General features: G+C 33.5%; 12 protein-coding genes across 12 annotated transcripts; 3 read left to right on the forward strand and 9 right to left on the reverse strand.

Annotated features, from left to right (window-relative positions):
• Nucleotides 1–617: 617 nt before the first annotated feature.
• LOC125825225 (uncharacterized) lies at nt 618–2,604 on the reverse strand. Its single transcript, XM_049504565.1, has 2 exons — nt 2,373–2,604; nt 618–1,016 (listed from the first exon to the last, which is right to left on the reverse strand). Exons 1-2 carry the CDS (start codon nt 2,538–2,540, stop codon nt 777–779), a joined length of 408 nt encoding a protein of 135 aa, XP_049360522.1. The 5' UTR covers nt 2,541–2,604; the 3' UTR covers nt 618–776.
• A 1,479-nt stretch (nt 2,605–4,083) lies between these two features.
• On the reverse strand, nt 4,084–4,851 carry LOC125825184 (water stress-inducible protein Rab21-like). Its single transcript, XM_049504517.1, has 2 exons — nt 4,675–4,851; nt 4,084–4,314 (listed from the first exon to the last, which is right to left on the reverse strand). Exons 1-2 carry the CDS (start codon nt 4,849–4,851, stop codon nt 4,084–4,086), a joined length of 408 nt encoding a protein of 135 aa, XP_049360474.1.
• Nucleotides 4,852–16,630: 11,779 nt separating this feature from the next.
• On the reverse strand, nt 16,631–17,026 carry LOC125825185 (bZIP transcription factor 11-like). The gene has a single exon (XM_049504518.1). It carries the CDS (start codon nt 17,024–17,026, stop codon nt 16,631–16,633), a length of 396 nt encoding a protein of 131 aa, XP_049360475.1.
• A 706-nt stretch (nt 17,027–17,732) lies between these two features.
• Nucleotides 17,733–22,691, reverse strand: LOC125825222 (thioredoxin domain-containing protein PLP3B). The gene is made up of 9 exons (XM_049504562.1): nt 22,565–22,691; nt 22,346–22,468; nt 20,272–20,346; nt 20,141–20,188; nt 19,896–20,038; nt 19,241–19,313; nt 18,954–19,015; nt 18,292–18,389; nt 17,733–18,088 (listed from the first exon to the last, which is right to left on the reverse strand). Exons 2-9 carry the CDS (start codon nt 22,427–22,429, stop codon nt 17,985–17,987), a joined length of 687 nt encoding a protein of 228 aa, XP_049360519.1. The 5' UTR covers nt 22,430–22,468; nt 22,565–22,691; the 3' UTR covers nt 17,733–17,984.
• A 5,977-nt stretch (nt 22,692–28,668) lies between these two features.
• Nucleotides 28,669–30,462, reverse strand: LOC125825211 (protein HYPER-SENSITIVITY-RELATED 4-like). The gene is made up of 2 exons (XM_049504550.1): nt 29,350–30,462; nt 28,669–29,209 (listed from the first exon to the last, which is right to left on the reverse strand). Exons 1-2 carry the CDS (start codon nt 30,367–30,369, stop codon nt 28,742–28,744), a joined length of 1,488 nt encoding a protein of 495 aa, XP_049360507.1. The 5' UTR covers nt 30,370–30,462; the 3' UTR covers nt 28,669–28,741.
• A 943-nt stretch (nt 30,463–31,405) lies between these two features.
• Nucleotides 31,406–39,577, reverse strand: LOC125825209 (toMV susceptible protein tm-1(GCR26)). Its single transcript, XM_049504546.1, has 9 exons — nt 39,260–39,577; nt 38,070–38,723; nt 36,763–36,969; nt 36,171–36,386; nt 35,853–36,072; nt 34,998–35,245; nt 33,680–33,858; nt 33,316–33,569; nt 31,406–31,858 (listed from the first exon to the last, which is right to left on the reverse strand). Exons 1-9 carry the CDS (start codon nt 39,380–39,382, stop codon nt 31,707–31,709), a joined length of 2,253 nt encoding a protein of 750 aa, XP_049360503.1. The 5' UTR covers nt 39,383–39,577; the 3' UTR covers nt 31,406–31,706.
• A 24,239-nt stretch (nt 39,578–63,816) lies between these two features.
• Nucleotides 63,817–67,480, forward strand: LOC125825223 (lipid phosphate phosphatase epsilon 2, chloroplastic-like). The gene is made up of 4 exons (XM_049504563.1): nt 63,817–64,008; nt 65,321–65,546; nt 66,869–66,942; nt 67,211–67,480. Exons 1-4 carry the CDS (start codon nt 63,877–63,879, stop codon nt 67,436–67,438), a joined length of 660 nt encoding a protein of 219 aa, XP_049360520.1. The 5' UTR covers nt 63,817–63,876; the 3' UTR covers nt 67,439–67,480.
• An 868-nt stretch (nt 67,481–68,348) lies between these two features.
• On the forward strand, nt 68,349–71,878 carry LOC125825219 (lipid phosphate phosphatase epsilon 2, chloroplastic-like). Its single transcript, XM_049504557.1, has 4 exons — nt 68,349–68,669; nt 70,248–70,473; nt 71,344–71,417; nt 71,590–71,878. The coding sequence occupies exons 1-4, from the start codon at nt 68,412–68,414 to the stop codon at nt 71,827–71,829; spliced, it is 798 nt and encodes a 265-aa protein (XP_049360514.1). The 5' UTR covers nt 68,349–68,411; the 3' UTR covers nt 71,830–71,878.
• A 3,761-nt stretch (nt 71,879–75,639) lies between these two features.
• LOC125825197 (putative germin-like protein 2-1) lies at nt 75,640–76,422 on the forward strand. The gene is made up of 2 exons (XM_049504531.1): nt 75,640–75,763; nt 75,860–76,422. The coding sequence occupies exons 1-2, from the start codon at nt 75,640–75,642 to the stop codon at nt 76,420–76,422; spliced, it is 687 nt and encodes a 228-aa protein (XP_049360488.1).
• A 1,135-nt stretch (nt 76,423–77,557) lies between these two features.
• On the reverse strand, nt 77,558–79,327 carry LOC125825148 (galactinol synthase 2-like). Its single transcript, XM_049504487.1, is given in 4 exon segments — nt 77,558–77,902; nt 77,987–78,010; nt 78,012–78,311; nt 78,987–79,327. Coding segments are annotated over 4 exon segments (993 nt in total). The 5' UTR covers nt 79,311–79,327.
• A 9,096-nt stretch (nt 79,328–88,423) lies between these two features.
• Nucleotides 88,424–96,437, reverse strand: LOC125825141 (gamma carbonic anhydrase 1, mitochondrial-like). The gene is made up of 5 exons (XM_049504481.1): nt 96,225–96,437; nt 93,911–94,054; nt 89,785–89,910; nt 89,544–89,695; nt 88,424–89,130 (listed from the first exon to the last, which is right to left on the reverse strand). The coding sequence occupies exons 1-5, from the start codon at nt 96,337–96,339 to the stop codon at nt 88,861–88,863; spliced, it is 807 nt and encodes a 268-aa protein (XP_049360438.1). The 5' UTR covers nt 96,340–96,437; the 3' UTR covers nt 88,424–88,860.
• Nucleotides 96,438–98,446: 2,009 nt separating this feature from the next.
• On the reverse strand, nt 98,447–104,272 carry LOC125825226 (pheophytinase, chloroplastic). Its single transcript, XM_049504566.1, has 7 exons — nt 104,023–104,272; nt 103,814–103,915; nt 103,589–103,727; nt 102,784–102,954; nt 101,411–101,651; nt 100,591–100,682; nt 98,447–98,813 (listed from the first exon to the last, which is right to left on the reverse strand). The coding sequence occupies exons 1-7, from the start codon at nt 104,108–104,110 to the stop codon at nt 98,528–98,530; spliced, it is 1,119 nt and encodes a 372-aa protein (XP_049360523.1). The 5' UTR covers nt 104,111–104,272; the 3' UTR covers nt 98,447–98,527.
• Between the last annotated feature and the right edge of the window lie 16,268 nt (nt 104,273–120,540).

Genomic DNA, 120,540 nt, shown 5'->3' on the forward strand with positions numbered 1-120,540 from the left:
TTTAATTACTCTGGCGCTCTACAACATTTCATGCACCAATTATCTGCCAAAACAGTCTTTCGCAAGGACGTACTAAAGACAATTAAGACGATCCAGCCATATGCACAATGAAACCAAGTTTCAGCCTGAGACGTGAAAGAACTTAAGAGAGACAGTACACGGTAAAATGAACGATGAATCGCTCTTTGCTGAGAGCTGTGGAACAAAGGCAGACTGCAGATGGTAAAAATGTGCATAGAAATATATTACAGGGCCAGAAGATATCAATTTTGTAGGCAGAGTTGCTAGTATTTCAATCATCAAGCAACTATTTTTTCTTAAAACCTGGGCAAACTAGAGTTTAACCAGACAACTTTTTGTTTTCCTTCATATCTGAACTGATAGTTATAAAACACAAGTATGTTTTCAACTTGCACAGGAAATTAAAAAAGAAGTAACAAATTACCAAAAGCCTCAAAGCTGTCGATCACATTCGAGTTTTGAGAGTTTATTTCAAGATCAATGTTGCTTTGTTTCAGCTCTACTCGGATCACCATTTGTTTTGTAGACATAACCACTACCTCGTGGAGTTAGAGAGGCTGTTTCCGAAAGACTCTCGGCTCAAGTGAATCAAGCCAAAATAAAGCATAGCAGTTAATAAGAAAAGCAATGTAAAGTCTACAAGAAAGAACAATAACCGCAGCAAAATAGTGCGATACTTGAAATACAATAAACTACTCAATGATAGAAAGCTCCGTTAAATCCTTGGTTCATAATCAGACACCGCGTTATAGGGTTTATGATGACTTTGGCCGGGAAATACCACTTCCTGACAATATCTGCTTTGTATTTAGTGAGGAAGTATCAGTTCCCGGCTTTGTATGCATTGTATTTGGATTTGTGAACCATGTCGTATACAGAAATTTCTTCTGGGGCCCTACATGATTGCATATAAGTTTAAGCTTTTGTCTTTCCCTCATCCATCTTAAAACTATCTTCATGTGCCCTTTGCTTGTCAAGCCTCTCAAGCCAACATCCTGGAGTTTTTACAGGGAAAAACAGTTAGCAAAGAACAGCCTAGAGTTCTCAGAGTTAAGTACCAAGGGTTCATGAGAAATAGAAAAAAGGGTATACTCTGTGCTCGGAAAAAGTACAGCAGCTGAAAAAGAAAGACTCAAAACCCTCAAAGAAACCACCAAAACCCTCAAAATTCCACCACAAATAGAAAAGAGAAAAAAAAAACACCTGTTATTTGTTATATAGCAACTAATTGTTCTTGATATGGTGAATTAGATGCTAGAGATATTCCTTAAATTTAACGGTCAACTTGCTCTTTGCGTGCATCATATATTTCCAACACCTAGAAGAGTTTGCAACAGCCGGCAATTTGTCAAGTTCATTTCACAAACACAAAGGATGATAAAATACAAGGCTGGAGATGCTTAGAGAAGAACGGATCTTAAAGAAAACAAGGGTAACAGATGACAAGATGAGCTGCTGAGGCCTCCTAAGAGACTTGTGAAGCTGCTAAGATCTGGTGTTGCTTAAGCGATCAAGAGCATGAAAGTCTGTGAAGTCTATACCTATTAGCTACAAAGTCACCGCTCAAACTATCAAAGATAAGAGAATGATGTAGAACTAAAGTCAAAGAACATTGTGCATAGGAGCACCATGGAAGAAAACATAATTTCTATGCTTTTCCAAACTTCATAAACTTGAAAGAAAAAAAAAAAGAGGAGACTATTGAAGCATCTTTCAAGCATAACTTTGTGTGCGTCGATTTCAGATGAAAAAGTTCAAGCTGATACATGAACCTGTTTAGCTTGCTTAAGCATAAATCAACTGTTGCAAATTAAGAACTGGACCTCAACAATCAACTTATTGATTTCATCCGTTAAAATATATGCCATATCACTACAGTTTTCAATACAATCATCTAACAAAAAGCCTAGTGTCAACCCTTTGGAAAGAGGCATTGGAAAAATACTATTTGAACTATTATACTGATTAACAATTGTCCATTCATTTCAATTCTAACCAGAGGCAATCAAGTTTTTCCAAAATCTGTAGTTTTGTTAATATCTCAACAAGTCTCCCAAACACCAGCTTAGATGTCCAGGCAGATGTATAGGAAAAGTAAATCAATCTGGAAAATGAAAAGATTAGAGAAAAGGGTTAAAGAAGGAAAAAATTTCAGTTCATTCAACACTGTACCAAAGTCCATTTCTTTTTCAGTATCCAGCAGTTCCAGAATCTAAGATTACCATTAAGGCAACACATCAACTAAATCTCAACCCGAAGCTAAATATATGAATGATTCAAATGTATTCATTCTACGATTCAATTTTTTTTATAGAATGGTGAATTGCCAGGTAAGAGAGGGAATTAATTACCTTTACACGATCCCAGGTTTCGGCAATATTGAGAGGTCCATGCTCCTTGACGATATCGAAGATGGTTCTGGTGATGGTTTGTGTCTGCTCGGGTGGAGTTTTAAGCTTAATGGGTTTCATCTTTGGTTTTGGTTTCCTCCCTACCAACCTTATCGCTGTCGCAAACATCCTTTCTCAATTCCTTCAATCTCTCTGGCTATGGCGTATCCTTCCTCAGTTCCTTCGATCTCTGTGGCTATGGCGTAAACCTTCGATGTTACAGAACCCAGTTTAAATCCCCAGTTGATAAGCCCTAAAATTGCTGACGTTTAATGACAGTTTTACCCTCCTTTATTAGTTGAGACTTGAGAGTATAAAGAACGAATTCCACCACGAGAAGTATTCACTTTATTTTTCAAAGTGTTTAATCATGAAAATCTGAAATAATTCTATTTTATTTTTACTTTTACTATATTTTTTTGTTTTTAACTTTTACCTTAAATTTTTTATTTTTATAAAATGATGCCATTTTAATTATATTTTCATGTTTCAAAGTTTAAATTATATTTTTCTTGGCAAAGTACACTCAAATAATTAAATATATATTTATATAAAAAAAAGTAAAATCAAATACAGTTTCAATTTCAAAAAAATAAAAATTGTAATAATACATAGTAGTTCGTATATTGATCTAATATATGATATTATATAACTATCTATTTGAGATACTATTCTTTTAGAGCATGTTTGGTTGTAGTCATGTACAAAAAATTAATTTTGACAGATGAATGCTGATTTTTAAAAATAATAAAAATTCCTTTTTAATAGTTTCTAACGCAATTTTGCGTGAAATATAATTGACAAAAGTCTGTCAGATTATAACGTTTAGTATTCGTTATTAGCAATGAACAAGAGTTTTTTTTGTATTGAAGATCGATTCTTTTTACTCGTATTGGAGTTGAATTAAAAATTAGAAAAATAATTATTTAAAATAAAACATGTGATGTTATTTAATTAAATAGTTCATACATTTTATATGTTTATCAACACATTAAATAATTTATATTGAATAATGCTTTGTATTTAAACGGTACACAAACAATGGATTGATGGATTAAAATATAACAAAATTACGATAAAATGCGGAGTAATTTATTTTAGGACAAATTCTGTGGTTGTTTATGTATTTGGCCTACTATTAATAAGTATAACTATATTAGTTCGACCGGCTTAATTCGTGGTTACTCATGCACACATATATTGCCAAATGTTTGTGCTAGATTGGACTCATGTAGAAACCTAATTTATGTTCCTTGAGATTACGAAAAGTTACAAATCACAATCTCTAGCAAGGAGCAATTACGTTATATCAAAATTGAAGTCAAATCGTATGTATTTTCGAACGCTCTCAAAGAGATCAAGAAAGTATCACATATAAATATAAAAACGAAATATTTATTTTGAAGACAACATTATACACTCACAATCATACACAAACATATAGAGGCGCGCGACATGAATGCCATCCATGCGTAGGCGCATGAATATCGATCATGTTTGCTTCATATGGAAGCGCGCGGGGCATGGGCGCAGAGGCGCGGGCGCGGCGCGCCTATATACAAAGAAGTGGGAAAACCATGCTTTATGACTATATAATATAATATCACTCAACAACATATGACGTTCACTCCATAAGGGTAAAAAGAAAAAAAAGGTAGACTTGTTAATAGTTTCAATGCATGCCAGGGATCTTGTCCTTGATTTTGTCCATCATTCCTTTCTTATCGTCTCTTTCATTTTCAACTGATGCAGTAGTAGTTGACGTTTGTGAAGTCTGATGTTGATCATGACCTATTTCCTTCTTATCGTCATGAGTAGTACCTCCGGCTCCGGTCAATGTCTCCTTAATCTTCTCAGTTATACCCTTCTTCTTCCTCCGACCACCTTCACCATCATCCTCCGACTGCATGCATGCTCACAAAATTAACAAAACCACCTCATGAAATAAGAGTTTATCAAATTTATTGGTACACTAGGAATATTAGTGACCGATAAAATTTTAATTATATATATGAAAATTCCATTAGATATATAGGAGTTACGTTATTTACCTACAAAATTCCCTATCGCTAAATTTAGTAGTTAATTTCATATTTCTAGTAGCGTTAATTATAAAGTGAATTAGTAATTTAAAAAGTAAGGTAGTTCATCTGGTGTTTTAAAATACACTAATATTATAAAATTCGGTCATTTAAACTCGACGAACAATGTCTGATTAAAAATGAATTGAAAGAGTAGCTGATCATATATAAAAAAAACTTACAGAGCTAGAACTAGAGCTACCAGAACGATGAAGGTGTTGTTGTCCCTCATGCTCTTTCTTCATAGTATCATCATGAGTACCGGCGGTAGGGGCAACACCCATAGCACCACCTTGAGTAATTCCATGTTCACCACTTAGCTGCTGCATTTGGTCTTCGTTAGTAACATGTTGTGCCATTTCTAGTCTCCCTTAACTTTAAAAGATCGAAGAAAATTATATAACTGATTTCAACGATTTGACGATGGATTGATGAGATAAAAAGAGATTACGTACTATGCCATTTATATAGGGAAGAAGTGAAGGTACGTAGAAGCATGTTCGAGAAACATATATAGCAGGTGTAGCACAATAAAAAGAGTGAGCATACAACATAAGACAAGTGTGATCACCCTGTCGGCCGTTTGGCTCAAATTCCTCAAACTGCAATACAAAACTAACACTTGGCCGCACCAACTTTACAAACACAAATTTATTACTCTCACGTCTCCTTTTTACTTTGATTCAAAAAATAATAATTGTATTGTCGATATAAAAGATATTTATTGAATCAAAGTCATGAGTGGTATAAGGTAGGTAATTATATGTAAATCCATAAACAAAAAAAAAAAAATTACTTCTGTTGTTCTCAATCAATCTATGTGAAACAACTGAAATTTTTAAAATTTAAAATTTTGAACTTTATCCATGAGCTTAACCATAAAAGCTTTACGTTTTTTCATAATAAAATGTAAATGTTTAGAAATGTAAATAATATAATAATTTAAAAGTCATATAAATAAATTTGGTCATCTCTCAAAGTTTCAATTATGCATAAATTGAAATGAAAGAAGTAATTAATTGTAATTTCTGTCTATTATGATTATAGAACGAATTATACTAATAAGATATTTTTAACTTTTTAGTATTATATAATTTATACCTAACTAAATGAACAATGATTCATTTTAGAACGGCGTATAATTTATTTATAACCCCCAATTGATAAAGCTAGCAGTTTTGGTCTTTAACGTGGCGTGGTATTAGGTATTATAGGCAAGAGATCAAGGACAAAATGACTTAGATAACATTGTTAATAGATATACAAATATTTGCATGACAAATGGTAAGAGTTATGAGTCATAATGGAAAATAAGGATAAGTTTTAATTTGGGGCATTTTGACAAGATATTGTTGTTTTATTTAATCATTTAATTAGGATTCGATTCCTCTCCATTTCTCTTTTCTCCATTTCTCCCAAGTTTCTATTTGGATTAGTGACACATTTCATAGGTTAAAATAAAGGAAATAGCTAAGATTTAATTTTCCAAAGTAAATCTTTAATCATGATTTAACTAATAAATACAATATTATATATTTAGTATTAAAAATTATTATAATCTCACAATCTTAGCAACATATTATCTTGTCCATTAATATAGGGAAAAAAAGTTCTTCCTAGTTACCTTTTTTTTAAAGTGGGATCTTTTTTAATTTTCTTTTAAATATTGAACTGCTGTCAAATATAGCTAATGTTAATTTTGGAGGAAATAGAAAAAAAAAAGGTGAAATAAAATAGGAAAAATAATACTCTTCAATAGCTAATGGTTAAAAAGAAAAATTCAAGGAAAAAATGCAATAAAAATATTAACTTAAAAATAAAATAAAATTAACATCCTAAGTAAAAAATTAGGAAGAAAACTTTTTTTCCCCTAAATTTATGAATAAGATAATATGTTGTTAAGATTGTGGAGGTTATAGTAATTTTTAAAATTAAATATATAATATATTTATTAGTTAAATCATGATTAGAGATTTACTTTGGGAAATTAAATCTTAGCCATTTATTTTAACCTATGCCATGTGTCATTAATCCAAATAGGAACTTGGGGAAAATGGAGAGAAGAGGATCTGGCTCCTCTCCGTTTCTCTTCTCTCCATTTTCCCCAAGTTCCTATTTGGATTAGTGACACATGACATAGGTTAAAATAAATAGTTGAGATTTAATTTCCCAAAGTAAATCTCTAACCATGATTTAATTAATAAATACATTATATATTAAGAATTAAAAATTATTATAATCTCACTATTTTAGCAACATATTATCTTGTCCATAAATATAGGAAAAAAAGTTCACTTCCTAAATATTTTTTTGTACGTAAGATCTTTTTTTAATTTTCTTTTAAATAATTTTTTTATCGTAATTTTTTGTTAAAGGCATCTTGATCAGTGATTAATTAATTATCCTAGAGATAATCAAGCCATTTTAACAAATTACTTTTAATTTCATAATAAGATTAAGGATACGGTGATACAAGTACGTACGGTAGGTTAATTATGATTTCTATACTTCTATTCAGTTAATTATTCTTATAATTAGATAAAAAGATTATTTAAAAGAAAATTAAAAAAAGATTTTACATACAAAAAAATATTTAGGAGGAGACCTTTTTTCCCCTATATTTATGGACAAGATAATATGTTGCTAAAATAGTGAGATTATAATAATTTTTAATACTTAATATATAATGTATTTATTAATTAAATCATGGTTAGAGATTTACTTTGGAAAATTAAATCTTAACCATTTATTTTAACTATGCCATGTGTCATTAATCCAAATAGGCACTTGGGGGAAATGGAGAGAAGAGAAATGGAGAAAAGACAAATCCACAATTAAGGACTTTAAATTATACGTGTAGTAATATTTAAGCAAAAAATATTTGTTTAGGAGATTGATATATGAGGAATTACCACAAGATAAATGAATTCCTTAATTTTCACAACTAAGATATTTTCTAAAACCTACAAAGTGTATTCTTTTTGCAAATCCCAGCTATCGTATGGTAGTGGAAAATTGTGTCTATTCCAACATCTATAATGTTGTATTATATGTTATATTCTTTTTGCAATTAAGGACGTTTGTCGATTTTCTTTTAAAGTCAATTGATTTTTCTTTAAGAAATCAATAGAAAATCTATGCTTAGTTTGTCAAATTTTTTCAATCTATTTTCATATTTTTTTTCAGTAGCGTATGTCTTTTATCTCTTAAAATAGGATAAAAAACTTATGTATACAACTTAAGTACCTTAATTACTTAAGTATTGTTGGACAAATTATCTCTTAAAATAGGATAAAAAACTTATGTATACAACTTAAGTACCTTAATTACTTAAGTATTGTTGGACAAATTAATGATATTCAGACATTGTTAAATTAGGTCTTAGGCCTAACTCACACCCCAAAAGCTAGATCAAAGGGAGGAGGATTGTCCAAGCCTTATAAGGAGTCCACCCATCTCATTAACCACCGATGTGGGACTTTTGTCATTCTTTAACACCCCACCTCACGCCCAGTGCTTAGCATCTGGTGCGTGGGCAATTTTGATTTTGGGGGCCCCAACATCGGGTGAGACGGGCCCTGCTCTGATACCATGTTAAATTAGGTCTTAGGCTTAACTCACACCCCAAAAGCTAGTTGAAAGGGAGGAGGATTGCCCAAGCCTTATAAGGAGTCCACCCATCTCATTAACCACCGATGTGGGACTTTTGTCATTCTTTAACAGACATCATATGCATCTAAACTAAAATTCTCGATCTACTCAATAAATAGAGTGCACATCTAACCTCTTGATGAGATAACTAGGTGAAATTTATTGACGCCATCAACATTACTGACCTTATTGTTAGTATTTATGCTATGTTAAAGGTTGATCTCTCTATTCATTGAATTTTTTAATAACATCAAATAAATGCACTAATTAAAAGATCTTGTATTCATAACAAATGCATTTGTAGGAACGTAACTGATTAAGTTCATGAATTTGCGACCTTTTGTGATGTGCACTATTTGTTCACTTCTTGCCTGCAATTATATCTCTTTGATACAATTATACTTAATTAATGTTAATGTGTTTTGCTTTAAAATATTATTTTGGGTTTTAGTGCCAAAATAATATAGCGATTTAACTGTTACAAAAATTATCATTAGATCAATATCAATTGTAACACCAACACATGATCCAAGAACCTTTTCAATCAAACATTTGTTTGTGCCATTGAGAAGAGAGTCATTAACTCATGAAGTCTTATCGTAATAAAATCACACTTAATTGATTTTCATTGCTTTATAATACAACGTCATTATAGAGCGTAAAATATAATTCGAAGGACGTGGACCTACACACATATCTCCTCCACAATCAACGTCAATAATATTGAGGGGATATATTGACTTAATACATCCCCTCAATTTCATGGCACAAAATCAAAAGTTACCTTATGATGTCTCATGATTTTTTAAAAATTACTTTCCAATATGTTGGGTTTAGGTTGACTTCATATTTGTTCACAAATCAATTGCGAAACAATTCATATTTTGTTTACAAATATTTTAAACAAAAAAATAAAAAATAAATTGGTCCACTTACTTTATGAATCTTTAAAAAGATTATTATGTCACAAACCCTTCGAGTAAAGTAGTAAATATTCATGACGTGCAACATTTCTAAGTCATACTTTTAACCAAAACATCCACTCTTCTTTTTGTTATTTTAATTTCCTTATCTTTTTAGATCTAACGTATTGACCTTTTAATATTTCGGTGATTCAAAATATTTTGTCCTTTTTACCTTTTCCAAAAAGCAAAAGGGTCTGTTCTTGAAATTTTACCGTAAAACCTAACATGTTTTAGAAATTTTACATGTTCGAATCATTTATATCTTGTGATTGAAAATAACATTTGATAAGAATTCTTGTCTAATAGTGGAAAATGGACATCTTGAGATTAGAAGGCTTCACTACACTTTCTAATTTCTCGAGTCTGATAAGTCATAAGCTACATCCTTACATTACAAAAAACGTGAAATTAGTTATGATATTAATGTATCGGCAATCCCCAGCTAATATATTGCTAAATAGCTCCTACCTAATTGAATATCTTATAATCTGTTGTTGATCCATACCTAAATGAGATTAAATTGATATAATTTTTTTGTTATTTAGCTACAAAATTTTTACATTTGCTACAACACTACTATTGTTATTGAACACGAGTTGGCCTAGGCTGATCGGTAATAGATTGGGCCTAAGTGGTGTATTATAATTGGGCCTAGGCAGGAGAATGGGAGTCTGTTACAACTCCCTTTTCACTTTTTTTACGGAGTATAACTATAGTCCATATTACATTTAAAGTCGAAGTGGACGTTTGAACATAAAAAAGATTGTGAAATTTAAAAATAGTAAGTTGACTATTATTATTTTAAAATTGGTATTTATTTGGACATCAATATAAATTGTAGTTGGTTTTAATTTTTGTGAATGATTTGAAGTGAAAGTTGTGAAAACAGTTTTCGGAAAAAAAAAAAAAAAAAGGAAGTGAAAAATACACTGTCAACGGACACTAAGTTCCTCTATTTAATTCCCTTTATTTATGACTTTTAAGTCCATAAGTTAAGTGCTAACAAATATTTAAATTATACTATTAAGGGGTCGTTTGGTGTGAGGGATAAGAATAAATAGTTTTGGAATAAGAAAATAGTCCTGGGGTTAAATTTTGGCTTCTTGTTTGGTTGCCATGTTTGGGATAACTTATCCCACCATTTAAACCATAGTGATGGGATAAGTTGTCCCATATACATGGTGGAATAAGTTATCCCAGGATAACTTATCCTAGGATAACTTGTTCCCAACCAAACGATTATAGTATAACATGTTAGAAAATGCTACGGACTAGTACAAAAGTATAACGACTTGCTATGAAATATATGACAACGTTTTAAATTAAGTCACTTGAAAAGTTGAAATATATGTACATACTAATGTTATGTTGGGTATATAGCAAGAGTTAATGAGAAATGGAGAGAAGATGAAAAGAGAGGAACTTGAAAAGTTCTCTTATGCTTTAGTAAAAAGGCATTTCTCCCTCATTGGCAGACTTCCTATGTAAGGGCTACATTCTGAGCGCTTTAGAGGATGACTTATATAATGTCTATAGTGCAATGACAACTTCGAAAGAATTGTGGAATGCACTTGAGAAGAAATATAAGACAGAAGATGCATGCTTGAAAAAGTTTGTGGTCGCAAAGTTTTTAGACTATAAGATGTCAGATAGTAAAATTGTTGGATCACAAGTACAGGAACTTCAACTTATTTTCCATGATCTAATTGCTGAGGATATGGTAGTAAATGAAGCTTTTCAGGTGGTGGCAATGATCAAGAAGTTACCTCCTTCGTGGAATGACTTCAAGAATTATTTAAAGCACAAACGCAAGGAAATGAAGTTTGAAGATCGTGTGATTCGGCTAAAGATCGAGGAAGATAACAGGACCGCAAGAAAGAAGTCTCGTGGGAATTCGATAATAATGAGAGTTAATATTGTTGAAGAAGCTCCTACCAAAGGCAAGAAGAGAAAGAAGTCCAATGGACAGAAGTCAGAACAAGCCAAGAAGAAATTCAAGGGTAACTGTTACAGTTGTGGTAAGGCTGGTCACAAGTCTTCTGATTGTCGTGCTCCAAGAAAGGACAAGGACAAAGGCAAGAGTCAAGCAAACATCGTGGAAGAAATGGAAGATGTAGATGACCTCTATGCAATGATTTCGGAGTGCAACTTAGTTGGAAATCCCAAGGAGTGGTTTCTCGAATCAGGTGCCACTCGACATATTTGCTCTGCAAAAGAAGCCTTTGTAACGTATACTCCTACTGAGTTCGATAAAGATATGTTCATGGGGAACACAACAACAAGGATTGCATGAACTGAAAAGTCATGTTGAAAATGACATCCGGCAAGGTGTTGAGTTTGAACAACGTTATGCACGTTTCTACTATTAGGAAAAATTTAGTTTCTGTTGCACAACTCGTTAAGAACGGGTTTAAGTGAGTTCTAGTTAGTGACAAAGCTGTAATAAGTAAGAATGAAATGTTCTTAGGAAAGGGCTACCTCACTGAGGGCCTCTTCAAACTGAATGTAATGGTTGTTGACAGTATTAATAAGAATTTTGCTTCTGTTTATTTATTGGAGTCAAATGATTTATGGCATTCTCGTTTGGGACATGTAAATTACAAAGCCTTGCGAAAATTGATTACTTTAGAAGTATTGCCTGATTTCAAATGTGATAAATCTAAATGTGAAATTTGTGTGGAATGTAAGTTTATTAGACATCCTTACAAGTCTGTTGACAAGAATTTAAAACCTTTAGACTTAATTCATACAGATATATGCGATATGAAGTCAATACCATCTCGCGGTGGGAAAAAGTATTTTATAACTTTTATTGACGATTGCACTCGATTTTGTTATGTATATTTGCTTAATAGTAAGGATGAAACAATTGATGCATTTAAGCAATACAAAAATGAAGTGGAAAATCAATTGAATCTAAAGATAAAAATAATTCGGAGTGATAGGGGTGAAGAATACGAATCTCCTTTTGTAGAGATATATTTTGGAATATGGTATTATTCATCAAACTATTGCACCCTATACGCCACAATCAAATGGTTTGGCGGAACGGAAGAACATGACATTAAAGGAAATTATGAATGTCTTGATAATCAGTTCTAGTTCACCGCGAAACATGTGGGGGGAAGCCATCCTTACGACTAAAAAGATACTCAATAGGGTACCTCGTAGCAAAACACAATCGATTCCATATGAGTTATGGAAAGGAAGAAAGCTCAACTTGAAATATTTCAAAGTGTGGGGGTGTTTAGCCAAGGTAGAGGTTCCTTTACCCAAGAGGGTAAAAATTGGATCCAAAATAGTGGATTGTGTATTTATTGAATATGATTTGTGAACAGTAAGGCCTGTCGGTTTTTGGTTCCAAAATAGGATAATCCTGAAATTCATGTTAATACGGTAATTGAGCCAAATAACATTGAGTTCTTTGAACACATTTATCCGTATAAAACTGAATGTGAGTTGACAAGTGAAAAATCTAAATGACCACGGGAAGAATCAACGAAAAATACACTCCCTAATGAGGATCCTAGGCGTAGTAATCACCAACGGAAATTCACTTCTTTCGGACCAAATTTTGTGGCATTATTTCTTGAAAATGAGCCTCAAACATTTAAAGCAGCTATGTTTTCGTCTGAGTCAACTTATTAGAAAGAAGTAGTCAATAGTGAGATCGAATCAATTTTAACTAACTATACTTGAGAATTGGTTGATCTTCCTCCAGAAAATAAACCTTTAGGATAAAAGTGGATCTTTAAAAGGAAAATGAAAGTCGATGGGACTATTGACAAATATAAGGCTAGACTTGTAGTCAAAGGATACAGACAAAAAGAAGGTCTGGACTACTTTGATATATACTCTCCAGTAACAAGGATAACATCAATTAGGATGTTAATAGCACTAGCGGCAGTGCATGATCTTAAAATTCACCAAATGGATGTAAAGACAACCTTCTTAAATGGAGAGTTGGAGGAAGAAATTTACATGGAACAACCAGAAGGGTTTGTAGTTCCTGGAAAAGAAGAGAAAGTGTGCAGGCTTGTGAAGTTGTTTTATGGGCTTAAGCAGCACCAAACAATGGCATGCTAAATTTGACCAAACAATATTGGCAAATGGATTCAAGATTAATGAATATGATAAGTGTGTTTACATTAAAAACGTTTCTAATCATGAGGTCATTGTTTGTTTGTATGTTGATGAATACATATTAATAATGAGTAAAGATATTGACGATATAAATGCTACTAACGCATGCTGTCCAGCAAGTTTGATATGAAGAACTTAGGAGTTGCTGATTGATCTTAGGGATCATGATTCTCAAAACTCCTCAGGGACTAGTATTATCTCAATCTAATTATATTGAAAGAGTATTGAATAAGTTTAAGTAATTGAATTTCAACAATGTCAAAACTTCAATTGATTTAAGCTTTACATTTCAAAAGAATGAAGGTGAAAGTGACTCACAATTGGAATATGTCAGGGTGTGGGGAAGTTCGATGTATATTATGAATTGTACGCAACCAAATATAGCATGTGCTATTAGCAAACTGAGTCGGTTCACTAGTAATCTTAATCAAACTCATTGGATGGCAATGAAACGTGTGTTGGGGTATCTAAAACATACACAACACTGTGTTTTGCATTATAATAAATTTCATGTCGTGATTGAATGATGTAGTGATGCAAATTGGATCACCGAGTCAAATGAAGTAAAATCCACTAGTGGTTATGTGTTTACACTTGGTGGAGGAGCAGTCTCTTGAAAATCGTTCAAACAGACATGTATCGCTCGCTCCATAATGGAATCTGAATTTATTGCCTTAGATAAGGTCGGTGAAGAAGTTGAATGGCTCCGAAATTTCTTAGAGGACATTCCATTATAGCCCAAACATGTGGGACCTATTTGCATACATTGTGATAGTCAAGCAGCAATAGGTAGGGCAGAAAACGTCATGTATAACGAGAAGTCTCGTCATATACGACGGAGACATAGTACCGTAAGACAACTGCTCTCTAGTGGAATTATCACAATTGACTATGTGAAGTCAAGCGATAATGTGTCAGATTCACTAACGAAAGGCCTAGTGAGAGAGGCAGTTGAAAGATCATCTAAGAAAATGGGTTTACGGCTTAGGATAAGTCATCATGACGGTAACTCTATCTAGCAGACTGGAGATCCCAAGAGCTAGATTCAAGGAGAAAAACAAAGTTGTGACTGATGGTTCGACATTGTCAATCAACTTAATCCATTGCAATGTTCAGGAACGAGGTTAAAACATTAAGGCTTGTTAATGAGGTAATAAAGCTTAAAGTTTTTAATAATTTGTTAAGTTTGGTAGATTTGACCAAATAGTGTATCTACGCGATGACACGATTAGAAATCACCTATGTGAGTGTGAAGTGTAAGCCGCTTCAAAGAGATTTTTTTGTCAAAATACTGTTCTTTATACACTCATAAAACCAGGAGGTGTTCATGGTTGAAACGAACACAACCGTAAGAACCATAAACGGTAAAGGGTTAATTATGTGACATATGATTGTCTAGGTATACACCAAAGCTCGACGGTTCAAAGATATCGCATCTACCGATTGTCCGAGTATATCCGACATATGTTTACTATGAAAAATCCAAGGGGAAACCTACTTATCCAGATGCAATTGATCCTTGCTTGTAAAGTATACACTCGTTTGTGCATTCCTTATGTTATAACCATTCCCCATGTGGGGGATTGTTGGGTATATAGCAAGAGTTAATGGGAAATGGAGCGAAGATGAAAAGAGAGGAACTTGAAAAGTTCTCTTATGCTTTAGTAAAAAGGTATTTCTCCCTCATTGGTGGTGGAAAGAAAAATAAAAGTGTTTAAATAGAGAAACACTTATATTAGTTGTTAAAAGGGTTAGAAAGAGGGACCCCCCTCGCGCTGTCGTCGTCGTCCTCGGCTCGGCTTTGGCTTTGGAAAATGATCGATCGAGATATTATTTTTTGGACAAAGTTTTGTATTAATTATTTAGTTATTTATTTATTTAATTAATTAAATTAAATTAAATGGCCAAAATGTTTCAATTATTTAGTTAATTAACCGAAACGTTTCGACCCGACTCGAATCTGCGCGATCCGTTTTATTTAAAATACTTTCCTGTTTTATTTGAATTTCCCGCCGTTAAAGATGACTGTTCTGAAAGGTTGCAACTTTCATGAACAGCCATGACCGTTTGAAAGGTTGCAAACTTTCATGAATGGTCGTGTGGATTCTGAAAGGTTGCAACCTTTCGGAACCAGTTCCTCTTGGCTATAAATACCAGTAATTCTTCAGACTTTTTACTTACGAAAATTTTTGATTTCTTCTTCTTCTTCTGCACAAATTTCATTCGTGTATTTTACTGCCGTTGAGTGGCTCACTGACACCAGAGTTTTGGGTATCAATACACTGGTGATTGAGATCATTCTATCCTGGGAGGACATATTCCAAATCAAACCTAGGATACTAGAGGAGAATAATTTCCTTAAGGGGACATTGTGCATTCAGTGGGCTTGATCTTCTTTCCATTCTGTTTTTACAGATTTTAGTTTTTGTTAATTAATTTATGTTCTTCACTGGTTCATTTAAACTTTGGTAACTTCGTGTTTCTGCAAAGTTTGTTGAAATTAGTAGTACTGTTTTAAACACAGATTGCCTAACATGTTACTAAACCATCGACCATACATTCTATTGAGGGTGATAACTGATAAGTAATCAGTCTCCTTTTATTTTATTTAATAATTAATAGACATATCTATCTATATTTAGTTGAAAACTTGATTGATTAGTATTATAATAAGGAGTTGAATTTGGACTGATTAAATTTTAATTAATAAAATGATAAACTAAACTATGACAAATGGATAGGAAAGGGACCACTAAAACTCTACGTGGCACTATTCCAATGGATGAGATATCGCAATAATATGATGGAATAATAGCTCTAAGTGGATATCATCTACTACATCATATATAGTATTACAACATTTGAAAATTGCCTTTCTTTATACTTGACAAATGTATAAAATAGAAAATTACCTTCTTCTTTTTTTAACAAATAAAATAAAAATTTATTTAAAATATAATGAACAAGCATAAATAGATGAAGAAAAATATAGTAAGCTAGAAGGGTAAAACAATAAAAGTTCATCCGTTCATGATAACCTGAATGACCAGTGACGTTTGAAATTATTATCTAATGTTTTTTTAGTCGTAGGTCAGGTCTAGTTTGTTTCGTATTAATATCTCGATCATATTTAAAACTATTTTTGCCAATAATTCAAGCATGATATACTTCAATTTATGCACATCCGATTAGTTATATTGATCTCTAATGGTCAAAGGCCACTATAGTACAACATTGCGCAAGCAAAACCTAAGTACGGAAAAAGAAATGATTTGTTCATCATACATAAATGAAAGGTTTATCGAAAACAACCTCACTCCCTTTCAAGGTAAGGTAAGGTCTATATACACGTCATTCTCCCCAGACCTCACTTATGAAATTACACTGGATATGTTGTTATTATCCGCTCTGATTCCCATGGTAGAAAATCCCAAGTTTTCAAGAAATCATCTCCAGCATTAACATTATTGCAGTTAATGATCTCCTCAGCACTCTGCAGCCTGTGACTTAACTCAACCATCTGAGCTTTGAGAACAGAGTTCTCTGCTTCCATGTTCAAGTAAAGCTGATTAACCATATTTATGTTAATCACAATTTGATTATTTTCCTCCTTGAGTAGATTCATTTGAGCCAATAACTCATCCAAATACTTGTGTTTCTTCATTCTTGATCTTCTTGCTGATTCCCTGTTCGATATCATTCTTTTACGTTTTCTTTCATCTTCAGTACCATTCTTCCTTAATAACCCTGAATAAGTTCCATTTGAAGAAGCCATAACTTTCTATATATCATTCAGTATTCAAAACTCATTTGAAGAAACAGAATAAAACTAATTAAAGCTGAAGAACTTAATAAGGAAGTTTAATTTATGTTCATGAAAACACATAGAACCAGTAAAGGAAGACAACAGAGAAGGATTGAACCAAGTGAGTACGTCGATGAAGGGTTGAGTTTACGATAAAACCAGACAGAAGAACTTCACTGATTACTGAAGACATAATGCATCAACAACCACATACAGGCTATAGCTATGCATCCACACAGAGATAGAGACAGAAGGCTAATTAACACTTTAGTTTATATCAAAAAAATTTAAAGGAATACAAAGCAGAGCAGAGTTTCACAGTATATAAAAGATGAAAAAGAGAAGAAGGGAGAGGTTTTGTGTATAATTCTGGATATTCATTTTATACACTCAATTTTGAACAAATACTATTTAAAGTGAAGCATCTAAAAGCAAATTACGTAAAGCTTTTTAAAAGATAGGGTTGGATATGAAAATTACAAAAAATGAGATAATGCACTTACATACACAGCACTTATTCTTATGATAGACAGCTCCTTGCACTAAACTTGTAATAATATCAGACCTTTTTAGAAAGGTGAAAAGAAAAGTGCAAAGCTACCACGTCTCTTCGTTCATTTTCTCAAAAACTTACAATAATAGAATTCGGATACAACTACATACTTTCAAGAGCCTGTTGGGAGAAATGGAAAGAATTCAGACCACTTTGCAATAATACAGTTTGTTTTCTTCTCTCCGTAAAACTGGACTAAGAAGCAACAGATAAACTACTACAACATACTATTTCAAGCAGAATATTCAATCTTTTGCAGTTATCATCTCAACAATGCAAAGACATTGTATTAGATAAATCTGTGAGATTCAGCAAATGGAAGATGTCGATGAATACTCGTTTGATTAGAAGAAACCAATGACCCCTAATTACTCATCAATCTGAATCAGAATCAGGATTGATTGACGATCTCACTGATCTATTTCTATCATCATATGAATCATCATCCTCTTCTTCTTTCTTGTTCTCTTTGATTATTCCTGCACCAGAGATGGTTTAGTGATTGCCATAAGCTATGTATAAGAAATTCAGTGCTGGCACATGGGCAGGCAGGATGTCGGTATAAAAAATAGGTTGGATAACAATGGATAACAAAATCCAACCCGCCAATATTTAATACGGATCAATTGACAGATAATACATTGGCCTATCAGCGATCATGCATCCAATTAAAAAGCATTACCTTTCTTTAGCAGAAAACCCTCCAGAGCCTTTGTGCTGAAGTCATCTTTTCCTCCCAAATCTTGAAAACCAACCAGCCTATCTGAAGCTATTCCATTCCTGAAGAGCAAAATTCTGTTAAGTGTAGATTAAAAGAAAATGACATCGTTTGGGAAAGAGCTAGTATAACTAACCAAACCCCCTACGGATGCATTGATTCTAATATTCACATGCATGTGTACGAATTTTGGAAGAATAGGTCTGGAATCATAAATAAGACTGCTCCCTTCCCTTTACCACAGTTTTGTTCAGGCAGTTATCATTAGGTCCTCATGTAAAGTATATGTTTGTGAAGATCATGGTAGCTCCCCCCTCTAACTCACAGTAAAATTGGAAGAAAAAAAGAAAACAAGCAGAAACCAAGTTCAGAAAATCCACGCTAGCTCCCTTACAACAATGACGGACTGATATTTCACTTTCCCTGTGTGTGGGCCTGTTTTAACAGATCATTTGATCTATATTGTTGAGACAAATAAATTAGGACAATTTAGGTTCGATCTTATTGCTTGAAGAAACGAGCTAATTTAATCTTCTTGATTTGGCCTTGAAAGCAACCAGAGAACCACCCAAACATAGACATATTATAGGAGAATTAACAACGCAGTGCAAAGCAGATGCACTAACCTGAAAAAGATGATGCATGGTAGAGTTTTAATTCCCAGCTTTGTAACAAAAAAGGGAGCATTCTGCCATTAGGTTATACAATAAAAATGAGTTATTAGCACGAAAATGAGATCCAATCTGCACAGTCCTCCAAAAGTTATAGAGCCAGTCTATGTGACTTTTTTGTTTTTTTGTTTTTCTATGTTAACTTCCACGCATAGGTGGGCGCAGATACTTCACAAAATTTCAGGACTATTTCTACTGTATAATCTGATAAAGAATTGTCCAAGAACTCAAGCAAAACAGACCTCAGCATCTAACTTTAAGAACTTTGTATCAACATGTATTGGTGCAAGAGACTTCAAATGCTTATCCATGATCCTGAAAAAGCAACAAAGACCATTATGCTTGTGTATGCATGCAAGTGGATATGTACAATTCTATTTATTTTTTTCCATTTCTAAGTATTTATAGCTAGATTAATATATGTTGAGGCGTCAATGCATCAAAATACAAAGACAAGCAAGAGAATTATCACAACTCGTCCAATAAAAAATTGGATGGCTAGTTAACCTTGGTAAAGCAGTCACAAGTGGTACCTTCAAGATGCAAATTTAGCAACGATATTAATGAATAGTGTCAAGCTTGTTGCATCAGATTATAAGTTAGAAGACTGATGTGCGCGCTACTGACTCCAAAGCAACTCAAACTACAAATTTGCAGTATGTGAAATACCAGAATTTTTCAAACTGGGAAATTATACAACTCTCTCTCTTTCTCTCTCTCTCCCTCTCCCTCTCCCTCTCTTTCTCAAACACAGATAACATCAGAGAATAATAGGAACCGCGATTGAGAAAGAACTTTCCTCTTATTAACTGCAATTGAGAAAGAACTGGAATTTATGTCTTTTACTTTTGTCTGGGAGAAGGACAGTGAACTTTGAAACATGAAGTAAGCCCTTACTTGCATCGGTAGAACTCTCGATGATAGAAGTGACAAATCACTTTCTCACTACCAGTAACTTCGCCCAAGAAATCTCCTTCAGTAATCTCTCTATATTCTCCATGCCCTTGCCTTTTTAAAGCTTGTCGCTTCTCTGCTTCTTTCTGCAGAAGAGAGTTCAAAGAAACCAATTGTCTAACAATCAGGTACTTTGCCTCCAGATATAACTAACTACGTTGGCCTGCAGGCAAGACAAAATAACAGACCTTGAGAGCGGCAATCCTATCTGCATGCAACTTTTCCAGCTCAGGATCCTGTTAAAAGCACAATGAGCAAGTGAACAGGCATACAAATTATGTGCCTAGAAGGAGAAACATTGAAGGGTATGCAAACTTACATCCATTAGTTCATCAAGATCTATGTCTTGATTAACAGAAGATGATGCTTGCACCTTCTCTTGGGCCAGCACTTCCTAAAGGGAGAAATTGAATACAAATGATTTGTAGTTAAAAACTGCTAACTAAAACTGCTGGACCTTTTGAGGTATAGTACAATGATCTATCAATCAATCTCAAATAATAAGTTATCCCAAAGGAATAGCAAGTAGCATCAAAGGTCTAACTCCCCTGAAATGTTGAAAAACACCCCGTAACTGATAGGTCCTTTTCTTAAACTACTGGAGTTTAACCAAACTTTCATCCAACATAGCTGGTCATGTCTGAATGACTACCCAAACCATCTTAGCTTATCAAGAATAGTGATCTTAAACGGTTGCTATTTGGAGAATAGATGTAAAAAAAAACAGATAAACATAGTAATCATTCTCGATATTTCTCATCCAAGTATGAGTTTATACTGAGACAGTAGACATCATTAATCCAACCAGAAAATAAATGGCAGCTCCATGTCCAATGGCAAGTAAAGAAGATAAGCTTGATACACAGAAATGTATACTCCACATTATCATGCCATGAATGTAAAGAGATTCCAATCTCTAATAATTGTAGGAATAACCTAAGAAGGATGCAAAGACTACTGATTTTGACAATTTAGTAAGTGAACCTTCCATATTTTCCTTTTTTGAAATAGTGAAACCTCTTTTCATATTCTGTTGAAAAGAAATTATCTTAGTCTCATAGAAAAATGGTGCATGTGGATTTGGCTACACAATTACAAAATTACTAAAAGCTCCATCACAAACATCTGCATTATTTGCATTTATAACATATTTTTGACTTCTGAGAGAATTGATTTCAATGCTTAGATAGCTATGATTATAATCAGAAAAAGAAAAAAAAATGTAGGGAAAACACATAGTATAGAATTTTAAGAATTCATTGTATCTTTTAACAACATACAACTTCACCTGTCTTATATGAATACATAAAAATCCAAACTTTACAACAGTAAAAACTATGCCTCAATTACAAACTAGTAGAGGTGGCTATATGAATCATTTATATCCATTCTGCTCTACATGGACACTTACAATTCTAAACTTTACTCTATTCCTACAAGTTAAAATCCAAACTGTACTCTGCAAAATGTTCCCTTCGTCTACATGTGAAAAAGATTACTGTAACACCTTAAGCAAGACTCCATCGACTTCATGTTCCCAATATAAAAAAACCCCATAATGATTTATTGTACAAACACTCTGTATTGAACTCTGAAAGACTTTATGAATTTGTTCCAAGCCCTCCAAAACTATATGATGGACCAGCAAAAGATGTTCTTTTAACCCTTCGGGGTGGCCCAATGGTTTGGGCGTGAGACTTTCATGTTGGAGGTCTCAAGTTCAAAACCCCTTGCCAGCGAAAGCAAGGGATTTGCCTTCTGGGTCGAGCTCGTCGCACCGGGCTTGCCTAGTGTGGGTTACCTCTCCTATGTGGTTTGCGAGCTATTGCATAGGAGCGGGGTTTTTACCCTGTGCGCACCCAAAGGTAGCGGCTGCGGGTTTCCATTGTCATCAAAAAAAAAAAAAAAAAGATGTTCTTTTACCACCATTTACATAAGTTAAAACAAAAGTCTGAACTGAACATCAAAAACAACAGACATGGAGAAATTCAATCAACCAACTTTGTATCGATCCCAAATAAGTCGGGATCAACTATATGAATTCTATGTATCTATTGTACTGTATTCAGGTCCATATACTATCCAAATTCATTATAATTATAGTATTTATGTGCTGTCATCCACCTACCAGTATAGTATGCATTTGGCCATTGAAATTTGAAAAAAATACATTTTTATTTTCAAAGAGAAAAAAAAAGATATTTGAAAATTGCAAGTGTTTGGCATGATTTGTTGTTCTTCAAATTCTTGAAAATTCTGTAGTTCAACTTAAGTTGAATTCCGGAATTTTATGGCCTCAGAGTTCAACTCCACGAATAAGTGAAAAAATTTCATGGCATGGAGCAATAACAGAAAGAAAATAAGAGAGATTCAAATGAGAAAAGAAGTAATACCTTCTGGTAATCACGAGCAGCAGCAGCCATTACATTTCCAAATGCCAAATTAGAGAGAGTCGATTTAACGGAATCTGGATCCATCCCTTCTCCTTTTCCACTTTCAATAGTATTTAATGTAACCTAAATTCAATCAAAACAGACAAAAAAAAAATGTGAATACAAAACAGAAAAATAGCAATTGAAATCAGTGGATCAACGTTTTCTGTAGTGAAAAACCTGTGAAAGGCGCGGATTTCAGATTGAACGAATCTGGGATTGTTGGAGGAAGATGAACAGAGAAATACAGGAGAAGAGGATGGGGAAAAGTGTAAAGATTTGAACTATTGATGAGGTAAAGATTGAACTTTTTTTTAATGGGGTTGAAAAAGATTTGATTAGGAATTTTTTTTAACTAAATTAAATACTCTCTGTGTGTCAATATAATATTTTGAAATTCAAATAAGTTTCTTAATCATAAATTTTTTATATATCATTCAAATATTTTGAATTGTTAACTCTTGTGACTTGTAGTAAATACTTTTTACATAGCCTATACATATATAAATTTCATTTTAAAAACTTTGAAAATTATATGGGCAAATTTTTTGTCAAATTTAAATTGTTTCATTCTAAAAAAAATAAAATGCTTCACATAAATTAAGACAAAGACAATAATTATTACAATGTTTTAACCAATGCTATGGAAACATAAATTAAAAAGTAACTTTATTTTACATGTATGTTGAATTCCTACCTTTTTTTAAAAATAAAAAATTAATTATATAATTCAAAAAGGAATATATATATATATATATATATATATATATATATATATATATATATATTAATCGAGTGGTGTTGTTATTTATTTTTTAGTTAAATTTATACTATTTCTTTCTTCTTCTTTTTTTTTTTAATGTAAATGTGTTTGACAAAATACATAGATGGAGAGAATTATCTTTTTTCAGTTATAATTACACTTTTAAACTTATATTGTATGTAGAAATACTTGTATTTATAATATAAATTCTGGGTGATATTTTAGTTATCTAAATAAAAATGAAAGATTTATTTGAAATATTTTATTTTACACTTTGTTAGAGTAGCATTTTGAGTGATCGTTTGATGTGAAAGATAAATATTTTAATATTAGTATTTCTCAGTGATGTTAACCAAATTGTGTGTTGCATATCAGTTTGTTCGTGGGACATTATGAGCCTAATTACTCACATAATGCGTGACATTTTATGCCTAGTTGCATGAGTTACTGATTGAATATGACGATAATTTCTCCAATAACTTTTATAACTTCTAATTTTTTTATTTGTTCATTATTTTACTTTATCATGTCTTATAACTTACGTAACTCTTAGATAATTTATTTAATCAATTTACTATTTTATATTCTTTCTATTCATCATTCATTATAAGGAAAAATTCATCATTCTATCTTTTTTGACAAGTCACATTATATTGGAAAAATTGTGAAATACAATTTGTTGATTGTTGAGTCTTGCAATTACTTTTGATATAATTGTATGAAAATGGTGTGGTAAGTAAAAAGAAATTTGCTAACCTAATAAAAAATATATGAGATATGTGATTGATTGTACTTGACATGATATTGCGAATATAGTAGAAGTACTAGGCTATTTGTTGGAAATAAAAAATTATTATTATTGATTCTACTTTGGAGGTTGAGTTTATTGTTTTAATTTCAACTAGTGAAAAAGTGAAATTGATTTATTATATCAATTACTTATTTTGAGAATTTTTTTTTTTTTTTTTTTGATAAATTGTGATAGTACCAATATTATTGATAGAGTACAAGCTTGTTATTATATATAACGATAAATTCCGATCCATGAGGAGAAACACAATATTGTGAGATCATTCTAATCAGTGATATACCATTAATATTAATTCTACTGAATCTTGCATATTCAGAGACTAAGGTCTTAATAAGATGAAGGGTGTGAAGCACACTGGGGGATGAAATGAAAGCTCAAAAGTTCATAAGTCATATATGATGAAACTCAACCTGAAAATAAAGATCATATAATCAAGTTTAATAGGAAAAACTAATTATATGACGGCTTGTTGTGAAATGCACTATTATGCTAGAGAAGGGAAGATATCATATTCAAGTCATTAGCATCAATAATATGCTTCGTTTTATTCTTCATTGAATAAAACCAGAGTCTTCGATAAGAAAGAGGCGTCTGAGTAAACAGAAGCACCCTTCGGTCAAGTAAACCAAGCTCACAGAAAAGGAAATCTTTTACACCGATGTATCGTACTCTCTCGACCAGGTCATCATAAGAAAATACGGAAAAAAAAATTCCAAAGTGAGAGAAGGAATTAGGACTTTTGTCTTCTTTCTTTTTGAATTTTATTTTGGATTGTTGAGTTTAGAATTTCTTTCAAAAGAGTAATTTGAAGAAAAAGTAGCAGAAAGAGAAAACTAATTAAAAATAATAATTTCATAGAGGCATGGATTTCACTAATATTAGTCGAAGATATTGTATAAAAATAGAAAGAGACTAAATCTAATAAATTTTTAAATACTTAAATACTTAAATCAGTAAATGTATATTAAAATAATCAAACATGACAAATTTTTAAATACTGAAAACTCTAGACAAGGGACTATTTGTAACATTTTCTCTATTTTTTTTTGCTTTGATTTAGGGATTAAATAGCTGGAGGACCCAATGCATTACACTATTCCGACAATTTTGGTATAAAAAAATAAAATAAGACACAAGTACCTCCCTAGATTATGATCAAAATTTCAGACACGCTTTAATTAAACTAAAGTCTTATTACTCCGAATTCATTTTTTTATAATTTTGTATGTCTTTTGATTTACGTGGCACATTCCATGACTCCATGCAGTTGATTTGCGTGAGAAATGTTTGGATGCCACGTAAGCCAAAAAAATATACAAAATTATAAAAAAAAAATGAGTTCATAGTAATAAAATCTTAGTTTAGTTAAGATTTCGATCATAATACAAGGACTATGTGGCTTATCCCATAAAAAAAGGGGGTATTTTTGATAAACTAAATATCATTGTTAATTTGTTATTATAGGTAGATTACACTACTTTTTTGTGTCTCCACCAGAAAATTTTGCCGATAATATATAGAGTTCCTATCTTTTTGCTCACTCACAATTTTGGCCTTGAAAGTGGAGGCTACTAAGTTAACTGTGGAGCTTTATTAAATTAGCAGCCCGAATCTCGAAGCTCCAACGATGCCACAGAGAAAGAAGAAGTATGTTCAAATCTGCAAAGGTAGATGTTTTTATCTATTTTTTTGATTTTCCATTCTGTGTCCGATACCAGTATTAGAGCTATGGTTCAAAATTGGGCGTAAATACAATTTTGAATTTGCCGAGGAAAGTCAGACAAAGAAAAGAAAGCTGATGGATGATGATCATCATCAGGTAAGTTTGCTTTGATTTCACTTGAGCTTAATTTGATCGGGTTTTGTTGTTAGATTGAAAGAGTTAACATCTCAAACCCTTGTCTTATCTAGGCCATGACAATTCACTTCCAAGATGAAATTATTATATCTGATCTGTACGGTCTATTCTGCGATTTAAATGTGTTTCAAAATTATGGAAGACAATAATCTGCAAACCTTACTTTAAGATGAAAAATCAAAGACATGCGATGAATTTCAAAAAGATTCTTCTTGGCCAATGGTGCTACCAGCGGTGGACCCACATTCATACGTGAGGTTGCACGTGCACCCGACAATTTTTAATTTTTTTTTTTTTATATATATATATATATATATATATATATATATATATATATAATCTATAAAAAGATAATATATTTAAATATGCACCTAAATAAACAAAAATGATCTTAGTGCGGTTGGTCAGAGGATGACCATTAGAGCTCAATGTCTTGAGTTTGAATCTCTGAGAGTATTGTCATTTTTTTTGCCTTCAAAAATCAGCCTTCTCTCAACGGTTAACCCCTTGTGCGGTAACTTTAAATTCTGGGTTCGCCTCTGGGTGCTACAATGATACAAATAAATTTCATACTAGTTTGTATTGTTCTCCTTTTTAATCGGCTCAACTAGTTGAGGACGTAGAAGAACTTGTTTGTCCTGGAAACCATGAACCATCAAGGTACAAAAAAGTGCTCATAAAAAAAGTGTTCAAAGTGTGTTGTTCTTGTAATGGGTTGGTTCTTCTCTTAATTGATGGATATCTTTTGCTTTGAACCCTTCCACGAGAGAATCAATAGAACTTCCATATTCAAAAACTAAAAAAGGGTTGCCTACTTTCGGATTGGAATATGACACAACTAATGATGACTACAAGATCCTTAAGTTTCACCGTGCTTACATAGGAATTGACTCACTTCCTATGTATAGAATTACTCATGATCCTTTTGCATTTATATATGGAGCATTTCATTGGGTCGGTTTCCACAATAAACCTTGTGTAGTTTCACTTAGTATTTCAAATGAGGTGTGCGGAAAGATACAATTGCTAGAGCAATGAGAAAAATGTTTGATGATTAGATTTGCAAATATGGAGTTGCAGTATTAAGAGAAATGTTTTGCTTTTATTATGCTCATTTTTTTTTCGAGGAGCCTACTTGTAAGTTATGGGTAATGAAGGAGTATGGTATCGAGGAATCTTGGATTCAATTGTATACTATACAAGAGATAGGTATGACTTTAAAAAGACCGCTACATATGTTTGACGATGGTGAACTACTACTCAGCTATGAACACCATCCACTTAGGACATCCAAAGGACCATTTGGATTAGGCTGCATATGGTCCCGTGCCTTCAACAAGCAATTACTTATTTAGAAAGCATGATCTCTCCAAAATTACTTATTTAGTGTTTGATTACGTATAATCAACTTCAATTTTTTATTTTTTCATCCCGATCCTCGATCACCCACGCCCCCTCCCCGGCCTGCCCCCCCCCCCCCCCCCCCCCCCCAAAAAAAAAAAATTGAGTTTGTTTTTAAAAAATATGTTCTACTTCAAAATTTTATTTTTTCACCCCTACCCTCGACCCCCCACCCACCCACGCCCTACCAGGCCCCCCCCCCCAAAAAAAAAAAAATTAAGTTTGTTTTTAAAAAATATTTTCAATTTCAAAATTTCATTTTTTCACCCCTACCCTCGATCCCCCCAGCCCCCCACCCCACCCAACCCCTACCAGCCCCCAACCCCCAAAAAAAAAATTAAGTTTGTTTTTAAAAAATATTTTCAACTTCAAAAATTCAATTTTTCACCCCTACCCTCAACCCACCCCCTACCACACACCCCCACCCCAACCCCAAAAAAAATTTAAGTTTGTTTTTAAAAAATATTTTCAATTTCAAAATTATTTTTTTTACCCTAGTAAAAATAAAAGATATTTCTCAAAAAAAAAAATCATTCATAAATCAAACACTAAAGTTTTTTTCCAGAAAATATTTTCTACTCACCAACCAAACATGAGAAAATAAGTCAAAAATCAACTTGTTTTTCAGGAAAACATTTTCTAGGAAAACATTTTCCTTCATACCAAACACACCCTTCATAACTGTCAGTTTTCTTATTTCATGTTATGAGAGAATCGACATGGTGATGCACAGCCATAGACTTCATTAATCATTAAAAATTATCTTTGCCCCAAGTTAAATAAAAACCTCACTAATTTAGGATCGAATTACTTAGATATACACTACGTTGCAATATTACGTATCTTACTAAATTTTGGTGTTTTCATATACGTTCAAATACATGTATTTCAGATACATGAGGTCAAATTTAGGTGTAATTTGTTTTAGATACATTGTATCAAAGTGGATTCGCATGTATTTGGGATATATAGCAAATCTCGCTCGCCACTCTCTCATGTAACTGGTATCTCATATGCGAATTACTCTAGATACATACGAATATATGTATCTAGTGTGTATCTAGTGTGATTCACATGTATCTGAGATACAAACAAATCTCGCTCGCCTCCCTCCCCAATCTCACTCGCCTCTATCCCTATTTTTGTGTATCTGATAGCAAAAATACATGTATCTAAGTGTAAGATACATATGAAACTCTTAATTAGTGGTAAGATACATAACATTTTGAAAGTATATGTAATAATAGTATATATGGTAGTGAAATGTGTCTAATTATATAGTTTTTCCTATAATATATAATGGTGAAAACAACTAATCTAATTAAAAATCGACTTCTAAATGAAAGGTTACAACTAAGAAAACCAGAAACCTGCATTTAGAATTGCATTTTTTTTTTGTTGCTTATATAAGTGTTATTAAATTTTGAATTTAAATAGTAATGTTAATCGAACAAAATCTTGCTACGTATTATCCAAACAGTGACATGTTAGGTAGAGCCAACTCTCTTTGTGGCTTTAACGTCCTTATTTAGTAATCTTTTTTTCTTCTAAGTTCTCTTCAATTCCTTTTTCATCACTTTCCTTCTTCTGATTTGTCTCCAATTCTGTTGCCTCTACTTTCTTAGACTTGGCTTCTTCCTTTTCCTTAATCTTTACGTGTAGAAAACTAATTAAGCCATTAAGTGAAACATCAACCTCATCTTCCTTCAACAGCTGCTCAGCCACTTCGGCTGGCGTCACCATTGCAGTTTCTATGAGCTCTTCAATTTGTTTGAACAATTTGTGCTCTCTAGTTTCCAGGTAATTAGCAGCAAGAAGCCTGAAGCCACTGGGAGTGCAATATGACAAGTGAATGTGCATGTCCATCCTGCCAGGCCTTAACAATGCAGGGTCAAGCTTTTCTATGTGATTTGTTGTGAAAATTATGATCCTTTCGTCACCACAGCTCGACCATAATCCATCGATGAAATTCAACAAACCAGATAATGTCACCTGCAATGGTAAAAAAACAGAAAACAGACATTCTTCATTCTATTTCTTGCAGTACACTTGTTTCCTCAAAGCTTAATAGGCTGGAAGAAATGCTTTTAAAGTAAGACAAGGAAAAACAAGCTAAAATCAAAGGGACTTACCTTGGTTTCTTGTTGATTAGAACCATCTGGAGGAGAATCATTTGTTCGATTAGCCAAATTATTTTGCAAATCAATGGTACAGTCAATGTCTTCGACCACCAAGATGGACTTGTTAGCCGTGGCCACAAGCAGCCGTCTTAAATCAGAGTTTCTCATCACCTCAGTCAACTCCAAATCATATATATCAAAGTTCAAATAATTAGCCATGGCGGCAACCAAACTGGATTTTCCTGTCCCTGGAGGGCCATACATCAAGTACCCTCTTTTCCACGCTTTGCCTACTTTCCTATAATAATCTTTTCTCTTCACAAATCTGTCTAAATCCTTTACAATTTTGTCTTTCAGCTCTGAGTCCATTGCCAGAGTCTCAAAAGTTGCCGGGTGATCAAGATTAATCGCCTCCCATATATCATGTAAATTATAAATGCTTTGGTAATCCACAGTGTGAATCTTGATTGCCCTGTTCTCAAGTTTTTTCAGTTTTGCTTCTTCTATGATGTAAGGCAAGTATGAATTAAGGACAAGGTCCTTGTTTTTCTTGTGAAATGTGAGCTCAAAGGATCTGACCTCAGATCTTAAAGTGGAATTCATGCTTCTGGGATTATAAAAGTCTTTGGACTCTACTTTTTTGCTAAGCCAAACCCACTGGAATTTCTGCCCACTGTAAACATCTGTCACCTCCTCGTCGCGTTCCAATGTTATGTTGAATTGTTTCTCCTTCTCAGGCTTGCTGATTTTGACTCGCCTGGTGTTGGTTGACAACTTGTTACCCAAGTACATTTCAGCTGCTTCGTAGATTTCATTGTTGACCAAGCCATCAAATTCGTCAATTACCATTGTTAGCTGATTTGAGAACCTGCTGAAGAGGTTTTTGAGGCCAAAGAAGAGATAATCATACAATTCTGGCGGCAGCAACTCATTTGCAACGGTCCGAACAACCATGGTTGTTGCAGCAACAGAGCCTACTGTAGATAAGACGGTCTTGGCAAGTGCCATTTTCGATTCTGCAGAAGAAGACATGTTCCCAAAGAGGAACGTGTCACTCTGTGGCTCAGGATATTCAAGATTTTGTTATTGACGTTGAGGGTGCAGGAGAGGGAAAGCTGGTTTGATGGGATGTAAGCAATGGCTAAAGGGGAAGTGTTAATTTATAAAAAAAAAATTTTAAAAAAACAAAAGATGTGAAAAAAACAGAACGTGTGAAGACTTTTGGAACCGTGGAGAGCAAGTGTTATTGCTTAGACTGGGTGGACTTTGAAGATTCTACATATCCCCATTCACATTTTAATAAGGAAGTTTTCCAATATGCCAACTCGAGTATAGCCATTTTAACATAAGAAAAATGAGAAGCTGCAGCGAAGTTTCTGCCACCGTCCACCATTTCAAGTCAGGATAAGATACCAGACTATAGCAAGAGGCGGATTTATAATTTAATAGCTATAGGTTCAACCTTTAAAGTATATTATGGGTAGGTACATACTATTTGTTGCAACTTAAGTGAATTTTGTACACATGAAATAGGGTTCAGATGATCACGGACCTAGTGCCGCAACACTACATCTGGTACCCGAAGGTAGAGTTGACTACTGCATGCTGAACACTAAATCGGTGACAAACTTAGAAATTGTAAGTATTTGAAGCCGGAAGGCCAAGGGTGCTCCGATGTGTTGGAAGATGTAGGAGAATTTCCCATCTACCATGAAAACATACTAAAACTGAATTTTTTATTATTATTATGGAAGAGGGAGGATAATTATACGTTGCTCAATGGAAATGAACATAGCGAAACTTCATGCAGTCCATGCTGCAGAGGGAGTCACATTCAACCAATGTAAAAGGTTACAAAAAGATCATGGATAACTTGTTGAAATTGATATCATATGGACAGATAACAACTGCAGCTGCAGTGCTGTAGTGTTTCAAGTTGCTAGATGAGTACAGAGGAGCCCGGGACATGATCAGAATAACTATCTGTCCATCCATGTGTACTTCCCTTTGTCTGAAGATTAATAAGAACTTGAATATAAAGAAAGATAATTTGCCCTGGTGAATGTGTAAAAAATAATTGGAGAAAGCTTCATTGGCATATTAACACAACATTCAAACAAAAAAGAGCTAATGCTTATGATCTGCATCATTAATCTCAGAGGGAGAGGGGCAGCTTGGTGCACTAAAGCTCCCGCTATGCCAAGGGTCCGGGGAAGGGCGCGACCCCAAGGGCCTATTGTATGCATCATCAATCTCAGGTTACTATAAATTTCTTTCAAAAGTCAAGAGACCGAGAGTAATATATAAAGAAAGAGGTGAAGATCATACATATAGGTTCGGACATTTAAAGAACCTAAATCCACTGCATCTCACTCCATAGAAATAGACTTGTACTGCTGGACAGTTGCAGTTATAGCTTGCTCAACTGGTAGTCTTTCCATGCTTGAAGCGCCATAAAATCCATGAACTCCTCTGGTTCTCTTCAGTACATATGCTGCTTCTTCAGGGGAAGATATAGGGCCTGCAAATAGAGCAAAGATTCTTTGCTTTAGCGACATAAATAAATCACGAGGAGAAGAAAAGAACGTGTCGTCATAATAAAGACTAAAGAATTGACGATACAAAAAACATGTCAAGCAGAAAATAAACTTCCTCCAATGTTATCTTACTCAGATAAATGAAAAATTATAACAACAAGTATTTGTTTGACAACTTAAAATTTTGTTCCAAATTAGACTTCGTGGATTGTCTGTCAGAAAAAGAACATTATTGCTTTTGAACAATGTTTAAATGTCAAGAAGAATGTTGGGTTACAAAATGATAGTAACTGGCATTATCTATTTAAGAAGCAACTATATAATGTTAGAAAAAAAAATGTCATGGATATACTAAAAAAAAAGAGAAAAAGATGCAACAAAAGAGAACAGCCTCATTCATTGCCTGAATTAGATCGGACTTCATTTAGAGTGAAAATTACGCCGTAAATATCTATTGTCATAATGTCATCCATCATAAAACAATATTTTCTCTTGCTAGGGAAAGCAAAATAAATATTTAAATCATACAATTTTCTAGTTATAAGAAAGCAAATAAAAACATAAGTTACCCTTATCTCAAAAAAAAGAAGAAAGCAAATAAAAACACACTCATTGTTTCATAAAGAATTTGAATGTACATATCAGGACCCAGAAAAGCACAAATTCAAAGGAGTACCAAGAACTTAACATCAACATACCTCTAAAAAAACAAATGTCTACTCACACAGTTATCATGGAAGATAAACAGAAAATGTCGTAGGAAATATGTTATGTACAAATTTTAAGGGAAATAAACAATAAAAATGCAACTGTAAATCCAAAAGTTTCAACCAGCATTTGTTTTCCTGGTCATGATTTATGAGACAATGGAGAAACTGCGGGGAATCAATGGTAAAGCTATGTGGACTGCTACACACACATGAATCATTCAAGAAAGTAGAATATCAATCTTCACCACTTGACAAAATGTTTCTTTTGTTAGAGTCTCTAGGTTCATATATATTACCACATATATAATTCGTACTAGTGCACTAACTAAATGGTGTAATATAAATTAGGCAACTACCTTAGGATTTATACCCATAAACATTGGGGTAGGACATTGAAAATAATAACATCATATGAGAATCCGCGCAAGGGCTATGAGAAGCAGCTCACACACATACTTAAGCTTTCAGTAATCTACCTAACTTATTCTTTACACGCCAAGGAATTAAGACAAAATAACTACAAAATTAATGAAGCCAGTGAACTCATTTGGTACAGTGTGCACCATCAGAGTACTGCTTAGTTGTCAAATTATTTTAGCTGAACCCGGAATTTGGCAGAGAGTTTGCTTTAGTTGGCTACATTAACAACAAAGACTTGACCCAGTCATTTTCTTTCGTTTTTTTTTTTTTTGCCTTACAATTTTCTAGTTACTTTAGGTTTCGTGGATTACCTCCATGGCAGAGCACAATTGCATCAGGATTTATCCTATGAGTAGCATCTGCAATAGCTTGGACACAAGTTACACTTTCCTCCAATGAGACAGCTGTTTTTGCACCAATTGAACCAGATGTTGTAAGCCCCATATGGGCCACTATGATGTCGGCACCAGCTTCTGCCATAGCAACGGCTTCATCTGGGCAGAAAGCATATGGGGTTGTCAAAAGGCCCATCCTGTGAGCTGCTGCAATCATCTCAACCTCCAAGCTGAATATAAAGTAAGATATCATCATCTTGTTCGTCTTTAAGAAACCGTCTTCTTACAATTAGAAGGATATAAGTTTAGTCTTACTAAAACATATCTACTGTAGACATACCCATAACCCATTCCAGTCTCTTCCAAATTTTGTCTAAAGTTACCATCAAACAGACCAACAGTTGGAAAGTTTTGCACCCCACAGAATCCAACAGATTCCAACTGCTTCAGGAAGTTATCCATCCTGCGGAAAGGATCAGTAGCACAAACTCCGGCAAGAACTGCCACTTCCTTAACGACCTGAAGATTTCAATGTCGATAGAAACTAAGCCACCATTCTGGAAGGTAAGAATATATCTGAGGAAGGAGAAAGAAACAGAATCTTCCTTTTCAAATAAGAAATGGACAAAACATCTCAATGAGCTATCAGTAAAAGTTTTGTCATCACTCAGAAACTTTCTAAGATAATGGACCACCCTATGAAGGACATAATGAGAAACCTCAATCATGGTTACTATTTGCAACAGAACTCATATGGAAAAAGTATAATACATGCTGAAAAATTATGTAAATATATTGTAATCCACCTTCGAGATTTTGAAGAAAATTGAAAATAACTTAAGTTCCATACCTGAACTTGTGAGCATTTTTGTCCTATGACAAATGCAGAAAGTAAAGTTCACAATTACGGATGACCAGCCATTATATGGTCTGTAGGGTTTAGTCATTCTTCTACACAACAAAGTTAAACCTCTAATTTTTCTAAATATGTAATCCGACATCTCAACTATGTAGCTTCTCATCTAATTCAGTAAGTGTGAGAAGTCCAACTATGTAATTGGATTAAGACTAAGGAAGGATTGAAATTGACACTATAGAAGCTGCTGAAAGCCCAAGCTGGATTGAAGTTTGTTGCCATTCTATCTACATTTGTTTTCATCTTTAACCAACCACTGGAGTGATGTGTCCACAGTTTACTGAAAATTTGGCTGGGATTTCCTGAGAGTATCTTTTTGAGGCAACACTGAGATTTCTACTCCAAGAAAGAGGTACTGACAAGAATCATAGAAATGATATGGATCAGCTTTAATGTATCCGACTATGAATGTCAACTGGAGGTTACTTCTAGTCTATGTACAGGGAGCAGGGCTGTCTTGGTTTAGTGATCTGTATTCTTTGTTTCCTTGTCAGTAGAAATTTCAAACTGCTCGTAGTTCTTAGTGCTTTGTTCATGTTGAGTCAAGTAGGGCTTTATCAATTTGTTAAGCCTTTGAATCGAACATGAACTTGCTTGACAGCAGGTTGTATTAACTTGAACAGTAAAGTTGTGTGCAAGTCCAACCCAAGCTAAAATCAAAGAATAAATGAGATGAAGCTGAGCCTAAAAGTCTATAAGGTTTTCGGAAGAGCTAAAGAAACACATAACAAGTAGGACTTACAGGCAATACTTCGTTGGCCATCTCAAGTACAATGGCATTTGCATCAGCAAAGGGCAATAGACCAGATAAGGATCCCCTTCCTGCCATCCTAAAGCGCCCTGAGTTGTACAAGACAATCAAATCTACACCACCAGCTTCCTCAAACTTAGCAGAAATACCTGTACCAGCACCAGCCCCAATAATAGGCTTGCCCTTACTTATTTGATCTTTCAATTTCTGCAGTATCACAATTCTTTTCTGCAAAGTTTCTGCTCAAGGAAGATTAGGCTTCTCATCAAGTCTTCATACAAATTAAAAGAAGAAAAGAAAAACCATTAACTGAGAAGCTGTTAGATTCATTTCCCTGTTGATGAGCCAGTATATGCCATTTCCAAGACATTCTCAAAACAATAGTCAAGATAATTATGATGACAATGAAGGACAAGAATCCATCATATGGCATTTCAAGCTAGCCCATAACCAGCAACCTATCGGTAAAACGATAATCTTTGAGATAAGATCAACCATATAAGAAATTATAAAGCACTCTCATCATCTTTCATTTTGTTGGCTTCTATGGCAAGCTAAGGTTTACATATATGCCTTTTATTTCACTTATCATCTTAAATCAATGTAGGCGTCAAAGATAGGAAGTGCATGAGCTTTGGCAAAGATAAGAAGAAAGCTTTGTGTTAGACCTAGAAAATATTGTGAACAGCCCATCACTACTGCGGGAACTGGTAAATAAATTAAAAGAAACCTGGATTCACTAGCAGTAATCATATAATGGAAACTGTTCAGTAATTTTCTAGAAGCTTATTTGCCATGTCATTAGGATGGCAATTATCAGCCTTGATATTTAGGAAGAATTGTCACCTGGTTTTGCATTTGGAAAGTCATTCAGGCGAGAGAAGTTTTTTCCGTTGCATGAGGGATATTTCTGAAGAACAGCATTATCATTCTGAATGTCTTGGATAGATTTGGACTCAGCTGGCTGACATTCAACGTGTCTAGATTTCGGACAGATTTCCAAGAATGAATCAACTAAAGCATTTGCAAACTCCACATCATTGATATGGTAAGGAAAGACCTTAACCTATCAGTGAACAAACATTTCAATTATCTGAGTTGAGTTTTGCAGTGGAATGTAACATCATAAGCTGCCATCCTCTTCCTTACAAATAATTGTGGTACCTGACAGCGTTCATTATTTTCAAGAAGCATCTGTAGCTCATGTGTAAGACAACTAGTTGCCTCAGGATCATAAAAGTCTTTACCCGGTGCATCCAATGTAGACACACCTTTCTCTGGCAAGCAAACACATACACTTGATGATGCCTTGTTCAACTTTTTTGCTATAAATGCAGCAAATTTCTTATTTTCACCTACTGTAGTACGCATTAGGGAAACCTGTAACATAGCATTCCATTAATTTAACTCAAAAGGCACACCTCAAATACTTATTTGATAGTTTATCAAATTGAAACCCATATGCTTAATTGTGCAGTCACGACACAATTCAATAATTTTCCAAAAGTATGGTAAAATATCTCCTTATGATGACAACAGCATGACGTCCTGAGATGGTTTTCGAATGGCTAGCTATCTCTACTTGTTCTAAGTTGTGCAAGATGACATCAAACACGCTACTTCTTTTCACGACCACATAATTGTCAAACTGTGAATGGTAAGTGTTCCAACATTATCTTTTAGATAATACTACTGCTCAATATCTTATGGAATTCACTTAGAGACAAACAAGGAGCAAAATTAAAAGATGAATCACCTGCTCATTATGTTCATGAATCTTTCTTTGCTGAAACTCAGGAGGTATGGTAGTTTTAGGACCAAAATTCACCATATCCAATGCTCCCACACTCAGAACCAAAGGAATCTTCTTCTCTAATATTGCATCAAATCGGGAACTATCACATGCCATAACACCTCCAACTACGTAATCTGCAACCTCAGTTGTCGTAATATCCAACACACCCTAAAATAAGTTTAGTAACAGATGGATATTAATAGCTTTCCAGAAAGAGATAATGTAATACTTCAGACAGCAGTAAGATGTTTGACAAGCCATTTCAGTGAACAAACTGCATGTCTCTACCTTCTTAGAAATGAATTTACATGGTTCTACCAGTAGTTTTAAAGGATCAATTGCAATGAACTAACAATGCATCATACAAATGATTCCTATTTCCTTTGTAATAGACTGTAAACCTAGGAAAAGTTTTAGAGACCATTAAATCCTACTTCTCATACTATTTCCTTATAGTTCCTGAATGCTAATAGCATAATAGTATATTCCAAGTCTACTCTAGCTCAATTAATTATGAATAAGATGTATAACCATTTAAAAGTAACGAAACAATAGTTAGAATAATAATAAGGATCATAATTTTATATAGTTTTATATATTGAAAGCATCTATTCTTATTATCCAATCTCATTTAGATAATATGCGAAGGCTAACAAATATGAATTAGTTTACCATAATCATAATAACGAAGACGGTGACGACAACAACAACAAATTGGAATGAAGATAAAAAATAAACATATTTGCACTGGTTTAACGGTTAAAAATGTAATACTCTGGATTTGAAATGAAGAATAAGCTCATGGAATTAGAAAAGTAAATATGAATTACTATATATACATGGGAAAAAATTCTATGTTATAATTAACTATTAAAGAAGAATTTAACCCATTCAAAGCAATACATGAACGTCCAAGAGAATGACTAACCAAAATTGCTTAGCTTGTCACTACTATTACCATTAGCATCATCATTGTTCTTACTTATATAATTAAATAAAACAAATTGTTATGATAAAATCAGATGGTATTTTTACATTATAAGATGTCAAATGGCCCAATAACGAAACAGGGACTTGAAACAAAATACTACATAATGTAAAGAGATTTTAGTACTTTTAGGATTGTTATGAACAGAGGATTTATTGGTCCATAGAAGTTTCAATTTTAGGACTTCAAAGCTCACTATAAGCTGAAAATAGGAAATATCAATACCTTGCCTATTTATATACCACTGAAACCATTTGTAGTCATAGAGCAACACGATTACCTGAATAAAACCTCCTCTAACAAGATCCTCCATTGCCCTGCCCCCGACACCCGTAGCGTGGAAAACCAAAATCTCATATCCTTCTTTCGCTAATCTTTCTTTGACAGCATTAACACAAGGAGTCGTAACCCCAAACATAGTTACACCAATTGTAAACTTTCCAGTAGGGATACTATGCTCTTTTGAACTTTCAAGCCTTCCAACCACCATTCCAGCAAATGCCGCACCCGCATTAGATAGAACAACCTTACTAACACTATTAATCCCACAAATATCTACAACTGAAGGAAACAATACCAAGTCCGATGTTCCAATATAAGATTCAGTTTGACCACTGGCAACTGTAGATATTATAACTTTTGGGATCCCAATTGGAAGAGATCGGAAGGCAGATGACAATAGAGATGTTCCTCCACTACCCCCAAGGCCAATTACTCCAGCAAGAATCTGTTCACCATTAGCTTTACTTAGGAAAGTTTCAAGAGCTTTATTCATGATTGCAATAGCTTGGCCTCTATCCTCTGAAAGCTGGACCGCAGATTCTCCCCCTCGTGCATAGCATGACAGCACATCCTTCCTCGGTACAAAATCAAAATCAGCACAACTATTTGTCTCCTTCAGGCTGGTTGAGACATCAACAATTGTCACTCCTACCTATAAATCACCAAGTATAGGTATAAGAATATAAGGTTGATATCGATCAAAGGCTAAGTTGCTCAGACTCTCCAAAATTGTTGCCACACATGCATCGAATCCTCCAAAGGATAAGGATCCGACAAGCACCTAGCAGCATATTTGAAGAGTCCGAGCAACATAAGTCAAAAGAATAAAAAATGTTCTACAGCAAAGTATTCCACTTACGATCTAACTTACTGTATACTTCTGCAAATAGTACAAATTTTAGTTGACTTCATGATCAATAGTTCTCAAGTAACTGCCTACAACACGGTAAGTATCTGCCGGAACTGTAAAGTTATTTTTACGTTTACAACTTAAATACTTCTCGTCAATGTTTCAACAACTGAAAACAGCATATATATTCTTTTGCAGTTCAGAAGCTACGACGTCTCGTACTAACATTTTAATTTACATTGTGAACAATATCAAATTCGTAATTAAATGTCAGTCGATTTTTCAGCAATTTACAAAGAAGCGAAAGCGAAAAAGGTAATGTATAGTATTTAACAAACCTTGAATGAGGATTTATTGGAGAAGCTGTTAAGACTGGATCTCACATATTCGGAGAGGAAACGAAGCTCGTCAAATTTTGTATCAGCTGTTCCGATACAGAAAACTCGAGGTGCAGTTGCCATTTTCCTCAAACGAAATGCTATAATTCGTGTTACAATTGAGATTTCAAAATGGACGGTAGATTTTATCTCAGTGTGAGGATGGAGAGAAGAATCGAAAGTTGTTAGCTTCTGGAATCTCGACGATGAAAGATCACCGGCAACGGTTGGACAGAGAGGCGGCAACAACCGTCGAGAGAAGAGGTTTCATTTATTTTTTCTTTTATTCCGATGGAGCAAATATTGAATAAAAAAGTGGTTGATTAGTTTGCCTTTTTGGTGTGGCTAATGGCGACAAAGATGACCAACTTTTATCCGAGAGCTCCCCACTATAAATGAATCTTATTCCTCTAAATTATTCGAAAAGGTTTAGATATACTCTCCGTTTAAAGTTTGGCTTACTCGTGCCCTCGCCATCCAACTTTTCATCTAAATATCTCCTTATGAGTGTTAGTTGGCCTGTTGGACATATCCAGGTCATTTTCCATTTCTTTAAATGTCACATGGAATTGTCATGTCATTTTGACTTTACCACATAACATTTATATGAAAATAGAAAGGGATCAATTATGCCCCTAAAAAATTTGAACCCATAAACACCTGATCCGACCCATAAATCAACCCCTCTTTAAATAAACTACCTGACCTGTTTTCAACAATTTTGTTTAAATTTTTATTTTCGGTAAATTTCAAAAATGAGTAATTGATTAATAAAAAATAGGAAAAATATAAAATTAACACCAAAAATTTACAAATAAATATAGTAACCTTAAATTCAACAATTTCAACATTTTTTTAAAATTTTTATTTTTTTCCGTAAATCTCAAAAATGAGTAATTGATTAATAAAAAATAGGAAAAATATGAAAAAATATATATAAAATTAATGCAAAAATTTAAAAATAAATATAGTAACCTTAAATTCAACAATTTCAATAAATTTTTAAAATTTTTATTTTTTTTCAGTAAATCCCGAAAATGAGTAATTCATTAATACAAAAAACAATATGAAAGGTATGAAAAAAATATAAAATTAACGCCAAAAATTCACAAATAAATATAGTAACCTTAAATTCAACAATTTCAACAAAATTTTTTTTATTTTTTTCGGCAAATCCCGAAAATGAGTAATTTATTAATAAAAAATAGGAAAATATGAAAAACAAATATAAAATTAACGCCAAAAATTCATAAATAAATATGGTAACCTTAAATTCAACAATTTCAACAATTGTTTTAATTTTATATTTTTTTTCATATTTTTCCTATTTTTTATTAATCAATTACTCATTTTCGGGATTTACCTAAAAAAATAAAAATTAAAAAAAATTGTTGAAATTGTTGAATTTAAGGTTACTCTATTTATTTGTGAATTTTTGGCGTAAGTTTTATATTTTTTTTCCATATTTTTCCTATTTTTTTATTAATAAATTACTTATTTTCTGGATTTGCCGAAAAAATAAAAATTAAAAAAAAATTGTTGAAATTTTTGAATTTAAGGTTACTATATTTATTTGTGATTTCTTGGCGTTAATTATATATTTTTTTCATATCTTAATCAATTACTCATTTTGGGATTTACCAAAAACAAAAATTAAAAATTATTGAAATTGTTGAATTTAAGGTTACAATATTTATTTGTGAATTTTTGGCATTAATTTTATAATTTTTTCATATTTTTCCTATTTTTTATTAATCAGTTACTCATTTTCGGGATTTACCGAAAAAAATAAAAATTTAAACAAAACTGTTGAAAACGGGTCGGGTAGTTTATTTAAAAAGGGGTTGATTTATGGGTCGGATTAGGTGTTTATGGGTTCAAATTTTTTAGGGGCATAATTGATCCCTTTCCATTTTCATATAAATGTCATGTGGTAAAGTCAAAATGACATGACAATTCCATGTGGCATTTAAAGAAATGGAAAATGAGTTGGATATGTCTAGCAGGCCAACTAACGCCCATAAGGGCATATCTAGACGAAAAGTTGAACGGCGAGGGCATGAGTAAGCCAAAGTTTAAACGGAGGGTATATCTAGACCTTTTCAAATAGTTTAGGGCATATTTGACCATTTTCCCATATAAAGGGTGTTTTTAATTATGGTATACCCTTTAATTGGTTATTATTCCTTTTCCTTTATCCAGAGTCAGTGTCTTTCGGAAATAGAATCTTTAGCTCTCTGATGGTGATAAATATGCATACACTCTACCTTCTCTAGATCTCAATTGTAGAATCTAAATATATTTACACTATACCTTCTCTAGATCCCAATTGTGAAATCTCACTTGTATATTATTGTTATTTTGTTCGTTTCTAAAAAGAAAGATGTATTTTTACTAATTTATCCTAAACATATTGAACAATATATACATAATAACTATTTAGAAATTTCTTTTTTATTTAATTAAGGGAATGTCTCCTTAATTAGGTGAAACACTATTTATTTTAAAACAAAATGAAAAGGTAAAAATACCACTCATTTTTGTAAAAATAGAATATAATTAGAGGTGTTTTATGATTCGATTTGAATTGATTATGAGGTAAAATCAAAATCAAGCAGATTTAATTGATGTTTTAAATATTAAAACTAAACAAAATCAAATATAATGTTTTCCATTGATTTGAGTATTGTCGATTTGGTTCAATTTTAAAAATATATAATGATATTTTATATATTTCTCTCTTTATTTATTGATACAATTAAAAAAAATAAAATTTTGATCATTTTTCAACTTATTCATTAGTCTATTCGACATAAATAAATTCAATAATTATAAGATAATTTCAAGGATATAAATTTAGTAGCACAAATTATAACTGCCTTGCATATAAAAAATTATGTCTTAAAGACATAAAAAAGCAAAATTATTTAAACTATAATTAAGAATATTTTTGTCCAAATTTTTTTACTAAACGAAAATAATAAACAAAAATTAAAAATCACAAATTCAAGAAACAAAAATTAAAAACCACCCTAATTTTAGACACAATCCATGTAAAACCTGTTGGGGAAAGGATGGATAAAAAGTTTGGTAAAGTGATAGTTTGGTTCTCACCTTTAATTAGTTGACCACTTTCATGCCTTATTTGGCATGTGACAATTTACTTGGTCATAAGTATTTTTTTGGAGTTAAAAGCATGATTATATGGTAGAGAAAATTTGACCATTTATTTTGTTCTTATTATATAATTTGGAGTCCAAAGTTTTGCTACTATAAAAGGAGAGTCATTTCTTCATTTTAAAGTCACCAATTTGAAAAGAATTAGTTGCGTTTGTTTCCTTTTTTGAGTAATTGTATTTTGTAAGAAAGTTAGGTTAGGAAAACACTTTGAATAATTTTTTTTTTAATGATTTTGTGAGGTTATTTTTTTGAGGTATTAAAATATTTAATTACTTTAATTTTATATTATAATATTTCTAGAGACTCATAATTTAACTATTTTTTAGATATTACTATTATTACTTAATTAAGCAAGTATTTTATCGCAAAGTTGGTTATATTATATCCACCGCAGGAACATACATGAACTAAGTTTTTTGTGTAGTGAACGAGTTAACAACACAATTCCACACTTTATAATTAAAACTGAAAGATGAATGTATTTCAGGTTGTGGACGAGGCGCCAATCCTACTACATTATCCAAATACAATTTATTAATTCAATTATCACAATTGCTAATTAATCAGATTGTTGATATTCGTGGTAGTCTTTCAAACTACTACACAACACACCTACTCAACACAGATCAATGTCTATATTCCTATTGGAATTGATCGAATGAGAATGTCATACACTTATTATATTTAATAAAATGCTACGGCTAGACATATTCATATTATAATCACAAATTCTTACTTTGATACTAGAAAGTTAGATCACATTCTCCTAACACTTTCTCTAATCTATCCATATCTTTTTCAGGCATGTAAAACAGATAATAATAATAGAGAAAATCGACCGTTAGTTATGCAATCAAGCAACTAATCGCAAATGTAAAGGAGTATTTGTAAATTGATAATCCAAACTAAGGCATACATATTCTTCAAACAATAATATTCATGGCTATTCCACAATTTCTCTCTACACAAAACAAAAATAAAAAATTATACAAATCCACTCATTTTAAAACAACGAGCTAGAATATAATTAGGGGTGTTTCATGATTGGTAAAATCAAAATCAAGCAGATTTAATTGATGTTTTAAATATTAAAACTAAACAAAATCAAATATAATTTTATCCATTGATTTGAGTAATGTCGATTTGGTTTAATTTTAAAAAATATATAATGATATTTTATATATTTCTCTCTTTATTTTTTGATACAATTAAAAAAAAGGTTGATCATTTTTCAACTTATTCATTTGTCTATTAGACATAAATAAAATATAATAATTATAAGATAATTTCAAGGATATAAGTTTAGTAGCACAAATCATAACTGTCTTGCGAATAAAAAATTATGCCTTAAAGACAAAATGTTTTTAAAAAAAATTCCTTGCAAAATTATTTAAACTATAGTTAAGAGTATTTTTGTCCAATTATTTTCATTAAATAAATAATATATACAAAAATTAAAAATCACAAATTCAAGAAACAAAAATTAAAAACCACCCTAATTTTAGACACAATCCATGTAAAACCTGTTGGGGAAAGGATGGATAAAAAGTTTGCTAAAGTGATAGTTTGGTTCTCACCTTTAATTAGTGGTCACTTCATGCAAATTAGGGGTGTAAGATGTGGCCTTATTTGGCATGTGTCAATTTACTTGGTCATAAGTATTTTTTGGAGTCAAAAGCATGATTATATGGTAGAGAAAATTTGACCATTTATTTTGTTCTTATTGTATAATTTGGAGTCCAAAGTTTTGCTACTATAAAAGGAGAGTCATTTCTTCATTTTAAAGTCACCAATTTGAAAAGAATTAGTTGTGTTTGTTTCTTTTTTTGAGTAATTAGTATTTTGCAAAAAAGTTAGTTTAGGAAACACTTTAAATAAATCTTATTTAGTGATTTTGTAAGGTTACTCTCTTCAGGTATTAGAATGTTTAATCACTTTAATTTTATATTATAATATCTCTAGAGACTCATAATTTAACTATTTGCTAGATATTACTATTATTACTTAATTAATTAAGCAAGTATTTTTATCACAATTGGTTATATTATATCTATATTTACTGCAAGAACATGAACCAAGTTATTTGTGTTGTGAACGAGTTAACAACACAATTCCACACTTTATAATTAGAATTGAGAGATGAATATATTTTGGATTGTGGACAAGACACCAATTTTGCTACATTATCCAAATACAATTTATTAATTCAAATTATCACAATTACTAATTAACCAGATTGTTAATATTCGTGGTAGTCTTTCAAACTACTAAACAACACACCTACTCAATACAGATCAACGTCTACATTCCTATTATAATTGATTTAAAGAGAATGCATACACCTACGATATTTAATGTTAGTGAAAATTACAATATAACAAAATTACAAGATTACAATTGAAAATGAAATGAAGAAATAAAATCTCTTCAGGCTGAGGCGCGGATATCTCGCTCTCTTTAAGGAGATTCAAACCCACTGCAACAAATGTTTTTCACCGGTCCAGCAGTAGTCCTCTTGACTTGTCCCCTACGGGACAACAACCTAATCACTAAGTATAACTCAACAAACTCTGGACAAGAGTTGAGTTCAAAGCTCCACAAAAAAACACCTCCTTCAACTAATAAGAACTTTCTTTTTGACAAACTTTTTGCACTCTATATTTTTTCTTGTGTCTCTAAACCAAATGAAGACCACCATTATTTATACTAGAAGAAGTCTTCTTAGGAATAAATAGGAAGATAATGTGATAGTAAATAGTAAAGATAAATGATCTTAGGAGTTACATAGGTTATAGGTATAATGGAGGAATAAAGAAAGAAAATAATATGAGAAGTTACAAAAGTTTCTCTTGGCTAAATGGTGAAAGCCAACCGTTGGTAACATGCAACAAAGAATCAGTAACATATGCAGTAACTCCAAAATGGAGTAATGCACTAAGCAAGAAGTACTTGTAGCAAATGAGAAAGTCAACCAAACGGTAATATCTTAATCTCAAAAACTAAGCAAATTAATATTATAGAATATTAATATTAAAATGCTAATACAAAGGGAGAGTATATCAACTGAAGGAAGACTATCATGCATAATGAAGGTGTGCTCTGCATTGAACCCCCACTTAGTGAAATAGTAACTTTTACTCCAGAGTCGTAGTGGTCTCAGATTTGAATTATGATTACTTAAGGAAAATAAAATATCATTGCTCACACATAATAATCAAGGTGTTGACATGAGCTTTAAAGCCAACACGTTACGGCCTTGTGCTATCCCGAGTGCCTTTGAGAATAAGTATAATTCTCATAGGAAGCGACCTACTTCCACACATCACATATGTGAAATCTGTCAAAAGTGCTCCTGTAAATTTAACACTCCACCCATACGGGCTACGAATATTCATTAAGAGTTTTATCAAATCGACCTTCACAAATCACTACAGGAAACAACGCACTCACATCATAGGGAGGAAATAAAAAGGATAGTGCATTTTTCACAACAAGTCATCATATGATTAGTTTTTTCCTTTGGACCTGGTTATAGGATCTCTAGTCCCCAGGTTGGGTTTCCTCATATATGACTCAACGATTTATAGGCTTCAATCCCATCCCACTCGATGTGCTCCAAACCTTTTCTCTTGTTAAGGCCTTAGTAAGAGGATCTGCAAGATTATCACAAGATTTGACATAATCAACATTAATGGTACCACTTGTCAAATACGATCTTACATTACTGTGTTTCCTCCTTATAGGTCTGAATTTACCATTGTAATAACGGTTTTGAACTCTACCAATCGCAGCGGTGCTATCACAATGAATTAAAATAGGAGGAATTGGATTTTCAAAATAAGGTATTTGAAATAATAAATCTCTTAACCAATTCGCTTCCTCACTAGCTGAAGCTAAAGCAATTAGTTCAGCCTCCATGGTAGAGTTAGCAATTATAGTTTGCTTTTTTTTTTATCTCCAACAAATAGCACCACCACCTAAAGTAAAGACATAACCAGTGTTAGAACAAGAATCACCTAATAAAGTGTTCCAATTTGCATCACAAAAGCCTTCAAGTATAGCAAAATATTTATTATAGAACAAACTACAATTTTTTGTTCAAATTAAATATCTCATAACTCTTGTTATAACATGTCAATGTTCATTACCTGGCTTGCTTGTAAACCTGCCAAGTACTCCTACTGCATATGCAATATCAAGCCTAGTGCAATCAATCACATATCTCAAACTTCCGATTATGCTAGCATATTCCTTTTGATTTATTACATCATTTTCACTTTCAACAGAAAATAAGTGAACACTTGAATCAAAAGGAGTTACATTAACATGTTTACATGAAAGTTATATTTTTGGGATAAGGGTCTGAAAAATACCCCAACTTTGATCGAATTTGCTGTTGCGATACTAAACTTTCATGAGGACCTATTACCTCCCTAGACTATTTAATACTGTATTTTAAACATATATATTTGTCCACGTGGACATAAAAAATAATACAAAATTATAAATAGTAATGGTCCACGTGGACACATATATACCTTTAAAATACACTATTAAATAGTTCAGGGGGTAAGAAATACAATATTAAATAGTCTAGGGAGGTAATAGGTCCTTATGAAAGTTTAGTATCACAATAGCAAATCCAACCAAAGTTGGAGTATTTTTCATTCCCTTATCCCTATATTTTTTTAAAATTTTCTCAACATAATGTGACTGGTCAAGGAAAATTCCATCACATGTTCTTGTTATTTTTATTCCAAGAATAAAATTTGCCTCACCAAGATCTTTCATATCAAAATGGCTTCTAAAAATATTTTTAGTTTCATCAATAACATTCATGTTAGAGCCAAAGATCAATAAATCATCAACATATAGGCAAATAATCACATGTGAATTATTTCAAGACTTATGATATATGCACTTATCACACTCATTTGTTTTAAAATCATTTCCAATCATGCAGGAATTAAACTTTTCATGCCATTGCTTTGGTGCCTGTTTCAAGCCATATAGGAATTTAGTAAGTTTACATACTTTGCTTTCTTGGCCTGCTTCAATAAAATACTCGGGTTGATCCAGGTAAATTTCCTCATTTAGGTCTCCATTTAAAATAACAGTTTTTATATCCATTTGATGAATTTGCAAATCAAAAATTGCAACCATAACAATTATAAGTCTTATGGATGTAATTCTTGTTACCGAAGAAGAAGTATAAAAAAGTTCTAGGTCTTTCAGTTGTTTAAAACCTTTTGCAATTAGTCTAGCCTTATATTTATCAATAGATCCATTCGATTTCAATTGTTTTCGTAAGACCCATTTGCAACCAATAGTTTTACAACCCGGTGGTAAATCAACTAACTTCCAAGTTTTATTAGAAATTAGTGGTTCCATTTCATCATTTGCAACCTCTTTCCAAAAAATGGAGTCATGTGAAGATAAAACTTCTTTGAAAGTGAGAGGGTCATCTCCAACATTAAACACATAAAAATCAGGACCAAAATCTATTTCTACTCTAACTCTTTTACTTCTTCTCAACTCAAAATCATCAACTTCTTTATTTTTCAAAGTAAAAGTATAGATAGTGACAAAATATTTTGTTCAATCCTTTGACCCCCACTATTTTTAGAATCAAAAGGGAATTAATTTTCATGAAAAATAACATCACCTGATTCAATAATAACATTATCTTAAAGATTAAAAAATCTATAGGTTGTACTATTTGAAACATAACAAAACAAAGCACAAGTAGTAACTTTCTTACCTAACTTTGTAATCTTAGGATCCGTTAGCCTCACAAAGGCTAGACAACCCCAAACTCTTAGATATTCCAAATTTGGCTCGTGACCTTTCCGCAATTCAAAAAGTGTCAATTTAGACTTTTTATGAGGCACACGATTCAACACATAACAAGCAGTTAAAATAGCTTCACCCCATAAATTTAAAGGTGCATGTGACTCAATAAGCATATTGGCATTAGTCAATTCAATCAAAGTTCTATTTTCTTTCCGCTACACCATTAGATGAAGGAGAATCAGGAAGAGTAGTTTCATGAATTATTCCCAATGATCTAACAAAAGAAATAAACTCATTTGACTCATAATCACGGCCTCTATCACTTCTAATTCTTTTTATTTTTCTTCCAAACTGATTTTCAACCTCATGGAGATATGTTTTAAAATTTTCAAAAACATCACTTTTATTTTTCATCAAGTAAACATGTAAACTTAGAAAAATCATTAATGAAAGTGATAAAATATCTATTACCTCTACGAGTTAAAATTCCACCAAGTTCACAAATATCAATATGAACTAATTCTAACAAATCAGTTTTTCTTTCAACTTGAAAATGAGGTCTTTTAGTGATTTTGGCTTTACTACAAGCCTCACACTTTCAAAATTCCTTTTAACCATTGGGATTAATCCCAAACTACTCATGATTCCAACATAACGATTATTAATATGACACAAACGAGCATGCCAAAAATTGATAGAAGAAAGCATATAAACAGAAGTAGAAGCTTTATTCATTTCTACATTCAGTTTGAACATTGCATCACAAGCATATCCCTTTCCCACAAAAATACCCTTCTTTACAATTACATATTGATCAGATTCAATAATCTGTTTAAAGTCTGCTTTATTAAGAAGAAAACTAGACATCAAATTTTTCCTCATAGAAGGAGTATAAAGTACATCTTTCAAATTTAATACCCTTCCAGAAGTAAAACACAATTCGACATCTCCCATTCCAACCACTTCAGTTGTGTGAGAATCACCAAGCATGATGGTTTTGGGCTCTTCAAAATGAGTATATTTTTTAAATCAGTCTTTGTCATAACAGACATGACGATTTGCACCAGAATCAGCCCACCATCCATCAACACTCTCAACCATGTTTATGTCGGTAATCACCGCCACAAAAGGCTCTTCGGTAACGCTTGCCTGAGGGTTAGGACCACATTTTTGAAATCTGTAAAATCGAGCAATATGCCCACTCTTGTGACAAACAAAACACGATCCCTTATCTTGAACTTGTTGACTTTGTGCTTAGTTATTTTCACCATTATTTTTCTTGGGAGGTCTACCATTATTTTTCTTGAATTTTTCTTCTTAGGCTTCAATGAAGTATTTTTGTGAGTTTCAGGAGTAGCATTATTTGAAGTAATCCAATTTACCTTCGTTGCGATGTTGCTCTCTTCTATTTGTAAAAGTGCATCTTATCCCCTTGCCTCTTCTTCCATGCGGATTTTCATTATCAAGGTTTCAAGAGAGGTTTCCTTTTGTTTGTGGTGCATAGTTTTTTGAAATTCCTTCCAAGAAGGTGGTAGTTTATCTACTATGCCACAAACAATAAGGTTATCTCCAATTTTGACCTCCTCGGACCTAAGCTCTCCAACAATCATTATAAAGTCTTGAGTTTGGTATACCACTTATTTATTGTCCACCATTTGAAAACGAAAAAATCTACCAGCCGCATATTTTTTCGCTCCAGCCTTTTCGGTATCATACTTACTCTGCAATGCTTTCCAAATTTTCTTTTCACTAGAGTAAGTTCTATCATAATAATCATAAAAATTATCAGATAGATATTAAGAATATAATACCGACACTTATAAGAATCACCATCATACTTTTCCACTTTCTCTAGATGAGAAATTGTTTCATCATCATTCATAGAGGTGTTGTCTTCTTTATTAGGATTCTTTTCAGTTAACACATAAGAACCATTGAGAAGACTTACTTTACCCTTTCATCTCTTGAAATGGTTAGCATTGAACTGAAATAGCTTGTTAAGGTCTCTCATCTTGACATCCGCGGTGTTTTCAATTGTAGCCATTCTGAATCTCCTTAAAATTGTTAGTGAAAAGTATAATATAACAGAATTACAAGATTACAATTGAAAATGAAATGAAGAAATAAAATCTCTTTAGGCTGAGGCGCGGATATCTCACTCTCTTTAAGGAGATTCAAACCCACTGCAACAAATGTTTTTCACCAGTCCAGCGGTAGTCCTCTTGACTTGTCCCCTCCAGGATACAACAACCTAATCTCAAAGTATAACTCAACAAACTCTGGACAAGAGTTAAGTTCAAAGCTCCACAAAAAGAACACCTCCCTTCAACTAATAATAACTCTCTTTTTGACAAACTTTTTGCACTCTATATTTTTTCTTGCGTCTCTAAACCAAATGAAGACCACCACTATTTATACTAGAAGAAGTCTTCCTAGGAATAAATAGGAAGATAATGGGATAGTAAATAGTGAAGATAAATGGTCTTACGAGTTACATAGGTTACAAGGTATAATGGAGGAATAAAGAAAGAAAATAATATATGAGAGGTTACAAAAGTTTTTCTTGGCTGAATGGTGAAAGCCAATCGTTGGTGACATGCAACAAAGAATCAGTAACATCTGCAGTAACTCCAAAATGGAGTAATGCTATGCAGTAACTCCAAAATGGAGTAATGCACTAAGCGAGAAGTAATTGTCATTACTTCTGTAGCATATGAGAAAGTCAACCAAACGGTAATATCTTAATCTCAAAAACTAAGCAAATTAATATTATAGAATATTAATATTAAAATGCTAATACAAAACCAACATTTAATAAAATGGGACGAGTAGGTATATTCATATTATAATCGTAAATTCTTACTTTGCTACTAGAAAGTTAGATCACATTCTCCTAATACTTCCTCTAATCTATCCATATCTTTTTCAGGCATGTAAAACAGATAATAGATAAAATTGAACCGTTAGTTATGCAATCAAGCAACTAATCGCAAATGTTAAGGAATATTTGTAAATTGATAATTCAAACTAAGGCATACATGTTCCTCAAACAACAATATTCATGGCTATTCGACAATTTCTCTCTACACAAAAAAATAATACAAATTCTGTACCAAATTAATAATATTTGATAATAATACAAATTATGTACCAAACTAAGGTATACATGTTCCTCAAACAACAATATTCATGGTGCACTTTTATCATTTTTGTACCAAATTAATAATATTTGATAATATTGAAGCTTATTATGTTGGCAACGTGATCATACGTGGTTTAGTAGTTAGGTTGTTGCATTTGTTTAGGAGTCATTAAGTTGTTTCCTAGTATTTAGTAGAATCAATACAGAGAAAATTTCCACACTTGCGAGTCTTTTCTTTTTATCTTTGCTGCACTTTATTTTCTATCATTTGGTATCCGAGCTAGAAAGTTTTTTTTTTCTTTTTTGAAGTACTATTGCAGCACAAAAGATGGCTTCTAAAAATTTTGTCCAGGCCGCTATTCCGCGCTTCGATGGTCATTACGACCATTGGAGCATGTTGATGGAGAACTTCCTTAGGTCCAAAGAGTTTTGGCCAGTTATCAGTATTGGCGTGCAAGAGCCAGCAACTGGTACTGCCTCGTCGGAAACACAAAGGACAGAGTTAGATAGTCTAAGATTGAAGGATCTCAAAGCGAAGAATTACCTTTTTCAGGCTATTGATTGCTCAATACTGGAAACCATTCTTTGCAAGGATACTTCCAAACAAATATGGGATTCCATAAAGAAGAAGTATCAAGGAACAATGAAGGCAAAACGAATGAAGCTTCAAGCACTCCGTGGTGAGTTCGAGACTCTACGTATGCAAGGTGGTGAGTCAGTAACAGATTATTTCTCTAGGACGTTGGCTATCGCAAACGAAATGCGAATTCATGGTGAAAGACTGGAGGATGTTACCATTATTGAGAAAATACTTCGCTCAATGACAACAAAGTTCAATTATATTGTTTTCTCCATTGAAGAATCCAAAGATATCGATACTCTTTCTCTTGATGAGCTGCAAGGCTCTTTGTTGGTTCATGAACAAAAAATAAACCAACCGGACAAGGATGAAGTAGCATTGAAGGCAGCAATGTCTTCGAAAGGTACAAATCAGGAGAAGGTCAAATGGAAGGGAAATAATTGGCACCAGAAGAAGGAGAAGAGCAGCATTGCAGATTCCTAAGAAAAAAAAGGATGCGACAAGTCTCAAATTGAATGCTATCGATTTGGACACTATCGATCTGAGTGTCACATCAATTTAAATAGAAAGAGTGGTGGCAGATCTAATTTTGTAGAAATGAAGGAAGATGTGGAAACAAAGGGAGAAAAATAAGAGATTTCACTTTTGATGGCATGCACTGCCAAAGAGAAAGCTTTAAATGATGTATGGTATCTCGATACAGGCTGTAGTAATCACATGTGTGGGGAGAAAGAAACATTCTCAGAGCTCGATGAAACTTTTCTAGATACTATGAGATTTGGAGATAATTCAGTGGTCTCTGCCATGGGAAAATGAAAGGTATAAGTCAACTCCATTCATACCATCAGTGATGTGTTTATGTCCCTGCGTTGAAGACAAATCTACCAAGCGCTGGGAAACTTCAAGAAAAGGGATATGAACTTAATATCAAAGGTGGAGTTTGTAAGATACGAAATTCTTATTTGGGGTTAATCGTACAGATTAACATGTCATCAAATCGCTTATTCCCTTTATATCCTCACAACTCCACAAAATCTTGTCTCTTTGCAAAAAGTTAAAGGGGATTCCTGGAAGTGGCATTTTCGCTATGGGCATTTAAATTTTGGAAGCTTGAAGTTTCTAAAACAAAAACAATTGGTGTTGGGTCTTCCAGAGCTTGAATCTCCCAATGAAGTATGTGAAAAGTATGATGTTAGCAAGCAACACCGTGAACCATTTCCAAAACGTAATTCTTGGAGGGCAAAAAAGGTGCTGAAGTTGGTGCACTCAGATATTTGTGATCCGATAAGTCCTACATCTAATGGAGGTAAACACTATTTCATTAGCTTCATTGATGATTATAGCAGAAACACTTGGTTTTTTTCTTAAGAGAAAAGTCTAAAGCATTTGAAACTTTTAAGAAGTTTAGAGTGCTTGTTGAAAATGAAGTAGGTTGTCAAATTAAGTGTTTGCGGACTGATCGAGGTGGTGAATATAACTCACTAGAATTTGTAGAATTTTGTGAGAAACATGGAATTAAAATGCTCATTACCGCAACCTACATACCTCAACAGAATGGTCTGTGTGAAAGGAAAAATCGCATAATTCTTGATATGATGCGTAGTCTTTTGAAGAGAAGTCACTTACCAAGAGACTTTTGGGCAGAAGCAGTTCGTTGGAGCGTTCATATATTGAATAGATGTCCTACTAGCTCTATTCAAAGTATGACACCCATGAAGCTTAGAGTAGGCATAAACCAAATGTTGAGTACTTTCAGATTTTTGGGTGTATATCATATGCACATATTCCAGATGCGGCAAGGAAGAAGTTGGACTATAAAGGTCAAAAGTGCATTTTCCTTGGTATTAGTGACAAATCAAAAGCTTATCGCTTATTCAATCCTATTACCAAGAAAATAGTTGTTAGCCGAGATGTTATTTTTAATGAGGAAGTAATCTGGAATTGGGGCGATAATAATTCGTTTCAACATATTCCAGTTTCTGTTAAAGAAGAGGAACCAGAACGACCTTTGGAGATCAGTTCACAAGCAAGTCCAATTGTACAGGATGCTGAAAGTGTTGAACATGAATCAGGTAGTTCTCAGTTCAACAATGAGGGGCACCAAGATGGTTGGAAAATTATGATGTATATGGGACTAGGAAATCTGGAAATACACTAAGTCATTTTTCTTTATTTTCAAATTGTGATCCTATATCTTTTGCTGATGTTATTAAAGACCTGAAATGGCAGCAAGCCATGGATGAGGAGATTAGATCAATTGAAAAAAATGATACTTGGGAGTTGACAAATCTTCCAGAAAATCAGAAAACCATTTGTGGCAAATGGGTTTACAAAACAAAATTGAAGGAAAACGGAGAGGTCGACAAGTTCAAAGCTCGCTTAGTAGCAAAAGGCTACAAGCAAGAATATGGTGTTGACTATGTAGATGTGTTTGCTCCCGTTGCTCGTTTAGATACCATCAGATTGGTGATTGCTTTGGCTGCTAAAAAATATTTGGAAAATCTATCAGTTGGACGTGAAATCTACCTTCCTACATGGTGAACTTCAAGAAAAGGTATTTATCGAACAACCTCTTGGCTATGTGAAATTTGGTGGTGAGAATAAAGTGCTTAGCCTGAAAAAGGCTCTATATGGACTAAAACAAACTCTAAGAGCTTGGTATAGTCGCATAGATACTTATTTTTTAAAGGAGGGATTTCGAAAGTGTCCATATGAACATACTCTTTATATAAAAAGGAAAGATGCAGGGGTCTTAATGGTGTGTTTATATGTGGATGACTTAATTTATACCGGAAGTGATGTGTCTATGATTGAGAACTTTAAGAAGTCCATGATGGTTGAGTTTGACATGTCCGATTTGGGTATGATGCATTATTTTCTTGGTTTAGAAGTGAATCAATCTGCTGATGGTATTTTTGTTTCTCAAAAGAAATATGTGTAAGATATTCTGGACAGATTCCAGATGAAAAATAGCAACACTGTGAGCACACCTATGGAGAAGGGTCTGAAGCTCGTCAAAGAACCTGAAGGGAGAAAAATGGACAGTACTTTATACAAGCAAATCGTTGGAAGCTTGATGTACTTGATGGCAATAAGGCCTGATGTTATGCATATTGTAAGTCTCATTAGCAGATTCATGGAGAGTCCAAAAGAAATGCATTTACAAGCTGCCAAAAGGATCCTGTGGTACTTGAATGGCACCAGTAACCTTGGAATTCTTTATTAGATGAGAGCAGCTGGGGATTTAGTTGGTTACACTAATAGTGACTATGCTGAAAATCTTGAAGACATGAAAAGCACATCAGGATATGTTTTTATGTTGGGCTCTGGAGTTATTTCTTGGTCTTCAAAGAAGCAACCTATTGTTACTTTGTCGACTACCAATGCAGAGTATGTAGCTGCAATATCGTGTGCCTGTCAAGCAATATGGCTGAGGAATATTCTTAAAGAACTTCATTTTAAGCAGGAAAGACCAACGCCAATCTATTGTCACAATACTTCGGCGATTAATCTTTCAAAGAATCCAGTTGAACATGGACGAAGTAAGCATATAGATGTGAAGTATCACTTCTTGCGTGATCTGACTAAGGATGCAAATATTAGTCTTATTTATTGTAGAAGTGAAGAGCAGGTTGCAGACATGTTCACAAAGCCCCTGAAACCAGTGTCCTTTCTAAAGCTACGCGATCAACTTGGTGTTTGCAAATTAAACTGAAATATGTTTTAGTTTAAGGGAGGGAATGTTGGCAACGTGATCAGACGTGGTTTAGTAGTTAGGTTGTTGCATTTGTTTAGAAGTCATTAAGTTGTTTCCTAGTCTTTAGGCTATAGGAGTAGTGGAGTTAGTTTTTTATATTCAAAATTATTAGGAGAGTAAACGTCTTTTTATTAATAACGTTTTCTATTTAAGGACTCTTGTAACTGAGTACTTAGTAGAATCAATACAGAGAAAATTTCCACACTTGCGAGTCTTTTCTTTTCATCTTTGCTGCAGTTTATTTTCTATCATATTATACTTCGTTGATAATGAGTTACTATAATCATTAAGCTCTAAAAAAACTTCCACACCAAACTTTATTATTGATAATTAACATATTTGAAGAGATAGAGGTGCTTTCTCCCGCTCAAAACTTTGAAGAACTTGGTAAGACACATAAAGTTTAAGAACATTTTCACAACTAGAAAATTAAAACTAGTAGAGAAACTAGAATCAGAAACAGATTAGAAAAAATATACGAAATATTTTTTCTTAAAGAAGAATTGTTGTCAATCTGTGTTTAAAGAATCTTATTGATTCCAACAAACTTTGCAGAAACACGAAGTTACCAAAGTTTAATGAACCAGTGAAGAACAGAAGAACAGAAGAACATAAATTAATTCACAAACCTAAAATCTGTAACACATACCAGAATCTGGAAAAACAGAAAGAAGATCAAGCCCACTGAATGCACAGTGTCCCTTAAGGAAATTATTCCCCTCTAGTATCCGAGGTTTGATTTGGAATATGTCCTCCCAGGATAGAATGATCTCAATCACCAGTGTATTGATACCCAAAACGCTGGTGTCAGCGAGCCACTCAACGACAGTAAAGTACATTTAGAATACTAGATTTAGTAGTAGAAGAAGAAGTCCAGAAATTATTTATTTTAAAATAAGAGGAAATCCCTCAATTTATAGAAAACAGAGGGTGGTGTGAAAAGGTTCTTATTATGCCTTACCGGAAATGTCACAAACCTTTTAAAAGTCACAATCTTTCGGAAAGGTCACCACCTTTCATAAAAGTCACAACTTTTCATAAAAGTAGCAACTTTTGATTAAAGTCACAACGCTTCATAATAGTCGCTACTTGTCATCAAAGTCACAACTCTTCATAAAAGTCGCAACTCTTCATTTTCCTTTCACACATTTTAAAACCCAACAATCCCCCGCATGAATAGGGAATGACTCCAAGACAAAGTAACTGACAAGTATGTGTACTTTACAAGCAAAAATTTATTTCATTTGGATAAGTAGGTTTCCTCTTGGACTTTCCATAGTGAACATATGTCGGATATACTCGATCAATCGGTAAATGCGATATCTTTGAACCGTTGAGCTTTGGTGTATAGCTAGACAACCATCTGTCACATAATTAACCTTTTACCGTTTATGGTTCTTACGATTGTGTTCGTTTCATCCATGAACACCTCCTGGTTTCATAAGTGTATAAAGAATAGGCTTTTGACAATAATTCTCTTTGAAGTGGCTTACACTTCACACCCACATAGGTGATTTCTAACCGTGTTATCGCGTAGATACACTATTTGGTAAAATCTGGTAAACTTAGCAAATCATTAAAAACATTAAGCTTTAGTAACTCATTAACAAACCTTAATGTTGTATCCTTGTTCTTGAGCATTGTCTTCATCATGAGAATGGATTGAGTTTTTTTGACAATGCCGAACCGTCTGTCACAACTCTGTTTTTCTCCTTGAATCTAGCTCTTGGGATCTCCAGTCTGCTAGATAGAGTTACCGCCATGATGCCTTGTCCTAAGCCATAAACTCTTTCCTTTAGATGATCTTTAAACTTTCTCTCTAGTTAGGCCTTTTTTTGTAAGTGGATCCGACACATTATCCTTTGACTTTACATAGTCAATTTTGATAATTCCACTAGAGAGTAGTTTTCTAACGGTATCTTGTCTATGTCCTATATTGCGAGACTTTCCATTATACATCATTCTCCATGCCCTACCTATTGCATCTTGACTATCAAAGTGTATGCATACTAATGCCAATGGTTTGGGCCAAAAAAGAATATCTATCAAGAAATTCCGGAGTCTTTCAACTTATTCACCGACCTTATCTAGAGCACCTAGCTCAGAGATCATTGTAGAGCTAGCGATACATGTTTTTTTTTTCCAAGAGACTGCTCCTCTACCAAGAGTAAATACATATCCACTCATGGATTTCACTTCATTTGTCCGGTGATCCAATTCGCATCACTATATCCGTTCAATACTGCTGGATATTGTTATAATGCAAGACATAGTTTTAAGTATTTCTTAAATACTCCAAAACTCTTTTCATTGTCGTATAATGAGTTCGATTGGGATCACACGTGAACCGACTCGGTTCATTAATAGCAAATGCTATATCTGATCGCGCACACTTCGTGATATACATCATACTTCCCAATACTCTAGCACAATCCAATTGTGAGTCACTTTTGCCTTCACTCTTTTGAATGCAAAGCTCACATTTATTGGAGACTTGACAACATTGAAATCCAAATATTTGAACTAGTCAAGTACCGTTTCAATGCAATGAGACCGCGAATATGCTAAACATTATAGAGTTCTAAGGATTCTGATACCTAAGATCGCATCAGCAACTCCAAGATTTTACATTTCAAACTTGCTTTCTAGCATACGTTTAGTAACATTTATGTCATTAGTGTCTCTATTGATGATCAGCATATCACCAATTATACAAACAAACAATGACCTAGTGATTTTAATGTAAACACATTTATCACTTCCGTCATTCTTAAATCCATTTACCAACATAGTTTGGTCAAATATCTTATGTCATTGTTTAGGCGCTTGTTTTAGTCCATAAAGTGACTTAACAAGTTCGCACACTTTCTTTTCTTTACCAGGAACCATAAAACCCTCGGGTTGTTCCATGTAAATTTCTTCCTCCAATTCTCCATTTAAGAGAGTTGTTTTCACATTCATTTGATGAATTTGGAGGTCATATACCACAACTAACACAATTAACATCCAAATGAATGTAATTCTAGTTACTGGCGAGTATGTGTCGAAAAGATCAAGACCTTATTTTTGTCTTGCTTTATATTTGTCAACAGTTCCATCGACTTTCATTTTACTTTTGAGGATTCACTTTGAACCCAAAAGTTTATTTCCTGAGGGAAGATCAACCAACTTCCAATATGATTGCTCAAGATTGAACCAATCTCACTATTAACACCATCTGTCCAAAAGGATGAGTCTACAGAAGACACAAGAAATGTTACAAAATCATATTTGAAGAAAGTAGATGTCCTTTGACATTTACTACACCTCAGAATCTCTTTATTAAGTACATTATCCTTTTGTTCTTTCCAAGATCGTTTAGACCTTTCACTAGACTACTCAAGTCTAATATTACAGTCCACTGTCTTAGGTCTTATTTTAATCCTTTTAGGAATAGGAACTTGGACTTTGGCTAGACACCTCCACACTTTGAAAAATTTCAAGTTGGATTTCCTTCATTTCCATTTCTCATATGGAATAGATTGTGTCCTGGAAAAACAAAACTTTTTATTGCTTTCTTTATGAAAAGACAACTTTTTGTTGTTCCCTTTTGCAGTAAGGATAGTTCCTCCACACAAGTTTTGTGGTAAACCAGAACTTATAAGTAATGCATTGATCATTTCCTTCAAAGTTCAGTTTTTCTTTTTCATTAGATTGAGGTGAATAGGGCAGCAGTTTGATGGATAATTCCACTTTTCAAACATATTTCTGCAAAATGAGATTTAAACTCTCCATCCATGTCACTTCTTATCTTTTTCCCAACTGATTTTCAACTTTAATATTATATTGTCTAGACGTTTCTATTGCTTCATCCTTACCATTCAACAAATAGACAGTCGTTTCTAATGCTATTGTCAATGAAAGTTACGAAATACTTTTTTCCACCACGAGATGGTGTTGACTTCATATCACAAATGTCAATGTAAATCAATTCTAAGGGATTAGAATTCCTTTCAACAAATTTACAATTTTTATTTATTGCACTCAAAGTTAGACAAAACTTCTAAGTTGATCAGTTTTCCTTACAAGGTATTGTAATTTACATGTCCCAAGTGTTCATGTCACAAACAGTTTGACTCAAGCAAGTAAGAACAAATTAAAATATTGAGTTTGAAAAGCTCTCCGCGAGGTAGCTTTTTCTCACAGATATTTGTTCCTATTTCTTACAATTTTGTATGACACAAACAATGTTTAGAGTCATCACCTTGTCAAATGTCCTTTTCAGTAGGACCTTTCCATAACTTTCAATTTGATTGTTATAGAACTACCCATGAACAAAGTTTCATCAGGTCCAATAAAGGCAATATAGTCCAAATGTTTCTTTTACAAAACATAACGAATAACTATTCACCAATATTCATGTCTATGCAAATACTTTTATTATAATAGACATATCTTTTCATGAAAAATCACAACATTTTAAGTGACACTTTTTCATAAAAGAACACAATTATTTTGAACAAGTATATATATAATTTGGTAGTTTCATACTAGTCACATCATATACTAGTAATAGAGAAACTCAACAACCACAATACCGAATATACTCCAAGAATTTTGTGGGTCTAACATAATACAAAAGTATCATTGAATTTCATATCTTTTGCTCCAAAATTAAATTAGACACCAAGTCTAATTTTATCTTTATCATAAGCAAAGAACCCCCACATTTTAAATGTAACCTCAAAAATATTTTTCAAGTATTTGAAAATAGTTTTTCCACATATTTTCCCAAACTATCAAAATGTCATTGGCAGTATGAAACCTCTTTTGGAAATATTATTCTACAAAATAATTATATTGCTTCAATTCTCTTTGACAATCTTTACATAGTGTCAAAGTTCATTCCATAGAGGCACAAAATCACAAACTCTAAGTCACTGGTATTTTTTCCTCTATCACAAATAGACATACCACTTCGTATTTAGAATACTAACAATAAAGACAAATTTTTTTGTACAATTTGTTTCTATATAACAGTGAAGTTTATAGAAAGTCAAAAGTACAACATTGACTTATTATGTGAAGTTTTCATATTTTTCAAAACAATTGCATAGTCTGATTTATCCAGAGTAGAAACTACAAAAAATTTTAGTCTACAAAAATCAGACACAATCAAATTTCACATGGAGTACAAAACTACAAAAGTTTTTTTCGTCTCCAAGCAGAATTAAACATATTCTTTATCACATAGAAATGTTTTTATTTTCAATAGCCTTCCAACTATAACATTTTGACATACTATTTCATCAAATAAAAATATGCATCTCTCATTTTGCAAACTAAAGAATTTTAAAGACAACACTATTTGCCAAGCAAAATTCATTCCACAATATATGATTTGCAGATCTTTTTCCAAAGATACACATTATAAAAAATCAAAGTTGTTAACTCTTAAAAACTATTTTCCTCCTTAGACAAAATAATAAGAAGATTACCTGGTGTAATCTTTAACCGGAATACCACCACTTTTTCTGTACATTCTCACTTCGACCTTGCTAAACAAAGCACCGAATTCTGGAGAAGTAATGCATTAATCTTCTACTTCCATGATTTGTTTCTCACAATCAGTAGAATACAAGAAATACCAACAGTATAATAATTTCCTTAAGATTGTTGTTCATCTTGTATTCCTAAGATACTTAAAACAAAACTTTGAATAACTTGGTAAGACACAATAAAGTTTAAGAACATTTTCACAGCTAGAAACTTAAAACTAGTAGAGAAACTAGAATCAGAAACATATTAGAAAAAATATACGAAATATTTTTTCTTAAAGAAGAATTGTTGTCAATCTGTGTTTAAAGAATCTTACTGATTCCAACAAACTTTGCAGAAACACGAAATTACCAAAGTTTAATGAACCAGTGAAGAACAGAAGAACATCAATTAATTCACAAATCTAAAATCTGTAACACAACCAAAATCTGGAAAAACAGAATGAAGATCAAGCCCACTGAATGCACAGTGTCCCCTTAAGGAAATTATTCCCCTCTAGTATCCGAGGTTTGATTTGTAATATGTCCTCCCAGGATAGAATGATCTCAATCACCAGTGTATTGATACCCAAAATGCTGGTGTCAGCGAGCCACTCAACGGCAATAAAGTACACTTAGAATACTAGATTTAGTAGTAGAAGAAGAAGTCCAGAAATTGGTTCTTTTAAAATAAGAGGAAATCCTTCAATTTATAGAAAACAGAGGGTAGTGTGAAAAGGTTCTTATTGTGCCTTACCGGAAAGGTCACAAACCTTTGAAAAGTCACAATCTTTCGGAAAGGTCACCACCTTTCATAAAAGTCACAACTTTTCATAAAAGTCACAACTTTTCATCAAAGTCGCAACTTTTGATAAAAGTCGCAACTCTTCATAATAGTCGCAACTTTTCATCAAAGTCACAACTCTTACTAAAAGTCGCAACTCTTCATTTTCCATTCACACCTTTTAAAACCCAACATTCTTATCATTTATGTTCATTTGATTCATCACATTTTAAAGTATAAAAATATCTAGAGAGTTTTTGCTAAAGTTCGATGGAAGTAAATAGAGGTAAACAAAATCCTATTGAAAGCGCAAGCCGAGTCAAATTGAGAAAAAACACCCAATTAGTGATTTGTTTTGACTTGATTTAGTATTTTAAAAAAAATCGACTATATTTGAGTTGATTTGGTTTTAACTTTAAAAAGTCAATTCGAGACCAAACGACATCATATATATAATTTTTAAAATTTATTTTATACATAAAAATATTTTATTTTATTTTATTTACAAATATTTCTTGTACATTTTCGTAGTTTTTATCTTTTAACTTATAATTTCAAGTTTGACTTGAATTTTTGAATGATCCAATAAAGATTATATTCCATAAGTTTTAGCAACTCTAATAAAGCTCAAAACAATTAAATCAATATTAATGCTAACATAAACAAATCAATTTAATACTAAGAATGACAATGATGCTGAATATTTTTTCTTTCATATAGACAATTAAAATATACGTATAACCTAATTTTAGTTTTTTTTATTGTTTAGTCATGTAATTAATACTCATTAGACTTATTTTAGCATGATTCAATATTTTAATTTATGATCATATTTTCAGTATGACTTATTTATTTACAATATCTGTTTTATGAGAAATCATTATTACTTTTTGTTGAATATTTTAGTACCGTCACTTTTTTTTACCAAAGTACCCTCACTTATATCATCTTTTGTGTTATTTTTTTTAAAAAAAACATCTTAGATAATTATATCTTGGTAAGATTAAAAAAATCATTGAAGTACAATTTAATTATATGTTTGTATGAATACTTCATCAAAAAACCCAAAATTGAAAAATTCAAATTTAATTAGTTTGATTTGATTTATTATTAATAATCCGACATGAATGATTTGATTTGACATTTGAAAAAACCTCAACAAATTCAATCTCTTATACACCCCTAAAAATATGTATGATATCATGTTCTACCTTTTTAACTTTTATATGACATTCTTTATAAAATATAAAAAATTAACTGACTTGTAACAATTGCTAAGAGAAATTGAGATACTGAGATGATTTCAAAAAGGTTAATTTTAATCATATAATTTTTTTTTTATTTACATTTTAAAAATAAGTCATTGAAGCGTAGCAATGAAATGGAAATTTACGGCCAACATGGTTTATGGTGCACTGATGAGAGTGTTTCACCCTTAACCAGAGGTCTCGGGTTTGAGCCCTGGATATGGAGAAAATCCATGTTGGAAGCGCCACCCCCAAATGGGTCCTGCAAAGCGCGATCCGAATTTAATCGGAACTCTAATGTGGACTCCGAACACCGAAGAAGCACTTTAATAAATATATTTGATTTTGATCGATTCAATTAAAATATTAGTGTTTGTTCTATTATACAACAAAGATCACATTTTTTGAATGAAGGAAAACCAAAAAAATAAAAATGGAAATCTACCACATCCCACAAAAATTACATTCCATTTTTTAAACATTTGTGCGTGTGGGGCTTTGGAAAATGTCTAAGTGCCCTTTCGAAAAAACCCAAACCATTTTCAATTGAGGTGGAATTTTTCTTCCTTATCCCGGAATATGGCGGATGTACTCAGAAATGGAGATGCTGAGGATGTTGCTGTAAAGCTTGGAGCTTTTGAACAACAAGCTCTCATTCATGACTTCTCAACTTCTGCTTCTGCTCGATTCAACGCCACTCTCAATAGCCTGGTTGGTTGGTTCGTTAATTTTTCACCATTCATTTTAAACCTCTTGTACTGTTTCTTGATTTCTTTTGTGCTTACATGTTAATTAGTTTTTGAAAAGAAAAATGGAAGAGAGGAGGGAAAGATTTGACCTTTACCGTAGGAGGTGAATTCTTGCATTTTTACTATGTTCTTTGCCAACCCCCCCTGAATTTTCATTCTGTAATTGAAGTCCTACCTTGTGTTTGACCATAGATTTTGCAAGTTTATCTGCTTGGCCATGAAATTTTATCAGATTTTGAAAATCTAATTTTCATATTTTTTCCAACTAAATGGCATGAAATCGTGAAGCTTTTTAAATTAGCATCTGTCAGCACCCTAAGGTAGTGGCGGAGCTAGTATTTTTATAAGGGGTTCAAAATCTGAAGAATTAAACACACGAGCTAATCGATGAGGGTTCGACATCTAATATAGTATAAATAGTAGTAATATTTTCTGCCGAAGGGGTTCAGATGTGCTGTAGACACACCTGTCAGCTTCGTTGAACTTGTTCCTTTGACACGTTCCAATCATCAGATTTCTACAGGATGAACCCCCTAATAGAAGGCTGGCTCCGCCCCTGCCCTAAGGAGCGGAGTAGACTGCAACTGGTTTACCAGTTTTGGTGTTAGGTTGGTTTTTGGTCCTAAAAAGCTCACAGATTTTTTGTGCTACTGTTAAGATGGTAATGGGCCCTACGCGGTGCGAATCTGGATTATTGGGCTCTAATCAGCGGCACACTCTTTGTTGAAAAACTATATTGTGCATATAGAAAATAATATTGTGTATATAGGTTAAAACAACTTTTTAGAGATATATACTAAAGTTTTGAACACCATTAGCAAAACTACCAGCTTCACCAGCTCCAATGCAGGTACCCTGGATGGGAAACCAAAAAATAAATAAATTCTGGAACTCTAATGTTTAATGAAAGAATCCTTTCCATAATGATCTGATTTTTTCTGTAAGGATGTTGTGTAACTCATCCAGAGACTTTTACTTCTCAAAATAAAGAGTCCCTAATCCAGAGACTTCCAAATTCAACTCTATCATTTGAATCATCATGCTTTTAGCATTGCACTATAAATTAAGGATACATTTCCTCAGATAGATCAGATTGGTGCAGTGAACCTGTTTGCTTGACCTGATAATTTGAATTCTTTATGGTCATTACTTTATCTTAATTTTTCCGCAAGAACGTAACTGGTTATATCCATATCTCAAGTTTCTGCTTAAAATTTTGGCATTGGAAAAAATCATGTAAAGATATCTAAATTCTTAATTACCTCAAAATGCAGAGTAAGTGGCTGGTGGCTGCAGTTTTTGGTATAATCTTCCTTTGGAGGCATGACACAGAAGCACTTTGGGCAGGTTCTGGTTCTATTCTGAATGCTGGACTCTCAACTGTATTGAAGAGAATACTAAACCAGGAGCGACCTGTTTCTGCGATAAGATCAGACCCGGGAATGCCATCTACTCATGCACAGTCAATTTTCTATACAGTGATGTTCTGTATTGTCTCAAGTAATATTCTCAGTCAATCAGATTAAGAAAACATGCTTGGTTTAGATAATTATCCATCCTTGTGCATTTGCTTAAGAGTAAATTTTCATTAACCAAACTGGCCTTATCCTTTTGATATCGAAAGAGGCCTGCATGCATTGCAGATAAACTTACAAATCAGGTTCATGAGGATTTTTGTTGTTACCTTGTCCCTCTTTTTTGTTGTAATTTTTCCATTAGCTTGTTATACTTATGCTTTCTATCTTTAGTCTCTTTCTTCTCTTACTATATGTTCCCTTTCTTCAATTGCTGCGAGTTTTTTCACCGGACTATTGCTTATTCTCTTCAAGATTTAGAACTTCCTACAAGGTTTTAAGCAATCAATTAGATGATCTGTACAACTTCTCTCCTCTGACTATGGATATACTAGGATGTGAATGGCTTCTAGAGAGGCACTCATGCACCGCTATATATTGTCATACCAAGGTTTTAGGGCAATGTCTAGGTGTATCTGAGAGCTGTTCAACCATCATGGACCTCTAGAAAAAATCTCTTGTAAATTTGATATTTTTCTTGCAATACCTACCAGTACTCAAGTCCAAAGAGCTAAGCTACAACAAAGTTCTGTTCAAATTCTTCTGTATCTGTTATCACTTATCAATCTATGTACATGCTTAAGGTTTTGTAGTAATAAACTACTTTTGTAAAGAGTGTAGGAAATGCACTAGCCAAAGAAAGTCATTTCGGCAGCTGTCCTGAATGCTTGATATGGATAGAAAATATATGACAAAGAACAGTTTGGGTTAGTGATTATGTGAGTAAAGTGCTAACATTTCTGGGTTGTCCGTACATTTTAACCCAGCAGATTCTAATCCCTACTCAGGCCTAGAGAAGTGAGACTGCATATGCACTCTCGCTTTGCCTTATGTGATAGCTGTATGTGATTGTATTGCACATACCTAAACTTTGTGATCTCTTAATGACATTGAAAATGGCGCTTTAGCACGTCTATTGTGCCTGTACAAGTAGCTCTCAAATTAATGTTGTCATGATGTCCTATGGTAACTTGTGTGCTTGAATAACCTGTCTGCTACTAATACGCATCTGCACAAGTGCTCTGGTGGGTATTGGTTAAGATTCAATTGATTATGCCTCAAATTTACCTTATAGCCATGTGATTTTTATTTGATGAATAAGATAACTAGAAAAGACAGGGAGTTTGCACGTTGTTTGACATTTCAATTTTCCTTTTCTCGCTTCTTGAATTTTCATGTGCAGCTATGCCATTAAAGACTCTTCATACCAACGTCTAATATCATCTTTTTCTTTTTGTTTTGACACAGTGGTAGAATATTTCGGGTTAAATGGAATCACTGCAGTCATTAGTGCACTTATCTTTGCAATTGGCTCCTACTTGGTAAGTAGACAGCTTGCAGAATAGCAGTTTGGTTTATTTCCCACCCCCACCCTCTAGGAGGATCAGTAGTGTTCCCACTTACTATCTAGTGTGACTCAAACCCTCAACCTACCGGTTGATGAGGGAGGCGCTCAACCCCTTGGGCAAGCTTCGCTTGTCAGCATTATGGTTTCTACCTTTATTTCAACTGGTTTTCTTCACAAGACCTTAGTTTAGTTGTGACTATTGTAACCATACATTGATCTGCTTTTTCGTTGTGTTTGTGCAGTCATGGCTACGGGTTTCACAACAACTCCACACGACCAGTCAAGTAGCCGTAGGTGCTGCACTGGGATTCTCTTTCTCCGTTTTCTGGTTTTGGTTGTGGGATGCAATAGTCCTTGATGCATTTATATCCCACTTGTGGATTCGGATTCTTGTTGTTCTTGGCACGGTAGCCATTTGCGTTAGCTTTCTCCTTTATATGTTCCGATACTGGGTTCTTGAGAGAAACTGATTCTTTATATAGTGAGAAAGTACACACTCATGATTCTGGAAGTGTTTGATAACAATTCTAGAAGTGGTTATTGGCAGGAAATTACACCCAATGACCTTGGAAATGATTGGTTTTGAACTTTTGACCTCGCTTGTCCATGGGTAAACTGCCAAAAGTTAAGCCCATGGACAAACACCGTCAAAAGTTCAACATCACTTGTGTGCATTGCTCTGCAAAGTCGGCATATCTATTTTCTTTTTTCATATTTGCTTTTGATATTTTTGGGTTGCGGATTGACTCAAGAACGCCACATATCATCGTCATAAAAGAATGCACTAGATTGAGCCGGACATATGTTAACAGGGCCTAAGATATTAAAAATAAGAAATAAAAGTAATCTTGAGTGGATCATATTATGAAATTGTAGAAAATATAGTTTCTATTTTCATTAATGACTATAGAGTAGATTAACTTATACAATATCTACCCATATCGATTAAAGTTAATTTTTTTTATATAGGACGATAATCCAACTAGATTTCTACTTCAGACAAAAAGAATCTGAATTCGGCAATCAGTTTGATAGTTGCATAATTGATCGTCTTTTATCAATAACAAGTGCCTATATTGTGATTTGTGCTATGCACCAAATCTAAAATCGTACCATTACCATCGTGTTACTATCATCAATAAGATTGTGGTGAGATAAATAAGATTCTCTCACTCTTACCTAAAGATTTCGAATTCATAATATAAAATTAAAATTAGTGGATACTAAGATATGAACAAAAATATAAATCCACCACATCTAACAAAAATGGTTTCCATATTTTTGAGGAACTAACGATTGCCACTTGTTATTAGTTATTATTGAGTTCAAACAACTATTTAGTAACCTTGAAAATTCTCAAAATCTTCTAGACTCTGAGAGTCGTCGTCCTGTTACATTTCTGCCTGTGGGGCTTTTGTTTTCAATTAGAGAAAAATTCCAACAATGTCTACTGCAACTGCCCTTGTTATTTCCCCCTTTCTTCGTTTTCCAAAATTTTCCAATTCTAAATTGGATTTCCGTCGGAAGTTCGCTTCTTTTTCTCTGTATACAAGACACAAATCATCTCCATTAACTATTGCTAGAACTCGAACCACCGCAGAAGATGAGGCGATGGGTGTCAGTTTTGAAAAAGAAGAAGTTTTCGTTGATGGGTCCTCGAGTTCTGCTTCCGCTGGACTTAACGCCACTCTCAATAGCTTGGTTCGTTCAACTTCTTTGTACAGTTTCTTTATTTGTTTTGTGCTTACATGTTAATGCACATCCTCCCTGCTTAATAAATAAGTGAACGACAAGACCCGAAGGTGGTCCAGTGGTTTGGATTTGAAACTTCCATGTTAGAGGTGTTAAGTTCGAAACCCTTGCTTAGTGCGGGTTATCTCGCCTATGTGGTTTGCAAGCTATTGCATAGGAGCATGGTTTACCCTACGTGCAGCTAAAGGGTAAAAATAATAAGTGAACGACAAGAGGGACATTTTTGGTTCTTAGCTTGGTTTTTAATTTTATGACTTTGGTATTCGTGTAACTTTGTCCACCAAGGCTGAGATAATTGAGAAGAATCACTTAGTGTTTTTGTTTGAACCTGAAACCTCATGATTCCCAACCATTTCATTCACCACTAGGTCATACCCTTGATTGTGGTTCTTTGCTAGAAGAAGGACTCCTAAATTTTCATTCCTTGTTTTGGTGTCAGACTTATATAAGCACCCTTACCCCATCTCCATGAAGTTTTACAAATCCTTTGAAGCTCATAATTTTTGAATTGAATGTTTCTAATACAAGGCTAATTAATTTGCTAAAGGATGCTGTTGATTAGACTTATAAAAGAGTTGAAGTGTTACGTAAGTAAATTGTCAACTTATTTGGCCTTTTCTGCTTATCACCGAAGTTCAAGATGAAATTGCTAGTAGTAGGCTACGGCAATGCTAAGATTTGAGGCTATAATGAGCACATACCGCATATATACAGAAAAGTATTATGAAGCATACTTGCTATGTGTTTCACTTTTACTATCCTGGAGTTCTTCAATTCAAAAGACCTTTTAGTCTTAAGCATGTTAACTTGGTGTTGTCCTGTACCATCCTGGCGTCTATAATTTTAGAAGACCTTTCAAATTAACCTGATAGTCCTACATTTGCAGCCGTACTGTTGTTCATTTTATTGCTAACCCTTGATTCTTAAGATGAGCTAGGTATTAAGTTCCAGTTTTCCAGAACAAGTGAAATTGACAATTTTGGAATGTATTGATTGTTGCAAATAACAGGATATTAAGAATCTTTAATTTGCTTCTGTCTTCATCCTTGGAAGTAAACTGCAGCTGGTTTACCAGTTTTAGTGTTAGGTTGGCTTTTGGTCTTAGAAGCTCACCTTTCTTATGCTAATGTTAATCTGGTAATTTTCAGGTCACCTTCGGTGCCATCTATATTCTCTTACCCTTTATTTTTGTTAAATGAGAGAATACCTTCCATAAAGATCTCAGTTTTTCTTTCAATGATGTAATGCAACTTACCTGGAGACTCCCAAATTTACTGTCGTTTGAATATCATGCGTTTTGACATCACACTATAAATTAGGATACATTTCATCACCATGATCAGATTGTTGCTACTGACCTGCTTACTTGACTGGAAAATTTTGGATTGCGTTTTGGTGACTTTACTTGATCTAATTTCTTTGCAAGAATGGTACTGGTTGTATCCATCTCTCAAATTTCTGCTCAAAGTTTTGGCTTTGGAGAAAAATGTTGTAAAGATTTCTAATTTCTTAGAAACTAAAGTGCAGAGTAAGTGGCTGGTGGCTGCACTTTTTGGTATAATCTTCCTTTGGAGACATGATGCGGAAGCTCTTTGGGCTGCTTCTGGTTCTGTTCTGAATTCTGGGCTCTCAACTGTATTGAAGAGAATTCTAAACCAAGAGCGACCTGTTTCTACGATAAGATCGGATCCTGGAATGCCATCTTCTCATGCGCAGTCAATCTTTTACACAGTGACGTTCTGTATTGTCTCAAGTAATTTTCTTAGCTAATAATTGCGCAGATGGATAAAATATAATTGATTTAGATACTCTTCATCCTTTAAACTCTAAATCTGTCAATATGCATTTTACGTAAGAAGAGTTGAATACTTCAAGAAGTGAAATGGCCTTGTCCCTTCGATTATGATCTAAAGAGGCCATCCTGCAGTGAAGATAATACTATAAAATGGGTTCATTTGGATTTTTGATGTTACCTTGTCAATTCTTTTTAGATAAATTTGTTATCACCTTGTTCTGCATAATCTTTCCATCTTTGGTCTCCTAGGATGTGTTCCTTTTTCTTCCTTGGGTTTGCTGGGCTCTTTTTCTGCTCTCTATCTGTATTCTCTATCAGAACTTCCTATGAGACTTTAAGCAATCAATTAAGTTATTAACCCTGCATATTCTAATTCCTAACTTGGTATAAAGAGGTGGTATGTGTTGCTGAATTTGCACTCTTTCTTCCGTTTGTGTGATAGTTGTAATGTGATTGTGTTGCATATACTTAAACTTTAGGAGATAGTGTTGTGCTTGTACGAGCAGCTCTTCTAATTAAAGTTATTGTTATGTCATATGATAACTTGTGTCCTTGAATAATCTGTCTGCTACAAGCGTCTGTCTTCACAAATGCTCTGACTGGCAAAGATTCATATTGAATTGATTTTGCCTCAGATACACCTTCGAACAATATTGTTTTTCATTTGATGAATAGGATTACTAGAAAGGACACAGGTGGCGCTCTTCAAGTTTCCTTTTTCTTGTTTCTTGAGTTTCTGTGTGCAGCTATGCTATTTAAAACTCCCCATAGTCCATAGTACACTCCATACACAACCTCTGATACATCTTTTCTTTTTGTTTGATTCAGTGGTAGAATATTTTGGGTTAAACGGAATCACTGCAGTAATTAGCGCACTCATCTTTGCAATTGGCTCCTACTTTGTAAGTCTACAACTGGACCTTCATTTAGTTGGTTTTTGTCTGTTACTTTCATATGCTTGCAGAGCAGCAGTTCGGCTTTCACCTTCTTTCAATCGATTATCTGCACAAAACCTTGGTTTGTTTCAACTGTTGTAGCCATAAATTGACCTGCTCTTTCCTTGTGTTTGTGCAGTCTTGGCTACGGGTTTCACAACAATTTCACACAACCAGCCAAGTAGCCGTGGGTGCTGCACTGGGATTCTCTTTCTCCATTTTCTGGTTTTGGTTGTGGGATGCGATAGTCCTTGATGCATTTATTTCACACTTGTGGGTTCGGATTGTTGTTGTTCTTGGCACAGCAGCCATTTGTGCTAGCTTTCTCCTATATGTGATCCGATATTGGGTTCTTGAGGAGATCAACTTATACTACTGAGAAACTACACACTAACATTGAACTTTCATATAGAAACTAACAAAACAAATTAAAGCTTATAGTTTTATGAGAAAATTCTTCTCAACTTTGCTCATTACTTTTCATTAGCTAATGTGGAACTCAAAATGGTTATAAATCAACAACAGTTACCCAGCTCTACAGTTCGATTTGAATAGGAATTTTGTTGTCTTTATAGTCTCTACTATAACTGCTGCTCCTATTAGTTATAACTGCTTATATTATTATATGTAGTTTTATAATCCATTTTAACTCAATCCGTCCAAATCTGCCCATTTCCCATCACTAAATACAACTTAATATGAAACTATAGCTTCATAAATGTAATTAGAACATCAAATTAATAGTAGTTTTCAAGAAACAACATGAGTATTGTTTTATACTTTTAGTTATTATCCCACCAAAACTGTTTTTGAAGATGATCAATCACTTTCTTGTCAATTTGGAATGCTTTAGTGAGGACATCATCATTAATTGGTGGATCTGACTTCTGAGCCAAATACTGTATTTGAAATTGTGAGAACTCCTGGATTTTGGTTGTTCAGACCAGCAACTACGAAAACCACAACACAAGCACTCCTTTTCCATTCATTCTATCTAAGAAAAAGAATTTAGCATAGACCACGACCCCCCCATCTTTTCATTTCTTTATCTATATGAAACCAAATGGGCGAGTTTTTATACTCGTGTTATAGCTGCTAAAAAGCTATTTCGCATCTTTTAGAATGACACAGCGAGTCCAGACTAGCCTTCTGGACTGAACCCCCCATTCACTTGAGTAGGCCTAGATAATTTCATGTGTGAAGCATAGTGAGAGTGACACAGATCTCCTTTTTTCAAATAGGGAAAGCAAATCCTAATCATTAGGTAAGACGGGGTGGACGAAGACCGAGACTTCTCTAAGATCCGATTCGATGGTATATCCCTCTTCTATTGTTCTTAGACGGATCTCTCACTCTTGATGAAGAAAAAGACTTCAGCTTTAAAGATCCGATCTTGTCTTCACTCACCGATTCCTTTAATAAGAGGAATGCCGGTGTTGTTGGAATAAGCGCTGCTATTGAAGACGGTCTTAGAGAAGGAGCTGCTAAAGCAACTGCCAAATAACTTTCCTGTTGATGCTACAACACCGCTCTTGCCGCGAAAAAAGCGTCTTAGCTTGCTTTTCTTTCAGAGTGAGAAGGAACTTTCTCTCTCCTATGCCCTCATCACTAACCATTCCCCTTATCTTTGCATTTCTTGATCGGTCGCTCAAGAGACTGACGTTCGGGCTCAAGTTCGAATTAACTGAATATTAATCATAGAGGAATGGGGGTAGAATAGAAAATGGGGGTCTAGGGCAAGAGTATTATACAAGATACTTAAATGATTACTTCAATTTGAAATATACTTCACCCCGTGCATCCTTTGGTTGTGAGCCCCGCCTAGAGGGAGGCGCTAAGGGAAGGGCGTATTTGTGGTACCCCTAAGAGACCTTTTTCCTTTCCTGCTGCATCTCGGGTGAACAAATAGGCGTGGGGAAGAGTGAGAGGGGGGGGGGGGCTACGAGCCCTCTCTTGTTGTTGTTCCCGGACCACCCATCCCTTCCTTCCCCTTCGCCCGGCCCGGTGAGATCAGATTTATAGAACGAAGTGAAGTGATAGGAAGAGAAGACTGCTGGCGGGTGGAAATAGAAAACAACTAAATGACTTAGTCTTGCCTTCTTCTTCCTTTATGGATGGAGAGAGGCCCCTTTAGCTTCAGGGGGAAATTCCTATGTCTTTCTTTCATCCTCTCTGTCTATGGCCTATGCCAATTGGTCTTATTCGGATGAGTTGCATTTCGTTTTCCTTTTGTTAGTTTATCAGTCAGGGCCAAATCGCCCCCCCTATCAAGCAAGAAGGAAACGGCTCTTCCCACGGCGGAGTCACCATTGACTCTATTTATTATTATGGTAGCCTAGTGCTACTCCTCCACAGAAGACTTGCTACGAATGCAATTGCATTAGTCTTTGGGCCAGGGTTAGAAAGGATGAAACAAAGATAAAGTCTTCCTTTAAGAACAACAAGAACCTTTGTTCCTTTCCTCTAGGATGTGTATGAGGTGGATTGAGACCACGTCAAGCAAAATCAATTATGGATGAAATTTCTAGAATGAATCCTCAAATTAAACCCATTAAAATAAACAAGGAATTAATTAAGCTAGCTTAGCTTCTTAATTAATTACCAAGTCTTTCATGATTAGTTTATAATAAACCAAAATCATGATCAACTTTTCTTCAACAACTATAGAGACTGATTAATCTCCCCGGGTCATTGGAAATGGTCAATATTAATTAGCTATAAGAAAAATACCAAATAAAAACGGAGTAACAATAAGTTAAAATTGGAAAATTAGATAAGGTAAAACTTTCAATAGTACTTTACATATATGCTTTGAGATGTGAGATGTATATGATCAAAGTATAATACATGGAAGGGTTATATTTTTTTACCAATTCAAACTTCCCTTTATTTATCCAATTTCTTCTTCTATGACCGGTGTTTGATATCCGTATTAGAATTTCGATTAAATCTGAATGATTTTCTCCTAGACCTCTGATTAAGGATATGACAGTCTTACCACTGTACCATAACCTAGTGGATCAATTTCTTATTATTATACTATTAATTGTATTGTGTGTTAATGGGCTCTTGATTGATAAACACATGTGCGACAAAAGAATAGCATTGCTACACAACTCCTCGTACCATCAATTTAACAAATTTTATTTTAAGAATTCAAATAATTTACACTGAATTTTAACTAATTAGTGGTGGCTCTCAAGTCCTTTGTACTGGGAAACATACATAAATAATCTCACTAGTTTATGAGCTAATTATTTAAATATATTTTAGTCTGCAATATTATGTATCTTATCAAATTTTGGAGTGTTCAGATACATGTATCTCGGGATACTTGGGGTCAAAATTAGGTATAATTTATTCTAGATACATTATATCCAAGTGGATTCGCATGTATATGAGATACATAACAAATCTCGCTTGCCTCCCTCACTTCTCTCTAATCTCGCTTGCGAATCACATGTATCTGGTGTGTATCTAGTGTGATTCATGTATCTGGGATACATAACAAATCTCTCTCACATCCCTTCCCATTTCGCTCTCCTCTCTCCTATTTTAGTGTATCTAGTACAAAGTACATGTATCTGAGTGTATCTTTCTCAATATATGGTAGGAAACTCTTAATTGATAGTACGTAATATTTTGAAAGTACGTGTAATAATAATAATATATATGGTAGCGAAGTATTTATAATTATATAGTTCTCCTTTGTATTAACCAATAACCATTGCCATATCATGCCATGCATTAATTATCTGCTTATTATTTTCATGGTTAAAGTTTCTATCATCATATTCTACTTCTTTTTTCTTCCACATCCAATATTATAATCATAACCATTTCCAATAGTAAGTCCTCCACAAATATGATTTAGTCTGTAATAATTATATGTAGTTGTTATAAACTGTTTCTTATATCTTCTCATAAAATTATAAGATTAATTTAGTGCTTATAGTTGTTGACCCACCTTCACAACTCATGAAATCTTCAAAATTTTACTACTACCATATATGACTTGGTAATTGTGCAGAACTAATTCACACTTTGTTTAATTAGGGAAACTTTTAAGACTAATTCAAATAATATTTTATCTATAAATAGGGATACCTCTCTTATCAAATTATAAATCACATACAAACAGAGAGAACAATAATAAATCAATTTTTTTAGAGTTAATTTCTATTTAGTGATGGCTCTTAAGTCCTTTGTATTAATCATTGCCATATTGGCTGTGGTGACTTCAATAAGCCATGCATCTGATCCTAGTCCTTTACAAGATTTTTGTGTTGCTGTTAATGACACTATGACTACTGGTAAATTATCAAGCTACTTCAACTTATTTCAATAATAATTGTAACACAACTAGTTTTGTAATGTTCTTATTATAATTCCTTATATATATGATGCAGTTTTTGTGAATGGAAAAGTATGCAAAGATCCAAAAGTTGTCACTGCAGATGACTTCTTCAAATCAGGTTTAAACGTAGCTGGAAATACTTCAAATAATGTTGGATCTGCTGTAACAGCTGTGAATGTCAACAACTTACTAGGACTCAACACTCTGGGCATTTCTTTAGCTCGTATTGACTTTGCACCATATGGTCTCAACCCACCACACACGCACCCTAGAGGAACCGAGGTGCTTACCGTCCTTGAGGGCACACTCTATGTTGGTTTTGTCCTTTCAAACCCTGGTCCAAATATGAAGAACAAGCTCTTTACCAAGATTCTACATCCTGGAGATGTGTTCGTTTTTCCAATAGGTTTGATTCATTTTCAGTTTAACGTGGGAAAAACTAAGGCCGTTGCATTTGCTGGACTTAGTAGTCAAAATCCAGGAGTCATCACTATTGCAAATGCAGTATTTGGCTCTGACCCACCCATCAATAATGATGTTCTCGCCAAAGCATTCCAAGTTGATAAGAAAGTTGTGAATTATCTCCAGTCACAATTCTGGTGGGATAACAACTAAATTAGTATAAGCCAGATTATGGTGCTATAATTATTAATTTGTGTGTTCTTTATCTTGTAATCGTTAACAAACTTCAAGATTATCCAGTCATGTTGACTGGTTTTACTTGAACTTTGTATTATTAGATATACTAAGCGAGATATATATGTTATTCTTGTGTTATAATAAAATGGCGTTTATTGTTTGTTGTTATAAAAAAAGACATTTTGGGGTTCAAAATCTTGGTGAGTAGTTTGTTTTTCATATTTAGTCCAATGTTAGAAAGGACAAAACCAACACACTATGATAAATAATAGATTTTGTGGCAATAATATAATTTTTTTTTTCAAGAATGTTATATTTGACTTTTTAATACGAGTTAAAGAAATGCCAAACATATTATGTTGTTGATGTTCATGAAAAGTAGTATTGATGATTCAAATTCATAATTTCACGTATTCCCTAGCTTATTTATGCCTTATCTAAAGAAGTCATCAACATTTTCAAGTTTAGGATTCTTGCAAGATTTTCCATTAATGAAAATTGTTTCCGTTATGAGTACTCCCTCCGTTTCAAATTGTATCTGTTATGATTCTCTTTACACACCTTAAGAAAGGAGTACTAATTAGGAGGATTTTTTTTATGGAAAAATTATTTTATGATTTATTGATATTTGAATAATCATAACATCACCTTGTGATTGTGATATTTGTAGTATTAAAAAATAATCACTACTATGGGTGAAATAGGGAGAAAATAGCTAATTTTATTCAATACGATAAATAATTTGAGATAATTATTTTTAGAAATCACGATAGATAATCTAAGACAAAGAAACAACAATTAAGCATTATTTACCAGTCACTTTAGGGTCGGATGCAGTGCTAGCTGGTTGAAGTCTTGAAGATGCCAAAGCCATTTTTATATGGTTGGACTTCCATATAAAACTAACAAAACAAAACTAATAATACGTATATATATAGTTCATTCATATATTCTCCCAATACATTTTCATAATAATAATAGTAAACACAAATTCATGGAGAACGTACTTAAAATAGCACGTACGTTCTCCTTTATCTAAATACATATATTTATAGTAGAGTACTCTAAGTTTCTTGAAGACCCCATAAGTTTTCGTTCGTCTGTCCCCAACCTAAGCGGCGGATGGGGCTGTATGACAGCCCCGGCCACCGCGAGGGGCTTTAGAAAGCATTGGCATGAACTTGTTATCAGTATTAATATTGTTGTTGTAATCAAGTGATTCATCATTATATATCTCCGTCCAATTTTTGACTAGCATCTTTATATCTTGTCTATCCATGTTCTCTTCCTCTCCTGTGTATCTCCACGGTTTGGATCCGGCTGCACAGTAATGAACAACTTTCACCTTATCAATCTCTACAATATTCTCAGGATGACGCCACAACATAGCCAAAACTAAGTTGTACTTGTTTGGAATTGGCTTGTAAATGTCCTTGAAGAACATGTTCAATAAATCCTGTACACAATAATTTCATCATATATATATAAGTGTTATTTAGACTTACTACAAGAAAAAAAAATTAAAAAAATTAATTATTACCTGTTCAGCAAAAGAGGTAGGAGGGGGTTACTTGGAGGAAACTCAAAAGGTCATCGTAAGTAAGGAGACTTGGCTCAAATACAAACATGCCTGCATTGAAATAAAGATTTGGTTTTGGTCCTAAATCTTGTTCAGGCCACTGAACTTTTTCTGGAGACTGTTGGCAATATCCAATATTGTATTGTGGGGTATGGCTCCAAGTTTTCTCACAGAAACAGTCCATCACGGCGTAGAAATAGCCATTTGGTAAGTCAAATAAATGGTCTATGTTCTTAAAAACTTGGATATCTCCATCTAAGTATATCATCTTGCTATACTCCACAAACTGCATTTAATCATCACAAAAAACTAATTAGCACTAATTTAATCTCTTTTTTAATAAGGTCACAAAAAGCATACGTGTAGTAATGAAATTTGTACACCATCAATGTATGTTACATTTGACGTACAAATTTTGTATTTGGTCCAAAGGTGGATTCAGAATTTTCATTATTGGGTTGAAAAATAAAAATATAGTGCTCAAGATTTAGTGGGAGTTTGACCTTGTTTCGTTTTGAAATTTGAAAAAGAGTTATTTTTCTTTTCAAGGTGAAAAACGATATTTGAATTCAATTATGTTTGGGATTAAATATAAATTGGAGTTGTTTTTTTTACTTTTCGTGAGTAATTTGGAGTGAAAAGGTGAAAACACTTTTTTGTTGTTTTTCATATTCTTCAAAATAAGTTGAATTCCAAAATTTTATGGTCAAACGTGTTTTTCAGAGTTCAACTCCAAAAAAAAGTAAATAAAAATCAAGGCTAAAAGCCTAAACTTGAAACCTCAAGATAAACCTTCAATCATTGAGTGAATCTCTAATCTTATATTTAGGGGATTCAAAATATAACTATATACTAGCTTCGATGTATATAACTTGATTTAAAAGATTGCGACTGAACGTATACACATTTAGTGCACAAAATTAAAATTTAAATTCAAACCTAAAAGCTAGCTTATACGTACCTCCCATATGCGGAGTTTTGAGTAGTTGATGACATAGTAAGCCATAGCAAACTGAGTCTGATTTTCCGGAGGATAAACCGGTTCGATCTCCCGGACTATACAACCCTGATTGATCAATATGTGGCGGTGTTCCTCTGGGACGTCAGGCAACACCGCCACCACTAGAGGGTATGCAGATTTTACCTTTCTCAACCCTTTAGCTAAACCAACAACACCTTTTACGTAGTCACCGTTACCTGCCAAAAATGTCACATAGGCATGGCTAAACAAACTTGCTGCCTTAGCCAAACCATTGTTTGCAACACCAAATACATTTGGATTCATTTTCAACTTGTTTTGAAAAAATATATTAAAGTTCTTTGTGAGTTTAGAAGAGAATTGTTTTTTGTGTTTTGTATGTTGGTGAGTTTTTTTTTTTTATGTGTATAGAGTATGGTGCCTTGAGTACCTTTATATAGGCATTAGGCAAGATGATAAAAATACTCCCTGAGTCTACTTTTATTGTCATGTTGTGTTTTTTGAAAGTTAATTTGACTAATTTTCAAAGTTAAATTAGATTATATTAATTCGATATTTCAAACAAAATATTTAGATATTCAAAAACTAAAAAAGATTAGTAATTTTTTTTATTTTTTTTAAAATTGCATGGGAAATGAAATTCAGCTGTGGGCAAGAGCGTACGACGTCGTGTCAATGCGTTTGACTTCGTCGGTTACTTTTTATATCCAAGAGAGAAAATTATGGATAAAATTGGCGGTGCAGGTGAGGGCAAAGTATTATACTTATTATATAGAAGGTTTATTATCTAGTCGGTCTATTAAATTTGTTAGAATATTTTATTTATATATTTAAATTAAGTTGTGTATTAATTAAATATCTCAATTCTTAATAACGTTGATTTGAATTTTGATAAACTTTTAGATGTATTTGTATTTATTTAGTAGACAGTTAAGCCAATCACGTTAAAATATGTTATCTCTTTTAATTACGGGCACCAATCTAAAGTAAAAAAAAATTGATGGAGTTTTATGATTTATATGGGCGAATACATATAATTAAAGAAGATGACATATTTTATATGATTAACTTAACTATATTATAACCAACAAATTAATGAAAATACACACAAAGAAAAGCTCAAAATTTAAATCGAAAGAGTCTAATTAGAGCACTTTATTAGTAAAAGTTAAGATGTTCAATTAAAATAAAATTTAGTGTAAATATGTAAATAAATTATCCAAACAAAGTTTGAGGTATTATGCCTAAATTGAATAACTTATGCTAAATCTTTGATAATCTTTCTTAATTACTACAGTTAACCAAACTTGTAAACACTAGAGTAATCAATTTTTTGGTCCACCCAACATTATCTCATTCTTAAAGGGGAAAATTATCAAAACAACAATATTTTAATGTAAAAGATTAGCTACTTCTTTTGAATTTAATACTTTTAAAGAAAATGCATGTCAGGCTACTTATGAAGAAGTCATTATTAAGTGTTTAGAGTCCGATAGATTAATTAAATTGATCAAAAATCACTTTCGTGAGAGCAACACAAGTGTAGTATAATTAGACAAAACAAGTCGTATGTTTTATTGTATCCCAAACAAACTTAAGTAATTGAAAATATTAGGGAAAATATATAAAAATACCCCTGAACTTGGCAGCAAAATTTACTTTAATACTTTAACTTAACGGGTAATTATTTACCCCCCTAATCTTATTACAAGTGAATTTAATATCACCCGGATGGCTGACGTGGCAAATTTCAAAAACGTCAGCGTGTAAATAAAGAAAGAAAAAATAAATGGGGCCCTTTTTTCCCCTGTCCTGCCAATACAATTTTTTCCCATTTCTTCTTCTTCTTCTTCCTTGCACCCATCACCCCAAACCCAACTCATTTCTTTTCTTTTTAATTATTTCTTCTTCCTCACAACCTGCACACCCTCTCCTTTCATTCCTCTATGCATCCTTTATCTCCGATTTTCTCCTTCTTCTAAGTAGTTTATATTTATAATAAGAAAATTTCAAATCAAAATAGCAAATTTTTAAAAAATTTCAACTATGATTTGATTAATAAAGAATTAACAAAGTGTCAGAACCTTAAAAAATAATTAATCATCTAACTTTAAACATTACTTATTGTATACCTGGATATGTATTAGGAAGTTAAACAAGAAAATTAACAATAAATTTAAAAAGTTAAGCACACTGATTTTGCACAAATCTGAAAGCATCATTGTTGATGTAAGTTGAAGCTTCACTTAGTTGAAAAAAGAGATTAATGAAAGTAATAATAAATCATTACAAAGTAATGAAAATAGAATGAATCGGTCCGAATTTTAGAAGTTAAGAAATTGACCCAAATGAAATAATGAAGATGATGGGTGAATAGTGAAATTTTTTTTATAAAAAAATGTAGGGAAATAAAAATAAAGAAAAAGTATTTTTTTTTCAATTATCCGACGTGTCATCGATGTGGCATAGAGGTGGAGCTTAAGTGGCGCGCGTGCATTTCACCCATAAGTATGAAACTGGTATTGTATGTGTAAGGTGCTATTAAATTTACTTGAAATAAGTTTAGGGGGGTAAATAATTACCCGTAAAGTTAAGGTGCTAAAATGAGTTTTGCTGCCAAGTTCGAGGGAGTTTTTATGTATTTTCCCAAAATATTATTAACTTAGGTTCTGGCTCAAATAATATGATACCAGAAATTAAGATTATTATAATATCCTCTCATATGTAATGTAATGGAAATAAATTACGCTATGTAATTAAATTGATCAAAATCACTTTTTGATTCCTTTATTTGTGAATATTCACAAGTTTAAACCTTGATTATCAATAATTACGTTCAATCACTGTTATATTATATTTGATAATAATATAGTTCAACAAAAAAGTTCAAAATATATCATTTTCCTGTACAAAATGACCAATATAATACTCGTTTCAATTATTGAGTCTCTTAACACGTGCATTACACGTGATTGTCGAGTCATATATAAGATAATCTCACATCACTTGATATTGGAGCATACACTTATTTTAAGTAATATTCATAATATTTTAAAAAATAACTAACTTAAACATTATACACAAATGAAAAAAATAAGGAATTTTTGAATGATCAATGTTAACAATTAAAAATTCAATTTGTCGCGTACTCCTTAAACATAAGAAATATTAATGTAATTTAATTCGAATAATGGACCTTTAATTTTACATTGAAAGGGGACAATTTATTTACATGTCATTTATTCTGTGATGTCACACAATTCATGTTTCCTTTTAAAAATATCTAAAATTGACTAAAAAGGTAAAATGAAGGATCGAAATTATGAAAATACCAAAAAACAAATAAATTATTTTAGCTTGCAATGATAATAAATAGAAAAAAACATTTACTCACGGATGTTAATACAAAAATTATTTTCTCATAAATGGAGGTATTTGACTAATGTAATCATTGTTGATCAAATACCACCGGGTGATGACTAATATTTACTATCGCCGACCAAACATCACCTGAGTGATAATTAACATAACTATCGCCGACGAAACGCCACCTAGTGATAAATTAACATAATTATCACCGATCAAATATCACCTGATGATAACTAACATAACTATCGCCGACCAAACATCATTTGTAATGCAATATTTGAAATTTGACTAATGTAATCGTCACCGATCAAATGCCCTACTTCAAAATGCAATATTTGAATATTTGACTAACGCAATTGTTACTGACCTAACATATTTGGTGATGCAACATTTGAGATGAAGTCCTCAAAAATTTAGCTAGCCACGTGTCTCGAAATTTCTGGATGACGACCTCAATTTTTGTTGTTAGAATTTAAACTATATAAAGTTTTTAAAAAACACTTAATAGTAATATTTTTTGATCCCTTAATTTTAGAAAAGATATAGTTATAATTTTGTAATATTTAACTAAGTATATGACCTTTAATTAAATGAAAAATGTATTTTGATCTCTTTATTTGTGAATATTCACATATTTAGCATGATTATTAATGACTTGATCGCTTAATTACTCTTTAATTATGTTAAGCTTGTACTCATATTAGTCCATATCTGATAATAATATAGTTCAAAGTATATCATTTTGATACTAGAAAAAAAATAAAAATATTCATTTCAATTAGTTAGTCCGTCGACACATGCGTTGCACGAGATTGTAAGATGATCATAGATATATTGATATTAGGGTGAATACTTATTTTTAGTAATATGATATTATAATATTAAAATAATTATCTTAAAAATCACGCAAAAATAAAATAATAATCAATTTTCTGAATAATCAATAATGTTGACAATTTAAAATTTTGTCACGTGCTTAAATAAACATAAAAATATTAATGTAATTTACTTTGAGTCAAGAATCTTTTTACATCGAAGGAAACAACTCATATACACTTATTTCCAAGTTTTCTTTTAGAAATATCTAAAATCAACTAAAGAGATAAAATGAAGGATCAAATTTAAAAATACAAATTCTACTTATTTTTAGCTTACTATAATAAATATACAAAAAATTATTTACTCACCATAAAAGTATTTGACTAACATAATTGTGAGTTTGTCACCCACCAAATATCACTTGGTGATGCAATATTTGGGATTTTGAGTATCGATTAATATAATCGTGTTTAACCTAACATTACTTAGTGATGTAATATTTGAATGTTTGACTAAAACGTTGTTTAGTAATAAAATATTTGAAGCAAAATTATTAAAGTTATTTATAAATAAAATCTTTTAATAATATAAAATTAAAAAAAAACAAAAGTAAATAGATTATCTATATATTATAATACTAGCACAGGTTCTAAACCTAAAATTTACTCTAATAATAATTCCTTGCACTAATTATATAACTTAGCCTCGTCAAATAACAATTGTTATTTTTTAATCTATTTCTCCAAATTTTTCGGTTAAGTTAGTTGGTCTTAACCGTTGAAAAAACCTCAAACTGACCAAAAACATTATCCTCTAAAGTGATGACTTATAGAATTAGATCCCTGGCCTTTTTCGCCTATGATTCCCACAATCGAGGAGAATGATTTTTTTTGTTTATTTTTTCCCGAGAGTAAGTAATTTAAATTTGATTGAAAATTTACGCATGAAATTTTTTTGAAATAAAATTTATACGTAAAAATTATTACAAGTCTCAATAATTGACAATTCAAAATATTTAAAAGAAATATGAAAAATTTACGATAAAAAATAGATTGAATTGAATTTCAAAATTCGAAATGTGTCACATAAATTTAGACAGAAGAAATATATTTTATTTTTTTACCTTAATTATTCGAACTCACGATTTCAGAATTGAAAATGTAAGATTATTGCAATTCCCTCTAGATCAAACATACTTATTGTCTCCTACTATTTTGTAAAAAAAATAACCATTAATTATTACAAATTACAATAAAAACAAAGAGTTTAAATCTCCAATCCGTCAAATATAAATTGAAATTTATTGGATAAAGTAGAAATTCAATTTATTATTTTTTAAACCAAACATGGTAAGTCGGTATAGCTATGAACCGATAACTAGGGGTGTTCACGGTTTGGATAAAAACCAATCCAAACCAAAAAACCAAATCAAACCGATAAAATAAAACTGATTTTATTTGGGTTTGGTTTGGTTTGGTTTTAGATTTTTAAAAACCGATAGTATTTGGTTTGGTTATGATTTTATTCGAAAAAAATTGAAGAAATAACCGAACCGAACCGATAAATTATATACATATATTTTATTAATATACATACTTAATATATTGTTTTTATAAACAATTTTAAAGATCTTATACATATTTTCATTAAAATTTCTTTATAATTTACTTATTGAAAGCAAAAATGCCCAAGATGAAGCATTTATCTTATTGATTTCATGTATATGAGTGTCTATGACAATTCTTTGTGGGACCGAAAATGTTATTGTCTCTTCCTTCTAGGCCAATTAGTGAATTTTAAAGCTTTATTGATAGTAAATTTAGTGATCGAAAGTTCAGTAATATAAGTCATTCTAACTATTTTTCATTTTGAATGGATTGTTGTCACTTTTTTCACATTTTAAATGAATTGTTTCTTTTATTTTTGTGTATGGTTAATAACTGAATAACCGAACCAAACCAAACCGAAACCGATAATCACCAAATCGATAAATGTATATTATACTTGGTTTGGTTTTAAAAATTTTAAAACCGATTAAGTTGGTTTGATTTTGATTTTGACCAATAATCGATCCAAACCAACCCGTGAACACCCCTACGGCGTTAACCTTATCTACAGCAAAACCATTGACAATAGATAATTTTTTAACAATTTTAGGATAAACAGTTATGCTACTTTTATGATTAACAAACACATCTTTTTGCTATTTCACAAGGACTAAAAACTGAAAAATTGCAATTTAATTAACATTTATTTACTATTGTCCTGTATTCAATTTCTCTTTAAAACAAATCCAAAAATTTGACTAAAGGGTTAAAGCGATGGATCTTTTTATTAAAAAAAAAAACACATTACGTTCTTCTTTTATTCTTTTTAGGTGCAACAAATACAAATTATTTATCTCTAACAAATGGAGATATTGAGGGGTTTATCTGAATCTCCGTAAAAATTATAAGATATTTAAGAATTTTTTTTATGTGTATATATATTTATATGTATATATTATAATTAATTTAATGATTGAGAAATTCAAGATTAATCTTGAAATTCTAACTTAAATCTCAAATACTATATTTTATTTCGAGCCTTCTTGAAAATTTTTGAATCCGTCACTTTATTAGCGTAACTATCGCCGATGAAAAACATTTGGTATTGTAACGTCTGCATCAAGTTATTAAGCATTTAGCCACGTGGATTGAATTTTTTACGTAAAAAGTTAATACCTGACCCCACATTATTGCCACCTTTCAATATAAAATTGCCACGTTAAGCTTCATTGAAAAATACTAAAGATCTAGAAGAGCATTACGTACTAAAAATTACAGTACTATTTTTTTTAATTCTTAAATCACAAATTCTAGCTTTTCTAACGCTATCAAAAATAGAAAGTGTTTTATCTTTCGATATAAATATCAAATTAATAGTCCTTACGATAAATATCAAAATTAGGGTAAGAAACAAAAAAAGAAGCATTTTAAAAAAGAGGAGCACATCACCAAAAGACACGAAACTTCTAATAAGAAATTTCGAATTTAAATATAAGAGATAAAATAACTTTTAATGAACATTATCTTTATAGTATAAAAAACTAAAAAGAGTCAAATATAAGTGTCAAAAAGAACCTAGAAGAGCAAATATAGAAAGCTCTAGTCTAGATCTTTTCCAAACTTTTCTTTCATGGGTAGTTAATTAATATAGTTGGTCTTACATAAATTTGAGGGTTTTGGTGGATAAAAAGATAAAATATTGTTTTCAAATATTGAAAAGTTCAAACCGTCCAAAAACATTATCCTATATTATGGGAAATATGATAGACTTAGGTGGGAACATTGGACTGATGAGCATGTGTCCAAAACCAACTTTAATATTCTTATGCTAATAAAGGAATGTCCTTTTTGGTCTAAATGTCATACCCTCAATTGAGCACCGTGATTTATTGCTCTTATGAAGCTGCCCTCTATATTCACCGTGGCGAATTCAAGATTTTAAGATCATGATTTATGAATCGATATTTATTTTTTAAATACAAATGTATAGCTATTTGAATGAGAAAATATAAATGTATAGCTATTTTTTAATCACTCATCTCTTCTCCTCTTTCTGCTCTCTCATCCCTTCTCTCTCTATGCATGAATATATTGATGATATTGATGTGGGATACATAAGTTGAAATTGATATCAGATAATTTGTTTTGGATATATATCTACATGAAATTAATATTAGATATACAAAAACATAAAATTTGTGAAACTTAGATACATTCTAAATACCGATACATAGGGAGACAAGTGAGCGAGAGAGAAGAAAGACAAGTAAGATAGGAGATAGGCGAATGAGAGAGTCATTGTATCCGGATACATGTGAATCATGTTTGGATGATACAGTGTATATGAAACAAATTACACTTAATTTGCCTATGCATGTATCCAAGATACATATCTAAGCTCAAACCTATTAAAGTTCTTAAAAGTACTTAAAATAAGTAAATCCATACAAACTCTAAATATGTGCAATTTGTGTCGTCGATGGATTCTCATCGCTCGAGCACCCAACACCTACAACGTAGGTCCGCCCCTGCTCCCCAACCCACTGTTTGGGGGTGTGAGTCATGGTTCTGAAAATTCTAAAGGGACGTTGCCAGGGATACCGGCCCCACTATAGACTCCGAAGAAAGTACAAGAAATTCTTCAAGGATGAATTTAATTTTACAATTGTCATAATGTTGTATAATAATGTTACTTGTACCTTAATTTCAAATAAGTTAAAATTGATTATATCAATTCTCATGAACTGTTATAGCCACAGCTAACTGATTCTCCTAGAAATGCATTTTAAACATAACATATGCCATATTATCCAGAATAATGCACAAAATAGGATGAACTTAATTTATTGCCGATCCAAGCAAATTCAACCAAGTAGAGTTTCTAGACTGAAAACTACATCTGCCTGGCTCTGGCTAGTATTAATTAATTAATGGAGTCAGGATGTATATATTTGACCTAACAAACACGTACATATCCACGTTTATGTACGAATTGCTGAAGTTTCTTGACAATTTATTCAAATACATACCCTTAACTAAAACAAGGAGAACCACCAACAGGTGTGGTCCCTCCTTCCTCCGAATGGAGCCCTACGTGGTGCGAATTTGAAATAGTTAAGCTCCAATGCGGGTATCAGAACAAGGGGAAGAGAAAAGGAAACAAAGAGAAGCCAAGATAGGTCACCACTTCATTTTCTAGTATTAGTAGTATCCTAGAGGAGCAGATTTTGGTACATGCATGTAATGTAACATTAATCAATTTGTTGCCCTGGAAAAAGTATTTAACAAAAGAAATGGGATACAAAGAACTAGAAATGAAAACAGATTGTCTACTTGCCATCAACTTTATCAATGAAGAGGATATTGTAAGTCATCCCCTGGGAGATATTACTGGAAATTTCAAATATTTGTTGGAAGCTACCAAGACTACAATTAAGCATATATATATATATATATATAGGGAAGCAAACCAATGCGCCAGACTTCTTGGCAAACGAAGGACACAAGCATGAAAAGGAAGATGCAATCAAGAATATGAAATTTCTTCTCTTATCAGATCCAAGTCATGTCACTTTAGTTTTAATGTTTTCTAATTATTTCCCATCTTCCGAAAAACAAACTAGCAATTTAGCATAGTGCAAGAAATATAACCACATGGCACTAGGCAGAATACACACCAAAAAAGGCAAATCGAAGCAGAAACCAACCTTCGCAATCTGCAGTATTCAGTATATTACTGTATGTGTAACAGGGTACATGGTACTGCCTGCTTAAACCTTTTGCTTATAAGAAAAGGGAACCAATATTTATTCATGAGGAGAAATGACATTGACAAGAAAACTCTGCTGGCTTCAAATTGATTATTAGAAAAAAAAAAAAAAAAAACCAATTATCTGCTCTACGGTACAATTGGTACTTGATCCACAATCAAAGCTTCTGACTGGAAACAGGATCAGCACAGGAAATGCAAGAACACCAAACCTGGATTAAGTATTTGATGTCTCGGCCTGACCTTAATTATTGAGAATGAAACGCAAGTATTTTCTTGTTTGATCAGCCCAATGAAAAAAGAAATTGGCTAACACCACAAAACCCAAGGGATAATCAACTTGGATCCACACTTAAATGGCCTTTGGTGCCTGGATATTATCAGGCAGGACAAGCTCGGGAGGTGTTTCACGGACAACACCCAGCATAGAATCATACTCCTCATCTTTGCGAGAAAATTTCTTCCGCAACACTTTCTCAAATTCAATCGCATCAAAGCTTTTTGCATTTTCACCAGCATGGACCTGTGCTAAATTAGAATAGTTGGCTGCTGACTCCGAGATAAAAGCAATTTCTTCTTGTGTGAGCTTCCTCAGAAATCTAGCTGGATTTCCTCCCCAGACCTGTTTATGAAAAAGAACACCAAAACAACATTTATTAGCAAGCTAAACGTAATCAATTGTCTTCCATAGTTTTCATCCCAAAAGATGGAAGTGCACTATGCTGGCAAGGTAGAAAGGTGGCAGAGAACATAAAATTAACCTCAAAAAGGATTTTACCCGGGAATTTCTTTATATCCACATCCCAAGTCAAGTTATCTAAGCCACAACTTCACATGTTTATGAATATAAAAATTAAGAGACCTTTTCTTAGTTGATAATTAAGAAGCCTATTGCATGACATAGCATCGAAATGTACAAGAAACAAATCCATCTTTAGGTTAATTACCATGCCAGAGTCAAAACTCAGATGTGTGTTCCGTGCGATACCTAAGATGATGGCAAAATGAATAGCTTAAAATGAGGTTACCACAAACCTCTCCACAAGGAATCCTTGTATTCTGCCTGACAAGGGCACCAGCCGCAACCATTGCATTTTTCTCCACAACAGCTCCATCTAGCAGAGTTGCACCCATACCAACAAATGCCTCATCTTCAACAGTACATCCATGTAAGACAGCACTATGACCTTCAAAGTTAGATTAAAAAGTTAACCACAAAGGTTATTGCAAATATTGACAGCGGGTGTATGTTATTGATTTGCCAAATAGTTCTCACCTACAGTAACATTGTTGCCAATAATTGTTGGCAAAACCTTTCCACTTAGATTTGATTTGGCTACATGAACAAGAGAATTGTCCTGGATATTGCTTCCGGCTCCAATACTAATACTGTTCACGTCACCTGCATGGAAGCATATTATTTACTAATTAGAATCAATCAAGTGAACTCGAAAATAAACTAAGGAACATGCTATCAAATTTTGACTGAAGCCCTATCCTGTTAAGAGATTAGCAATTACAGCCCAAAACAGAGTTCTATAGCCTTGCCCTTAAGGAGCTAGGAATTGACTAAATGACAATATGGCAGAAACAGGAAGTTCCTAAAGAATCAAGATTCAAGAAGGGATAAAAACTTATAAAATATTTCCAGGCATGGGAGGATATTCATCAATCAAAATTTGTGGCAACTTGTATTGAACATGAGACATCAACTTCTAACAGCACTACAAAAACATTGTATACTCGATTCAATGTGCTGGTATAAATTAAAATATGTTTGAATTCTGGTCATCCCGCACAGTAGCGGATTGATATTTAGACAGTAAAGAGAGATTTGAGGAGGTGCTTGGGAGGTTAAAAGATGTTTTGTGAGATTATAGTGAAAATCTGGCCATTGAATGATTGGCCTTGAAATATTGTATAGGCTCTTTTAGAAATTTCCAACTCTGAGTGAACCCAAAGTAAACATACTTAATTCTACCAATATGGTTAAGGGATTCTTAGTATAGTTAAAGAATAATCACTTTTGCATCTATGTTCATTTACAGTTCATAAATAATATTTTTTAATATATTTTTTTTGAACTTGAATATTTTTTAATATATTTAAACCAAACATTTATATAAGGAACCTATTTTTTTCAAATAATGGTATGAAACAGCTTTGAACTGGAGCGACATGGATAGTGAAGATTTATATAGTTGAACCCAACTAGATTGGAATTCAGGCGTATAAGTAATAGTAGTTGTATATAAACCAAACAACCACTTGTTCAATACAAACGAGTTCAACCAAAAGTACAGCCTAATCGATTTAAACTGATCCAACCTCAAACAATCCCCTGGTACTTGGAATATGTGACGATTAGAAAGGGAAATCCAAAGATAAACTGGCATTATGGGTGTTGTAATAAAAAATTAGCTATGCAAGAGCAGAAGTAAACAACAACGACCACGCCTCAGCAATAAATATGCCCTCACTGATCATAATTCTCCATTAAACTCATCTCAAGCCAATACCATACAAAATAAAAATTGAAAAAAAAAAGTTACAAGAGCAGAAGTTACGACATCCTGTCATGCTAACTGTTATTCTGAAATGCTCATATGTCAACAGCGCTTGTCATCTTTTGGCGAACTGAGAATTGTCTAAAATATTGTTGCTTCTAATTGTATTGCCCAATACAAAAGGTGCAAACCTTGCTTCCATTAAGAAAAATACTCTACTAGAAAATTAAAATCAACATTTCTTTCAGGACAGTTTGACCTCTCTTCGACTTTGCTCGAAGTCAAAAGAATGAAAGAGCAAGAAAAAGACTAATCATCTACAAAGCAGTTATTGAACCTCCAGATTCCTATAGAAGGCCTGTTTAACTACTCATCTAGCAAAACACTTATTGTGCCTCTAGACTCCTATGGTAGGCCTGGCTAGCTTAACCATATAAACAGATGTTCACCTCAATCCCACTTTCACCTGTCTTAAAAATAAAAACGGAAAGACCCTCAACAGACATATATATTATGGCTAACCGGATATGATAGTACTTTTCCACATCTTCACTAGATTGAGAGGGAAGCTTTCCAAATTCATGGACCTGTGGACAAGGAGGATAATTATTTTTATAGTGCTTTCACAGATGACAGATGAAGCCGCAAAGGTCTCCGACCATTTGGGAACTATTAAAGAAAAAACACCTCCCCGACAGAACACTGAGATAGAGGTGGGTAAAGCATAAACATAAAGGGAGTTTCTGTGTGGTTGAAGCTGTCAGGTAATGAACCAGCAATTTATTCAAATGTCCAAAAATGATAGGGATGGAGATTAAGAAAGGATTTGGAAGAAAACATCAAGCAATTTGTTGATGATACGGGGTCACTTGCAAAAGCAAAGCAGCCTTTGATCAAACAGAGTGAAGGGAACTTCCAACAAAGTGAAGGAATACAATGGCTGGGACAAGCAACATGTTGTCATAGGGACAAAAGCTATCCCAGCAAGCAGTTGATGACTAAAATTTCTACTGCATTCACTTTGAGATGGAGTCGGTGGCAATTTCAGAGAGATGTGTTGTTGCTAGAGGTACTCGGTTTTCAGATAAGAAAGGATGTAACATTGGGAGACACAACATAAGGATGGTTAAGACTTTAAATCCAAACCCGATAGAGTGACGACCCATGGAAGAGCATCAAAAAAAATTTCCCTAAGAGCAAGATTGTTCTTTCATGACAAATAAATAAATGCCAATTCAGTTTAACTCATGTCTTGAAAGATGCCCAATCCCAACAGTTTGAAGGCCACACCTACATGTCATTGAATAAAAGGATAGAACACTGCTGTGCTAGTCTGCCACTGCTTTGAGCATCGAAGCCAGACTATTGAGTGGTAGTGGCATTTCATGATGCCCAGCAAAATCAAAATAATTGTAAGGAGGGAGCATCAAAAAAAGGCTGAGTAAGTTGAATGAATATACAACCGCAAACAAAACAGCTAAAATGGTAGAGATGATGTAGACACTCTTGATTAAAGTAAAAAGGGGGAGAAGAGGGGTCAACAGGTAACTATTTACTAAACATGTCAGGTTTATATTGGCACCTGAAGCTTGTCCCAATCTCTTCTTCTTCTTCATTTATATTCTTTTGATGGAAAATAATACGCCACAATGATTTTTGTTACAGAAAAGGAAACATTCTTGATGAGGAAAATCAGAGAAGGCACCTCTGACACTGGGGAATTAACAGAGACAAGTAACATTCTAGTGAAAAGGAAATCTACTGATTTTGAAGAGGATACTCTGAAATATGGGGAGGACACTCTTCAATAAAGGAGTCTTAACAGTGAACAAGAGATGGACAGCCAACATGGTCAAGATAATGAAGCAGAAACAATGAGCATAATGGGTAAAAATATGGCGATGGAGAACAGATAGCTGATAATGAATTGCAAGTAATTGATGAAAATGTACAATCATAAGAACTAGAAGTGGAATAAGAAGTTAACGGGGTAACTTCAGTTTTGGAATAGCAGAAATTTAGGAATTCAGAAATTTTTGGTCAAACTAGAAAAAGAACAAAAGAACTCAAGGTTGAAGGGGGTTAGCAAAAAGATGTGAACCAAGTAATAAAGGAAATTTTCTGAATAGGAAACAGGGAAGCAACAAACAAGGGTGCAGACTTAGAGGTAATGATGTAGCTTCAACAACAGAATAAAGGCCAACGGAGAATTAAATTGAATTGAGATAACAGGCTTTGCTTACTGTTCTGTTTTGTTTGTCAGGTGGTGGATTGGATTATGATTGATGTAGTAAGGGGGGGTGGTTGAGGGTTAAAGTTAGTAGTCTGGTCTCACTGGATGTATACGGTTGCATTCACTGAATGCTTTTCTAATAAATCATTCGGTCATAAAAAACTGACATAAATATCAGAACTTTGGAAGAACTAGATTAACGATGAATTAAGAGGAAAAAACAATCTCTTGTGAGTTAAACTAGTACAGTGATGAAATCATTGAAATGCCACCTGCTAAAGTGAACTTGTACAAGACAAATGATTGCTTCAATAACAAAACTTGAGAACCGCATAAAATTAATTCTGAATTCTCAAAGAAGAAGTTATATTCCAAATGTCTACCCTCCGTCATATATTCAAGAAACATATAAGCTTTTCATCAGACAAGATGGGATTTTGGCTCACTGCCTCACCCCTACTTCAATGTCTCTAGGATACATAAGTGTTGACAATCTTTATGTTTCAAAATCAATAGGTACGATTTAAACGCATCTCTGGGAGAAACAACATAAAGAAGGTTTCTGCCAAATGCAGCAACAGCTTTGTCCAGGCAATTAATTTTACTAGAATATTTTAGCACATATACAGATACATTATCATATTATGGGAAGCAGAACATACCTCGCAGAACACATCCATACCAAATAGAAGCATTACGTCCAACATGAACGTCACCAATTAGAGATGCACTTGGGGCCACAAAAGCATCTTTATCAACCATTGGTGCTTTGTTAAACAAGTTCATAAGAGTTCTATGCCTTGACACTGGAATAAGGAAGTACAAATGGAAAACGTCAAAAGATGCAGGAGTGTAGCTTATGCGCTTTGGAGGACATTACAAACAAATATTCAAACTTGAAATGAAAAACAAATTCTTTGACCAAAAGCGAAGAATATTGTAGTAAAAGAAATAATTCCTAGGTGTATTACATTTATAATGCAAAAACATACATACTAGAATGAAGAAATCAGATGGCAAACTTGTTGATTGTGAGCATATTATTTCAAATATGACCAATCCAGCAAAATATCATTTGTCACCAGACTCTTCAGACAAAAGAAGCAATGAATGTTCAAGATTACAACCAAAGATGCCAAGCCATTAGCTTCTTTCTATTTGACAAAAATATATGTATATACAAGAATAATTTCACACAGTTAGCCTGAGAGACTTATGCAATAAAGTAGCACGGAGTCTGAAAGTCTAATGGTGTTGGAACTCTGGAAAATCCAAATTTTGCAGTTGGGAGAATCTACCAACAATAACAAGCCAGTAAACCATAGACATATGGGGAGATAGCTATCAGCATAATTTTAACACAAGTACTTGCATTTCATCAGCAGTCTTCAGAGTCATTACTCTAATAGCATAAATATATCTATCTAGTCTATATATATAACAGATAAGAAAATATTTCCAACTTCAATATAGAACACCTTTTCTTCTCCAGAACTAAAATAAATCCAGCATCACAGAACTATCATCTGCTTCTTTAACAGTAAAATTATCCCCTTGGGAAACTTTAGGCAAAAATTGGAAAGTAGAATTGCAAATTTTGGATAATTGATAGGAGGATGTGGAGGTAATATACTAGAATAGAAGGCTAGTAGGTAACTGAGCATTGTCTCACTTTACTGGAGGATAAGATTAGTCGTAGTGTAGTGCACCGTAGTTTCTCATTTAATACCAACTGTATTCATGTAGTTTCTTATCCCTCGATTTCTGTTACTACTGATTGTTTCTTGTGCTTTGGTTATCACATTATTTGGTTATTGTTATTGTTCCTTTTTCATGAATGCTATGTAATGCTTCCTCTAGTATTTGTTATGTCTTCAATATGCATTATCTGAGTCGGGAGTCTTTCGGAAACAGACTCTCTACCTCCAAGAGGTAGGGGTAAGTTATGTGTACACTCTACCCTCCCAAACCTCACATATGAGATATGTTGTTGGATTATTAAACTCAAGGTTTTCAACAAAATCCACCTACGACATTGATCTCACGACTGACTGAGTTAAGAAAGCAATTTATTTTATATTAAACTTACTAGATCAAATTTAGATTGCCCTGAAATACGAAGATCACAATGATTCTAGGATTTGACTTTCTTTTTAGCTAATTTAAAATGCACGGGCGTTGTTAGGCGGTATCCTAGTATATGTAAATAATACAAGTACTCTTATCAGATTTAACATGAATAAAAAAGTGAGACTAATTTACTCCTTGTCGTTTTACAAGCAAGGACTCTTCATCTTTCATGCAATTCTACTTACCAGTTTTTGCCTAAAGTAGAATTTACTCAGAGAGGTAATCACATTATATGTTAGTATGACAACATTTCTTCTGAAAGAAAGAATCTCCATTCTTCATCTGTTCCCAACATTACTCACCTACTCAGGAAATAAAGTTACACTAGTGAAATCAAAATCAGAGATCCCCCTTTCAGTTTTTCAAAGGCATTCATAACCTCAAGACAAATAAGTGGAACGGTAATCAAATTGAAGCTTTCTCCAGCTGAATAAAACCTCAAAATGTCACTAGCTCCATTGATTATTCGATATCATCTTCAATATTCAATCATATGTGAAACGACTAATAGATTCAGTATTTAAACAACACTCAATCACATATACAATCAATGGATCAACTACACTTCCAAAAAAAAAAAAAAATCATTTCACTCCACTAGTTAATTCTCACCCATTTTATTCCAAATATGAGGATAAAACAGCTGGGCCAGCTACATGATACTCTATAATAATTATTCCACTCTAATTTGTCCCAATTTTATAAATTTCCAGGCAAATTAGGGATTGTGTAATTAATTAAAAAGCTTTGCCGGCAAACACTGATGTGAGAAAGAATCAATTACCAAATAACAGTATTCGTAAACCTAAAATTTCAAAGGAGATGAAGAGGATAGAGTAAACGTACGTTGTTCATGGAAGTAGTAGTTGCCTTGGAGGCGGCAGCCCAAACGATCAATGGCTTGACCCGTTTCCCGGATCCAGAATCCGACTGTGTAGATTGCTTTCCCCAGCGTACCCATCTGCCTGAAAACGTGATTCTGCAGAGAAAGGGATTGTTCAGTTAATTTAGCTCTAACACTACTTGAAGAAGAAAATGGAATGAGTTGAATCGGACGAACCTTTTCTATCTGTTTAAATCATTTATTATAGCTTTTATTTAGAGTTGTGTTTGATTATGTTAAGTATTGAATGTGTTTTTTTTAAGTAGATTTTATACTCCTCAATTTTTTTAAAAAAACTAGCAAATTCACTCTCAACTTCGTTAATTTATTTGAATATTAAATATACAATCAAATCTATTATAAAATATTAATAACTTAAAATAAATAGTTATAAAATATCATATATTAAATTTCAAATATGAGTTAGTATATATTATTACAAAAAGTAATATACTTTATTTAAAAATTTGAAGTAGAAATTGTGTTTGGTCATAATTTTTTGCAAATAATATTTGATTATTTGAATGTACTTTTTGAAGAAAAAAAATACGAAATGTGATTTAAATATAAAATATAATTTAAATAGGTTATATATATTGAAAACATGGTATTTGGTGTTTGCCAAAATCCGAACATGATTTTTCATGGCCAAATGTTGACTTTCAAAGAAAGTGAAAAAAATTGAAAAAAACCTAAACAATTTTGCAGTGAAATGGATCCTTATTTGTATATTATGTTTATCCCAAATTAAATAATTTAACTTCAACATTTTATTGATTTAGTATTGTCTACTCGAATTAGATTCGAATGAGATGCAAAACAAGACATGTTTGCATTTGTTTGCTTTCAGATACTCTATACGAGACAGGGTATATAGTACTATCAATTAATTTTCAATCGTGGATACATATGTATTCTTAAGATACTAAAAATCAAAGTGAGAATACACACTTAACTATGATTAAGTGATAATTATTTGTATGAAAGATATATGTTTTATATTTTGTAATGATGTATTTGATTGAATACGAACTTTAAGATTGTATATCAATAATATATAAAATAATTAGAGTAATGATCGAAGAATTTGTTTGATAAAAACAAGATTCACATCAAAGTTTAACAATTGATAAATTAATAAATTTGAATTTTTTTTTAAGGTCATAAAAATAGAATGGAATGAAAGAAATGGAGAAAAAAATGTATAAGATCAAGATAAAAGAGTTAATATTTTGATTACATTACATATATACTTTGTTGTCCAAAACAAGAGAAATCTTATCGAGTGATGCTCCCTTTATATCATGGTTGTCCTTTTTCAAGAGGAATTTACCAATTTGGACATAATTTTTCCCTTCAAAATAGAGAATAAGGTTATTGAAAAAAAGTATTAGTAAGTGATAATTGATTTTTGTTCCTTTGAGTAAATAACTTAGCATTCAATCAAGTGAGTCATTCAACTCCTTTTTGGAGCACAGGGATCAACATGTTATATTAGATCAATTCTAAGAAATATACACTTAAAATATCGAGTTTTGTAGAAAGATCATGAGTTCACGTGCATCATAATTTATATTTAAATCCACCCATGCTTACCACTTATCAGGCCTATCTAGACGTGTTCATTTGCCATATATGAATCTCATGATTACAACTTACTGCTAATTTAAGCTTTACAATAGAAAAATTGAGTTACTTATTTATCAGTTCAACTTCATAGACATATTAGCCATAACCTGAGTTCTACATCTTCTAGTTACTTTAGCAATTCTTTTTGTAATGGTGGTGTTCAGATCTGCCTACACTGATTACTTCACCAAAACTTACTATCATTCTCCGGCTTAAATATCGAGCAACTTTATCCCCCAGTTTTATGCAGATGAGATGAAATCACCTAGCGCACTTCTGGCAGATGAGATAATTTGATTTGTGCAACTTTATTTCTATGCTATCTCCTTCAGAAACAAAATGCGGGTTGAGATCCTGGTATTCTCACCTCTTCCATTAGACAAATTAAACTACAAACAGGCAAAACAGCATCAAATGCAAATGCAATTCAAAACTTTCTTCTTTCTATTCAATTAAACAAATACAATATAGAGAAGATGTGGAACTCTTTGGATCAAGCTGACTTCAGTATCAGGTCGAATCAACCTCTCACATGTCACTAAAATCTCCTATAAAAATGAATCAGATTGTATGTTGGAGGATTATACAGTATATTTTACAACATGAATCACTGCATATGTAAGGGGTAACACTGAAGCTAAGTTTCTGATACTGTTTCAAGAGAAGACGCTGGTGTTATCGTGGCTGACAACCAATGTAATAAAGCTTCATTCACTAGTTCTGGAACTTCGTCGTGGGGACAATGACCTGCTTTCAGGTTAACAATGGTTGTGTTTGGATAGAACTCCTTAATCTGATTGGCTTTGGCAGGACCAACCCAGGGGTCTAGGTCACCCCACAGCAACAACAATGGGCAAGAAAGTTGTCTCAACACATTGTTAAGTGTATACTTTCTCTGGTTTGAAATGAATCGTGTCATCAATCTGTAGATTGCAAAAGAAGAGGGCATTGGATAAGTTTCTTAAACTAGAAAACAGGAATTCAACAAAAAAATCAAAGGTATCTATTCAATAAAAAAGTAAAGCAAATAAACTTATTTCCAAGCAACCTGGTCCTGATGAGGTATACCAGTAGATGCGTTACATAAATATCTGATGTTGGAAGTATGTCTTATGTTTCATATAATTATGAAGTTTTATCCCGTTATTATAAGGCTGAAATGGCATGATAAGGAGGGTGAACTGTCTGGCTACAACCGTCGAATCAAGCTTTCTCCCTTCTCCTTGTATTTGAACATTGACCAATTATGCATTTTCTTATAAAGTCCTGGTTATTTCGGTTTTAAGTTCCGAAGGAAACACTATAAGGTGGCTGACTGGGATACGGAGTTTAAGAGAGAAAAGACTTTTGACTTGTGGTTTGAAGCATGCCATGACATATCTGTAGCTATAAAAGTATGTCACTAAGAGTAAAATGAGAAGTTAAAAAATGGTTTCTACATATAGAAAGGCGTCAACATTTTTGGAACAGACTAAAATGCGGCGAAGAGTATCACAAAAAATGGAATTGAGGGAGTATGCTAGACCTATAAGAGAAAAGGACTTGATAAGAATGAAGGAAATCTTTCTTCGTAAGGTTACTTAAGAATAATCCAAATTATTTGGGTGAATTTCTAATAGGGAAAAGGGTCAAAAATACCCCTCAACTTTGGTTTATAGTTTGACTTTACCCTCACCGTTAAAATGAAGTTAAATTTACCCCTCCCGTTATTAATTTCACCAAAATTACCCCTCATTTGACAGAATCCCCAAAATTGACCCAAATTACCCGAATTTTAAAAAAAAAAACCCTATTCCCTATTTTTAACCCAGTGCCCCGACCCCTCTAGAGGATAACCCATTCCCCTTTTACCCATTCCCTCAAATTTTCCATATAACCCATTAACTTCTCCATTGTTCTTCATTTCTCTTTCCTCCATTGTTCTTCATTTTCCAATGTATATCCGCAGGAAGATATGACGGGAGACTCTTGTTGTGGGCGGACATACCTGTCCGGAATATTGGTTAGGTGCTGTTTGGCAAGCTCTTGAACACTTGGAACTAACAGAGAATTTCCAAAGTTCAATTTTTCCGGCGTTGACTCCATTTGCTCTTGTTGCAAACTTGTAAAATCACTCTTAATTTGGGTTTGGGTTTAATCAATGTCTTCCAAAAGCATATAGTATATAGTAGTGGAAATTTTTAATTTTTATATATATGACGATAAATACATTGTCATTGTATAATCGTCCGGTACCAGATTTACATAGCCGCCGGAGCTGTTCAGCGCTTCGGCGGATATACATTGGAAAATGAAGAACAATGGAGGAGATATGAAGAACAATGGAGGAGAAGTTAATGGATTATATGGAAAATTTGAGAGAATGGGTAAAAGGGGAATGGATTATCCTCTAGAGGGGTCGGGGCAGGTCGGGGCATTGGGTTAAAAATAGGGAATAGGTTTTTTTTTTAAAATTCGGGTAATTTGAGTCAATTTTGGGGATTCCGTCAAATGAGGGGTAATTTTGGTGAAATTAATAATGGGAGGGGTAAAATTAACTTCATTTTAACGGCGAGAGTAAAGTCAAACTATAAACCAAAGTTGAGGGGTATTTTTGACCCTTTTCCCTTTCTAATAATACTGTTTCTTTACCAAACCGTATAAACTAATATTATTTTAGCTATTAAATGGAAGCAAAAATGTAGACAGCTGCATTCATACCGGTAATAAACCTCCCCTGCATTTGGGTCAGCTGCAGGTTTGGTAATTGAATCGATGAGATAATCATCCACGTTTGAAGAATTTATGTAGACCTTCAAGTGAAAACACATAAAGCAAGTCAGTTGTTTGATAATAGTGGCTGAAGATAATGAATGGGTAAACAAATAAAATGCAATTAGATGCAGATAAGCAGACGCATCATGCCATTAACAAACAGATGATGTTCAAGACATCATTCTGCCACAGTTTGACCGCCATTAAGTAAAAATGAAAACAAGACAATGTCGAGAATAGCCGCCTCAGATAGAAGGAACCATCAACTTTACAAATTCCACAAGTGAGCTTTGACAGTGATTAGATTCATCTTTGAATGTGAAAACAAAAAGGTTTAACCTTTGGAAAAAAGCATAAGGGTTTTAGAACGACAAAATAAAGAACACAATCTCCAACTTTTGCAATTCAACACCTTGAAACAAATCTACAGAAATTTTAGTAAAAGATCAAGAAATTGGGTAAGAGATATCAATCCATAAGAGTCGAGCGTGGACCTTGGAACCTCAAGAACGTCAGTGCTAAATATCAAGGATGAATGAACTACATTATTGAAAGAGATCTTTTGCCTGTTTATCCATTTCTAAACATTGTACCATATTAAGAAGATATCAAGAAAGTACTGTTTCTGATTGTCAGTTCAATTCTAAGATATGCATTACACGGATTTACACATGTCTGTAAAACTAAAAGATAGAACAGTTATGCATATATTGATGATATAGAAATTGGAAGAAAAGAAACTTGATTTGCTATAAAAGGAACATACGCTCTTCAGAACAGATTCAATACGAGCTGGTTGCTTTGATTGCCAGAAAACGAATCCAAGGACTACACGTTGAAAGCTTTCCTTTAGTGGCTTTAGGATAAATTTCTGTAAGGCTGTTTCTTCAGTTCCTTCAGCTGCACTGCTGACATCCCCAAATTGTCCTGCGCTATTCAACAGTGTAACTCCCTTGACTTCATCAGTGAGTGACGCTGCTGCTATCAAAGCAGTAAATCCTCCAAGACTGTTATATAATACATAACATATTCACATTTAAATTCAATTTCATTACTACAAAGTATATGCTAAACTGTAGCAACAAGCTAGAAAAGAGGGAAATGAATCTTAACAATTTCAAAGTCCAAGAACTTATAACTGATGCACTGTTTATGCAAATAAAATGTTACTGCAGTCATTTTTACTTATTTTACCAAATAAATCAAACCTTGGTATCTTCTCTAGTTCCAAATCAAAGTGATGCTAATCTATTATATCATCTGAATGTAATACGTCCATAAATAAATAAATAATTAACTTATTTAGAATAATTGTGCGATGTGATTCTTTAGAAACCATAATTTTTAAGTAGCAGTAATTGGTAAAAAATGTAGAATTAATTAATTCAGATTCACTACATGCTGCAATTTTCCAGGAAGTCAATATATTGTTCTCTAGACATTCCTAGCAGCCTGTAAATGAAAATTCTGCATTTCTATCTTTTTTCCAAAGGAGCTCAAACAGACTGGCATAAATTCTCCAAAAGTGACTGAGTGAAAACAGCCAGGACAAAAGAAGTGACATCAGAGCAAGAAAGGGTTGATCCAGTTGTAGAGACCCTCCACATCCAACAATGCGGCAGGGGGTTCAAGTCACCAAGGAGGAAAAATGGTAGTAAAAACTACTGGTATCCTTGGGCAGGTAAGGTTGCAGGTGGGGCTTAGCAAATCACGAAAGGTAACTAGATTAAAGATTAAGGATATGATCTTATAGAAACTTACAAAGACAGCTGCTCTCTTAATCTACGAATCCACCAATGTGTAATGAGACATTTCTTGTATTATAAAATTAAGACTTAAGACATTTCTACATGATATTAGAGAATTTCCATCGCTACCAAACCTTTTGAAGCCACTCTATGTCAAATCTTAGGGACAATGGTTAATCCATCCTTATTCCTAGCCACCAATTAATGGTGATCGCCTCAATTAACTTACAACCTTTATTTCCAGAAAGTAAATTAGACGATTTGAAACTGGTAGCTTAAGTAAATTGAACAATATGCATAAGAAATACAGTAGATGGTCAAAAGGAAAACAAGGATTTCCAACATCCAGTAAATTCATTGAAATGACAAGTTGTTAAATGCACGAGCTAACCTGTTTCCCACTAAAACTGCTGGTTCTTTCACAATTTCCTTCAAGAAGTCGACAACCTGATCTCTCCAAATGAAGGCATCATAGTCTATTAGTGCCTTCTCGCTCCAACCAAATCCTATCAAATCCAGAGCATAAACCTTGTATTTTTTAGCCAGCTCTGGTATGTTATACCTAAGAAAGCAAGAAAGACAGCTCAGAAGCTTAAAAGAAATAGTACTATGTGAAGAAAGATTCAAGTCCCAAAAGAATCACAACATTAACACGTGTCTTCAAAGCACTAATCAATATAACTAAAGAAATATGAGCAACATATAAAGAATACAAGTACTTCCATAAGACCATAACTGAAATTAATATCTGTAATACTTGCAAAATCCCGTTCAAGCAGAAATGACAATAATTTTTCAACAATGTTTTGGGCTTGGGACTTTCATGTTGGAGGTCTCAAGTTCAAAACCCCTTGCCAGCGAAAGCAAGGGGTTTTCCTTTTGGGTCGAGCTCATCGCACCGGGCTTGCCTAGTGCGGGTTACCTCTCCTATGTGGTTTGAGAGCTATTACATAGGAGCGGGGAATTTTACCTTGTGCGCACCCAAAGGATAGCGGCTGTGGGTTTCCCTTGTCATAAAAAAAGAAGAAGAATGCACCAGTAATTTGATCCTACAGCTATACAGTCCTCCAAAGTAAAGTTCTTAATTTTAGCAGCAGCATTACAATTTTATGCACAACTAATTTATAATTGATCTCAATCTATCACCACTAAATCTCATGGAAAAAGGTCATGCAGACACATGGGATAGTAACTACCTCCAGTGAAAGGCAGAAGCACCAAATCCATGAATTAGAACAACTGGAAATCCTTCTCCTTCCACTACATAATGAATTCTGTGGCCGCGCCACGTCCAATAATTGTACCCCTCTGGCTTAAATGGTAATCTTTCCAAACCTATATCATCAATCCTTTGTCAAGTAACTCACACTAGCACAGATAATAAAGAAAATTCCAAGTTACAAACAGGTAATGGACTTAACCTTTAGAGGGTTCAGCAACTACAGAAGTGGTCATAACTGAAGCTCCAGCAGCAACTATACCATTAAAAGTAAAACCCCTTCTACTCAAATCGCATTTCCCCCCTTCACCCAAAAGAAAAAAAAAAACAACATTTCTTTTAAATTTTTCAAGAAAAGTTCGCATTTTTCAAATCAAGATTCAAAATTGATGGGTTAAATTGGAAACTTACTGAAATGATTATTTCTTCCAGGCAAAGCTAATCTGGTACCTACAGGATTCAACCATTCAGTTCCAACAGTGGCACAAGAAGTTGACATTGATTAAATTACAACCTATAAATCCTCGAAAAGCTATACTAGGTCACAAGGTAGAATTTAAAGGTTCAATCAAGGGGCAATACTGAATTTTTTTTGTGTGTTGGTATGTGGCTGCTATTCATTTTGAGCTGGTGGTAGTATAATGGCCAAGTACTTCAACAGAGAAACACTTCTTTAAGCTTTTGTGTTCAGATTTTATTGTTATTTTCTCAAATTTATAAGCTTTTTTTCCGAAGCAAAAATTGGATTATAGTCAGGATTCAGGTCCAGCTCAACGCTTGAGCTATATTTGCCCATCACAGATAATATATTACTAAGTATGGATTCTTTTCATCCTCATTCAATTTTGATTTTTAACCTAAAAGTATGAATTTTTCTTTTACTATCAAAATTTTACTTACAAAGTCATTTTTATCTATTTGTTTAATTTTTTCATTAAAATTTATTGATATGCAATTTTTATTTAAAATTAAAATTTTAAGAAATAAAAATATATGTAATTAAACCATTTTAAGAAATTAAATCCCTCATTCCGTTGAGTTTTCTATCATTTCAAAGTAATTCTAGTAATTGTAATATGTTTTTTTTTGTTAAGAATCTGGATCACGTCGGTCTTGGGACAATTAATACATATCTAAATTTAAAAACTACAAAGTGCTGCTGATTAGTCACTACACAAATATAAGGCCAAATAATTTAAATAGATACATTTTTACTTCTTAAAATTTGGTTTTGAATAAAAATTGCATATTAACAAATTTTAATGAAAAACTCAACTAAATAGATAAAATGAATTTGTAAGTAAAATTTTCATAGTTGAGTGATTTTTTGAGAGAAAAGTTCATAGTTGAATGACTTTTGAAGTAAAAACCAAGGTTAAGTAACATTCTAAGAGAATAGTTCATAATTTAGTGACCATCTATGATATTATTTCTTGTCAATCAAATATGGGTTATTCGGAGGAATGGCCCTATTTTAGGTGATTTATATTTTTTTGCAAAAGATAGAGTAAATGAGATTTGGAAGAAATAGGAGAGATCAAGAGCGGATCTATTCAGGTTGGTGGGGGTGCCACGCCACCCACAAATAGATCAAATAGTTTGAACCAACTGTAAAGTTGATTTAGTCGATGAGTCTACTTGGCGCTCAAAGACTCTAGATCCTGGATCACCCTCTAGGAGAGATGCTAGACATATGTTATATTCTACGAATATAAGTTTCAAGATTTGTGACACGTTAAATTAAGTCTTGAATCTAACACACATCCCAAAAGCTAATTCAAGAATAAGAGTATTGTCCAAGAGGAGTCCACTCATCTCATTAACCATCAATATAAGACTTTTGTCATTTTTTAACACTCTACCTCACGTCAAATGCTTAGTATCGGGTGCATGGATAATTTTTAATTTTGGGGGTCCAACATTGGGTAAGATAGGTCTTGCTTTGATACCATAATGAAGTGCGTAATCATCTTATCTAAAAGTTTAAATTGTTAGAGAGGACACATTTTTAGAGTCCGGAACCAAAAGGGTAACTTTTTTCCTTCAAAAAATATAAACGGCATATCAAAAAAAAAATTAAACCAAAAGGGTAAAATTGCTCCCGAGGGAGCGATATCTTTAGTACAAAATTGACTCCGTTTATGCTGTTAAAAGAAATTAAAATCGCTACTACAACAGCGATTTTATCAAAAATATATTTATTTTTTAAATTCAAAAAAATGAAAAAATTAAAATCGCTGCTTAAAAAAAAAAGTAAAATGAAATCGCTGCATGAGCAGCGATTTTTTTTAATTTTTTAATTATCTTTGATTTGGCCTATTGTTCAAAAAAAATTCCTAAAAAAATTGCATGTATCAACTGCCTATTGTTCAAGTACTACTGATAAAAAAAATTAAAAAAAGTTTGAGGAAAATCATATTTTAAAAAATAAAAAATTTAAGAAAACCGCTATTGAAGCAGCGATTTTAATTTTAAAAAATAATTTTTTTTTGACGATATCGTTGTTGGAGCAGCGATTTAATTTTTTTTAACGGCGTAAACGGAGTCAATTTTGTACTAAAGTTATCGCTCCCTCAAAAGTGATTTTACCATTTTGGTTGAATTTTTTTTTAATATACCGTTTATGTTTTTTGAAGGAAAAAAAAATCACCCTTTTGGCCGCACTATCATCAACATTGTTAAAAAATTTAATATGTAATTGAAATAGCTTATAGCATGTTTTTTAAAAAAAAAATTCCCATTTGCTCTCTTTAACCTTTTCTTTCCACTAACTTATATAGCAAATTGTCAAGGCGTTTGGACATGCAATTTCATATTGTGATATGAAATTATGAGATGAAATTAGCGTTTGAACATGCGATTTCACGTTGATTTCATCTCATGATTTTATATCATGAGATAAAATTCCATTTTTTTCAAAAATCACGATTTTAGATCTTTGAAATACAACAATTAACCCACAAGTATATATTTTATAAAAGCAACCCTACATTTATATCTACTAATATTTTATATGTAAATAAAATATTTATAATTCATATCATTACTTTTTAAATCATTTATATCTCATATAATGATTGTTCTCACAATTATAAATATTTATCATTACTTCAAATCAATTTCAACTTTACCATTTATATTCACCAATTTTATTATTTTTTATCAAATCTATTTACCAATCAAATTGATCAACAAATGACTAAAATTGGCAGTGTTGGTTTGTCTTTTCGGTCATATGATCAAGAAATACAAGTTCAACATGAGAAGGTTGTTTGTACTATGTGGAGGATTATATTAAAGACTAGTACACTACAACTAATGTTCAATTATATTTTTTATTGAATTAAAGTTTGATCAATAAATGTTGTATTTCTTAAGAATGACTTTGTAATAGTGTATTATGTGATTTTATAATTTTATTTATTTATTTGGTATGATTGTATAAAGAATTGGGGCAATTTTAATAGTTTTACAATTTATGGAGTTTTTATGTTTATGAGAAAACATACAACAGAAAAAGTCCAAATTGCATGTCCAAACAAAACTTCAACTTCATCTCATAATTTCATATCATGATTTCATCTCATCGCCAAACAAACCCTAATAAAGTCGTGGATATTATTGTTCATATTTCTTGTCCACAATAGCATAGCTTAAATATATAGAAAGCATGATGAATTAATAAATTGTAAATAAACATAACATATAATATTCTCATTGCTTATATTCAAATACGAGATACGAAAAAATTAAAGCTAACACAACAAACCACGATAGTAAAATTCATTATATTTTCCAAATATAAAGTCATACATTTGAATTTGTTTTTATTACTAATGAAACAAGTAACAACATTAAAAATAAATCTTACAAAAGGACAAATGCATAACAATGATAAGTAGCTCATTAGGCTATGATGAGATAATATCTCAGATGGTCGTTCAACTATTGATCGGATATTAACATCTCATTTTCTCATATATAGTTAAACGAAACACATATAAATAGGGTAGGTACTCTCTACCACCATAGGAAGACATCTGCAACAAATCCAACAATCACGGCAAATCATTGTTAGTTTCATAAGGACGCTCACAAGTATTAAGTTGTGGGAGTAATCTTCTCTTGAGTAGAGAAAAATTACTATTAACATCTCGTGCTGCAAATACTTGTGTTTTTTTATGAGAACCACGTTGTATCCACTACAAAAATACAACAAAAATTATCAAAATCAATATCAATCCTTGGATGATTAAATATGAAAAGACACACATTGATACCTCGTACAAAGAAAACACATTGATATACGTTATGTTGAACTTTCTTAATGAAAATCCGAGTCTATATATCATTGTTGTTAATGAATACGAAATATATACTTGAACACAAAAATATAATTCATGATTATAATGTCGAAATAGAGAGATCGATGGATACTAACTTGTGGTTGCCATGAGAAGAACAGTGAGAACAAAACTAAACTAAATCAATGGCATATTAAGAAGAATATAGTACACAATGTGTTATGACTATTATTTGTTTGTGCATTTGATTTCTCTTCGATGTGCACAATTTATAGACTCTCTAGCATTGACTATAATATTTTTTAAATTCTTATTTCTTGACTTGTTTTTTTTATTTCAAGTCTTTCAAAATATTCAAATAATTAGTTTCGATTTCTATCTCACCTCCAACAAAACAATGGAAGTGTATTAAAATTAGATAAATATAAAAAATTTGAGTTTATTAGTTTCGATTTCTAGACTAGGTACTTTATGAGGTTTGAATAAATTTTTTTTTTTTTATATATATATTAGGTGGAGTTCTTAATTAACAGATAAAATTTTGATTAAAATTATTTGATCCGAACCTTTATTTAAAATTTTAAGTCTCAATCCTTGTTTTTAAAGAATGACAACTTGCGAATAGTAATTTCTAGTAGATCGTGCTTGAATTCTGAGTCATATTGAAATAGGAATCGACTTTACATTAGTATTATTTTTGGAAGGTACATGTGAGCATTGAGAAAGTACATCTTATAAACTAAACTATTAAGCCTAACATAATTTTCAATGAACTTAATAATGGATCTGGGTGTTCAATTTTATCACACCTTCACATTACATCAAAAATGGTATTTAGAAGTGACAATTACTATTGACAAATATATTTTAGCACTTTTTATAAATGCTTCTCAAATCTATAATTAACTAATATCAAACGGAGTTTCTTGATAGATTCTTTCCCCTAGAGTTGAGGGAACTAAAGATGCAAGAGTTCATAAAGCTTCGACAAGGGGATATGAGTGTAAAGAGTATTTCCTTAAGTTCACCCAACTATCCAAATATGCTCCAACCATAGTGGCGGATTCAAGGGCTAAGATGAATAAATTTGTGATGGGAGTGTCCGACTTGGTAGTCAATGAATGTCGTTCGTCAATGCTTATCCCAAGTATGAATATTTCACGTCTCATGGTGTGTTGCTCCGCAATATACACGCAAATGTACGTGGTCGCGCAAGTAATATAGATTCTTTAAGAAACGAGTTATCGTTCCCAAGAGACTTATGATCAACTTATATTCACTTAATTCTACAACTAAAAGTAAAAAGTAACCTTTTCAAGAGTTGATGATTTATTGTTTATCTACTAATAGTTATGTACTAAATGAAAGTAACTAATTGTGAACGATTTTGATATAATGTTTCAAGCAAGTTAAAAGCAATTCCAGGGCTGCAACATATAATGAATATCATGTATCATATTATTGGCTTAGAACTAACTTCAGTTGTCAAGTTACTGGTTTATAGGGTTGATGATATGATCCGGGTTATACGCCTCTCGTCGCCTACCCCAGTTAGCTATCTAACTATATCGTTGAGCGAGGATAAATAGACTAACTGGCGAGCATTTATATTTCATCCTATTTTCGTAACCAAGCAAGGTGTTCGTCTGGGAGTCACTCCTAAACACTAATCACCTCAATTTAATGGGTGGACCGAGCTCTCTATATTCTTTGGTCTATCTAACCTCTCCTCTCTCGATTTTAAGATTAGACAATAGATTTATCTTATGGTGCGCAAGCATAAAATACTAAAACAAGAATATAGAAGTAACTTGTATTGACAACCAAAAATTAATTCAACAACCTCAAATAATCAACAATCAATTCGTAGCTACAACCCCAGAACTAGGGCGTTTAGCCACTCATGCTATTAGAAAACAAGAAAATACAATAGTTCATGCAATTTTTGGAAAATAGAAGAGTTGAAGGATTAAAACCTATTACAAACTTGAATTCTTGCTCTTTCACACTAAATCAAAATGTCCACACACATTATGGATCCCTAAGGATCTATTTATAATAGTAGAAAAAGTTGGGAACAAATCCTACTCAAATTAGGAATCCTATTTAATGTTTAAAACTTGGAAAAGTCGGCATCAGGGTGATGCGCCGCACCTAGCATCGCTTCAGAACTTTAAGAGTTGGCGCGTCGCGCCCCAAATATGCCCCAATCCGGTATCCTCTGGCGCGGCGCGCCTCTCAGCGCGCCCAGCACTGCTAATTTTTGCCTTAGTCGTTTTCTTGCTCATTTTTTCTCTTTCTTTCCTCCAACTCCAATTTCATCGAGAGTTCCTGAAACATCTAATCATGTGTGTGAGTGCACAATCATCACAAGTTACACCAAAAATTAAGCTAATGACTAGAAATCATTCTTCAATCTAATAGATTCATGGGCAAATATTGACAACTTAGGCATATAAATATGCCTAAGATCACCACCCCACACTTAGAATTTTGTTTGTCCTCAAACAATCTCTAGACTATCAACCCTTTTTCACAACCCTTGGACTTATCAACCCACCTTAAAATTAACCAAATATTTTTAATCATGATTTTGTAGTTCACATTGGATGCAACAATTCACAACATTTACACCAAGTACAACACATGCTCAGAGAATGACTCTTTTGTTATTTTTCCGGGCTAATGCAAACTCATACCACACATCAATTAGATAATCCTACACATGCCATGAAGGCCCTCACTTGTTTATGTTTAGTAAAGCCTTTCACTCAAGCAATTTCACAATCAACAAGGCCTATTTTTTAAACAAACAACTCACTCTCACAAAAGAAATTCTTACTTTCCCCAATATACCATAAGCTTGCCCATAGTGTATTCTTACTTTCGCATTATATTTCTCAAGGAATCAAGAGGACTTTCAATTGGTTGTAATGTCGGCTTAAGGTAAGGGAGGGAATATTTGGGAATCATTTTAGTGACTACACCTCCCTAATGCACATGTTATTACTTAGCCAACAATCTCCTTCATAACTTTTCTTTCCTCCTAGTACACACTTCATGACTATATACCCCCTTTGTTGCTCCATATTTGCCCTTTATTATTATTTTTTCATCATATATATATATATATATATATATATTTTTATTTTTATTTTTATTTTTATTTTTTTATTATTTTTATTTTTTTGTCATGCCTTTGCACTAGTCATTCAAACTCCAGATTTTAACATCCGAGTAAGGTACACATTATCCTTGATAGGATCAAGGCCAATGTTTCGAGCATAGTTCTAAATTAGCCACCCTCAATTTTCGTTGAGGTGCACATTGTCACTAAGGACCAGGGCCAAAATAGAATTTTCTTTCCCACACAATGTAGCAATTCACCCTTAGCTATATCAACCAACATATTCCAACCCTTCTACTTAACATAGTGCATTAAGGATTTTCATAGAATCAAAAGACTTGGTATCAACCAACGGGTTTCGGCTTATCATGTGGTTTATCAATAAACAAGGCTAAAGGCTCAATGGGGATCAGTCTTGATAAATTCAATGGTAGGCATACAATTAGAGTTAAGAATTGGTATTTCAAAGAAACGTCTCAATCACATTCCCTAAGTCATGCAAGCTATTGATTCAACACACAAGGCAAGTTCTAGATATCAAGTTAAGAAAGAACCAATCAATTTTCACCACACATGGCATCATGACACATATAAGGATATATCAACTAACATGCTCATACAATTTGCATTACAGCATTACTACACAATTAAGCCCATTTTCATATTATTTTGAGTCAAAACTTAAGAAACGTTTGGCTAACTTATTCGAACATAGCTTCAAAAGACCAAGGTTGGTTTCTTAATCCTACTCTTCTATGTGACTAATTTTCCCTTAAGACGGTCGTCATCCATCCATCATTGGGAACTGTCACTCCTAAGACGACTCAAAGACTCAATAAAGCAATAAACTAATCCTATTCGGTTCAAAGGGACAATCCTCAGTAAAAGTACCGAAAACAAACTCTGAGGAACCCAAAAGAAATTTAAAAAAAAAATTAACGAAAAACTAACACTAGACTCGATAAAGCAATAAATAGCTATATACAATAGAGACATATTACCTCACCCCACACTTTAAAAATAAGAACTATCCTCAGTGCACAATTAAAGCAAAGTATAGAGTTAGAAATACTCCGTCGGGCCTCGTTATCATCACCTCCGAACACCATCAAGGCATTCGCCTCATCAGCTACATCAGCATCCTCCTTCTCATCGTCCATCGCCTCATCAGCAGTAGCCTCGTCATCATCTAAAGGCTCTATAAAAATGGGACCAGACCTGTACAAAAAGGCTGCACTCTTGATCAACGGATATCGATCCGCCAAGGTCTCTATCTCCTTGTCAGTAGCCGGACGACCACTTATCTGCAGCTGTAATTCAGTCATCCCAAACATTCTCGCCATGACACTATCATCATGGGCTTGCCTCTTTTGGGTAGACAAGACATGTCCATGGGACGTGTCTAGTGCTTTAGTGCGAGTCACATCAACTAACTTACCCATCAAATCCGGGTGATAAGCAACAGTCATGTCTACTGTTTCTTCTTCAATACCCTCAGCCCTCAGAAAACGGGTGATCAACCCACTATAACAGAATCTCCACCTCAAATTGTTCCTAAATTTCATCATAATTTTCCTCAGGATTGCCCCAACATTAATAGGCATACCTTTCATCAGCATATAGACCAACACCACCTAATCCCTTGTCACCTCAGTCAAATGTTTGGCAAGCAGCAACACATTACACACTATCTTCAGCCACACATGAGCAACCTGATTAAAGTTAGCAAAATTGAAGGTATTATGCCTCCCAGTATCCTTACTCCACTCCCACCTAGCATTCGAATCAACCCCACACAAGGTATGTCGGATATCCCTATAAGGAGGTTTATCCTTCAAGTCATTGAACACATCAGGGTCACAATTCGGGGTTCCTAACAACTCATTCAGAATTCGGGCAGAAAACTTGACATCTTTCCTCCTAACAAGCACATTTTTATATTTTGTTTCAGTTGGCCAATTAGCATAAAATTCTCTCACTAATGTCAAATTGCAATCCCCCGAATTTTCAAAGATAAACCTCAAACCCAACTCATTAACAATATATATTAGGAAATTGTGACTATAATCGTACCTCATTCCCAAATTCGTCGCCCATATACTTCACCTCTCTTTGGCATTTGAACCATTCCCAACCATACCGTTCCACAACCTTTTTACCAACTTTTTACACCGGTTCCCGGCCACTAGAGGACCTGAAAGCTTCTCATTTTCTACTCCGCTTGGAACCCGCCACATTTTTTGCTTTTGGAGCCATCACCGCCTGTGAAGAAAAGAGAAATGGAGAAAAGAAAAAAATTAGAAAAAATTGGGGGGGGGGGGTCGGCTAGCAGTGGGTATTGGTGGGGACAAGATAAATTTTTTTCTGTGGAGTGAGAGATAGAAAGTTTGGAGAAAAGGAGTGTTGGAGTTATAGGTGGGGAGGTTTTTGAAGATGAATGATGGTTTGGGGAAAGGAAAAGGTGTAGTGGTGGAAGTCAAAGAATGTGGGAGAAGAAGAGTGGGGATTAATGGAGGTAGTGGGAAGTGGAAGAAGATGAAGAAGAAAGAGTTTGTAGGTTTTTAGGGGTTTGGGTCGGTTGGGAGAAATAAAGAATAGGGGATGAAATTAGGATTTGGGGGTTTTAAGGGATGTGTTGGATTAAATCTGGGTCAAAACCCAAAAAATTAAAAAAACTGGCGATGGAAGGGGCAATGCACCGCTCAGCGCGCCTGAGATGGCACTCTGACGTGCGAGGCCTGGCGCGGCGCGCCCCTCAGCGCGCCTGTGAGTCTCCTCTGACGTACGAGACTAGGCGCGGCGCGCCAACCATTGCTCCTGGCTCAATTTTTTTTTCGTTTGTCACTATTACAAGCTCAAGTTACAAATAATGAAAAAACCTATTTAACTAACACTAAGAACTAAAAGAACTTTCTGGATTCTACGAATTTAAACTACGCTAAAAATCAAAATTTCAAACACAAACTACCTATCTATTACATATTGTTCATGGGTTGCCTCCTATGTAGCGCTTGATTTAATGTCGCGGCATGACGCAACTTGGATCATTCATCATTTAGCTCAATAGATTCCCGATCACGATTCGAATCCTCACCAAAATAGTGTTTCACCCTTTGCCTATTTACCAAGAATGTAAGGCCAGTCTTACCTTTAAGTTCAACAACCCCATGTTGTGTCATTCTGACCACTTCTAAAGGACCTCTCCACTTCGACCTTAGTTTTCTGGGGAATAACCTTAGTCTAGAGTTAAAGAGTAATACCTTATCTCCCGTCTTGAAGGTGCAAGCTACTATGTGTTTGTCATGCCACCTCTTTGTCTTTTCTTTGTATAGCTTGGCATTTTCATACGCATGGAGCCTAAACTCCTCAAGTTCATGCAGCTGATTCACTCTCTTTTTACCGGCTAGCTCGGGGTCTAAGTTCAGCTTCTTGATTGCCCAATATGCTTGATGTTCTAATTCCGCCGGAAGGTGACATGCTTTTCCATATACTATGTGATAGGGAGAAGTCTATATTGGTGTCTTATATGCAGTCCTATATGCCCACAACGCATCATCTAATTTCTCATACCAATCTTTCATTTGTGCATTCACCGTTTTCTGCAAAACTTGCTTCACCTCTCTATTTGAACCCTCCACTTAGCCTCTCGTTTGAGGATGATAAGTTGTAGCAACCTTATGACAAATACCATACTTAGCAAGAGATTCTTAACAAGATGGTTAATGAAATTCTTACCTCTATCACTTATAATTGCCCTTGGAGTGCCAAAGCGAGTGAAGATGTGCTTCTTTATGAACTTTATCACCACCCTTGAATCATTGGAAGGAAGAGTGACCGCCTCAACCCATTTACTAACATAATCCACAGTCACAAGAATGTATTGGTTTCCACTAGATGGTGGGAATGGACCCATGAAGTCAATATCCCACACATCAAAGATTTCTACCTCTAAAATGTTACTTAGCGACATCTCATGTCTTCTTGAAATAGTACCCAACCTTTGGCATTTACAACCTTTCACAAAAGCAATAGAATCTTTAAATAATGAGGGCAAAAAAAAAACTAGATTGTAGTACCTTATGAGCAGTGCGCTTTCCTTCATTGTGACCTCCATATGGGCTAGCATGACAACTTTCGAGCACTTTGTGAACCTCAGATTTCGGAATGCACCTTCTCACTACCCGGTCTACACCTTGCTTGAACAAGAATGGTTCATCCCAGATATAGAATTTTGCATCATGATTGAGCTTTTTCTTTTATTGGGTGGTTGCACCCGGAGGATAATCACCACTTACTATCAAATTCACAATGTTTGTATACCATGGCACTTGAGAGATACCTAATGCCATCAATTGTTCATCCGGAAACTCTTCCCGGATTTGCTTACCTTCATTCACATGTGAAAAATCCTCCAACCTAGATAAATGATCTGCTATTTGATTCTCAGTACCTTTCCTATCTTTGATCTCAAGGTCAAATTCTTGGAGAAACAATATCCATCGAATCAGCCTTGGTTTACCATCCTTCTTGTTGAATAGGTACCTAATAGCTGCATGGTCAGTAAAAACAATCACTTTAGTACCTACCAAATACGATATGAACTTGTCGAAGGCGAACACTAGAACCAGCATCTCCTTCTCAGTCAATGTGTAATAAGCTTGTGTAGAGTCAAGGGTCTTGCTTGCATAATAGATCGAGTGGAACACTTTATTCTTTCTTTGTCCCAACACTGCACCCACTGCTACGTCGCTTGCATCACACATGAGTTCAATTGGTAATCCCCAATCAGGAGTAATTAAGATGGGAGCCTCAATTAAGTTCCTCTTCAACATCTCAAAAGCTTTCAAACACATCTCATCAAAGTTAAACTTCACCTCCTTCTCCAAAAGACTGCACATAGGTTTGGCAATCTTGGAAAAATCCTTGATGAATCGCCTGTAAAAACCTGCATGACCAAGAAAACTACGCACACCTTTTACAGAAATAAGAGGGGGCAGTTTCTCAATAACTTTTACCTTAGCCTTGTCAACCTCCAAACCAGATTTAGACACATTGTGTCCCAACACTATCCCCTCTCTTACCAAAAGTGACACTTTTCCCAGTTTAAACTAAGTCAGTGTCTTCACATATAGCAAGTACTTTATCAAGATTTCGGAGACATACCTCAAAAGACTTCCCAAAGACGAAAAAATCATCCATGAACACCTCAACAAAGTCTTCCACCATAACATGAAAAATGGCCATCATACACCTTTGAAATGTCGTTGGTGCATTGCAAAGTCCGAATGGCATGTGCTTGAAAGCATATGTGCCATAAGGACAAGTGAACGTGGTCTTTTCCTGATCCTCGAGTGCAATCAAGAACTGGTTGTAATCGAAATATCCATCTAAGAAACAATAGTACTCCTGCCCTGCTAGTCGGTCAAGTATCTGATCAATGAAAGGAACGGGGTAGTGATCTTTCCGGGTGGCATAATTTAGTTTCCGGTAATCCATGCAAATTCTCCACCCAGTCACTGTTCTAGTAGGAATCAACTCATTCTTTTTGTTTCTTACCACTGTCATACCTCATTTCTTGGGAACACATTGTACCAGACTTACCCACTTACTATCAGAGATTGGATACACAATTCCATCATCTAGCCACTTTAAGACTTTATTTCTTACCACTTCTATCATCACATGATTTAGTCGACGTTGATGTTGTGCTTTGGGTTTGTGATCCTCTTTTATGTAAATTCTGTGCATGCATAATGCCGGACTAATCCCATGGATATCAGCCATTTGCCATCCAATTGCTTTCCTCCTCCGCATTAAGATCCTTAATACCGCATCAACCTGTAAGTCAGACAATTTTGCAGAAAGTATAATAGGCAAAGTTTCATTAGTACCCAAATAAGCATACCTTAGGTGAGCCGGCAGAGTTTTTAGTTCCAACGTAGGGGCTTCTTCTATTGATGGCTTTGGTGGGGGGCCCAACTCACGATCTAGTGACTCTACTTGAGTCCTACGAGTGTCCACTAGTGCTAAATTTAAGCATGATTCAATCTATTGAGCTTCAATGTCTCCTTCTATCTCATGACCCACTAACACTCTTTCTAAAGGATCTTCGGGCACAACTACTTGTGATTCTACTATGCGATCAACCACAGTAATAGCAGACAACTCTTCATAAATAAAAGGCAAATTTAAAGCACGGTAAACATCAAATACATCAACCTTATCATGTGCCCTCATATTTAGTTGACTAGCTGTTATATCAATCAATGCCCTACCTGTTGCCAAGAAAGGTCACCCCAAAATGAATGGAACTTCAGAATCGGGTTCAAAGTCTAAGATCACAAAATCTACCGGAAAAATCAATGAACCTACTTGCACTAACACATCTTCTACCACCCCCTCTGGCCTAGCAATGGATCTATCAGTGAATTGGAGAACAACAATGGTTCATTTTGGACTACCCAACCCGAGCTTTTGATACAAAGATAAAGGCATCAAATTTATACTTGCCCCCAAATCACCAACCCCCGGTCATGAACACTTTCCCCAATTGTAATCTTCACTGTAAAACTACCCAAATCTTTTAACTTTTTGGGCAGTCTGTTTTGGATCCTTGAGCTGCACTCCTCAGTAAGTGCTACAGTTTCATATTCCGTGAGCCTCCTCTTGCTAGCCACAATGTCCTTCACGTATTTAGCATACTTCAGAATACCCTACAAAATGTAAACCAAAGGTAGATTAATGTGAACCTGTTTAAGGAGAGAGAAACTTACTAAAGCATTCATCTTCATTCTGCTTTTTCAGCCTTTGTGGAAATGGAGGTGGTAATTTCTTTTGAGGAACGAGTACCTCAACATTAGAGCTTTGTACTACCTCTTCCACCTTTTTTTCTTTGTTACTTACCTCAGTGTCTCTCTTCTTTGGAGCTAGTTCCTCTAATTGCAGCCCACTTCTAGTACTTACTGCATGTAATTGCTTTGGGTTGGGCCAGTATCACCGGGTAGCCCACCTTTGGGACGCAAGTTCAAAGAATTAACCATTTGCGCAACTTGTTTCTCTAAACTCATCTGGGACATCTGGATGTTTCTAATGTTCTCATCCTGCTTATCTATTCTAGCATTTAATTTGGTCCGTATTTCAATCATGAGCTTTTGGAGTAGCTCCTCATTGGTCATCCCCCTTTTTGGTGCACTAGGATTTGAGCCTTGGTTAGGATTGTAGTATTGTTGCCCAACCCCTTGAGAACGGTATTAGTTAACCCCTTGCGCCTGATTTTGGTTTTGGTTACCACCCCATGAGAAGTTAGGGTGGTTTTTCCAACTAGGGTTGTAAGTATTACCATAATTTTGTTGCACTCCACCCCTTTGCGCATTATACACATAGTTTACGGAATTCGGGTTTGCCTCACATTGCTCGGTTTCATGAGTTCCACTAACACATACCTCACACCAATTGGTTGTCTATTGTACAACGTTTACCGGTGCCTGATTTAGAGCCATCTGTTTAAAATGTAGGGCCATGTTATGTTGCATTGCATCTAATTTGGCATTTATGGCAGTAGCATGGTCTACATCTAAGATCCCTGCAGTCTTTTGGGTTGTGGTTTTAGACATTTCCCCCTCATACCCTTGGTTCCCTCAAAAAGTTTATCGAGTAAGGCGAAGAACTCTTCACTTGTTATGGATAGGGTATGTCCACCTGATGCACTATTAAGAAAAGAATGTGCATTATAGTCTAAATCCTCAAAGAAAGTGTGAGAAAGTACCTCATTGGTTTGCATGTGGTGTGGGAAAGCATTCAACATTTGTTTGAAACGCGTCCATGCTTGGTACATGTCCTTCCCTTGCTTTTGAACAAAGTTTATTATCTTACCCCTCAGCTTCGCGGTTTTCTTGGATGGGAAAAATCGACTCAGAAACTTCTTTGCTAGATCATCCCAAGTAGTGATGGAGTTTGGTGGATCAGAGTCTAACCAATGCCTTGCAGCTCCTAACAATGAGTATGGGAACAAAGTCAACCTTACATAGTCTGCTGAGACTCCAATTGGGGTGTATGTATTGGTAATTTCTATGAAAGTCCTAAGATGGATTTGAGGATCCTCATAGGGAGACCAGTGAATTGCCTATTAGAATGGAGGATTTGTACCATGCTCTGCTTTATTTCAAATCTACACCCCGGTGGAGGTTTCCTAATACTAGATGCCAAGTTGGCTGTGAGTGGGACTGCCACATCACGGACTGGTCTTGCGGGTATGACAGAAGGTACTCTTTGGTTATTCGGGTTCCTTTGGTTATTCACGTTTTCCGGATTATTCAAGTTGTCTTGATTATCATCATCAATGTCTCTCGGAAGACCTAACCAAAATTCTCTTTGTCGTCCCTGATTCATTTTTTTGCGATGGAGTAAAACTCTTTCAGGTTCGTTGTAAAGTTCGACAAGATCTCCTTTTCTAGCCAGACCTGAAAATCAAGTGCCTACAGTAAACACGATAAGATCAAGTAATTAATACCTGAATATTGTAATTGTAGACTTAAGAAGATTGAATATAAATAAATTTTTTAACTCTCCGGCAGCGGCGCCAAAAACTTGTTGCTCCCCAATATACACGCAAATGTACGTGGTCGCGCAAGTAATATAGATTCTTTAAGAAATGAGTTATCGTTCCCAAGGGACTTATGATCAACTTATATTTCTGCAACTAAAAGTAAAAAGTAACATTTTCATGAGCTGATGATTTATTGTTTATCTACTAATAATTATGCACTAAATGAAAGTAACTAATTGTGAACGATTTTGATATAATGTTTCAAGCAAGTTAAAAGCAATTCCAGGGCTGCAACATATAATGAATAACATGTATCATATTATTGGCTTAGAACTAACTTCAGTTGTCAAGTTACTGGTTTATAGGGTTGATGATATGATCCGAGTTATACGCCTCTCGTCGCCTACCCCAGTTAGCTATCTAACTACATCTTTGAGCGTGGATAAATAGACTAACTGGCGAGCATTTAAAATTCATCTTATTTTGTAACCAAGAAAGGTGTTCGTCTGGGAGTCACTCCTGAACACTAATCACCTCAATTTAATAGGTGGACCGAGCTCTCTATATTCTCTGGTCTATTTAACCTCTCAACTCCCGATTTTAAGATTAGACAATAGATTTATCTTATGGTGCGCAAGCATAAAATACTAAAACAAGAATATATTAGTAACTTGTATTGACAACCGAAAAGTAATTGAACAACCTCAAATAATCAACAATCAATTCGTAGCTACAGCCCCAGAACTAGGGCGTTTAGCCACTCATGCTATTAGAAAACAAAAGTTAATGGATTAAAACCTATTACATACTTAAATTCTTGCTCTTGCTCACTAAATCAAAACGTCCACACACATTATGGAGCCCTAAGGATCTATTTATAATAGTAGGAAAAGTTGGGAACAAATTCTACTCAAATTAGGAATCCTATTTAATGTTTAAAACTTGGAAAAGTC

The sequence above is a fragment of the Solanum verrucosum genome, unplaced genomic scaffold (assembly GCF_900185275.1).
Source record: "Solanum verrucosum unplaced genomic scaffold, falcon-dt-bn FXZP01000113.1, whole genome shotgun sequence".
Classification (NCBI taxonomy): Eukaryota; Viridiplantae; Streptophyta; class Magnoliopsida; order Solanales; family Solanaceae; genus Solanum; species Solanum verrucosum.

Excerpts from the sequence above, each read along its gene's own strand:
- LOC125825226 (XM_049504566.1), bottom strand. The coding sequence starts at position 104,110 with ATGTCAACTTCTTGTGCCACTGTTGGAACTGAATGGTTGAATCCTGTA. Across the intron at positions 103,916-104,022 it reads TGGAAGAAATAATCATTTCA|GGGGGAAATGCGATTTGAGT; the intron begins GTAAGTTTCCAA and ends TTTTGGGTGAAG. Across the intron at positions 98,814-100,590 it reads GCAGGGGAGGTTTATTACCG|ATTGATGACACGATTCATTT; the intron begins GTATGAATGCAG and ends TGCAATCTACAG.
- LOC125825211 (XM_049504550.1), bottom strand. The coding sequence starts at position 30,369 with ATGTCTTCTTCTGCAGAATCGAAAATGGCACTTGCCAAGACCGTCTTA. Across the intron at positions 29,210-29,349 it reads CTAATCAACAAGAAACCAAG|GTGACATTATCTGGTTTGTT; the intron begins GTAAGTCCCTTT and ends TTACCATTGCAG.
- LOC125825225 (XM_049504565.1), bottom strand. The coding sequence starts at position 2,540 with ATGTTTGCGACAGCGATAAGGTTGGTAGGGAGGAAACCAAAACCAAAG. Across the intron at positions 1,017-2,372 it reads AAACCTGGGATCGTGTAAAG|GATGTTGGCTTGAGAGGCTT; the intron begins GTAATTAATTCC and ends TAAAAACTCCAG.
- LOC125825209 (XM_049504546.1), bottom strand. The coding sequence starts at position 39,382 with ATGGCAACTGCACCTCGAGTTTTCTGTATCGGAACAGCTGATACAAAA. Across the intron at positions 36,073-36,170 it reads AAAATAATGAACGCTGTCAG|GTTAAGGTCTTTCCTTACCA; the intron begins GTACCACAATTA and ends GTTCACTGATAG. Across the intron at positions 33,570-33,679 it reads GAGACTGGAATGGGTTATGG|CTTGGAGGTTGAGATGATTG; the intron begins GTATGTCTACAG and ends CTTTATATTCAG.
- LOC125825185 (XM_049504518.1), bottom strand. The coding sequence starts at position 17,026 with ATGGCTTCTTCAAATGGAACTTATTCAGGGTTATTAAGGAAGAATGGT.
- LOC125825141 (XM_049504481.1), bottom strand. The coding sequence starts at position 96,339 with ATGGGTACGCTGGGGAAAGCAATCTACACAGTCGGATTCTGGATCCGG. Across the intron at positions 89,911-93,910 it reads GTATGGATGTGTTCTGCGAG|GTGACGTGAACAGTATTAGT; the intron begins GTATGTTCTGCT and ends GCTTCCATGCAG. Across the intron at positions 89,696-89,784 it reads TGGCAACAATGTTACTGTAG|GTCATAGTGCTGTCTTACAT; the intron begins GTGAGAACTATT and ends CTAACTTTGAAG.
- LOC125825184 (XM_049504517.1), bottom strand. The coding sequence starts at position 4,851 with ATGGCACAACATGTTACTAACGAAGACCAAATGCAGCAGCTAAGTGGT. Across the intron at positions 4,315-4,674 it reads GTAGCTCTAGTTCTAGCTCT|TCGGAGGATGATGGTGAAGG; the intron begins GTAAGTTTTTTT and ends GCATGCATGCAG.
- LOC125825222 (XM_049504562.1), bottom strand. The coding sequence starts at position 22,429 with ATGGATCCAGATTCCGTTAAATCGACTCTCTCTAATTTGGCATTTGGA. Across the intron at positions 20,189-20,271 it reads ATCTTGATGAACTAATGGAT|GATCCTGAGCTGGAAAAGTT; the intron begins GTAAGTTTGCAT and ends TGCTTTTAACAG. Across the intron at positions 19,314-19,895 it reads CGAGAGTTCTACCGATGCAA|GATCATGGATAAGCATTTGA; the intron begins GTAAGGGCTTAC and ends TTGCTTTTTCAG.
- LOC125825197 (XM_049504531.1), top strand. The coding sequence starts at position 75,640 with ATGGCTCTTAAGTCCTTTGTATTAATCATTGCCATATTGGCTGTGGTG. Across the intron at positions 75,764-75,859 it reads TAATGACACTATGACTACTG|TTTTTGTGAATGGAAAAGTA; the intron begins GTAAATTATCAA and ends TATATGATGCAG.
- LOC125825219 (XM_049504557.1), top strand. The coding sequence starts at position 68,412 with ATGTCTACTGCAACTGCCCTTGTTATTTCCCCCTTTCTTCGTTTTCCA. Across the intron at positions 68,670-70,247 it reads ACGCCACTCTCAATAGCTTG|AGTAAGTGGCTGGTGGCTGC; the intron begins GTTCGTTCAACT and ends ACTAAAGTGCAG. Across the intron at positions 70,474-71,343 it reads GACGTTCTGTATTGTCTCAA|TGGTAGAATATTTTGGGTTA; the intron begins GTAATTTTCTTA and ends TGTTTGATTCAG.
- LOC125825223 (XM_049504563.1), top strand. The coding sequence starts at position 63,877 with ATGGCGGATGTACTCAGAAATGGAGATGCTGAGGATGTTGCTGTAAAG. Across the intron at positions 64,009-65,320 it reads ACGCCACTCTCAATAGCCTG|AGTAAGTGGCTGGTGGCTGC; the intron begins GTTGGTTGGTTC and ends CTCAAAATGCAG. Across the intron at positions 66,943-67,210 it reads TTGCAATTGGCTCCTACTTG|TCATGGCTACGGGTTTCACA; the intron begins GTAAGTAGACAG and ends GTGTTTGTGCAG.